Source organism: Euprymna scolopes, chromosome 34 (genome assembly GCF_053919585.1).
Source record: "Euprymna scolopes isolate OS-2025 chromosome 34, ASM5391958v1, whole genome shotgun sequence".
Lineage (NCBI taxonomy): Eukaryota > Metazoa > Mollusca > Cephalopoda > Sepiida > Sepiolidae > Euprymna > Euprymna scolopes.
Genome location: NC_136515.1, coordinates 58083610 through 58200105, shown reverse-complemented (window position 1 = coordinate 58200105; position 116496 = coordinate 58083610). Strand labels below are relative to the sequence as shown.

Here is a 116496-nt window from a genome sequence, read left to right as displayed (position 1 = left end):
TTTATTTACTTATTTATTTACTTTATTCATTTATTTATTTATTTACTTGTTTATTTATTTACTTATTTATTTACTTATTTATTTACTTATTTATTTATTTACTTATTTATTTACTTATTTACTTACTTATTTACTTTATTTACTTACTTATTTACTTATTTATTTACTTACTTATTTACTTATTTACTAATTTATTTACTTTATTTATTTTATTTTATTTACTTATTTACTTATTTATTTATTTACTTTATTTACTTATTTATTTACTTTACTTTATTTATTTATTTACTTATATATTTACTTTACTTTATTATTAACAATTAGGGTACTTATGTTACCATGCTGAAATAATAATGTTATTATTTAAAAAGCCATTCTTAACATGGGGAAGAGGAGGGTGTTTTGTAATTATTCTGTATCTTTACACAACACGTTAATTAAAAAGATGTTGTAAAACTTGCATTTAACTTGAAAATACTATTCTTTTTTTTTACAAATAGCACGGTAACATAAGTGCATAAGCACCACAATTATTTCTAAGTGACGACAATTATCTAGAGTTGAAGGTTCATTTTATACTACAAGCGATAATAATAATAAAACAAATGAAGCATGCATGGTCCCCCGTGAGTGCACAGTGAATGAAACATAAAAAAAATGACTAAGTTCAGCCACCCCTACTCCCCCCCCCCCATTTAGCCCCCAAAGTCCCCAGGGGATGTCAAATCCTGGTGAAAATCAACAAACAGTGCAGTTTTAGGCCTTAACATATGTAAATTTGAGTCCTGCACCATTCAAAAGAAGAAATGACTAAGTTCATCATTTGCCGCCGCCTCCGATTTAGCTCCAAAAATCGCCAACGCTTTAACATATTTAAATTTGAGTGCAGCACCATGCAAAACTGCTAAATAGACATACACAGAAAGTTTTGGACAAATATGGTAATATAGTCCCCAAAATGGAGTGTTTTTATTAGCCCTAAAAGAGCCCCTGGGGCACACCCAAGAGTTATCGCGAAGTATAGACAAATAAAATCATATAGAAATCTGTTAGTTACAACTTTTCAGAAAGTTTTATAAAAATCCAAGATATCAATTTTTTTTTTAATAACCTCAAATGTCATTTTTAGCCATTTTAACCTGAAAGGCACCCCTAGGGGGTGAGACAACTGGAGTTTTCCCGGAAAATCCATTCTGCTACTTTTTTACTCATATTATGTTTAATTTTTGTGCAAAAATTCAAAACATTCCAAGGCGTAGTTATTGAGAAAAGTACAGACAGACAGACGAACAGACAACGGTGAATTTATAGGTCCACCCTCCTTTTGTCGGGAGACTAATAACAAATTAACGCGAAATGGGAACAATCTACGGTACTTATGCAGAATAACGTTATTATTTAGAAATCCATTCTTAATATAAGGAGATTTTTTGGTGCTTATGCAGTTTATCAAATATATTAAAAAACAAAGAAAAAGAAAAAAAATATGATGTGACCGTTATGGAATGGAGTTGTCATAAAAGAAAAATCGGCGGACCTAAACGAGAATTACACCCACCCCCTATAATTTTTATAGTATGTTTTAGTATGTAGTATAGTTTTCGATATTAGGGGTGTTTATTCCGAAAGCTATTCTTAACATGGGGAGGTTGGGGGTGTTTATACTATGCTGAGTTAGGTCGTAACAAATGCCAACTGCATAATACCGATTAAAGATTAAAATTATAGGGGGGGGGGCGATGATTTTCGTTCAGATCTGCCAAAAAATCATTTTATTGTATCAAGTAAAAATTGCATAAGCACTGACATATATATATATATATATATATATATATATATATATATATATATATATATATATATATATGTATGTATATATGTATATATACTGTTTTAACAAAAACCAAGACTTCAAGAAATGGGTTGATAGCAACAAAACGTGTATTTCATTGTTAGCTACAATTGTTTCAAGACCATTTGGACAAATTTAAACAGAATGTTGTTTGAAAATTTTCAGAAAAACAGCCTTTCTTCAGACTTATTAAATACTAGCGGGGGCACCCGGCGTTGCCCGAGTGTTTGTTTCCGGGACGGGGGGGGGGAGTTTTAAAAAATGTTATGGTAGGTAAGTAGGAAGGATCAAACCCGGAGTCATGAGTAAAAGTAGGAAAATAAAGTGTGAAAAAAAAAAAAAACATCTGAAACGTTAACAGTTCGGCCACCAAGAAAAGTCCATTCCAGTTGTTTAGGAAAAAAAAAAAAAAAAAAAAAAACGAGTACGGTAGGTCGGCGCGAACGTGAAAATATAATGTGAATTGTCCAGCACGCTAACCACTACGCCACAGAGCACTGCAGCTTAGTTTAGTGATTTTAAATAACTTCACATGAAAGAACTACGAAGCCAAACCGGTGTTCTCTTCTCAACTGTTCCTTGTGAACGATCCCCAAACGGTGTTAAGTGGTGGCAGGGGGAGGAGGAATTTTTTAGAGAGAAAATATTTTACCACTTCCATTGATCTTAACCGATTTTGGCCGTGACTTCTCAGCAGAAAAAGTATAGAAATCTAAGATTATCGAGGAATTTGAGAAATAATAAGCCTATAACACACCTCAGATATTGTTCTGCCGTTTGTGCATATTATATTTGCATGAAATATCTTGATTTTTAATCCTATTAATGTCAAAATCAGACGGGAAAAAATGAGTTCATTTTATTTATATAGAGAAGAAAAACACTTTAACAATGAAACATTAAGGAAAAGAAACATTTCCTTTATGAGGAAAAGAAAACAAGCGGGAACACTTTACATCTGTCATATCTTTGCAAAGTGTTTTTTTAAGATTTATATATCTACTTATGTTCGTATTTTTATTTTAAAAAGAAAAACTAAATATCTTTTTAAAGATTTATATATCTACCTCTTTTCGTATCTTTAGTCAGAAAAAAAAACGAATTTCAAACTAAATATGAAACGATGTTACCACTAATTACCTATGCCCATTAAATATCTTTTGTTAATATCATTTATCGATTTCTTAAATTAGATTTCTATATTTCTTTATTTAATTAAACTTATCTTTTAAAAATATTTATTTTTTAATTTTTTTAATTTTTAATTTTATTATTTTTTAAATCGGACTAATCAACTAAGTTAAATCGTTATGAAACCATGTAAGTTTCGTATCAAGAATTTGCTCTGTTTATTTACAAAATTATCTGGATGCTTATTTATGCGATTTAGGACAGGTTTAAGTTTAAAACTTATTCAATAAGGAAATAAAGTTTAAACATTACTTTATATTTAGTTCATTTTCATTCTTCATTTAAAATTAAAGATCTCAATCTATTTATTATTTTTATCTTTTTTAATTTTATATTTGTTTAGTATATATATATATATATATATATATATATATATATATATATATATATATATATATATATATATATATTATTCGTCCTCTCCTGTTAAGATTTATGATTATCGGATAGTTTAGAAGTAGAAGGGAGATAATTCTGTAAGTCCGGAATTTTTAAAAATTAATTGAAGTTATAAGATACCAAAATTCTAATAATTATTCCTAACAATAAAGGGGAAATAACCAGGGTCGGTCGGTGTATCTATCTTGGTAAATTCCTGATATTTATTGATGATTTATTTATTAATTCAATGGATCCAATTAGAACTATGGTAATTTATTAAAATTATAAGTTTTAAAAGCATATCTTAACCATGATACTAATTTTATTACCATAAATTAACCTACGTTTGCCAACAAACCATAATTTGCTGAGGTTATGCATGGCTTCAATACAAAATAACGCTTCAGGAATTAAGTTCTAAAATACTTATCCAATAGTAATACATGTCCCATTAATAAGTATTCTAATAGTAAAACTAATCTTTAGCTCCATATACGTTTTACTTCAATGAAAGTGGGGGGTTAACCTTGGTTTTTTGGATTAAAACGGTTATAAATAGACTAATATCTAAAAGTTTTACTGGTCCAAAAACAGTATCAATTAATCCCCTTTTTTGGCTTAAATTTATTGGTATATGAACAATTACTGAATTATATTAATCCAGTATAATTTGGAATACTACAAATTTGTCTATATATATCTACGAGCAAACAGTTAATAAAACATGTTAAAAAACACTTTGAAATGAGTTAAAAACATATTTAATCTGAAAAGGAAACACTAGATAAGTGGATAGTCCTTAATCTGCGGAGTTTCAAAGAAATACTTTCCTTCCGATCAGAGGGTAGGAATTAGCAAAATGCGGGATCGGATTTTGCATGCAAAAGTATTTGATGAAACAACAAGTAAGTCAAAGATCTAATATATATATATATATATATATATATATATATATATATATATATATATATATATATTAAACTACTCTGTAATTCCACTTAACCATTTAATAGACAAAAGATACCGTAAAAATTTAATTTAACTTGAAAATCTTATATAAAAAACGCACAGAACCTTCTCTGCATAAGTACCCAATCTATTCCGGCACTGTTTTACAATCTGTCATTGTTCTGTTTGTTTTAGCGCCAACACTACCACACATATTTTCCTGGCCTTGTGCCAAATTTGTAAGTGAAAATATTTGTAGAAGAGAAAAATGCTGGAAAAATGGTAGGATCGTTCTGCCACTCCAGTAGATATCTCACGGTCAATGCAATTCTCTACCTGTATAAGAGCCAAGTATGTCCAAGGGTGGAGTACTATTGCCACATCTGGGCAGGAGCTGCTAGAAGCAGCTTATCCTACCTTGACAGAGTTCAAAATAGACTTCGTAGCCTAGTGGGGGATTACCTTTGCTCTTCTCTGCAACCTCTTTCCCACATAAGAGACGTTGCGAGCCTGTCTCTGCCTTATCATTATTTTCATAGCAAGTGCTCGTCTGAGCTTCAATCTATGGTGTCTACTAGCCTGACTTTCACGAAAAACACTCGTTTAGTTGAAACCACTATCAATAATTTTCCTCGCTCTTTGTCTGTACCTAAACCTAAATATAGATTCCAAACAAAGCTTCTTCCTTAGAACTGCACGCCTGTGGAACTCTGTTTCGTTGTCCTGCTTTCCAACTAACTACAATGTGGTCGTCTTTAGGTCCAACGTGAGCAAATTCTTGATGAGTAATCCAATTTGCCCTGTTTCCGCTGGTGGCGGTTATTGCGACATTTTCTCATTATCCTCAAGTGGCCTCCGGGCTTTGATAAGTGGTGACTTTCTAGTAAAAAAAAAAGAAAAGGAGAAAAAAATTCAAAGTGTAGCATCCGTTTTGTTTTTAGTCAGAATATAAAAAAAAAAAAAAAACTCTCTCAACTTTGTCAAATTTTTCAGTTTTTTCTTTTCTTTCTCATTTTTCCTTCTCGCTTTGAAAAGGAGTTAGTTTATTGCTAATCGCTTGAAGCACTTCTGCTGGGCAATGCCAACGGGGCTCACTGGCATCTTTTGCAGAGAGAGAGGGTTCCTCCTTTTCTGGAGAGTGGAGCGCTGACTTTTCAATCCTACTTCCCAACCCTAGTATCATTTCTAACAATAGAGAGAACCAGCATCTAATATTATGAAAAGATGATCCATATAATTACTTCCCACGCCCAACATTTCTTAATTTCCATGATCTGACGAGAATCGACGTTTTTACATTACTAGCTCGAAGTTATTAAACGGAATAGAATTTAATATATTGAGTTACCTCCCTTGAAAAGTTTCAAGGGAAATAACTCGTTAGTACTTTTTTTTAAATCACCTCCCTTACTTAGCAGCTTATTTCCCTTTTTTTTTTTTTTGTCTTCTAAGAAATATTTTGAATGTTTTGTTTTTTTTTCTCAAAATATTTCTTACTCGTTTTTACTCAAAAAATAAACATTTAAGTTAGAAATCAATTCGATTAATGATTGAATGTCCATGTTCTCATTTGTGGCAATCATGTGATAATTTGAGATGCTAATTGTAAGAAAAGAAAGATGCAACTATTTTGGGGGGGTAATTATGATAATTAAAAAAAAATAAAATTATTAATTATAGATAATTTGGGTTTGTATTACCGTACACATAGATTCGAAAAAGTTGCCAAAAAAAATAAATATATAGTAAATAAATGCTATCAAAAGCAAGATCAGTTACTTTTCTACCTAACTGGATAATGCTTTAGTGTTTTTATTTAATATAACATGTTTATTCAGCTCGAAAAACATGCAGTGTTTACCAATGTATTAGAAAATTTAAAATGATTCTCTGCTGTACACTGTAAGTTTGGGAAAATGATGAGAAGGAAAGTATTTCTTCGAAACTCCGCAAATCAAGGACTATCTACTTATTTTGTGCTTCCTTTTAAAAATTAAATATGTTTTTAACTCTTTTTCAAAATGTTTTTTTTTTTACATGTTTTATTAACTACTTGTTCTTATATATATATATATATATATATATATATATATATATATATATATATATATATATATATATATGAACAAATGATTAATAAAACATGTTAAAAAACATCTCGAAAAAGAGTTAAAAACATTTAATTTTAAAAAGGAAGCACAAGATAAGTGGATAGTCCTTAATCCACGGAGTTTCGAAGAAATACTCTCCTTCTCATCAGAGGGCAGGAATTAGCAAAATGCGGGATCGGATTTTGCATGTAAAAGTATTTAATGAAACCACAAGTAAGCTACAGATCTTACTTGGATAAAAAAAAAAATAGGGTGAGGTAAGGGGAATAGGAGGTAAAAGAAAAAATGATAAAAAGATTTCACATGAATGGATAGTCCGGTGAAGGGTAAAAAATCCAAGAATGGTAAAATCCAAACACGGTAGAATTAAAAACTTCCAATTCAACAGGTAAGTCCCAAAGGAATCGCTCAACTGGAAGATGGTCCAAAATGATCCAAAAGGCAGAATTCCTTGGAAAAAATCACAAATGGAATGAGTTCAAAATCATTAAAAGAAAAATTCAAATGTGCACAGAAAAAGCACTGGAGAGAATATTTAAAACACGTCTGCCAAGAATCAAGTAAATAATCAAGTAAAGAATCAAGTTTTATTTATATATATATATATATATATATATATATATATATATATATATATATATATATACTCGTTCACATACACCTTTCACGATAATTCTATTAATGTCTAATATATATATATATATATATATATATATATATATATATATATATATATATATATATATATATATATATATATATATATATATATACTAACAAAAGTACCCATCGTTGACTGTGTTCAAAAACAGCCTACAGAAAATGGACTCTGATTTATGAAAGTATGATAGGTTATGAAAAGGAAGGGTTGTAAATTTGGGTTTAATTTGGGGGTATCAAAACCAAAGCAAAATATGATGAAAGTAAAAATAAAATAGATAAACCCAATAATTTATTATACCATACCTGTTCATACTGAAACACTTATAATATTCTGTGGATCTATATTAAAAAACCTTGTTAAACTTTGTGACATATTTCCATTCTATGGAGGTCAGGTGCGAACGAACACCCCATAATTTTATTATACCATATTTCTTCAAACTGAAACATAATTATCAAAGTATACTTACACAGATAGATATGAAAAGTCTTTATTAAAGTTTGTGTCTATTTCCATTCTATGGAGGCCAGGCGCGAACGCAGACCACACAATTTTATCATACCATCCCTATTTAAGTTAAAACATACTTATCAAAGTATTATTCTGTACATCTATATCAAAAACACTTGTAAACGTTTTTTTTTGATTTTTACATTTTTTATTTCCCTACTTTGTAGACCAGGCGTGAACGCAGACCCCACAATTTTAATGAACCACAATTCTGCCAGATCAAACATACCCATTCCTGTGTCTCGATACATCTTCTATCATGGTATTTAATCAGTTTTTTAAAATAGTCAACCATATAAGAGCCTATTCGTGACCACACACACACACACACACACACATCCAGCTTTATATACAGTTGTGCCCGATATTATTCATACCCCTCGGATCTTTGAGATTTCTATGAGAATATTGCTCAAACCAGAAGGTAGACAATATTAAAGGGATCTCAAACAATAAATCAAGCATAAGCATTTAATTTAAACTCAACAAATAAATAAATTATGCAAGTTTGAAACATTATACAAAGAAAAACAATAATGGCACTAGTTCAAAATTATTCATACCTCTCTTACTAATAGTCAATAGCATGCCCTTTATTCTTAATAACTGCCTGTAACCGTTTTGGATGTTTATCAACAAGGTTTTTACAAGCATCAACACTGATTTTTGACCATTCTTCAATGCAGTAGTTCTCCAAATCCCTCAAATTTCTAGGTTTCCGCTTTTTAACCTCAGTTTTCAATATGCGCCAGAGGTTTTCGATAGGGTTCAGGTCGGAACTCTGGCTAGGCCATTCCAAAACATTAATTTGATTATCCTCAAACCATTTCTTGACTATTTTGGCAGTATGTTTTGGATCATTATCCTGTTGAAGGACCCAGTTTGGTCTTAAATGGAGCTTCTCCGCATCCTGTCTAATGTTTTTCTGGAGTATCTCCAAATATTGCTCCTTCTTCATGGTTCCATCTATCTTGACCAAACTACCTGGACCACTAGCCGAAAAGGAACCCCAAAATATTAGGCTACCACCACCATGTTTCACCGTGGGTATGGTGTTCTTTGGGTTGTAAGCTTCTCCTTTCTTCCTCCAAACGTAAGAAGCATCCATATGGCCAAACAATTCAATTTTTGTTTCGTCAGTCCACAAAATACTTGAGAAAACGGACTCTGGAGAATTCACATGGGTCCTAGCAAACTTTAGACGTGCTGCAAGGTGTTTTCCGGTGTGCAATGGAGTCCTTCTTGGTCTTCTTCCTTTCAGACCATTTTCATGCAGAGTCCTTTGCAATGTTTGCCTTGATATTTTTATGCCAGAAGACTCCAGATTTTCTAAAATGTCCTTAGTAGTGGTGGATGGATTTGCATTAACACTTCTTCCAATATTCCTGGTGGCTCTAGCAGACAGTTTCCTTTTCCTTCCTCTACCAATCAAGTTGTTTGTTGTGTGGTGGCTCTGGAATTTTTTGATGATGCTCTGTACTGTTGCTGTAGGGACCTCAAATTTCTTGGAAATTGACTTGTAACCTAAACCATCCTTATGTGAATTCACAATTTTAGTCCTAAGATCATTACTAAGCTCTTTTTTCTTCCTCCATTCTAATAATTTTTATTCTTTTATTGGTTTTCAGTTGATATCATTTTAATTTCTGAAAAATGCAAAAAACGAAATGAAATTAATCAAAGGTTGTATAAAAGCATTCAAAATAAGAATCAAACAGGAAACAAACAGTCAGAAACTCGATTAATACTGAAAAAATAAGGGGGTATGATTATTTTTGAACATTGCAGATTTTATAAATAGCTGTATATTTCTTTTATTACAAGTATCCCGAGATTTTAAAATGACGAAAATGATCAGAAGAGGTTTATTAAGAATATGTATCAATATGGGCGTAAACAATAAATTCTTACAAAGTTACACCTAATAAACTCAATTTTCAAGGGGGGGTATGAATAATATCGGGCACAAGTGTATATATATATATATATATATATATATATATATATATATATATTTAGACAAATATTATTGAATAGCACGGAATTATTCTGTTTTACAATTTTCCTTTTTATCTTCTCTAATCTCCGAAGAGTCCTTTTTGTGTTTTTCTCGAAATTGTATATGTTGGATCCATAATTGCGAGCGCTTTCGACAGAAGTGCTTCTATCATCCTCAGGCATATTGTAGAAATAAATGTAGAAATTGTTTTTTAATTTACTTATAGATACATTTTTTCCCAGTCGCGTGGTAACTTGTTACAAGTTAGGTGGGCGGACTTTTTCTTTTCTTTTTTTTTTTACATATATTAAACACATTTATTGTGGAAATAAATGTAGAAATTGTTTTTTAATTTACTTATATATACATTTTTTTTTCGGAATTTCGAAGAATTATGGTAGAAAATACAAGAGTATTGCAGAGTGAGAGAAATTAAAACAAAGAAGCCTCAAATAAATAATATTAATTATCAGTGCAGCCGGAATGTTTTGAAATGTTTGGGATAAATTTTTGAATATGTATATATGTGTTTGTATATATAAATGTGTTTAATATATGTAAAAAAAATTTTTTTTTTTTTTTAAAGTCCGCCCACCTAACTTACCACGTGACTAGGAAAAAATGGCTCCATCTACTGCCTTTTTTTAGTATAGCTCGTTAAGAGGAGCTCTCAAACTATGCACATTAGGGATGTATATCGCATAATATTTTATCAATCCCCAAAATGACTGTAGTTTTGGTACTGAGTCTGAGGCAGGCATCTTTTTGATTGCTTCGGTCTGTTGTGGATCTGGCCTTCGTTCATCTTTGTCAATTATTTGACCCAGGTATTTGATCCTTTCCATGAAGAAATCGCATTTCTCCATCAAAATTTAAAAAAATCAGCACACTTTAACGTCCAAATGTATATTTGCTTATGCATAGAGGAGAACTTTATGTTGAATTACGTCTGCCAAGTTCCAAAATTTCAATTTTGACCCCTTTAGCAGCTGTTTTTACCGGCTAAAGACAAAATCGACTTTGTTTTGCAGGTCCGAATCTTCTATATATCAATTTTCAAGTCTGTAGACAAAAAATTGATAAAGTAGTTTGATAGAGACCGTTCCACACACACATGCAGACAAGGCAACGCCGGGCAGCCTGCTAATATATATATATATATATATATATATATATATATATATATATATATATATATAATTTATTCAATTAAGATAAACAAAATCATGAAAATAAATTTACTGATCAGTCTAAAAAGATTTCATCAGAGGATCTGTGTTTTTGCCCCATGAAGTCTTTTTAGACTTAAACAGTAGATTTATTTTTACGACGGATAGTGATTTTGTTTACCTAAGTTGAATAAGATAATTTCTTTTTTTTATTGAACACAATCAACAACCTCGTAAAATTCAATGGTTCTCACTTTTGAATATTTTAAACCTTGAATATATATATTTATATATCTATAAAAGTGAAACCAAACACCTCTATTCTTTTAAATACTTCTCTGATGTGCTTCTTGTGCTCTTGCTAATTACGGCTCTTTATCAAGACATCGTCAAGGTATGCCATTGCAAATTCCAACCCTGCGAGCATCTTATCCATTATCTGTTGGAAAAGAGCAGGGGCGACCTTTAAGCCGAAAGGAAGCCTCTTTAGCTTTCAGATACCCTTATGCGTGTTAATGCACAGGTACTTTGAGCATTCATCATTGACCTTGATTTGCAAGTACGCCTCCGAGAAGTCTATCTTGGAAAAGTTTTTTCCTCCGTTTAGTTTTGAGAATAGATCTTCTGCCGATGGAAGGGGATAATTGTGGCCCTTTAAAGTACTTTATAACAGCTTCTTACATCTATAAGTATTTAATTGCAACTAAAATGTGCCAAGAAAAGTTATAATTAGGGCAACACAAAAACTGCATTTATTATCCAGATTGAGTAATTTGACAAAGTAATCTATATATATATATATCTATAAAAGTGAGAATGTGCGTGTGAGGACACTTCTCAACCTATATACTCAATGAATTTTCGATCTACAGACTTGAAATTTGGTAGATAGGATATTCAGACAATTGGAAAACTTTTTAATCAGTTTTCATCCGGAAAAAGGACTTCTCAGGGGGTCAAAACTAGAACATTGATACGTGGGGCTCATTGGATTTTTATCTATCTGTCAACTGTTTCATGACTGAGCATGTGCAGTCAAGAAACATGACAGCTTCTTTATGTAAAGAATAAGGTTTTTTGAAAACACTTTTTAAATGCTGTGTCAAGCTGGTGCAATAGATATCATACTTGACTAAATGTCTTTAGGTTTTGTTTTCAACCTCACCTCAGGTGTCTGCTTTTTTTTTATTTACAATAAGTACACTGTTTAGAAAAACACACAATGCTTGCATGCACATGCCTCAGTTTCTATATATACTGATTATATTTATGTGTATGTAATATTTGCTGTTATCTCGTTTGAATAAGACACAACACAAATACTAATTTGAAGGATTATTTTATTTTCTGTTAACACTGCGAACATGGTAAGATGACATGAGTATAGCAGTCGTCAAAACACATGTGTACTGGACATCGACTCAGTGAACTCTGCCTCATTCTCGTTGAAAAGGCACCAGCGTGCTCTACTTGGATGGTAGCAGCAGGCTGATAGGGGAGAAGTCAGTAAGCAGGGTGACTAGGTGTAAGGAAGGATTAAGGAGTGAGAATTGTCTTTTACACTGTAGGGAAGAGGAAGGTTTAATATAGTGCGTGAGCTTCGTAGTATTTTTATGTTTCGCTTCTTTGGCCATTTGCACCAGGATTTGCAGGTTCTGACTTGCTCCGCAAAGTAAATATGTGCTCTGCATATCTTTGTTTTTTGTTCAGGGAAAAATGGTTTAACACCTATCGGTATTCGAACGTTGCTCTTGTTTTTGTTGGTATGCTGAGTGGTAAACGCTGTTGAATTTATATTATTCAACAAGAGCATTAGTTCGTCTGCTAGTTTTCCTAGTTGAGATGCGTTTAGCTCTTTCTGTGAGGTAATGACCGGGGAAATTGTTACGGGTAAGGCTTGCAAAAGTTTCTGAAGAACAATCTCTTTGCTAATATCTATCCTTTTTGCAATAGACAGCATCTCTTGAAGATATGCGGAAGGACGGACAGTTATAATGTTAGTTGACATTAGTTTGTCGAGCAATTCCCGTTGGTCCTTTCGTGGGACTCAATCAAGGAGCATTTTAGTTCCTCATATTTCCTGCCTTCTAAAATATTTATCGGTATTTTAGCTACCACCTTTGCCTCAAACTCCACACTGGACCCTGCTAACGACCCCCTCCCTGACTTTCCTTTGTTGACAGACGCCACACTAAATGATTTGAAAATCACCCCTCCTCACGTGCATGCTATCATAAAAAATCTTGACACTTCAAAAGCATGTGGACCTGATCTCATCCTGGCTGTGCTATTAAAAAAGTGCTTCACCGAAGTAGCTCCAGTTCTCTCCAAACTTTGCAACAAATGCCTTAATGAATCTTGCTTTCCTGCCTGCTGGAAAACTGCTTCTGTATACCAGTTTTCAAGAATTATGGCGAAAGAACTGACCCAGTAAATTATCGCCCCATTAGCCTCCTCCCACTTTTCGCCAAAATATTTGAGACAATAATTAACCAAGCTTTAGTCCATCACCTTACAGATGCTAAACTTTTGACTGACCAACAATATAGATTTAGACAAGCCCGTTCAACAGCAGACATCCTAACTGTAATCTCTGAACATATATACCAGTCACTGGACAAAGCAGGGGAGAGTAGAGCAGTAGCTCAAGATATATCTAAGGCTTTTGACAGGGTATGACATGAAGGTCTTCTCAGGAAAATCAGATCATATGGTATCACTGGAAGAATACATGACATAATTAAATCCTTCTTAGATTAGAGAAAAATCCAGGTTGTCCTCGACGATCGTACATCTAAACAATACGATATAAATGCGGGGGTGCCTCAAGGATCTATCCTGGGACCTCTATTATTCCTAATATTCATAAATGGCCTCCCTGACAAAATTGCCTGTGAGATAGGTATATATGCTGATGACACCACACTCTATAACAGATATGACAGGAAAACAAATGAACACATATCTAAAGAAATGGCAGAAGCACTAGAGGATGACCTCCGATCTGTAGTGGAATGGGGACATAAATGGATGGCCACATTCAATGCTGCCAAGACTAAACTCGTTTCCTTCAATAATTGCAAGAAACCTTCTCTACCACCAATAGCAATGGCCAATGACTCTTTATCTGAAAGTACATCCTTTAAACTCCTCAGCCTAACGCTCTTAGGAAACATGAGTTGGAACAATTACATCGAGAGTATCGCCAGGACTGCTGCGAAGAAAGTAGGTTCCCTCTACCGTGCTAGAAAGCTACTAACACCCGAAAGTATCCTATACCTCTATAAGGCCACCATTCGCCCATGTATGGAGTATTGTTGTCATATTTGGGCTGGTGCATCTACCACTAGTCTCTCGCTCCTAGACAAGGTTCAAAAGAGAGTCACCAATCTGATAGGTCCTAAACTGTCATCTAAACTTCAGCCCCTGCCCCGTCAACGGAATGTTGCATCCCTCTGCCTGTTCTACAAGTACTTTAACAGTGAATGCTCGGATGAACTGCAAGCACTTGTGCCCCCTCGACGTAAATAGCCCCAACAAACCCGATAAATAGGTAAATCCCACCCCTTCACAGTAGAGATCCCTAGATGTAAGAGAGCCTTCTACTCCGGTAGTTTCTTCCCCAGGACAGCTAGACTTTGGAATTCTTTGCCAGGTCCCTGCTTCCCCAGCTGTACTGACATGCAGAAGTTCAAGTGTAACGTGAACTGACATTTTGAAGCCCAACTCCCTACACAGTACTCCTGATGCCTATGTTCTTGATAGTAGCCTCCTACTAGGTGTGTCAGAAATTTCGTGAAAAATATTGAATAATTCCACCCCGTCTTTCCAAGCTTACAACTCCTCGAAAACTGTAGTTCAAGCCCTAATTTTTTTTTTCAATTAAAGGAGCTAGGACCAAGGTTTCATTAAAAAAAAAAACAAAAAAAAACAAACAACGTGGGTTTTTCTTAAAAAAAAGGTTTTAAACTTCAGACTTTACAGGTAAATTTCTAAAAAACACTACTTTTTTTTTAAATTTGAATATATTATTTATTGATCTTTTATCTTCAATTTGTGATATATAACACTTTGGTGAGTAAATTAATTATTTACTTTTTAATAGACATTTCTAAATGGGAGGCGTGAATTAATTCGACCCCCTGTCTTTCCAAGCTTATAACTACTTGAAAAATGTAATTCAAGCCCTAATTTTTATTAAATTAAAGGAGCAAGGACCAAGGTTTCATTTAAAAAAAAAAAAAAAAAAAAAAACACCGTGGGTTTTTTTTTTAAAAAAAGGTTTTAAACTTCAAACTTTACAGGTAAATTTCTAAAAAACACTACTTTTTTTTTAAATTTGAATATATAATTTATTGATCTTTTATCTTCAATTTGTGATATATAAAACTTTGGTGAGTAAATTAATTATTTACTTTTTAATAGACACTTGAAAATGGGAGGGGGTGAATTTAAAAAAAAACGTTTGTCTAAAATATTATATTCAGTTTATTGGAAAGAGCATAAAATTTCACATTGACCCTGAAAATATCGTACAAATAGAATCAATAGAAATATTTTGATAGATTTTTCAAGTTTAAAAATTGAAAATACTGAACTCGTAAAATTCAATTAATTTCATTACTGTTTTTTAAAAAATAAATTAAAAAAATATTTCTATTACTTTTAAAACAACTTTAATAGTCTATTTTGGAAGTATAATCCATATTGAAAATAAGCAACCCACTTTTAAAAGAGAAATTACGAAATTTTTATATTTTATTCGCAGTTTCGTGTTAGGGGTGTCAAAAATTCCTACAAAAATTCTCATACACCTAGCCCCCTACAACAAAATGGCAATATGCCTTGTTTGGGGTGAAAATGTAATTAAAAAAATAAATAAATAAATAAAACTTTAATTTAGCTTGAAAATTAAAAAAATAAAAAAATAAAAATAGCGCGGTAACGTGCATATAAGCACCGTTTCTTCTTCCAATTTATTCAGAAAGTCGAAAGTCGTCTGCTTCCATTTCGAAAGTCCTATTTTTATTGGCTAATCAAAACCCTCAACCAAATGGTTTTAAAAATAAAAATAAAAAATACTTCCTTATCCCGCTTTATCACATAATTACTTTAAAAAGAAGAAAATTTACCAAAATAATTAGAGTTTTTGTTTGTTTATTTGTTTGTTTGTTTGTTTGTTTTGTTTTTGCCGACGGTCCCCGACAGCTGTTGGGTGTCGCCCGCGATCGCTACTCGGTTTTTTTCGGCGGTACGCGCCATATCATGGAAATCCGGGTCAAAAGATGAATGAGTATCATAAAAAAAAAAAAAAAAAAAAAAAAAAAAAAAAAAAAACAATAATGAATAGAATAATAATAAAAGAATAATATTTATTTGTATATTTTTAAAAAGAAGAAACAATGATAAAACCAATAAATAATCTATTATATGTATTTGCAATATATAAACGTAATTATTATATTTAGAGTCAATATTGAAACGAAACAAGCCGGAACTGTTACTAGCGGGGACACTAATCATTTGGTCACCGCTTTGTTCGACTTTTTAATCTTCACAAATGAAGAGTAAGCTTCAATATTAACTAATAAGTACTCCCTTGCAACTAAAATGTCAATACACCTTCTTCTAGGTAATAAAGAATGAATTAGAAAAAAAAAAATCAAAATAAAAGCCAAAATTTAAAAAGGCCAAATACAATTTTTGAAGGCCAAATCGCTAAAAAAAAAAAGGGCCAAATTAACCAAATTTGGCCTTAAATGGGCCAAATCCAGTAATCCTAACATGTCCGTGGTGAAACTGCTTTCTATTGGTCAATTAAACAAAGCAGTAAAAGTTGAACAAAAACCTTTTTTATTAATATTTTAAATGTTTTAAATCAATTTTTAGTGAATTTAATAGATATTATGTCACTGAAGTTTTAAAACGTATTTTTATCCCAATGTTTAGCTTAAAAACGCGTCAAAACATAATGAGAAACACGTATTTTAATCGACCAATCAGAAAAGTCGTTACAAATTACAATCGTCGAGCGCCAGAAAATAAATTGTGCGAAAACATGAGAAAAACGTGAAACGTTTCAACTTAGAAAAGATTCAAAACAAAAACAAAAAAAGACATCTTTTGAAACAAAAATAATTATTTTCTTATTTATTCACGAAAAAAAAAATGTTGATAAAAGACGCTAAAAAGGAATTTTACGATAAAGTTCAACATCAGGTAATGAAAAACAATTTTTTTATACGAAATGTTTCGCAGTAAGAAAAAACGTGAAAACAAAATTTTTGCATGAAAAAAATGTTGAAATGAATATTTTTAATTTTAATTTTGAATTATTGTGGCATTTATGCAGAATAAAGACCATGCTGAAATAACATTATTTAGAAAGCTATTCTTTACATGGGGAGGGATGCGACATGCGTTGTTAACTATTCCGTACTTTCACCTAACAAATTAATAATCAAAAGATAAAGATTGAGAAAATGAGTTAAAACTAAAAAACTGTACAAAATACTGTTAGAAACCCACCGAATATCTATCAGCATACAGTAACATGTATTGAGTGTTTTTTAACAGTATTTTGTATAGTTTTTTAGTTTTAACTCATTTTTCCAAACTTACGTATTCAACACAGAGTCCATCGCCATTTGCATTTTTCAAATACATCGGTAAACACTGCATGTTTTTCGAGCCGAATAAACACTTAACATTAAATAAAAACACTAAAAAATTATCCGGTTAGAGAGAAAAATAACTTAACTTACCTTTGATAACATTTATTTGTTATATATTTGATTGGGGTTAGGGGTGCTAGTGCACTTGATCCGCACTATTTTTTAAATCGTATTTCCAAGTTTAATTAAAGTTTTATGTAATGTTTTTTGGGTTTTTTTTTTTTTTTATTCAATTGTAAGGTTAAAGTTTAGAATAGTTACAAAAGACCCTCACCTCCCTATGTTAAGAATGGCTTTTTAAATAATAACGTTATTATTTCAGCACGGATCATTAAGTGCACTACTGCACTAGTACCAAAAAATTGTCTCCATTTAATTAAAAACTTCGAATTTCACTTTATTAATGCTTTATTCGTTTTAAAATTTGTGAATTTTGTTGTTTTTAACACAAAACGAAAACATTAAATGCGCCTCATTCGACGTCAGCTTTCGGGATTAATTTTAAAACTTTTAAATCGAAATTATTTTTATATTAATCATCTTTATAATTATGCATCAAATTTCTTTTTTACGCTAATTATTTATTAAAAACTTTTTCTTTTCTTTTTTTTTCATTTATAGTTCCTATTTACAATGCCTCCCCACGGGACAGAGTTACACCAGGGTCGTTTTTTAACGTGGAGAAAAGGAACAAAAATAAAAATTGTCTCAGTTGTGAAGGATTTCTCCTCCACCGAAAGAGAACAAGAAAATGAAGTGCAGCATCTGAAGAACAGATACTACACTTTGAGATATTAAATCTTTTATTCATGTTAAAAAATACAGTCAAAATCAACGATGAACAAAAAACTTAGGCACATGGCCAACTCAAAAGGGGGGATTTTGGGGGTCGTTGGTCATCCTTGTCACTCCAGAACTAAACAAAGTCAGAAGTTTCTCCCAGCTAGTATCTTCTTTCACCATAATACCGCATTCACCCTTTCATATTTGGGGACGTCCTACTTAACTCCCAATTTTTAAAACATTTTTTATTGACGTGTAAAAACAAAAAAGATAACAATAAAATGGTACAATAATTCATTTGTGTCGAGGGCGGGGGAAGAAAAAACAAAAGGTGATTAGTAGGACCCTCCCAACCCCGTCTAGTTGATAGACTGCCCGTTACTTTGATCTTGACCAAAAGGCCAAGGAGACCGGAAATATTATTAGATGATAATTTCTATTTTTTTAATTGAGTTTATCAATCAATATTTTATTTACAAAACAAAATATGGTACTTATTCAAATTGGTACTTATGGCAGCAATTAAAAGTAAAGAAAATACAGAAAAGTCTGTGATGTATGTTCGTACACGTTACTGAACGAAGACGTCATATTCCAAAAATTACGTAAATCGATCAAGTATTTTTTTTTTTATTCAAGAGAAATCAAAATTTTACGATCGAGCGAGTCGTAGTGTTTTCGTCGGCCATGATGAAATCTGATGAAATAAATGAGGGGAAGACAACTCAAATGGAAGTGTCGGGGTCAAAAATCAACCTTATGTTCAATACAGTTCAGTAGTAAAATTGCTAAAAATTGTATATTTTGATTTTCTTATTTAAAAAATATATACTTGATCCGACCATTTGTTGTTCACTCTCGTGATGAGTGAACCCCACCGAAATGTGCTCTGATGAACTCGTTGCACTTGTGCCCCCTCAATGTACACCCCTTCACTGAGTGTTGAGGTCCCTAAATGCCAGAAAGTTTTCTAGTTTCTTCCCTCGAACAGGTAGACTTTGAAATTCCCTTCCTGCTGCCTGCTTCCCTGACTGTACTGATATGCAGAAGTTTAAATGTAATGTAAACCAACATCTTGTTAATCTTTCCTAGGCATGGTCCTAAATAGTAGTCCAAGTGGCGATACGCTTTTTAGGGGTGAATGTGAGTAAAAAAAATAAGTCAACCAAAGGTCTCTTTTCGGTCTGGGTCACAACACTCTGCAAGCGGTTGCCAGAACCCATGATCAGACTGCAGACAGCTAAACAGTTAAATGCAGTGCTGGATGCTGTGAGAAATTTAATTTCACATAATTTAGAACTAACTGGTCGAGAGAAATTGACACCATGAATGAAAGGCAAACTTACCCGGTATATGATTGGTAGCAAAAATCATTGCATCGTTTTGCATCTCGGTTGAGTCTGGTAGGTGATGCTTCGCAAGAAGCATTAGTTAAATCTCTACTGAGTAGGGTTTTAATGTTCTTAGTAAAAGGGTGCATTTATTTATGAATAGCGACGGGTACCCGGCGTTGCCCGGGTGTTTGGAGGTGTGTGTGGAAACTTCGGGGAGGGGGGTAAAAAAATGTTTTGGTGGGTAAGTATGAGGATTGAACCCGAACCCTTGAGGCAAAGTTAAAAAAAAAAAAAGTGGAACGTTAACCATTGCCCCACCGCGAGATGCTAACGGAAACACGTTTGAATTTATTTAATTACTTGGCTTTGGCAAGTGCCCGTTTTAATGAGTTAATGAGGTCAAGTTTGACTGCGGGATAGTATTTCATTTACTGCGGGAACGCTTCCCAAGATGTTATAGGAAAAAGACTAACCCACATGCGGCGAGCAACAAATGTTGAATATTTATCTTCCCAAAGTCGAGCAAATTAAATAGACAGGCAAGCTTCATTGTTAACTCTGAGATATTATGATTTATATGTGATATAAAAAGTTTTTAAAAGTTGTTAGGCGACCGACCGCTTCTCTGAAAAAAGCCTTTTGTAGACACACAGAAAAAGCGAACACACATACAAACATACATACATTTTCGCTTTTATATTTATAGATTCCCATAGAGTAGGCGGTTGGTTCCACCAAATAGTAATTTCAATATCAACATTTTTAGCTGATTTAAGAGATGATATTACGTCAAGGAATGAAACCTAATTAGTTAGGTAGAATAATTTCACAGAGGGCAGGAGAGAGGGCCCTAATCATCCTTAAATTAATGAGTCCATGCATGTAAGGAGAGATGAAAAAACCCATCCAAAGATGGAGTATTGCTGTCACATCTGGGCAGGAGTTGCTAGGAAGAACTTATCCTGCCTTGACAGAGTTTAGAATAGATTTCCTAGCATTGTGGAGGATGCCCTTTTCTCTTCCTCTTTCTCACAGAAGAGACGTTGTGAGCATGTCTCTGTTTTGTCGTTATTTTCATGGTAAGTGTTTGTCTGAGCTCCAATCTATGGTCCTCCACCCTCGCCGAACATTCACGAGAAACACTATTAATAAATTCCCCCGCTCTTTATCTGTGCCTAAATCTAAACAAAGATTCCATGAACAAAGTTTCTTTCTAAGAACTCCACACTTGTGGAACTCTCTTCCGTTTACCTGCTTTCCAGCTGACTACAATATCGCTGTTTTCAAGTCCAACATAAACAAGTTCTTGATGACCCATTCCCCTTAAATAATCCAATTTAACAAATTTACACTTAAATGATTACTATGATATTGTCCTTTTGACCACTGTACACTCTTTAACCCTTATCCTTGAGTGGCCTCTGGGCCTTGATAATTGGTGGTTCCCTTGTAAAAAATATATAATATATATATATATATATATATATATATATATATATATATATATGTGAACAGACTTTTTCAGTTTAACTGCCTGCGCGTGCGCGGGTTAAATTCAAATCAATCAATGAGAAAAGCTGTAACAAAAACATGACATCAAATTCTTATCAACCAATGAATGTTTGCATTTCAAGTTATGCAATTTCTGACAATGCATCATCATCGTATCGTGTTTGTAAGCCAGTGTCTTCTGTCAATAATTCAATAATTTCGTGTACATCTTGACAAGGCTTTTTACTTTAGCGGTTCCATGTTTGGGATCCCACAGTACCACATCACTGACGACCTCATTTTTTTCTTCTGTAGCAATGTCCGGCATATCGTGTTCTTCTTTTTCTTATTACTGAAGAGATCCTGGACAACTGACCATACAGACAGCTAATGGTTGGGTGTTTTTCAGTTTAAGTTTAATACTGCCCGGAGCATTTTGGTGTAAGTTCCATCTAATTTACTTTCAAGTTTCTTACTAAGAATCCATGCTGGTGGACCATAAAAGCAGCACCGTCCCCACTATGGCTCTAAAAAGTTTTTCTTGAACTGAGCAGGCAGATTTTATATAACTTTCACTAATCTTTGGATAATTATCTGCACTTGAGCAGCAGAAAGAGGCCCAGAGCCATATTTCTGACATAAAACATCAACCAGAATTTTATAGCATCTATATAAATAAAACAGTGGATGTCTGTCTGTAAATATTTAGCTGATAAACGCTTAAACTGCTAATCACATAACACTGAAATTAACAGGAAATAATAATGATACACCAAGAATGGTTTATAAAGAGTAAAATCTTTGTTTGGATTGAATAACGCATACAGAAATATGTTAGCAAGTTGAAATGCAAAATGTTCATTTCAACTGGCCGACATGTTTCTATTACTTTTGCCGCATACGCAAATTCAATTATAGTCATCATAGTCATAGCTAGAAGTCGTTTAATTTTAAATCTTTCTTATCTATCTATCGAGTTAGCTCAAACGGTAAGGAATGCGGTTTGAGCGCTAAATGTTTTGGTTTCGATTCTAGCTGATGGAAGCCAAGTTATCTGGGGGTTTTTTTTTTTGTTGTTGTTATTTTTTACTTTTAAAATCAATATATATTAGGTACAATATAATATTCAATAGAGATTTGGCTCTGTAATAATAATTACAAAGTCTGCATGAATGAAAATCTAATATTTAAGCATATTTTATGAACAGCAAGGTCGGGAACTCTGGTTTGATGTTGTGGGAGGTTATGTTTGTGATGTTCTCGATGTGTGACCAAACAAAGTAGTCCAGCAGGTTCAGGTCGGTAGAGGGGGGGGGGCAATGGGAGAAGGGTACAAAGTCATAGCATTCCTTCTGAAACCAAGCCTGGGTCTCTTTGGAATTGTTGGCCGGCGCAAAGTCCTGCTGCCACATCCAGGGTCTGCCAGTGGCCACCTGATTGCATCAGGGGATCAACACACTCTTCAGCACATCCAGGTATACTTTGGTGTTGACCCAAGCCGACTTTGAAGATGTGAGGTGGCATGATGTGGTCCTCACTTGAAACCACACCAAAGACCATATAACCATGGCTGGAAACTTTGTTTTCATCACCCTGCGCATGTCCCTGTTATTAGTGGCAATCCAGCGATGTATTTTGAGGATGCTGGCAATGATCCTGTTGTCATAATTTGGATCGGTAGAGAACATGAGTTGTACAGCGACATATCTCCGATCTCGTTCGTTGAACATTGTGTCACTTTCAGATATGATAGAAGGCTCCTATCGCTCTTGGGATTTGTGCACAGCTGGCCAACTAGTAAATGGTTTTCAACAAAAAAAGAAAACCGATTTTCATCAAATGGAAATGGAATCATGTCATTTTTTCTAGTGTGACAATTTTATAGTTCCACCGTGTATTTGGAAGTGAAACTTGGCATCTCAAATATAGCCAAGAGAGGAAGTTAAATATATTTGATTCCAAGTGTCTTAGAAAGATTCTAGGAATCCAAAAGAAACTGGTTCTGGAAAGAATTGCTAAGTGCTTCAGTGGACCCGTGATGGAAAAAGATGAAGACCAAAGTGAACTAGAAACAATCAAGAGAGACTTTATCAGAACGAGAAGAAACCGGGGGTATTTGAACTTATAGATGACATTGGTTCATTCTTGTGGCTTGAGGGTAAGGGAGGCATTGTTTTTTATTACTGGATTTTGGGTTTTAAATTTTTTATGGTAGATAAGTAATCTTATTGTTGTTGGTGGAGAAAACATATTTTTCGATTATGAATTACTATTAAGTGCTTCAATGGATGGAAAAAGGAGGAAAGGAAGACTAAAAATAAACTGGAAGCAGACAACTGAGGGCAATTTGATTGCAATGTGAAGAATTTGGAGGGATGCTGTGGATCTGGCTTCAAACTGAAAACCATTGTATACTTTGACTGACTTATGGGTCACAGAAATTTCTAAGTCTGTTTGATCCTGCTTTGCAGAATAGCCTATCAGAAGTATTGACAATATCTATCATATCCAGTATTAAATTTGTCTTGGACAAAACATTCTGATGGTATATAAATGTTCACATATTCTAATTGTTGTTGTTTTTTTTCTTTACTTTTTTTTTTTTTTTTTTTTTTTTTGCGTTTTACTAGTTTTTGCCCAAAAAAAAAAAAATAGTGCTACCAGATAAGCCTGTTTGAAGACACTGATATTCCTGAGCAAAAAATGCATCAAACATTGATGTTATTGTGTTTTTGTCCTTTCCCTTTGCAAAACTTAATCATGTTCCACAAAAGGCAAAACAACATTTTTCTTCTACAAAACAATCAATGCCTCTACGGTTCCAAGTGAGTATTGACTGAAAATAGCGGTTTCAATCCTACCCAAAAAGCAGGCCAGAGGATTAGTTGGCCAAAACGTGGTGAGACAACAACAATTATGGAAGGCAGTAATTACTGAGGATACAGTTAAGAGACTGAGCATTCCTATACCGTCGCAGTTAACCACCTGAGGAAGGCCAGAGAAATAGTTGGCTGAAACGTTGTGAAACCTCAGCAACTATGAAGATGAGGATAAGTCTTCAAATCAATAAGTATACAAAATACTCAGCTCAAAGGATTCCAATAAAAGAAATAATATATAACCTTTTTCTTCTACAAAACAATCAGACCAAATGCAATAAATAAATATTTGAGAATATAAAGAAGCATAGCAACTTTTTTTCCAAAATTAAAGGGACTTGGCACTAAATAATCCAAAAAGGGTTGACATACCATTCAACAACCAATCGGCGTCTGCCAGTATTCACTACAAAGCCACCATTTGTCCAGACCTGGAATATTGTTACCACATATGGGTTGGTGCATTAACCACTACTATCTCTCTCTCTCTCTCTCTCTCAAGATCCAAAAAGGATCTCAAAGATCCTGGATTGTCAACCAAACTCCAACCCCTTTCCCATCAACGCAATGTTGCATTCCTGTTCTTTTACAAGTATTTTAATGGAATGTGCTCCAACGAACTCTTGGCACTTGTCCCTCCTTGATGTAAATGCAACCAAAAAACTCGACAAGCAGAAAAATCTCACACCTTCATTGTAGGGATCCCCTCCATGCCGCAAAGCATTCTAATCTAAAAGTTTCTTGCTTCAACCTGCTAGACTTCGGAATTCTCTCCCTGTATCTTGCTTTCTTGACCGTACTAACATACAGATGTTCAAATGTAAAGTGAATAGACCTCTCACTGCTCAGCTCCCTACTTAGGGTGTCCCTGTAAACATGATCCCTAATTCACAGTAGTCCCTTACATCTTGGTGATAATTTGCTTTGTTTGGGATAAATATGAATTTTTTTTTTTTTTTATTTGATTTGAATTTTATACACTTGACACATCATTTATACGAGGGGTGTTCAATAAGTAATGCCCCTGACCCACCTCCCATAGCAGTAGAGCAACAAAACTTGGCACAGTTATTATTCTTTCTCTACATAGGAATCACCCAGAGTTATGCTTTTCTCCCATCGTTTGATGCAGCTCTGGAGACCGTTTTTGTAGAACACCTCCGGCTGGTCCTCCAACCACGACGTGACTTCAGAAATCAAGGCTGCATCATCTGGGAAACGCTTTCCTTTCAAAAACAACTTCATGGCTGGGAAGAGGTGAAAATCAGAGAGTGCAAGGTCAGGAGAGTAGGGAGGATTTCATAACCACACGCCCCTGCTTCTGATCTGGTGACATGCGAGTTGTGGACTGGAGCGTTGTCCTGCAGGAGGAGGGTACCTTTGCTGATCGTGACCCGCCTCTTGATTTTGATAGCTTCCTTTAATTTTCTCAAAAGTGAAGCATAATAGGCTCCTGTAATTGTGGTACCCTTTGCCAGGAAATCTGTCATCACTACTCTGTCCTGGTCCCAGAAGACTGAGCATGACCTTGCCAGCGGAGGGCTGCACCCTTGCCTTCTTTGGAGGTGATGAGTCCAAGTGCTTCCACTGCATTGACTGGGCTTTGGTCTCTGGATCATAGTGATGGACCCAGGTTTCATCCTGTGTAATCAGTCTTTTGAAAAACTTTGACTCCTCTTCTTGGCACATCTCCAAATTCATTCTCGACCACTTAACACCTTCTCGCTTCTGGAATGGTGTGAGCAACCTTGGAATTCATCTGGCGGACACCTTATGCATATGAAAATGGTCATGAATTATAGTTTCCACAGACCCTGTACTAATCTTGACATCTTGGGCTATTTGGCGAATAGTAATGCGCCGATCTTCCAAAATGGCAGCCTCAACTTGACGGACAGATGCCTCCTCAATGGCAGAAGGTGGGGCAACCAGGTCTGGGAGCTGTTTCCACAGACTTCCAGCCATGTTTGAATTCACGATGCCAGCGTTTTACAAGGTCATATGATGGGGCATTATCACCATAAGTTTCTTTCATTTCATCAAAAGTCTCCTTTGGTGTGCGTCCTTTCAAATACAAAAACCGGATCACTGCTCGACATTCAACAGACTCCATTTCACACCTGACTCAGTTCAAACACCTGTAAAACAGAAACCACAATTAGTTCAGAGCTGTAATTTGCCACATAATCCGTATATAAATCATTACACATGCAAAATTTCAGCTAGATCAGACAACTGGAAGTGGGTCATGGGCATTACTTATTGCACGCCCCTCGTATGTCCGCCCCCTAGCAAGTATAACATCTTAAGTATTATGTTGAGTTGTATGCAAATTTTAGTTTCGTTTTCACTTTGGTTTTTCTATCATACCATGGTTTCCAATTTTTTTAAGACAGTGTTATTTTCTTTCTTTGAAATATAATTATTCTCGTGCGTGGTGATTAATTATTCTATAGGCTAACCTCAATTTTGGCTGATGCATACTTCGATCTAAAATGGTAAAATCTGACTCAAATTTATTTTGAATTACACGTCTTTACAAATACAAACACCTGTGAAATTCTCAGTATCATTGATTGGAAAGGGCAGATATAATTGTTATGACTATTATCAGTTTAGCAAACAAAATGATCTCACATAAATTCTAAATCGTTTAAGAAAAGAAAATGCTTATATAGTATGCCTTTTGGTCAAGATCAAAGTGTAGTATCTGTTCTTCAGATGCTGCACTTCTATTTCTTGTTCTCTTTCGGTGGAGGAGAAATCCTTCACGACTGAGACAATTTTTATTTTTGTACCCTTTCTCCACGTTAAAAAACGACCCTGGTGTCTAACTCTGTCCCGTGGGGAGGCATAGTAAATAGGTAGTATGGAGTACAGGTGAAAATTGCATTCCAAGTAAAAACCGTTAAGTGCTAGTAGGAAGGGATTCTGGGATTGAATGATGCTCAATGACTGTTTCACACTCCCATATTTTTATCATCAAAATCGGTGAAATCTTCCATTTTACAATCAAATTGATTTATTGCCCGCTCTAGTTGAGGACCCATCACAGTGCACCTGGAGGAAGCTTCACATGCCTCTCGCAGTGACTTGGTTCACTATGTCTTGTAGTCTACATTGTACTGTAGGAACCTACTGTTGATTTTATATAATAGCTTGAATTAAGGTTTTAAATGCAAAAGTCAAGTATCATGCTTCAATTGTGCTCTAAACAGAAACATTTTCAAATGCGGCCCTGTCGTATCAAAGTACCTACTGTTAATTTTATATGCCTGGCCTTTCTGCTTGTGCAGTGATAACGGCTTGAATTTAAGTTTTAAATGAAAAAGTCAAGGATCATTCTCCAATTATGCTTTAAACAGAAGAAGTCATTTGAGCACGCCCTTGTCATATCAAAGGATCTACTGTTGATTTTTATGTCTGGCTTTTTGGCTTGTGTGGTAATAAAACTTCTCAAATGCACTTGTAATGTTAGGCTGTGTAAGGTGTTAACTTTAGTCAAAATCGCCTTTTACTTCTATCATTAGATTTTTTTCGATTATTGATTAGCAATACGTATTGAAGACATTCTGATACAAAACCTAAGAACACTGCCAGATACATGAAATAAATTTGTGTGAAATTTTTTAAAAATCTGTCCAGCTGTTTAAGAATCCATAGGGAACGAACTCACACAAACACAAAGTTTCTTTTATATAATACTAGCAGGGGTGCCTGGCACTGCCCAGGTGTTTATTAGTGTAAAAGAAAAGGAAAAAAAAAAGTTTTGGTAGGGAGGTAGGCTCGAACCCAAAGCCTTGAGGCGAATAGCCTGATAACTTACCACGATGCTACAAGGGCAGGGAATTGAGAATGGTTGAAATTAAATGTTTAAAAGAGCAGGTGGTTAAACGAACATCAACGTGTGGTTTTCTAGGTCAAACATCATGCCATAGTGGTAGAGAAATGAAATCACAGCACGAATTTTGTAATGTGAAAGTCGCTGAAATAAAAGATACAGACAACCTCCTTTTGTAAATCGGACATATTATAATCTAGGGCGTATATAAAAAGTTCTGAGAAACGGTGACACCCCCTCCCTCCTCCTCCCCCCCAAAAAAAGCCTTCGGCGGACATACAAAAAAAATGCATACACACATTTTCGCTTTTATATTATAGACTAGCGGGGGTACCCGGCGATGCCCAGGTGTTTGGAGGTGTGTGAGGAAACTCCGGGTGGGGGGGGGGGGGGTAAAAATAAAAAAAAGTAAGTATGAGGATCTAACCCAAACCGTTGAGGCAAAGTTGTAAATTAAAGTGTGAAAAAAAAAACGCACGATGTTAACCATTGCCCCACCGCGATATGCTAACGGAAACACGTTTGAATTTATTTAATTACTTGGATTTGGCAGGTGCCCGTTTTAATGAGTTGATGAGGTCAAGTTAGACTGCGGGATAGCATTTACTGCTGAACGCTTTTTTTTTCCCCCCCAAGATGTTATAGGAAAAAGACTAACCCACATGCGGCGAGCGACAAATGTTGAATGTTTATCTTCCCGAAATCGAGCAAATTAAATAGACAGGCGAGCTTCGTTGTTAACTCTGAGATATTACGATTTATATGTGATATAAAAAGTTTTTTAAAGTTGTTAGGCGACCAACCGCTTCTCTGAAAAAAGGCCTTTTGTAGCCATAAAGAAAAAGCGAACACACATACATACATTTTCGCTTTTATATTTTAGATGTAAGTATATTAAAAAGTTTGTTGTTAATTTATTTGGAACTTTGATTTTCATGTGTATAAGCACAAAAAAAATCTTTTTTAAAATCAACCTCCTTTTCCTACAATTTTTATCGAAATACTTTTTATTATTTATTAATTTCAGAGAGTTTTAATTTTGGTCGCCTTTGATGTGGATGCATTATGTGCCTGCAACATCCTACAAGTAAGCACCTTTTTTTTTTCTTTTTTTTCTTTCTTTATTTCTTTTTTTTTCTTTTCTTTCTTTGTTTTTCTTTTTTCTTTTTTCTCTTTGTTTTTCTTTTTTTTTCTTTTTTCTTTTTATTGCATGTTCACCCAAAACAAGGCATATTGCCACTTTGTTGTAGGGGGCTACTATCAGGGACATAAGCTACTGGGGTACTATGTAGGGAGTTGGGCAGCAAGACGTTGGTCCATGTTACACTTGAACTTCTGCATGTCAGTACAGTTGAGGAAGCAGAGACCCGGAATGGAATTCCAAAGTCTAGCGGTTCTGGGGAAAAACTACTAGAATAGAAAGCTCTCTTACATCTAGGGATCTCTACTGTGTAGGGGTGGGATGTAGCTGCTTGTCGGGTTTGTCAAGGGTATTTACGTTGTGGAGGCACAAGTGCTTGCAGTTTATCAGAGCATTCATCATTAAAATACTTGTAGAACAAAGAGAGGGATGCAACATTTCGTCGGTGGGACAAAGGCTGAAGCTTAGATGACAGTTCAGGACCTTTGAAAACTCTCTTTTGAACCTTGTCTAGGAGCGAGAGACTAGTAGCAGATGCACCAGCCCAAATATGACAACAATACTCCATACATGGGCGAATGGTGGCTTTATAGAGGTACAGAATACTTTCGGGCGTTAGTAGTTTTCTAGCACGGTAGAGAGAGCCTACCTTCTTTGCAGCGGTCCTGGCAGTGCTCTCAATGTAATTGTTCCAACTCCTATTTCCTGTGAACGTTAGGCTGAGGAATTTAAAAAGTACTTTCAGATAATGAATCTTTGACTATTGGTAGTAGAGAAGGTTTCTTGTAATTATTGAAGGAAACAAGCTTAGTCTTGGCAGCATTGAATGTGACTATCCATTTTTGTCCCCATTCCACTACAGATTGGAGGTCATCCCCTAGTGTTTCTGCCATTTCCTTGGATATGTGTTCATTTATTTTCCTGTCGTGCCTGTTAGAGAGCGTGGTGTCATCAGCATATATACCCATCTCAGAGGCAATTTTGTCAGGGAGGTCATTTATGAATATTAGGAATAATAAAGGTCCAAGGATAGACCCCTGAGGCACTCCCGCATTTATATCGTATTGTTTAGATGTATGACTGTTGAGGACAACCTGGATTTTTCTCTTATCTAAGAAGGATTTAATTATGTTAAGTATTCATCCAGTGATACTGTATGATCTGATTTTCCTGAGGAGACCTTCATGCCATACCCTGTCAAAAGCCTTAGATATATCTAGAGCTACCGCTCTACCCTCCCCTGCTTTGTCCAGTGAATGGTATATACGTTTAGAGATTACAGTTAGGATATCTAGTGTGAAACGGGCTTGTGTAAATCCATATTGTTGGTCGGCCAAAAGTTTAGCATCTGTAAGGTGATGGACTAGAGCTTGGTTAATTATGGATTCAAATATTTTGGCGAAAAGTGGGAGGAGGCTAATGGGGCGATAATTTACTGGGTCAGTTCTTTCGCCAGAATTCTTGGGCATTTGTTGCAAAGTTTGGAGAGAACTGGAGCTACTTTGGTGGAACATTTTTTTAATAGCACAGCCGGGATGAGATCAGGTCCACATGCTTTTGAAGTGTCAAGATTTTTTATGATGGCATGCACCTGAGGAGGGATGATTTTCAAATCATTTAGTGTGGCATCTGTCCACAAAGGAAAGTCAGGAAGGGGGTGGTTAGCAGAGTCTAGTGTGGAGTTGGAGGCAAACCGACTGGTAAGCATGTTAGCCTTCTCGGTTGCTGAGCAAACAACCTCATGATTGTTGGTTAGTTGGGGAATTGTTGATTGCCCATTATTTACTACACTGTTGTAGATTTTCCAGAAATCACGGGTTCCTAATTTTTGTGCTTTGATGCGTTTTTTGGTGGTTTCAGTAAATTCTCTCTTAGATGTCGCTATTTCTTTCTTACAGTTACTTCTGGCTTCTATATACTTCTGTCTGTTTTAACTGGACTTATGTCGGTTAAATCTGCGGTACACATGCTGCCTTTGCGCAATGGCAGTTGCACAAGTAGAAGTAAACCATTGGAGAGAGTGGGGCTTGCTATAAAATTTCCGCGTGGGAACATGTGCTTCAATTGCCGTTTTGAACCATTCAGTGGTCTCATTTGTGCACTGTTCAGTAGGAAGAGAAAAGATATTTCCCCATGGAGCATCTCTGATTAGATCCCTGATGGCTTCCCAGTCAGCCTTTTTATAATATCTCGTTGTTTTGAGCAATGGCTCTTCAGTTTTCGCTCTAGAGTTTAGGGCAATTTCGACCATTATCACTGCATGATCAGCATTCTCAAGTGGGCTGTGGGCATTCATTATACAATCATCGAGAACTGTGGTCAGAAACAGATCTAGAAGTGATGCGTGTTGTTCTTGCTGGTTTGGGAAACGGGTTGGAAACGTAACTTTCTGTGATAGGGAGTGAGATATAGAGAAGCTATGTGTTGTGCTACCAGCTGCATCTGTAAGTAGAGAATCCAGGTCAGTTTCTGTGGTGGACATTGAAGTCACTAAATACATATACTTGTGCACTAGTGTCGAGAGAGAGTGCTGTATCTTTGCTGTCAGAGACTTTGTTTATTATGGTACAGTCCTGAGTCGAGGGAGAGAGCGGTAAAGAAAATAAAAGTAACTAATGTTGCATGTTAAGTCATAAAGGCTTGATCGTCTGATTCTAGTTTTGTTTCTCTAGTTAAGTGAAGGGTGTTTCAAATATGGACTCCAAGTCCGTGCATATGTCTGTCAGAGTCCTTACGGCAGAGTGGGAGATATCCAGGCATGTTCAAGTAGTTAGAAGGGATGAAGGAGTGTAGGTTAGTCTCATTAGTGCTAAGATGTCTGGGGTGTTTGTTAGGAGAAATGTTTCAACATCATCTAAATTAGTTCTAAGCCCACGGATGTTCGTAAATGCAAGCCTCAAGGGAGGAGACAAGTTGATTTTGTTTGAACCTAAGCCTGGTTTAAGTGTAATTTTTGATTGCATTGTCATCATTATTTTTTTTTTTTAAAGAGTTTAGGTAAGGGGGTGCTGAACAAGTGGTTATGCAGAATACCAGACATGCAACACAACTAGACCATCAGCTGAGCTTTCATCAACTAGGATTGTGGCCTCTGGAAAGCCCACCGGGGATGAGTGCAGGGTCCCTTTCCATGTGCGACATGGCACTACAAACATCCCGATACAACTGTTGATGGAGCAGCCGCTCTAAGCGCTACCAAAGAGTTAGGGTACTGTACTACCAGTCAGAAACAGCAGCCAGGAACTGCCAATCCAGTACCCTCAACCCATCAGACGATGGTCAACCCAATCTAATTGCACTGGCATGTGGCACAAGCACTCCTAAGTGCCCAGTTTAGAGGGGTGGGATGTGTCAGGAGTGGGGAAAACGGTGTTCATTGCCCTAGTCAAGAAACAAGATCTACCACTGTGTGTGTCTGTCGAATCCCTGTGATAGTACTTCTGTGCCTGGCTAATAGGTAAAGGAGTATGGAAGTCGAACGATAGACAGAGCCTATCTTTTTTTAATAAGACTGAATACTTCTACTAGCAAATATACATGTTTGCCAATAGACATAAACATTTAAAATTCTTTTTTTCTTTCTTTTTCTTCCCCAGTATTTGTTTCAATGCGATCAAGTTTTGTACACCGTGATTCCTGTCACAGGCAAACAAGACCTGGAGAATTCATTTCTAGAAAATTCTGAAGGGGTAAGTCTTCCTGTTTTATTAACATAAAAACAATTTGGTGCTAGTGCACTTAGTGAGCCGCACTATTTTTTAAATCGTATTTTTAAGTTTAATTAAAGTGTTATGATATCTGTTTTTATTGAATTGTAAGGTTGAAGTACAGAATAGATACAAAACACCCGCCTCTTCCCATGTTAAGAATGGCTTTCTAAATAATGTTTCAGCCCAGATCAATAAGTGCACTAGAACCAACAATTTTTTTTTTTTTTTTTTTTTAAATCCTTTGAGATGAGGCTTTATAATTAGTGCGTTCATTCCTATCCCATCATAGTTAATAACCTGAAGAAGGCCAGAGGATGAGTTGGCCAAAACGTGGTGAAACAGCAACTATGAAGATGAAGATAACAGTTTGTGAAAATAATGAATGCACGATTTTAACTAGTTCAGAACATACAATTGATAAAAAAAAAAAATTCTGTTAAATTGCTTACCTCAATTTTTTGGTTGCTATTTTAGATTTTATTTATCTTTCTTTTCTCTCTCACATTTCCTTTTTTGTTTCTCTCTGTCTTGCCTTCCTTTTCTCTCTTATGACAGTTCTCTCTGAAAACTGAAAATGTTAATTTTACTTCAAACAATTTAATCTATGGTTCCTCCCTAAATGTACCTAAATCTAAACGCAGATTCCATGAACAAAGCTTCTTTCCTAGTACTGCCTGCCTAGGGAACACTGTTAAAAATTAATTTAAAAAAAAAAAAAATATTTAAAAAATTTTTTTATTGTTGACTGTTTCCATTACACAATAACCAATGGGATAGCTTTTGTCTTATCTTTACATACAATACTGTAAAATTTGAATATTTGATATTCTTTTTCATAACATGCTTTTAGAGCCTCTTCAACATGAGCGTTGCCATGTTGAATATATTTATATTGTGAACAACATGTGGTTGAAATATAGATTGGAGGAAAAGATAAAGAAGAAATTGTAATAAAGAAATTATTGAATATTAAATAGCTGTAAAAAAAAAACGTAGCAAAATAGGCTCTGGATGATGGATGATCCCCTTAATGTGTAACCTTAAGGGCAAATGTCACAGCCCACTACACAATTCAGGTCATTACCTTTCCAACGAGCTTTCATTTGTTGAATTCTGATCAATAGTTGCCGATATTTGGAACTTATAAAATTGCCAAAAAAGGTGGTGTATCTATATATGGATATATCTATACTCATAGCCAAATTGAATATTGAAATGCTCATATCTTTGGTTCTATGGGACAAAACTACATAAAAATTAAAAATAAAAATTTGAAGATTATAATACTACTAGCATTTCAGCCCGGCGTTGCCCGGGTGTTTGGATGTGTATGTTGAGCAAAAAAAAAAAAAGTGGTAGTAGGAAGGCAGGCTCGAACCCGTACCGCAAAGGAGGAAAAGAACGGGGTAAAACCTAACGTTTATGCTGTTACGACTACCGCCAAACCGGAAGCGACATTTTTTTAAAATTAAGGCTAGACAATCTAAAGGAGAGGATAACTTTAAAAATTATTGGCGAAAAAAGTGACCCCCCCCCCCCCCCCCCCCCGTAGAAAAGTGCCTAGTTGAAGGGGAAGATATTAATGTTTTTAGCCAATTTTTCGATAGTTGTCGTATGAAAGGTCGAACTTTAAAACGATACTGATCTTAGTAAAATCCGCCACCTTTATTAAAAGTTTAAGGCAGACCTGCAAACAGACATATATACATACATTTATATATTGGTAACTAAAACTTTTCAACCCAAACTGATGAAAAAGCTTGCCCTATCTCTGAATATCCTTTATGTAAAATTTCCAATATTTAGACCTGAAATTGTCTGAGTAATTTGGAAGGGACCGCAAAGGTTGATTTTTAAAAAACTTTGACCCCTATTATGACACCTTAAAATTTATTGTTTTGGGCTCAAATCAAGTTATTAAGTTAGATCCATGTCCAAGGAACCTATATCTAAAATTTCAAGTGCATAGACCCAAAATTGTCGGAGGAGTTTGGTAGAGTTCTCAAAGGTCAAATCCTTGAACTTTGACCCCTTAATCGCCAAATTTCTGGCCAAAAACCGATCACATCGATTTTCCCAAATCTCAGTACCCTGTATATCAAATTTTGAGTCTGTAGACTAAAAATTGACAGAGTTATTGCATAGGGAAATGTACACACACACAGACACGTTCACTTTTATATATATATAGATTCTATGATTAAAATTTTATGACAGTTGGTAAAAAAGAACCTATATTTTCAAACCAATAAAATATGCCCAAATTTGCCTACGTTTGTATGTATAGTGTCCTGGTAGGCAGCTTCAGTTTTGCTGCTTCTATTTCCTGCCTGTGACCTTGTTAGGCCACTAATATATATTCCAAAGTAAAATCATTGAATTTTAACAAGGTTATTGATAGTGCTCAATAGAAAGAGCAGGATATTATTTTATTCAGTTTACATCAACCAAAATTATTATAAGTCACTACAATAAATCTACTGTTTCAGTCTAAAAAGAAATCGTCAGGTAACAAACAGCCTCCGGTCTTATTGGAGACCAGTCATTTACTTATTTAATTTATTTAATAATTTTCATTAAATGAGTAGCCTCAAGTAAGAACAGAGATTTATTGTCGCCTAATGATGTCTTTTTAAACTGAAATAGTAGATTTATTGTAGTGACTTATGGTAAGCTCCTTATCTAAATTGAATAAAATAATATATATGTATATGATGAGAATGAAGCAAATGATATTTCAACGCGATGGAGAAATGTTCCTTTTTCATCTCTTCATATACATATACAGCCATGTCGAGCCTTAATAATAGCTCGGAAATCGAAAATTAAGCAAGATACTAGTTGTGACACCAATAAATGTCACCTATCGTGCGTAAATGTTTTGTTCTCACAGTATTTTGTTTAATTTTTAATTTTTGAGTGATTATCCCAGGGCTCTCATGTAAGCTTATGACAGCCATGTTTTTTTTTTGTTTTTTTTTTTTTATTCTAACTGAACACACGGTTTATTTGGAACGAAAACAACACCTTAAAGTAAGTTAAGAAAAAAACAAAAACATATCCCGATAGGTACAAAAGTAACTTATCTTGCCTTTGGTAACGTTTATTTGTTGCATTTTTTTTCTGTTTATTATAGTTAAATATACCTGGTACTTTTTATTCCGATTTGATCGAAGCAATATCTGTCTACCTTTTAGTCTTCTCTCTTTTTGTTTCTTTAGATTAAACATATTCTGCTGCTGAACTGTGGTGCCACAATTGACATAATCGACCTCCTCCAGCCAGATGAAGATGTCTGCTTTTACATATGTGATAGGTTAGACCTGTTTTGTTTCTCTCTGTCTTGCCTTCCTTTTCTCTCTTATGACAGTTCCCTCTGAAAACTGAAAATGTTAATTTTACTTCAAACAATTTAATCTATGGTTCCTCCCTAAATGTACCTAAATCTAAACGCAGATTCCATGAACAAATCTTATTTCCTAGAACTGCCTGCCTGGCGAACACTTAAAAATTAATTAAGAAAAAAAAAGAAAGAAAATATTTAAAAAAAAATTTTTTTTTTTTTTTTCTGTTGGCTGTTTCCATTACGCAATAACCAGATGCTTTTACATATGTGATAGGTTAGACCTGTTTTTTCATTTGTTCAAAATCAAATAACATTGTTTTGTGTAAAGAATGAAGATGGTTGCCTGTGGAACTGTCTTCCGTTCTCCTGCTTTCCAGCTGACTACAATCTGATTGTCTTCAAGTCCAACGTAAACAAGTTCTTGATAAGCCGTTTCACTTAAGTTAACAAATTTACCGAATTTCTATTACTAACAATTACTATATTGTTCAATTGACTACTGTACATTCTTAGCCCTTATCCTCGAGTGGTCTCTGGGCCTTGATAAGTGGTGATGGCTATGTAAAAAAAAAAAAAAAAAAAAAAATTTGTTTTATCACTCCAGCAGATACCTCACTCCCGACGCATCTTCTACTTGTATACGAGTCAGATATGTCCTAAAATGGAGTAATGTTGGCACATCTGGGCAGGAGCTGCTTGCAGCACCTATCCTGCCTTGACAAAGTTCAAAACCAGCTTCAAATCCCAGTAGGTGATGCCGTTTTCTTTTCCCTGCAACCTCTTCCCCACAGAAGAGACATTGCAAGCTCTATCGTTATTGCCATGACAAGTGTTCGTCTGAACAACCTATGGTATCCCATTGCCAAACTTTCACAAAAACACTCATTTAGCTACAACCACTATTAACAATTCCCCCTACTCTCTATCAGTGCCTAAATCTAAACAAAAATTCCATGAACAAAGCTTTTTTAGAATTGTCCGCCTGTGGAACTCTGTTCCACTAGCCTGCTTTCCAGCTGACTACAACAGGGTTGTTTTCAAGTACTTATTGAACCGTACCCCTCCCCCCCCCCCAAAAAAAAAGAATCAAATTATACCCAATTTCCACCATTAACTATTACTACACTGTTGTCCCGGTGACTATCATACACTCATTAACCCTTATCCTCAAATAGCATTCAGGCCTTGATAAGTGCCGACTCCCTTGTAAAAAAAAAAAAAAAATAGATGGATTAAAAATAACATTTTATAAGGATAATGAAGAAGAAATCGTTAGTCACAAACAAAAAAAAATCATAATTATAAAATTATTTGGTACTGACCCGACAATGGAAGACCAGACAAGAACACAAAATTGGATTTATAAGACCATAAAATCCAAACTTGATCGCCCTTCGGGGTCCGTGGCGCAGTGGATAGAGGCATTGAGTCTCTATGGTTCCAGGTGAGTATTGTTTGAAGATAGCGGTTTCAATCTTACCCAAGCAGGCCAGAGGATTAGTTACCCAAACCATGGTGAGACAACGACGATGGAAGGCAGTAATTACTGGGGATATTCCTATTCTATTGCGGTTAATCACCTGAAGAAGGCCAGAGGATGAGTTTGCCAAAACATAATGCAACAACGACTATGAAGATGAGGATAACAGTCCGCAAAAAAAAATGAATGCACAAATAGTGATTTTTCAAATACAATGCTATTTAGGTGTAAAATCAGGAATCAGACTGACTTCTGCTTATTGTCACATAATCCTTAAAATAGATTATGTTTTAAAGAGAAAATTCTAAATTTTAATTTTAGGCCGGTGGGGAATGTATCCTGTTTTTTTTGTTGTTGTTTTAATTATTGCCAAAGCAAAAGAACGGAGAGAAAGAGAGGTCGAACCTGTAACGAAAGAGAGAGGGGGAGAAGATGGAGAAAGTGGAAGAAAACGCTTAACAGATATCAACACCCCCTCCACCCCTTAAGGATAAGTCACCGAGTTAACGAGGTCATCCGTCCGAAAATTGAAATTTAGAATTTTCTTTTTAAAACACAAAATCTATTTTTAAGGATCATGACATTATGCATTGAAATGATTAATTTTATTTTGATTTGATGATTCTTGCAGCCACAGACCTGTCGATATCCATAATGTCTACAATGGTGTACAAGTGAAACTTTTAATGAAAGACGAAGAAATGACAGAGATTCCAGATTATGATGATGTTTTTAAGGATGATGAAGATGATGAGGTAATTTTTTTTTTTTTTTTTTTTTTTTTTACACTTTTCTTTGCCTTTTTTCAATTTTACCTTTTGGGTTTTTTTTTTTTTTTTTTCCTTTCTTTTCTCTTTTTCAATTTTTTCTTTCATTATTTTCTCGTTGTTCTTGTCCAACATTCTACTAAAAAGCAAAAATAAAGAAAAATCTTCATGATGTAAGTAGCCGTAGCGAAACAAAAATCATATCCCAAAAATCACATAAATTGATCAGGTAGTTTTATTTTTATTAGTGACTAGCGGAGGTGCCCAGCATTGCCCGGGTGTTTTGAAGGTGTAAAAGAAAAAAAAGTTTTGGTAGGAAGGTAGGCTCGAACCTGAAGCCTTGCCGCAAAGCTTAAAAAGAGAGGGGGGAAAAAACCTGACATCTTACCCACTCAGCCATGGAAGGAGAGGAAGTGAAAAACATTTTAATTTAACGATTATAAAATTAAATGACAGGTGCGTGAATTTAATGAGGTCGAACATCAGGTGACTTAGCTTTGGCGCTGCAGGCGAGTTTCTGCGTATTTGTTTGTTTCCCCCGCTAAGATGTTGGGGAAGTGTCCTGATGAATAGCAATTGTGTGATATGACAGGGTTTTTTCTCCCCGCATTGATCAAAACTGATTACTTTCTGGACGTTTTGGCACAAAAGGCAGAGAACGTGATTTCGCTTTTATACTGAAAAGCGAGACAAAGACGCCGCAAGTGAAAAAATCTTGAAAATAGCGTGTAAAAGTCGCTGAAATTAAAGATATACACGAGCTCGTTTCGAAATCTTAGATATCATAACATAAGTAGTATATAAAAATATAAAAGGTTCAAAAAATGCACACACACAAACACTCACATTTTCGCTTTTATACTGAGACGCGAAACAAACGCCGCAAGTGAAAAAAATCTTGAAAATAGCGTGTAAAAGTCACCGAAATTAAAGATATACGCGAGCTCGTTTCGAAATCTTAGATATTATAACATAAGTAGTATATAAAAATATAGTAGCATCCCTCCCTCCCTCCCCCCTTCTGAAGCCTTTTCCGGGCATACACAAAAAATGCACACACACAAACACTCACATTTTCGCTTTTATATTTATAGATGGGATGATTCCAATGTTTTTTCCCCATTCCAATACAATTACCGATTCTTTATGAAATTCCTGATTCCGATACAATTAGCAATTCCGATTTTTTTTTATAAATCTTTAAACATTTAACTATAGATTTGTTATTTTTCCCCGATTACCGTTAAAAACACGTGTTAAATGTGCAGATATTTTCTTAAGCATAAAAATACACTTGTGGGGGGGATGATCTATAGATTTTACTGATAGTTTAAAATCAATAAATATTTATTATTTTATTTTTACTATCAGTGGTGTAAGATTTTATGTCTAAACAAAATCAAATAGAAAATTAAAAGAATCGTTTTTGGTATCGGAAAACAGGAACAAATTTTCCGATACAGATTTCAATGCTCCAAAAAGTTCTGATTTTTCCAATTCCCAATCAATCGTTCCAATACTAATTTTTATAACAAAAATTTTACATAAACAAAGTTGGTCGAAAATGGTTTAAACAATAAACAAAAGATTACAAACGTAAGAAATGATGTAATTAATTTCTTTTCTTCGATAGCCCATCTGGGGAGGTACGGCTCTGAGCATTTTTTCCTGCCTTCACAGTGTACAAAACCGACTTTGAAATATAGTGGTGAATGTCCTTTTTCCTACAGCCTCTTTCTCACAAGCGTCAGTGCTAGTCTTTCTCTACTCTAGTTATTGGTGCCTCGACAAAGGAGAAATTGGACTTAGTAATTCACTCGTTCGTCCATTCATTTTCACACTTTTCTCAACCATGCTTTTGATTTCTTTGAAATTTCGCACAAACATTAGTCATGGTGAACGTAAATTTTTGCCAGAACGGATTTTCCGGGATAATTCTGATTGCTCCCCCTAACGGCCATTATAGGTGTAAAATTGTCCGAAAATCGTTCGTTTCTTTGCACTTTTTTCAATAATCATTCTTTGAAGTTTTTTGAAATTTTGCACAAACATTAGTCATGGTGAAAATAAATTTTTCACTTGTGGAGGAGGACCCCGCATGCTTGGCTTGTTTTCATGATAGGTGCTCAACTAAGCTCCGATCTCTGCCATCCTCCCCCAAAATATATTTATAGCAAGAACTCGGTCTAGCAACAACCACTATCAATAATTTTCTTTTTGTGTACCTAGAGTTGAATGCAAGTTCTATGAGCAAAGTTTATTTCAAGAACTACCCATCTGTGGAATATGATACCACAGGGAGGGATATTTCCCAGCTAACTACATTTTTTTTTTTTTTTTCAAGTCCAATGTTGACAAATTATTGAGACATTGTCTTAAATAATCAAATTCTGCCAGTATCTCCAATCCTCAAGGTGTTTGTGTCACAATTCACTAGATAAACTCATTAATTCTTATCCTCAAGTAGCCTTTAATCCTTGATAAGCGATGATGCATGAGTTAAAACAAGAAAAAACTGTCAGTTTCCAGAAAATATGTTTACCATGAACTGCACAAAACCGGCTTCTACATAAGAGCGGCAATTAAAGCAAATTACATTTTTTTTTCTTTTCAACAACATGAACGAACACAAAAGAATAAGAAATGGCTATTCAAAATGTAATATTGATATTTTAGAATCAAAGCTATTTGCGTCTGAAGTTTAAAATCCGCCTGACTTAATTTCGTATATTGGATTTGCTTTTACTGTTTTTTTAAACAAGGTTTAATAATAATATTTCTCAATTTTTTAGATGAGGATCGATAATTTGGATTATTCAGGCTACTAATTATAGGCAAAAGGACAGGGGGGAGTAAGACAACTCAAAGAAGTGGTGCATAAACTGCGCAACAATCACCAACTAAACAGAGTATAGAATTTAATATATTATACCTATTTACTATGCCTCCTAACGGGATAGAGTTAGACACCAGGGTCATTTTTTAACGTGGAGAAAAGGTACAAAAATAAGAAATTGTCTCAGCCGTGAAGGACTGATCCTCCACCTAAAGAGAACAAGAAATGGAAGTGCAGCATCTGAAGAACAGATACTACACTTTGATCTTGTTTATATATTTTATTGAGAAAGAAAAAATTGAACATAAAAAACGTACAAAAAATTCAATTCAACAAAATTAGGCACAAGGCCCTACAAGAAATTGGGAGGGGGAGGGTACAGGGTCTTTTTGACTACGTAACAGATGAGACTTTGAAGTCTTACTCTTGACTGGCAACATTTACCAAAATACCTCAATCACTCTGTGGATCCTAATCTAACTAATAACCCCAGCGTTCAATGTAAAATTTAACTATGTACAATTTGTATATTCATTTCTGTATGTTGTGTGTGCATTTTTTTTTTTTTTTTTTTTTTTTTTTTGTGTGTGTGTATGTGTAAGAAAATAAAGTTCGATTTCATTAGAAAGAGTTCTTGAATTAATTGGCATAAAATGTTCGTGGAGTGGGAAAAAACTAATGAAAATGTTCATTTAAAAAATAAGGAAAAAAAACTACTAATGTGTTGTTAGTAAGACCCCCCTGTACTATTCTATGTGGCTAGATCCCCCACTGTTTTCCGGGGAACCGAAAACAAGCAGAGCATCCCTAATGGGGTTTGGGGAAGTGGCCTTAATGGAGGTGGGAGAAAATAAAGCAACGGATGGAGGGGGTAGGAAGGTGACCTCTGAGTAGGGGGATGACCGGGGGCATCAGAAAATAAAGATGAGGAGCAGGGGCGTTGGGCAGACTCAGAGGTTCTCTAATACCAAAAAATAAAATCAGGAACAGGATCTCATTTGTACCACCAGTCAAGAGTTACTTTACTGAACTTATAATGCTAATCTAGGCGGGATGGGTTCCGTAGGACCCAGCACCGCCCATGCCATGCCTAAGGAGGGAACACGTATTGAAACTTGGCTCCTCGACGGATGCACAAACTAGTGCTGTGCACCCACCTCTTGTCAAATTCCACTCTAGGCAACCTCTTCCAATCGCATCTGATCTTTACTTTAAGCAAATGTTTAAAGTAAACGATCAGATCCCGATCAGGAACAGATGTCCCTTCGTGGACCAACTTGAGGCGCGTGATCCAAATGGTCATGCGCGCTACTGCTAGGATCGCCAGGAAAACCAAACTTTCCTCCCTGGGGAACGGCGGCTCCATGTTGTACACAAAAGTTCCTACGTCGAGATCGAGCAGACACTCGGCATCGATGCGAGCTGTTACCCCCTCAACGTACCTTAATAGGGGCTGTATCCGGCTGCAACTAAAAAACGCGTGCTCGATTGTTTCGGGCTCGCGTTCGTCACAGCACGGACAGAAGCGGCTGGTATGTTCTTTATACCGGAAAAGTACGTCGAAGAGGGGCAGCGCATTTCGGACCAGTCACCAAGTCAGGGAGAATTCCGAGTTATTCAGAATCTCCCGTCCCGGCGCCCAACACCATTGAGAACGGACAACCTCCATCGACCATCCCATCCGCCTACAAAGTGGATCCTTCGCGGCCCCCTCCACTAAATCCCGATACAGTTTCTTCCTTGGCTGATCGAGGACATTGGTCCCCGGCAAAGCTCTAAGAGTGGTTCGGCATTCGGAGAAGAACTTGGACTCCCCCTTCGGTCTACGACGACCTTCTACCGAAGGGTTGGGTTTGAGATTGGGAAACGAGTTCTCAACCACAGGGACCCAAGGAGCGTCTCCTTCAAGCGAACGACCCAGGAAAGCCAATCTCTCAGCGTTTCTATGACACAAGAGACTGGGCTGACCCAGGCCACCCTCGCTCGGACTTTGAACACAGACCTCTCTGCAGACATAATGCTTACCCTTGTTCCACAAAAGTGAATCGAGGCGCCCTTGTAAGCGGGTTAGTCGTTCTGCAGGGAGAGGAAGTACAGACAAACGGTAAAGGATGAGCGGAAAGACGTATGTAGCACACGCCTCCGCCCGACCCTTCAAGGACAATTTCCTTCCAATCCAAGTCTTTACTGACGATTTGACCTTAGACTGTACTTCCGACCAATTCTTTTCCAGCTGAAGTCCCGGTCCAAACCAGACACCGAGAATGCGGACCGGTCCATCGGTCCAGCTGAAAATACCTGGAAGCGAGTTTACCCCGGTCCAGGCCCCCAACCGCAGGCCAACAGACTTGCTACGGTTGAAGATGGCCCCTGTTACTTCTTCGTATCGAGCGAGCGCCTCGACCACCGCTTGAACGTCCGTGAGGCAAGACACGAACACGGTGATGTCATCGGCGAACGCGGAAACCCTGGCTCGTGTGCCTCCAGGGAGAGCTATTCCGCGCAGGACTGGTGTAGCCGCCTCGTCCCTTAACTTGCGAAGGAGGGGTTCCAACGCCAGGACATACAACAGAGGCGACAGCGGACAACCCTGTCGCACCGACCGAGAGACAGCGAATGACTCCGACAGCTTACCGTTGATCTGCACCGCTACCGTCGGCCTGTCATACAGAACAAAGATCCACTTGCGGAAGTCCGGATTAAATGCGGCGGCCTCTAGCACAGATCCTAGGAACCAATGGTCAACCCTATCGAATGCCTTGGACTGATCCAAACTGATCAGCGCGGCTTCGGCGTCGTCTTCTGTCCCCTCTATGATCGAGCGTATCAAGTGCAAATTGTCTTTAATCGATCTCCCCTTCACAGCATAAGTCTGGTCCGGTTCGATCAAGTCAGTGATGACAACCTGCAAGCGATTCGCAAGAATCTTTGCCAAAATCTTTAACTCTGTGTTTAGCAGAGTCAAGGGCCTAAAATCATCAAAGTTTTCCCTCCCACCATGCCGTTGACCTTTCCTCAGCAATGTGATCACACCCTTGGTCACCTGTCCAGGGATGGAACCCTGGGCAAACCAATGGTTGAACATATCCTTCAGAATAGGGACCAACATGGGCGACAGCCTCAAGTAAAACTCGTAGGGTAAACCATCAAGCCCCGGGGATTTGTTATAGCCGACCTGCTTCAACGCAGTAATGACCTCATGTTCAGTAATAAGACCATCACAGCTAGCCGCCCGAGCCGCCGTGAGGCGGGGCGAGTCAGCCAAATAGCTGCCAAACTCATCAACCCTGAGTCCGGGTAGTTGGGTGAAGCGCACCGATAGATGCTCCCGAAACCCCTCGCAGATCTCCTGAGTCGATACTAAGGGGTGTCCTTCCAGGTAATGTACTTTACGAATGTACCCATCCGAACCGCGCCTTAAAGCAGCCTTACGCTCAACAGCGTCAACATTCACAGCCTCGTTAGAAACTTTCTTTAACCTAGCCCTAACTACTTGACCTTCATACCGCTCGCTAGCCAAGCGGTTGAGATCTTGTTTAGCTAGTGCTAACTCTAGGGGGTCCCCCCCTCCACCGCCCGGGTCAGCTTATCCTCTAAACGCTTCTTTGCCTTAGCCTTATCTATCGCGAGGCGTTGGCTATACTGGACAGAGAAGCGCCTAATTTTGGCCTTGAGACTAACCCACCACTTACTCCCTGTAACCGCCCCCACTAAAGCCCGCTGAATTAGCTCAGTGACCTTCAACCGGTAGTCCTCCAGCTCCAACAAGGTGCTGTTGAACTTCCAGTATCCGGCCAGTTTAGGCCTAGCACTTAAGCTCAAACGGGCCATAACAAGTTTATGGTCCGAGTGTCCTAGCAAGTGGAATGTGGGGCAAGATAGGAAGTCTACATCACCTCTTCTAACTAACATCCGATCCAAGTAAGTGCTTGGATAGGAAGGCACTACAGGATGCCACGTCCACATCTCCCGCCCCGGATGATCCAGACGAAATCTGTCGACGAGATCGCACGAGGCCATCAGGTCAGACAGACTGCTGTCACACCACGCCGACCCGCTAGTCCCCCGACCTTATCTATTTTGGGATCAAGGATTGCATTCCAATCCCCCATTAAAACTAACCGTTCCGGATCCACTAAGAAGCCCTCCAACCGTCGAAAAAAGGTTGCCCTCTCTACAGCAGCATTGGGAGCATAAACAGCAACAATCCGAAAAACACTACAATTAACAGCAACATCAACAACAAGCGCCCGCCCGTCCTCACCTGCGTGAACAACATTCACCGACGCTGACAGGGTGCGACTCACTAGCAAGGAGATTCCACGACTATAGGTATTGCCATATGCTGAGTAGACATCGTAATCGTTTACCAGCACCTGACAATCCCCATCACAAACAAAGTGGGTCTCCTGGATAGCGGCAATATCTACCTTGAGGGACACCAAGTCTCTCACAACGCGCGAGGCCTTGCTTCGACACCTGATGCCCCTCACATTCAATGTAGCCAAGTTCAAAGACATGATCACTTACCTCAAGCACTGTCACGGCGGGTCTGAAATCCTGGGCAGTGAGGACATGGCAGGCCTGGCCAAGGCTGCCGGTAAGTAAATCCGATGAAGGTGATCCATCCTTGGCCACGCCCCCCACGTCCAGGGGGAAGGTTAGTTTGAGTGCCCTGTATAGCGATGGGTGTACATACATGGGGATTCTACCCTCACATTTAAAGAAAATGTTGGTCAGTGAAGGATGGTCCCTATCCACCAGCTGCTGGCCTGGGATCGCATTCTTCGCTGCCTTAATCATTGCCCACATTCCTCCAGTCCTAGCGTCCTTGTTGACCCTAACGAAAGTGGTCAACAAGGGAGCGTCCTTGAATTTAGTGGGATCTGTTACTAGGTCTCCACCGACTTTTTCAAAGTTTTTTAGTTTATTGTACCGGACCTTCTGTTGTCCTTTAAGGTCCGGAGCCGGTTGGAGAGGGTCTGTTTCACAAATCCTGCTTCCTGGCAGGAAGGGGAGCTTTTTGGTCCGTTCAGTGCGGACTTTGGGAGTGGGGGAGGGGACCTCTTTTGGTTGATGGGGAGGCTGAGCGCTTGGGGAGGGGGTAGCCTGCTCGTTTTCTTCTTTTTGGCTCCTGTCACGGGATGAGGGGCGGGAAGAGTTTCTTGGGGCCTTTATAGGAGAGGGGGAAGGTTGTTCGGGTTGCTGGGGTGTTGGGATCACAGGGGGCTCATCCTGTGTTGTTGTTGCGAGGGAGTCCTCAGTCTCAGTGGGGGTAGAAGGGTTTGCGCGTGTCTTGCGGCTTTTCCTCCTCCTGGCCCTCCTGATCTCTGTTGCGCTCAGGGCCATAGAGACTGTTGTTGTCTCTTCCTCTGCCTCTGACGCGGCCTCCTCCTCAGATTCTGGTAGTTTCCTCTTGTTTGAGGAGGAGGGTGTCTGTGTGTCCATTTTCTCCGTCTCGCTCTTCGGTTGTTCTTGGTCTTGGGTGACTGTCTGCAAGGATGGCTGTTTGTTGATCTTGCCTTTCTTTACAACCGTCACCCAGCCTGTCGGTGCCTCTGGAGGATTTGCGGCCGGCGCGGGAGCAGCGGCTTGATTTGTTGTCACGCTTGTTCCCGCCGCTTTTGTGGGCTTCTTCCCTCCATTCCTCTTTGGACAGTCCTTCGCCATATGCCCTTGTTGTGTGCACAGCCAGCAATGAGGCCTCCTCCCTTCCACTATAAGGGAGAGTGTCCACTCTCCGAACTTGAGTGTGGCTGGGATGGCGTAGAATCCAGCCTTGTCCAGGACCATCTGTACTTTGTAGTCCCCGGTCATGATGTTTCTTAATCCGCGGACCGGGGTGACTTCCTCTACGTCTCCATACTGGTTTAGGATAGCCCCCAGTTGTTTGGCCTCCATATAGCAGGGGACTTTAGAGCAGAAACATTTGGTCTCCTCTTGTTCATATAGATGGGTTGGAGCTTTATGTTCCTGCTCTGATGGCAGGTTCTGGACAGCCTGACTGCGTCTTCGGAGGTGGGGAGCAGAACATCCCACTGTGCGTAACTCCTTCTACAGATGTAGTTGGCGGGAATGTTCTGCTCCAGCAACACGTTCATCATGGTGTCCTTGTTGACGCCCGTCAGACCCCTTGTCTTGGTGTCTGAAGTTATCAGCGAGAGCACTCTTTTCTCCAGAACTTCCACTTGACCCGGGAGGGGTTGGATGTTGTTCCCCTGGGTATACTCCTTGTAAGTGGAGTCGAAGAGTGCTCTGTAGTCTTCGGGCGTCAACTTCCCTTGCTGCTCTTTGGGGCCCCATGCCGGTCCTCCATCCTGGTGGGTGTCAGCTGGACTCGGGTTGGGGGGCGTAGCTGGTGTTGTGGGGCTCTCTCTTGTTATGGGCATTTTTGGTTTCGGAACTGGGCCGTTACCAGGCAAAGTAGGCCATTGTGTCTTTGGCGTTGTTTCGTCCTGGCTTGGTTTGCTCTCAGGGCCGCTTCCCTTTCTTATTTTCTTCCTTTGCTGGGTGGCTGTCCCCTTGGGGGATGGAGGTGTCTCCCCTTCTGGTGCCGTGTTCCCAGCTGGAGCCTTGGTGAGTACTGTCAAGGGTGTCTCTCCTTCCAGCTTGCTTTTGTTACCACTGGCCGGAGAGTCACCCCTTTTCCGTATTTGGTCCTCTTGGGGAGTGTTGGGGGGCCAATCACTGTGCTGGGTGGCTGTCCCCTTGGGGGATGGAGGTGTCTCCCCTTCTGGTGCCGTGTTCCCAGCTGGAGCCTTGGTGAATACTGTCAAGGGTGTCTCTCCTTCCAGCTTGCTTTTGTTACCACTGGCCGGAGAGTCACCCCTTTTCCGTATTTGGTCCTCTTGGGGAGTGTTGGGGGGCCAATCACTGTCTTCCCCGCCGAATAGTGAGCAGATGGAGGCTATTACATCTTCATCCAGCGCCTCGGTTTGGTCCGCGGTGCTGTTTTCCTCCTTTTCTGTTGGGGAGTCGCCCTTTGTGGGAGCGGGGGATGGGTTCCCCGGTCTTCCTCCCTTGGTTCTGCCGTCCTGGGGTGCAGCTGGTTGGCTGGGTTCTGCACTTTCCCCAGCTAGTGACTTAACGGCAGCTTTTTCCGCTGGGTTGCCCTCGTGGGGAGCGGTTGCAGGTGCTTTTCGGGGGGTCGCCGCGGGCTGCGGCCCTACCCTCCCGCTTTCTTCCAAGGTCGCCGCGCGCCGGGGCCCTACCTTGTTTCCTGGCGCCGTCTCGCCGGGAGATGCATCAGCTCCCTCACATAGGGAGTCGTTCGCAGTTGAGATGCTGCGCATTTGGGGTGACGTACCCCTCCTGCCTGGCATCGTGGCGGTTGCACTGGCCGCTGGCGCAGACCAAAGTGTAGTGGGGGAAAAGAAAACCCAGGGGAATGGAGGGGGAGGAGCGGACTTTGAAGAAATTAGAGTTTTTGACTTCCCCTCACGGGGATGTCGGGTTAGCAGCTCAGATCCCCCCTCGCGGGGGGAGAGCAGAGAAGAAAGACGCAGTGGGTGCTAGCGGGTCAGAGTGCCGCGTCGCAATTAAGAGAGAGAGGGGATAGGCATCCCTGCCCACAGAGGGGAGCAGAAACGAAGCACCCGCCCTACCCCACGTCACCCTACCCACTAACTTACCCCAACGGAAGCGAGAAAGAGAACCCTGTCTGCTCGATCCACTGGGAGAGCAGCGAAGATAGACAAAGTTTGGGCCTGGCAGGTCAGAGTGCTGCTCAGGCAATTAAGTGTGGAGAAATTAGACCATCCCCTGTCTCTAGAGGGAAGAGACCGGAATGAAGAAAAAACGCATGCAAAAAACAACAAAAGCAGGTCTCAACTACCAGCTAGTGGTGTTGGTCCTGAGATTCCAGTCTCCCTAAAAAAGGGGATCGGTTTCCGGGTCCAAGCTCCCACAAATGTGGAGTCGGTCCTTTAGGTCCTGACTCCCCAAAGGAGGGGGTCGGTCCTTGCTAACGAAAGTTAGTATGAAAACACCTTAACCTAGCCCGAAAGCCCGGTGGCGGAAAGTTTAGTAACTGAGAGAACAGATACTACACTTTGATCTTGACTACAGCAACTATTAATTTTAGCTAACAGATATGGGCAACATTACTATATATACTACTAGTGGGGGTTACCCGGTGTTGCCTGGGTATTTGTAGATGTAAAAGAAAGCTATGAACCCGAAGGCGGAAAAGAAAGTGAAAGAAAACGTGACATTTTACCACTACACTAGGGAGACATAGGAAGTGAAAAGCATTGAAATTTAGCAACGTCAATGAAAAAGTTGACTTGCAGAAACGAACCTTGGCTGGAGGCCAGTTTCAGCTTTCCGTTGTTTCATTTATTTGTTTGTTTCCCCACGATGTTGGGGAAAACCAACTCCCCACAAAAAGGGAGTGTCCAAATGAATAGCAATTGCCTGATATGATATATATATATATCCCCCCCCCCCCAGATTGATCAAAGCTGATTGCTTTCTGGACATCCCGGCACAAAAGGCCGAGAAGCCGCCTCCGCTTTCCATTCAGTTTCGCTTTTATACGAAAAAGTCAAACAAACACGTGAGAGGAAGAAATAGCATGAATTTTATAAAAGTCGATCAAAATATATCTAGAGATGACGTCTCTTCGAAAATCATAGATATTATAATCTAGGGAGTATATAAAAAGTTCTAAAGAATAGTACCACAACACCCCACCCCGAGAATCTCCGTGAAAAAAGCCTTTGCTTGACATACAAAAATGTGCGCGGCTGTTTTGTCTTTTATATATAGAGATCATATAAAAGTCACTTTGTGTGTGTGTTCTTTCCTCATAGGTTCTGAAACAGCTGAGCTTACCTTTTGCAAACTTCACACAAAGGTTATTTATGTGTCTGGCAGTGTTCTTAGATATGTTTTGTACAGAAATTCATTCGATAAACATCGAAAATAAAAATAAAAATCCGATCTTAAAAATAGTCTTTCTCTCTTATAGATAAAAAAAAAAAAAAGAATTTTTACAGGGGAATATTTTACATTACACCGGTCAAGAGATAGAATAAAATCTATACAAATCATTTCTTAAAAAAAACAAAAAAAAAACAGATTTATTGCCATCTGAAGATAGAGCTCGGTGGTAGAGCATTCAACTACAGATCAAATGATCCCCTGTTCAAGCCTGGGGGTATCTCACCTTTATATTTTCATTTTTTTCTTATTAATGAGTTCAGTTTATGATAAAAGAAGACTTACCATTTAAAATCTCTGCAAATCATTTATTTGTTTGCATATTTTAAAACTAAACATTAATCAGATGTGACTTTGCCAGGGCATTCAGTGTCAAGCCCAAATATCAGTTGACGTGATATTATAAGCAAACACAAAGATAATTTGCTGAACGACCTTATTATCTTTTTTTTGCAAATTAGTCCACTGAGCAAATTATTGCTCGTAATATATAATAATCAATAGAAGATTGATTCTGTAATAATATATGCACACTGCATAAAATATCATGTTTAAGCGTATTGTACGACCGGACAACACCGGGCGACCAGCTAACATATATAGCAATAAGTAGGGATTTATATCTATTCCTTGTTAAGAAAATGTTGATAAATGGAACTGGAGAGATTTAAAGCTTGCAAAAACATAAGTATAAAAACACTTGTTGCAGTGTTTATATGCCCCCCCCCCAATATATATAACACTATTTATGACCCTGGAAACATTTGTTAACCTCCCTAGTCGAAAACTCAGGCAGTCATGCATGTTTGACACATGGTTTTAGAATTCCAGATTTCTCAAAATTCTGCACATCAGAAATTATGAATCTCTCACTAAAGTGGTGCTGACAGGTTGATGCCAAAAGTTTAGCTGGGTGACCAGAAAAATCTTAGAATCAGTCACATGTCTAATGTCAGCAAGCAGACCACAAAGTATGATAAATAAATTTCTTTAGAACAAAAGAAAAGAGAACAGAAAAGGGAATAGAAGAAGGAGTAACCTCCAAACAATAGAGGTGAAAATGCTAATCTCAGAGATGGGAGTCAGAATTTTCATTTTAAAAAAACATTGTTTTTGAGCAGGTAGAAGAGACTTGCTCCCTAGCCTTGAAGTGGTCGGGGGGGGGGCAGATTTTTGGATCAGGCAGTTCCAAGGCGGGGATGGTTCCCTGAAGTGGTAAAGAGGAAGATATCACCTTTTCATCCTTTTTCCGAGAAACCGTCTGAGAGAATTTAAGTTGTAAAATCCTGCATCTTGAAACGGTTTATGCTGATTAAGTCTAAAAAATGTAGATAATTTAATTTTTTTTCATTGCACAACTGTATCTGAATTACTTTATGCAATAATTATTTTTGTTCATGAGAAAACTAGCCTGGGTGCCCGGCGTTGCTCGGATGTTTGGAGGTGTGTGTTGAGCAAAAAAAAAAAAAAAAAAAAAAAATGGTGGTCGGCAGGCAGGCTTGAACCTGTACCGCAAAGGAGGAAAAGAACATGAAAATAAAAACATGACCTCTTTGCTGTTGCGCCCATCACCAAACCAGAAGTGACGTAGGTTTAAATTAAGGCTAGACAATCGAAAAGAGAGGATGACTTTCGAAAATATTGGCAAAAAAAGTGACCCTCCTTGTAGAAAAGTGCCCAGTTGAAGGTGAAGGAATTAATGTTTTTTGGCCAATTTTTCGATATTTGTCATCTGAAGGGTCGAACTTCAAAACGATATGAATCATGTGAAAATCTGTCATCTCTGCAGAAAGTTTTTGCAAGACATACAACTACACATACATACATGCATTTAAACAGACATGTGAGATTTATATTATAGACTAGCGGGTGTACCCAACATTGCTCGGGTGTTTGAAGGTGTAAAAGAAAAGAAAGTTTTGGTAGGTAGGTAGGCCTGAACCCGAACCCTTGAGGTTAATAGACTGATGACTTACCTGTCATGCTACGATGGCAGAGATCTGAAAATGTGTGAAATAAAATCCTTAAAAAGTGATGTGACCTGTGCGTGCTTAATGAGGTCAAACATCACGCCACAGTAAATGAAACGTTCATAACCGCACAAGTGGCAGGTGCGTGCAGAATTTAATTCCGCACTTAATTTTACTGTGGGATAGTTCTTTTGGGTTTTTTTTTTTTTTTTTTTTTTTTTTTTACCTTTACCCAACTTTGTCTGGTTATGTTTCCCAGCGTGTTGGAGAAAACCAGCTCCTCCTTTATTAGGGGAGTTTGTCCAAATGAAAGCAATTGTCTGATATGACAGTGAAAACCAACATTGACCAAACGTAACGTCCATTGCTTCCTGGACATTCCCGGCCTGTGGCCGAGAACAGCGCCTTAGTTTCATGTCAGTTTCGCTTTTATACAAAAATGCTGAATCAACACGAGACGGGCCAAAATAGCAGGAATTGTGTAAAATTCAATGTATATAAATCTAGCCGCGACGCGTGTTCGCAATTCGTACATATTATGATCTACATGGTATATAAGAAGTTCTAAGTGATAGTACCACCACACCCACCACCCCACGAGAACCCCAGAAAAAAAGCCTTTGTTGGATATACAAAAACTCTCGCACGCGTTTTGCCTTTCATATATATATAGATAATTTCCGAAGATTTTATTCATTATTGATTACTTTGATTTTAAAAGATGACACAGTTGATTTCAGATATTCCCTGAACCTGACGCCAAGCTACAGTTAAGGTAAGCAATCTGCAAGCAATGGCAGTGCACCTGTGAGAGAAGAACTCAACCCTGACAACTAACAATGAACGGCCAGCATGTTAAAGGTATCGCCAACTAGAATTAGGGTTGTGCATGTTTTGTGCGCTCAGAGCACCAGTGGTAATTCCAGTGACTGGTCACGTTTTGAAGGGTCCATCACTAGACAAAGATAAAGGTGTAACCACTGAGACTTAAGGTGAGTACACATTGTGCGTTGACCGTGCTTGTACGTTATTTACCCATCCGACTTGTTTACACACACATATGTGTGTGTATATATATATATATATGTATGTAGTAATAGGTGATGATCTATGGTGATAAGTAGTAAGATTGTTCACTTAAAAGCAAGAATAGGTTTAAGTCTCCCAAAATTCAGATTAGAATTGTCTGCAAGGACCCAGGGCATAACAGAAAAGGTAATGTGTGTATACTTGCCTCCCCATGAAGGGATAGTCAGACACAAGGTTGGTTTTTAATGTAGGGGAAAATCCATTCTGAATACGAACACAAATAAAAATTGCCTCGGTCATGAAGGATTTCTCCTTCACCGGCCAAAAACAGAAAAGGCAGAGTGTAGCATCAGAACAGATACTACACTGTGATCTTTAAGTAATAGATAAAATTTAGTTGATGGTTCGATCCTAGGCGCAGGCAATACGAAGAATACATTTGCAATTTACTTAAGGTGGTTGATGGGACAAGAGAATGCTGGATTTAATAATGGGTTTTGTTCAAAATTTTGTGCAAATTTCTGAGTTCAACAGAAAGATTCCAGAGTTCAACAAGATACATTTGAAAAAGACGAAAGGTGACACCGGCCGAGACATCATGCAAATAATTCTTAAGATGAGAACAGTAATCCGAATGATCCGAGTTTTGCTAAGTGTCTTTATTTTTTATTTTTTTAGTCTGGTGTCGAAAGCGATGACAGCGAGCAAGCCTCAAAAAGGAAGCGCTTTGATGATGAGTATGTTCTGAAGAGACGTGAACGACGCCAGTGGGAAGAGAAAAGGTAAAATGACTCCAAGGATCTATGTAGTAACACACTTGTACCTATGTACATACATTATCACCTAACACTCTCACTTTAAGAAACGTCGAAGATGAAATGCAAAAAAAAGTAATGGATGATTTGCTGATTGACAAAAATTTGAGATTTTTAACCATTTCAAAATGAATTGTTCCAAAATTGAATGTTATGTTATAAATAGCAGAGCATTATATCACCAGGATAGCTTTATATATTAATTTTTTAGCACTTCTATAATAATAATGATAAAATATTGAATTTCAAGTAATATTATGTAATTGTTATGTTGCTAATAGCAGCGTATGCAAAAATAATGCAAATCGATAATGTAGAAAATTTATTATTTGTGAAAAACAGTTCCTATATGGTTAAAACTACTCCGATTAGCTGAAGCGGACATCTTGGGTCACATGACAGAGGCAAAGGGGAAGTAACTCAGTTGAAACACCATGTATACCAGACAGAAGAAACTGATAAGTCTGCATTTATCACTTGGAAAAAAAAAAAGGTGCAAGTCTATAAATGGTCCACAAGTAATCTTTTTTACTATAAAAATCTGAAAAAAATCTTTATAATGTACGTACTTGTCACTGCATGAAAATGTCATAGTCCAAAAATTACGTAAATCGATCAAGTAGTTTTGTTTTTTTTATTTAAGAAAATCAAATATTATGTATATCATTCAAAAACAAGATGGCGTTAAGTTTTTCTTCAGTGAAATGTCTCATAATATTTGATTTTCTTAAATAAAAAAAAAACTACTTGATCGATTTACGTAATTTTTGGAATATGACATTTTCATGCAGTGACAAGTACGTACATTATAAAGATTTTTTTCAGATTTTTATAGTAAAAAAGATTACTTGTGGACCATTTATAGACTTGCATCAAAAAATCAAAAAAATATCACTTTGCTTTAATCTCCTCAAGTCCGTGTTAAAACTTTTCAAAATTACTTTTCCAAAATTAGTGCTAGATTTCCGAGAAATCGGAAACTGACTTACCTCCCTTGTTAACTCCAATTTGAATTGGAAGATTTCTGTCTTTTTTTCATGATTAATTCATTTTCTATCTTATTGATTTCCATAATAGCTGGATATGTTACTATTTGCGACATGACAATTACGTAGGTACCATTTGTTTTATTTGAAATTCAATATTTTTTCGTTATTATAATATAGAAGCATGTACGGCACAATCGCGTTGACACACCGGTTCTTGCCAGATCACCGAAGTTAAGCAACGTTTGTGTCTGGCCAGTACCAGATGGGTGACTATTTGGGAAGGCTAGGCGCTGTATGTAGCTTCTGGGAAGGTTGGGCATGGGGCCAGCACCCTCACCCCGTAAAAAGAACTGTCGCTACAAAAGCATCTACAAAGTTGTAGATGGCCTATGCCCCTTAGGGGCTCAAGGCTATGGATGGATGGATAATATAGAAGCATCAATTTTTTTCCCAACAGCATTTTTTGTATATTAAATTTTTACCCATTAGGTTCCAATCTCATATAGGACACAAAATAATAATTCATTTTTAAAATCTATAAGATAATACATAATAGTAATCTCTTATTTGAATGATTCATGCATGCGCAGTCATAAAACAGTTGACAAACAGATAAAACTCTGATGACCCCCCCCTCCCACATACCAATTTTTTTCAATTTTGACCCCTTAGCAGCCCTTTTTTGCCGGATGAAAACTGATTAGAAAATTTCCTGCATGTCTAAATACCCTATATACCAAATTTAAAGTCTGTAAATCAAAAATTCAATGGGTATATAGGTTGAGAGTTGTCCTCACACATACACACTTTTATAGAAATAGATTTTTTTTTTTTCCAGCAGCATCATTTCTATATTAAATTTGACCCATTAGGTCCCACTGTACTATAAATAAAATATTAAATAATTTTATTTTAAGATCTATAAGAAAATATATAATAGTATTGTTTACTACATAAGTATTCTAAAGAAAGGATTAAATATTTTGCAAATATTTACTGCAACAGTGCAGACTTAGTCGAAAGCAACATGAATCCCGATTTGTTTAGCACAAAGAAAAAGAGAAGTGAAGAGTAAAGACGAAGAAAGAGTAAATCGAACCCAAACGAAAAAAAGGGGGTTTAGATAAGCTAGTACATCCATTTACTTTCGTTTGTCTTGAATATTAGTTTTCTAGAAGTGTAAGTCATGTTTAGTTTTAGAACTAGTTTGCAGTAGACAGAACAGTTTCCGATGGTTCGTTGTTCTACACAAGTCCTGGGAGGTGACTTGTTTGCAGTAGACAGAACAGTTTCCAATGGTTCGTTGTTCTAAACAAGTCCTGGGAGGTGACTTGTTTGCAGTAGACAGAACAGTTTCCAATGGTTGTTCTACACAAGTCCTGGGAGGTGACTTGTTTGCAGTAGACAGAACAGTTTCCGATGGTTCGTTGTTCTACACAAGTCCTGGGAGGTGACTGGTTCGCAGTAGACAGAACAGTTTCCGATGGTTTGTTGTTCTACACAAGTCCTGGGAGGTGACTGGTTCGCAGTAGACAGAACAGTTTCCGATGGTTTGTTGTTCTACACAAGTCCTGGGAGGTGACTTGTTTGCAGTAGACAGAACAGTTTCCGATGGTTCGTTGTTCTACACAAATCCTGGGAGGTGACTTGTTTGCAGTAGACAGAACAGTTTCCGATGGTTCGTTGTTCTACACAAGTCCTGGAGGTGACTGGTTTGCAGTAGACAGAACAGTTTCCGATGGTTCCTTATTCTACACAAGTCCTGGGAGGTGACTTGTTTGCAGTAGACAGAACAGTTTCCAATGGTTCGTTGTTCTACACAAGTCCTGGGAGGTTACTGGTTCGCAGTAGACAGAACAGTTTCCGATGGTTCGTTGTTCTACACAGGTCCCACTTTGTCAACTAAGCTCCAACCCCTGTCTTATCGCCGCAATGTTTCATTCCTGTGCTTGTTTTACAAATATTTTAATGGAATTTGCTCTAATGAACTCGTTGTACTTGTGCTCCCTCAATGTATATATCCCTGACAAACCTGCTTAGCAACAATCTAGAAGTGTAAGCCATGTTTAGTTTCAGAACAGTTTCCGATGGTTTGTTGTTCTAAACAAGTCTTGAGAGGTGACTGGTTTGCAGTAGACAGAACAGTTTCCGATGGTTCGTTGTTACTCACAAGTCCTGAGAGGTAACTGATTTGGAGTAGACAGTTCCACAGAGCAAAATATTCTTACCATGTCGAGACGGAAAAAGACATGCAAAATTGCTACAGAAATGGTTTGATATTTATGGAGCAATTCTGGTTTCTGATTGGTTGCTAGCAGAACGTGAATTAATTCGATTCGTCAGTTCCTAGCAGCATCGTTTATAAATAGAATCGTCCGACTGTGTGGGTTCATACCTCATTACACATCCAAAATATTGCAACAAACAAAATCACACCCCTTCACTGGTGAGGTCAATAAATGCCAGAAAGCTTTCTACTCAAATAACTTCTTCTCTAGAACAGCTAAACTTTGGAATTCTCTTCCTGCTACCTACTTCCCTGACTGTACTGATATGCAGAAGTTTAAATGTAATGTAAACCAACATCTTGTTAATCTTTCTTAGGCATGGTCTCAATTAGTAACCCTTTACGTCCAAGTGGCGGTATGGCTTCTTTGGGTAAAGATGAGTGAAATAAAAAAAAGAATGAATAACAAAATTTTTATTTGAAGAAATTGTAATTATATAATACTAGCGAGGGGTACCTGGCGTTGCCCGGGTGTTTGGAGGTGGGAGGAGTGGGAAAAAAAAAAAGTAAGTATGAGGATCGAACCCGAACCCTTGTAAATTAAAGTGTGAAAAAAAAACGTGTGACGTTAACCATTGCCCCACCGCGAGATGCTAACGGAAACACGTTTGAATTTATTTAATTACTTGGATTTAGCAGGTGCCCGTTTTAATGAGTTAGTATTCATTTACTGCTGAACGCTTTTTTTTCTCCCCCAAGATGTTATAGGAAAAAGACTAACCCACATGCGGCGAGCGAAAAATGTTGAATATTTATCTTCCCGAAATCGAGCAAATTAAATAGACAGGCGAGCTTCGTTGTTAACTGTGAGATATTACGATTTATATGTGATATAAAAAGTTTTAAAAAGTTGTGAACCAACCGACCGCTTCTCTGAAAGAAGCCTTTTGTAGACACACAGAAAAAGCGAACACACACACACACACACACACACACACATACATACATACATACATTTTCGCTTTTATATTTATAGATTGCTCTGACTATCTTATAAATAGGACAGCAAATAATTTCTTTTTAAAATCTATATGATAATATATAATAATACTGCTTACTGCATAATGACTCTAAAGAACGGATAAAATTTATCTGTATTCATCAATTTATATTTACGTAGGGTTAGCAGGGCTACCCAGCATTGCCCAGAGCATTTCTCTCTTTATCTTTCTCTCTTCCCTCACCTCCATACTTCTTCTCTGTCTAGTTCATTCCACTCTCTGGACATACACACAAACAACTTGTTTTTATAGATTCCTTGAGGATTGAGCTGGCATAAGAGAAATAACTCCTTGATAAAAAAAAAATTAGTTACTTTCCTTTAGTCAGTATATAATCTGGTTGGAAAATCGACCCAATACATCTGTGTCAGTTTTTTTTTTACACAGTGATCACCACTTATCAAGGCCCGGAAGCCATTCAGGGATAAGGGTTATTGCAAGTACATTACGTTAGTGTGGAGATTTGATGAAGTGTTTACTTAAGGGGGCGGTTCATTAGGAATTTGTTAACGTTGGACTTGAAGACAACCAAGTTGTAGTCCGGAGGGAACCAGGCAGACAGAACAGAGTTCCACAGGCGTGCAGTTCTAAGAAAGAAGCTTCGTTCATGGAAGCCGCGTTTTGATTTAGGCACAGATATAGAGTGGGGGAAGTTTAGGAGTGAAAAATGATTTTTTTTTTTTTCCTGCTTCCTTGACTGTACTTTTTAAATGTAATGTGAATAGACATCTCACTTCTCAACTCCCCACATAATCCCTGTTAGACATGATCTCAAATAGTAACCCCTTATTTTCCCAGTGGCAAGTTACCTTGATTGGGAGTGAAAAAAAGAGTTTTAAAAAAGTAAAAAATACTGTCTCCCCCCCCTCTGACCCCCTGTGGACTTGAGAGAGTGGTTACCCTTCTTGATAGTTGTTTTCTAGATACTCAGCTGTCTATTGATACACTTGTTATTGTTATGAAAAATGTAACAGAAAGGAATCTGGTTACGTGGATGTTTTGAAAAGATTGACAGGAAAAAGTGACAGAAGGAAAAAGATTGCAGCTGGAGATTTGATTGTCAACCGAGTGGACACCACGATAATTCTCTCTGTCGCTCCCCCACTCTCTCTCTCTCTCTCTCTCTCTCTCTCTCTCTCTCTCTCTCTCTCTCTCTCTCTCTATCTACCATAAGCAAGAACAACAGGAGAAATAAAAAAACGGACTGTTGCTTACACCAATGGTTGTTGTTTTGAATTCTTAAATAGGGTTTATAATATAACACTTTATGAGTGTTTGTTTTGATGTTTTTTGTTTTAGCTTTATCTGGGCATATGCATACAATTGTCTTTCATATTATAGATGTGATTTATATTCCCTGCATTTATTTATTGGTCATTTATTTTATTGTTTCTTTTAGGAATAAAGTCATGTTTGATTATACACAGTTCTCCTCATTTGGAACATCGGTATGTATGTTTTTTTTTTTTTGTTTTTTCTGCTAAATTGTCACAAAACTCATTGCTACTCCTAAAACTGACCGTAAACTAACTCTAAATATATTGACCTCTATTCTCCAGCCTATTGTCCCAGTTATTGTCACATCTTGATTAACAATTCTATTTCTGAATGCCTTTGTGTGCCTTGGACCAGCTCCCTTTTTGTCTTTCTACTAACCTTTGTATATTTTTCTTCTGCTGATCAACTTATTTCCTCTTTTATTTCCTCTTTTTGGTTTTGTTTCCTAACACTTTAATGGGGGTGGGGGGGTGATAGTATCACGAAAATAACCCAAAGTTTGGGATCATTGTTTATATTGTTTATATTTTTACTACCGATATAACCATGATCTCTTAGGAATTGTGTCAAACAGCATACACGGTAAATTTATTTTAATTTGTCCAGATTTTGTATATATTATTATTATTATTATAGAGTCATGATTTAAAAAAATAATTAAAAAAAAAAAAAAAAAAAAAAAGCATTTGGGTGCCATCAGCTAGAATTGAAACCAAAAGCAAAACTGCAGCATTCAAAGCTGGTGACGTTACCACGGTACCAACGTGACGTGCATATGAACTGATTAAAATAAACTAAGATGAATGTACTAAATGTATAACGATTTTTTTTTTCAATTTTGACCTCTTTTTGACCCTTTTGAAGAGATAGTTTGAAAATACAGAGACAGACAGACATAGTGAGTTTTATAAATTAGATTATGTATCATGTTTCTTTATTTTCTATTTTTTTTCTTTTTTTTAAGTTGACACTTGCTTCCTTTATATTTGTCCTTTAGATCTCGCATTCAAGAGTGAGTTTTCTGACAAAGGGGGAAGAATTGCTGTTTTCTGGATAAAAAATCTATCCATTTAACACTTCTTGTTGGCTAGGTTCAAATCTTGAAGTACTTTTAGTAACTGTGTCAACTGTTGCTGGAGGGAGGGACTGTTTACAAAAGGCAAAATTTTGTGTTAGTCACAGTTTCCTTTGTGTTTGTGTAGAATTGGAATGTAATTTTTTATATAAATTTAATGTACCATTTCATTTTTTTTTTTTTTTTTAAGTCAATTATAAATAATTTTTCTTTTCTTCAAGGCTGCTTTGTTACTGTTTGAAATAGCATGGCGGATGTCGAAGGACACAAATGATTTGGTTTGGTAGGTTTAAGTTGCTACTATATTGCATGTTTTGTTTTTTTTGTTTTGTTTTTTTTTGCTTTGTTTTTTGTTGCTTTTGTTTTGTTTTGCCCTCCCCCTCCCCCCAGCAGTAATTGGATTTTTCCCAATATTTAAGTTCATCATATCATAATAATCCAAAGATTTTATTGCTGACATTGGTTTTCCGGATATTTTGCCTGTCAGAATTCTTTCTAGAAAGACATTGTGAATTACAGGAAGGAACACGTGAAGTCAGTGTTTCTATCCATTGCGCCATGGGCCCGTGATGCAGTGGATAGAGGTGTTGAGTCTCTATAGTTCCAGGTGAGCATTGTCTGAAGATAGCAATTTTAACTCTACCCAAAACAGGCCAAAACTTGGTGAGACAACAACTATGGAAGGCAGTAATTACTGTGGATACAGTTACAAGACTCTGCATTTCTATCTCATCTTGGCTAATCACCTGAAGAAGGCCATAGGGATGAGTTGGTCGAAATGTGGTGAAACAACAACGATGAAAATGAAGATAACAGTCCGCAAATAAATAAACACTTTTATTTTAACAGAAGAAAATCAAAATTCATGGGTAATCAATGATCTCTCAATGCCATTTTGAAATTCATCACTAATTAACTCTCCCCCCCCCTTAAAATGCTCTTCAGAAATAAAGCTTAAAATCAGCCTTGTATATCATCGTAATGTCTATGAATTCCCATAAGATGATTTTCTTTATAAAAGTAAAACTATTCGATCAATTTACGTGAGTTTTATTGTACACTATTTTCTTTCCATCACATATATTTTTTTCCTTTTTTTTTTGTTTTTTCTTAAAGGAAGCATCAAAGGTTATGCCAAATTATTAGTTTTAATGTCTTTATTTTTTGTCATTGGCTTGATTTTTATTTCTTCATTATTCTTCATTTTATCTTCCTTTTCCCATTTTTCTCTCTCTCTTCCTCGCACCATCAGTTTTGCTTTCTCCCGTTTGCTTTGCTTGCTTCAAATGATTCACAGAGGTGGTAGAAGACATTTTTTTTTTTTTTTTTTTTTTCATCAAAGAATCGGTCGATAGTGAAAACAGGGTAGTTTATTATTTTATTATTTACTAGCGAGGGATACCCGGCGTTGCCCGGGTGTTTTTAGGTGTGTGTGGAAACTCCGGGGATGGGGGGGGTAAAAAAAAAAGTAAGTATGAGGATCGAACCCGAACCGTTGAGGTAAAGTTGTAAATTCAAGTGTGAAAAAAAAAACGTGCGCCGTTAACCATTGCCCCACCGCGAGATGCTAACGGAAACACGTTTGAATTTATTTAATTACTTGTATTTAGCAGGTGCCCGTTTTAATGAGTTAATGAGGTCAAGTTTGACTGCGGGATTTCATTTACTGCTGAACGCTTCCCCCCCCCCCCCCCAAAAAAATGTTATAGGAAAAAGACTAACCCACATGCGGCGAGCGACAAATGTTGAATATTTATTTTCCCAAAATCGAGCAAATTAAATAGACAAGTGAGCTTCGTTGTTAACTGTGAGATATTACGATTTATATGTGATATAAAAAGTTTTAAAAAGTTGTGAAGCGAGCGACCGCTTCTCTGAAAAAAGCCTTTTGTAGACACACAGAAAAAGTGAACATACATACATACATACACACATACATACATTTTCGCTTTTATATATAGATTTTATTTTAGATTGTTCCATACCTTCCTTTCCTACAAAAAAAAAAAAAAAAAAGCTATGAAAACATAACATTTAGCATAAAATGTCTATTTGATTCTACATTCTGATTTTATATATTCCTCATTCCAGGCTAGCCATTATTGGAGTCACTGACCAATTTGTCCATTACCGAATATCAAGAGAAAAGTACATTGAAGATGTCATGACCCTTCAATCACACGTCTCCAGGCATAATATCAAGTAAGCTTCTTTCTTCTGTATTAGTTTTTAACTTTTATGGGTAGAACTTCTGAAAAAAATTTCTGATTTTATTTTTACTTTCTTTTCCTTTTCCTTTTTCAAAGAAGTTGGACTTGAAAAAATTTTGTAGCTTTGCTATAGTGTGTCATCCGACTGAATCATGTATTTTTGAGCAAAGGCATTTCAGGGAAAAACATTATTACGTACTTATGTGTAATGTCGGAATTAGTATAAATTTCAAAATTTACGAGACATCGTCCAGTAGAAGATGTGCTAGAGCTAATTCTTTAAGGGGGGGGGGTATTATCAAGAATAGCAAGATGACCGACTTGAAAGCAGTTATCTCTCCCTGATTGCAAGTATCTAAAGGGTTAATTTAAAATGAAATTGCAACTTTAAAAAATTCTGTTTTTACTTATAATTATTTTTCTACCAGACCATTTTTCATAATTTTTGGTATTTATACTAATTTCTGCATGACACATAAAAAAAAAACCTTGCTTTAATTGAAAGAAATGACTTCCAAAGAAATCTGACCAGAAATAAGGTTGAATGTCAATTTCTAAAAGCCATCCAATGCACATATCAGTATCTAAAATGGACATTAAACTCAATATGATGATGATGATGATGAGTATAGAATCTTCACAATGCCTACATAACTAAAGGGGGTGGGATTTGCCCGAGCATAAAATATGCTTAAATATGATATTTTAATTTGTCCAGATTTTGTATATATTATAAAGTCGTGATTTCAAAAGTAAAAAAAAAAAAAAAAGTATTTGAATGCCATCAGCTAAAATAAAAACTGAAAGCAAAACTAGTATTTGAAGCTGATGACGTTACCACTGTACCAACGTGACACGCATATGAACTGATTAAAAATTAAAAATAAACTAAGATGAATGTACAAAGTGTATAACGATATTTTTCAATTTTGACCCCTTAAAAACTATTTTAACCGGCTAAAGACCCATAATAGAACAGTCCATAAAAAATCCAATCATTTGAGGCCCCTGTCGCGGCTCTGCGACTTTTATTTTCGGAAGAGATAGCGTTTGAAAATATGGAGACAGACAAACATATAGCCTTTTATATATTAGATTGTGAATTGTCCGACCGCCCTTGCTTGCTTGAATCTTGTAATAAAAAAAAATCTGAATTTGTTATTGTATCAAATGTTAATGTCATGATATCATTTCTCACATACTTTTCAAATTTAACAACTAAGGCTGGAATGCTATGTGTTTTGGTTTCAATTCTAGCTGATGGCACCCATGTCAGATTTTTTTTTTTTTTTTTTTACTGTTGAAATCACTACTATATGTTGGGTACAATATAATAATCAATAGAGAATTGGCTGTACGATTATAAATCCGAAATCTGCATACATTAAAATATCATATTTAAGTGTATTTACGACCAGGCAATGCCAGGTGGATTTCTAGTTTCTAAAGCATTGATTAGCAATCGGTTCCAAGCGACAATCATTATTGTCATTTGGAACTGATTGCTTTAATTGAATACGAATAACTTTAAAACATTTCAATCTTTGATTACATAAAGATTTGCTAAAAGTACTGTGATACATTGTAATAATTGTCATTTGGATCGTAGTTTTTCACTTGGTGAGGTCACTCTTTCTTAGAACTTTTTATATACTCTCTAGATTATAATATGTCAGATTTACGAAACGAGCTCATAAATATATTTTATTTGAGCGACTTTTACACACTAAAATTTCCCACTATTTTGCCTACACGCCTGTTCGTGGTTTTCGTATAAAAAAAGTGAAGCTAACAACAGCGACGCCAGTTTTCCGGCTTTGTGCCGGGGACATTAGCAATTAGCTTTGATCACTGTGTGGAAAAAACCCTCCTATCAGACAATTGCTATTCATTTGGACACTCCCCGTTATATGGGGGAGCTGGTTTTTCCCCCTCAACATCTTGAGGAAACAAAACCAAAAAAACTGCCTCCCTACCAAAATTTTTTTTTTCTTTCTTTTACACCTCGAAACACACGGGCAACGCCAGGCTAGTAAATAATAAAATGCTTATTCTTTGGCGATTGTGTTTCTTTTATCGACAATAAACGAGCAAAGTCAAATTATTTAAACAATCATAAAAAACAATAGAGCAATATACTCTTTTTTTAACAAAGCCTGTTTAAAATATATAAATATATATAAAAACTTTGTCTGTCTGAGAAATGGTCTCTACCAAACTTCTGTCAATTTTTGGCCTACAGACATAAAACTTGATATATAGGGGATGTGGATCTGTGGAACAAATTCAATTTGGTTTTTTAGCTGGTAAAAATAGCTGCTAAGGGGTAAAAATTGAAAAAATTGGAATTTGGCAGGCATAAGTCGACTTAAAGTGCCTTTCTATGCATGCACAAATATACATTTATAGGTTAAACAATGTTTTAAAATTTTTATATGCATGTGGACGTAGCTCAGAGAGTAACAAATAAGGTTGGAGAGCTATATGCTTTGGTTTTGATTCTAGCTGATACCACCCAAGTCATTTTTTTATTTTATTTATTTATTTTTTTTAACTTTTGAAATCGCTATTATATATTGGGTGCAAAATAATAATCGATTGAGAATTCATTTTATAATAAAAAATATAAAAGCTGCATAAATTAAAATATATTTAAGCATATGTTATGACTGAGTAACATTGGGTGGCCTGCTAGTATAATATGCTTCATATTTTTTTTATACTTTTAACATTGCAATACGTATATACATGTGTATCTTTTTAATGAAAAACATATACATAACATATACACATGTATAATATATATAAAGCAATACGTATATATTGCATTAATAAAAGGCTTATTCCACCGTTATTTGCTTCAGTCTGTGTCGATCCATTATACGTTTGCAATGTATTGTCTTCTATGAATTACTTTTTTATTGTCTTCTATGAATTACTTTTTTATGTAATAATTTACATTTTTATCTAGTCATTTCCCTTCTCTTCAAAGATCATCAGTTCCCTTCAAAGATCATCAGTTCCCTTCAAAGATCATCAGTTTTAAAACGAATAATTTCCCCTCAAAGATCATCAGTTTTAAAATGAATAATTTCTCTTCAAAAATCATCAGTTTTATAGTGGTACCCCATCCCTACCCTACATGGAGATTAGATGTGAGACGTTGCGAGGTATTGCTCACCCTGAAATCTGAAACGATCTTAGTACCAATACTGCATGATAAGGATTGAAGTAAAGATTTGAAAGATTTTTTGTATTTTTTTTGCTATGTTTTCTTATGTGTTTTTTTTTTGTTATCTTATGTGTTTTTTTTTTTGCTATGTTTTCTTATGTGTTTTTTTATGGTTTTTTTTGCTATGTTTTCTTATGTGTTTTTTGTTTTCTTATGTGTTTTTTTTGTTTTCTTATGTGTTTTTTTTGTTTTCTTATGTGTTTTTTTTGTTTTCTTATGTGTTTTTTGCTATGTTTTATGTGTTTTTTGTTATGTTTTTTGCTATGTTTTACTTATGTGTTTTTTTTTGTTTTTTTATGTGTTTTTTTGCTATGTTTCCTTATGTGTTTTTTAGTTATGTTTTTTTTGCTATGTTTTCTTATGTGTTTTTTGCTATGTTTTCTTATGTGTTTTTTTGTTTTCTTATGTGTTTTTTTGCTATGTTTTTTGTTATGTTTTTTTGCTATGTTTTCTTATGTATTTTTTATGTTTTCTTATGTGTTTTTTGTTCTCTTATGTGTGTTTTTTTGTTTTCTTATGTGTTTTTTTTGCTATGTTTTCTTGTGTTTTTTGTTATGTTTTTTTGCTATGTTTTCTTATGTGTTTTTTTGCTATGTTTTTTGTTTTTTTTGCTATGTTTTCTTATGTGTTTTTTATGTTTTCTTATGTGTTTTTTTGTTTTCTTATGTGTTTTTTTGTTATGTTTGCTTATGTTTTTTGTTATCTTTTCTGATGTGTTTTTTATGTTTTCTTATGTGTTTTTTATGTTTTCTTATGTGTTTTTTTGTTTTCTTATGTGTTTTTTGTTATGTTTTTTGTTATGTTTTTTGTTATGTTTTCTTATGTGTTTTTTATGTTTTGTTATGTTTTTTGTTATGTTTTTTATGTTATGTGTTTTTTATGTATTCTTATGTGTTTTTTTGTTATGTTTTATGTGTTTTTTTTGTTGTTTTCTTATGTGTTTTTTTGCTGTTTTCTTGTGTTTTTTTTTGCTGTTTTCTTATGTGTTTTTTTTTTGCTGTTTTCTTATGTTTTGTTTGTTATGTTTTCTTATGTTTTTTTGTTGTTTTCTTATGTTTTTTTGTTGTTTTCTTATGTTTTTTGTTGTTTTCTTATGTTTTTTTCTGTTTTCTTATGTGTTTTTTTTCTGTTTCCTTATGTGTTTTTTTTCTGTTTTCTTATGTGTTTTTTTTCTGTTTTCTTATGTGTTTTTTTTCTGTTTTCTTATGTGTTTTTTTTCTGTTTTCTTATGTGTTTTTTTTCTGTTTTCTTATGTGTTTTTTTGTTATGTTTTCTTATGTGTTTTTTTGTTATGTTTTCTGATGTGTTTTTTTGTTATGTTTTCTTATGTGTTTTTTTTGTTGTTTTCTTATGTCTTTTTTTTGTTGTTTTCTTATGCGTTTTTTTTTTTGCTGTTTTCTTATGCGTTTTTTTTTTTTTGCTGTTTTCTTATGTGTTTTTTTTGCTGTTTTCTTATGTGTTTTTTTTTGCTGTTTTCTTATGTGTTTTTTTTGCTGTTTTCTTATGTTTTTTTTTTTTGCTGTTTTCTTATGTGTTTTTTTTTTTTGCTGTTTTCTTATGTGTTTTTTTTTTTTGCTGTTTTCTTATGTGTTTTTTTTTTTTTTGCTGTTTTCTTATGTGTTTTTTTTTTTTTTGCTGTTTTCTTATGTGTTTTTTTTTTTTTTTTGCTATGTTTTATGTGTTTTTTCAGGGAAGGTCCAGAGAACAACCAGCCGATAAACAGTTTGAAAATCACTTTTGAGGACGAATTGCAATTGACCCTCTATCGGCATTGGTCCTTGTTTGAAAGCCTTTGTAAATCTGTGACAACTGCTTGCAAATTCAAAATTTGGACTATGAAGGGCCGTAAACGCCTACAAGAGTTCCTGGCAGAAATGGGGTAAGCGCTTTATTTTTATTTTATTTATTTTTTTTTTTTTCTTTCTTTCTATTTACTGGACAAGGGGATCATAAGATACGGTTAAATAATTAAAAAAAAAGAAAAATGGGGGGGAGCAGTTTATCGTGTCATTAAAAGAAAAAAAAATGGCATGTGGTGGATGTGTGTAAGAAAGTTGAGAATTTTAAAAGATAGAAGAGAGAAAATGAAGAAAAAATGCATGCTGGGCATGAATGTGCAAAACTTAAGTTCTTAAGCGAATACTATTGATCGGACCAAGACATCACAAATGTTATATTGCAAATTTAGCTTTTTAAAATGAAACGACAAATCAACCTTTTGCGTATGCATGAATAACAAACAGTATCAAAAACCTGACTCCGCCTTCAAACAAAACAACATTTCTAGATGAAATAATTGACAATATTTTTCTAATTTTTCGATATTATGTATCCACAAGATCGCTCTTTCTAACGGTACCCGGTTCATGCCTCTTTGATGCGAATGACAAAAGTTTTTAGCAGACATACAAACGTACATACACACAGACAACTGAGATTTTCATAATAGATGCAATTGACTGTATGTTCATTAGGGTAAGTTGATTTTTCACCTGCTGGTACTGATAAAATGATATATATATATATGAAAAATATATATACAATGCAGTTTTTGGATTTATTATTATATCATATTGGACTTAATATATAGTAATGATTTAAAAAGTTTTCAAAAAATGATTTTTGCGCCGCCACCGAGAATCGAAACCAAAATGGTTAGCTTACGATTTACTTTTTCTTTGGACTTTAATGCCTGAACTGTGAAGACCTGTTTGCTGCAAGGCTAAAAATTAAAACGTGAACGAATAGCTATTATGTTACGCATGCATGTTCGAAATGCTGTCATTCGTCACCTGGCAAATTCCATTTTTTTTTTTATTTTCACACTTTTGCACAGATTTTCCCTGGCTAAAGCCCAAATATAAAGTTTTACATGGGTTCGAATACCCTATATATTAAGTATCATGTCTGCAAATCAAAAACTAACAGGAGTTTGGTAGGCAAAATTTTTTAAACGAATATATGCATACTTAAGTATATATATATAAGTTTCGTGGTTTAATTTTAAATTCTAAAAAAACAACATAGAGGCATATATTCGATTATAAGAATTTATTGCTTGACAAAGGAATATATAAACTACGAAACTTATATATTGCTCTATTCTTAAATATTGAGCTTTTCCTTTTTGGCTAGGATCTCCTTGAAAGTATTACTTCAAGTAATATCTATCAGGATTTTTATCTGAATTCTATCAGTATCTAATCTCGCTTATATATATATATATATATATATATATATATACATATATATACACACACACACACACACACACACACACAAGGTGACCAAAAAAAACGGGCCCCAGCTCTAATTAGGCCCCATTTCTTAGTGTTTTGTCCAAATGAAAAGAAACTTTGGTCATAACTAGTTTATTATATTCAAAACATCACATCAAAACACAATGCATATGTTCTAGATGGCCTCCATTTAGTTTTTGTTTTTTTTGGGGGGGGGGCGGTCACCCTGTATGTATATAGAAAGTGTTTTGTGTTTACTATAACCTTAATTTTTTAAAGTTCGAGATTTAAACATTTATTTATATTTGCATGGATGTAAAACTCCAAATTTAAAAAAAATATTTCTATTTTTAGGTTGCCGCTTGTTCAGTGTCAACAGAAATACTCTGCGATGGAACCAAGTTTACGGAATAATGTCAAAGAACTTATACAGAAACATATAGAAAAATATGGGTAAGTGATAAATTTCAAGGGGTTTCCTTTGTTTTTCTTTTAACCAGTATAGTGAAGTTTTTTTTTTTCTTTTTTTTTTTTTTTTTAATATTTTTTTACTAGAGTTATGGACGCTATGGGCCCAAATTCTAGTATATTTAAAGCAAAATAAATTATTTTGGCTTAAGATAATTTCTAACGTTATTCATTTATTTTATATTATTGCTTGCGTTGGAATTCACGCTTTGAAACATGACAAATCGATGACGTTATGCAATTACACAATTGAACAATATTTTTTGATAACAAGAAAAATTTTCTTATTCACAAATTACTTAATAGTTAACAAATCAGATGGGCAACCGGATGAATGGACCAGAGAGGATTGCAAATTGTATTGTTATGGTGACTGAAAAAATTTCATTTAAATAATGAAAGAAATGATTTATTTTGCTATTCTTTTTTATTTATTTATTTTTTTTTTGTTTATTTTTCTTTTGTTTATTTTTCTTTTTTGTTGTTTTTTTGGGGGGGGTTATTTTTCTTTTTTTGTTTATTTTTCTTTTTTGTTTATTTTTCCCTTTTATTTTTCTTTTTTGTTTATTTTTCTCTTTTGTTTATTTTTCTTTTTTGTTTATTTTTATGCTCTCACTTCCTAAATAAAAACTTTTTCTTTCTCTTTTTTATTTAAAAATCTCAGATTTGTACCTGAAGATGTTGTAATTCCTTCGTTCAATGCACAGTACGGCTACAAAAACAAACTGTGTGCGTCTGACGCTGTGTTGGCTTGTTGTGCACTTCTGGAATCTATGGTGAGATTGCTTCTTGCCTCTCTTTTCTTCTTTTTCTCTCTTCTTATGGTCAGATTTCTCTCTACCTCTCTTTTCTTCTTTTTCTCTCTTCTTATGGTCAGATTGCTCTCTACCTCTCTTTTCTTCTTTTTCTCTCTTCTGATGGTCAGATTGCTCTCTACCTCTCTTTTCTTCTTTTTCTCTCTTCTTTTTTCCATCTTGTCTTGTATTGCCTTCTTTTGCTCTTTTATGACAGTTCTCTCTGAAAACTGAAAATGTTAATTTTGCTATGCAGGCTAAAACCTCGACCTATTTGTAATTAGACAGAAATTAATAAATATTCCACAAATTTCAGTTCCTTTAGAATATTTAAAAAAATTTAGAGGCCATGGTAAATACTTATTTAATTACTTAGTATTTTTAGTTTGTTTTCATGCCTGAAATTTTAAATATATCAGATCTGCATTAAATTTGATTTATATTAAGATCTCAGTTAAAAAAGATTCCCTGATTTTAAATTTCTTAAGACCTTTTAATTCTGGAATTTTCTAGAATTAAGATCATAGAATATATTTTCATCAAATTACCATAATGATTCTAGACATAAGGTTCAGTATCCTTATATCTTGATTTTAATATTTGTAAGCGGACATAAAGGTGGTGGAAAAATGTTCTGTTCGGGGGAATTTTATTCCGGGACGGGTACTCTTCTCCAAGATGGAACGATAAAGGTGTCGCCCTAAAGAAAACAACACTACCGCTTTGTTTTAAAACTTTTATTGAAAAAATCAATTCGGGTCACTTGATTATGTAATAGAGCTGATATCTAATTAATGTAGCCGCCTTCAGCTTCAATCCTTGATATGGGTCTGGAACTGAGAGCTCGGCGAATACTGGCAATCAGGCTGGTTTTGGAGTTGTTAGAAGTCATACGTATGACCAAACAAAGTGGTCCAGCAGGTTCAGGTTGGGGTAGAAGGGAGATCTCAGTGGGAAAAGGATATAAAGTCGTAGCACTTTTTCTAAAGCCAAGCCTGGGTTTCTATGGACGTGTGGGCCAGTACAGAGTCCTGCTGCCATACCCAGGGTCTGCCAGCAGCCACCTGATTGTACCAGGGGATTACCACACTTCAACACATCCAAGTATACTTTGATGTTGACCTTCAAGCTGACTTCGGAGATGTGAGGTGGCATGATGTGGCCCTCACTTGAAAGCACACCAAAGACCATAACTGTGGTCGGAAACTTTGTTTTCATCACCCTGGGCACGACCCTGTTATTCCTGGCATTCCAGCGATGCATTTTAAGGGTGCTGGCAATGGTCCTGTTGTCATAACTTGGATTGGTAGAGAGCATGAGTTGTACAGCGGCACATTACTGCTCGCAATCATTGAGCATCGTGTCACTTTAAGACATGATGAAAGGCTATTGGAATTTGTACTGGCCAACTAGTAGATGGTCTGCAATAAAAAAAAGAAAACCTGTTCTCATCAAACAGAAATGGAATCATGTCATCTTTTCTAGGGCGACAATTTTATCATTCCGCCCTGTAGTTTCTTATAAAAAGGAAGTATTTCTGATTTATCGATTTTAATTTTTTTTTTTTTTTTTTTTTTTTTTTTTTTTTTTTAAGCAAGAAAAAAGCGAGAATTCCACCGATAGTTTTTTCAATGCGATGGATATACTGAACAGGTTTGTATGAATATATCTTCTTGAACTCTGACTGTACTTGAATAATCTCAGAATTGGAAATGATGGTGACTGATGTTACCTTCGTATGACAAATCCAGCGAAGCAGGGCTCACTCTTGCCATGCAGAGGGAATGGAGTTTGTCATGAATTTGTTCTCTTTGAATTCTAAATCCCATTTCTGGATGTAGACCTATGTGAGAAGCATCCCCACTGGTTTGGTTATATTAAGTTCAATGGTGGGTAGATAAATATAGCCTGCGTTAATCGAAGTAGAAAACTTGGCAACTTCATCAGGGGGATACCATTGATTGGACTGAATAGCAAACAAACGTCTAAGCAGCTGCCAAAAGTCAGATCCATGCAAACCATGGAAATTTATCTACAGCTAGATAAAAAGAACTTCCTTTTTCAACGAGTGAAATGCTGCCATCGTTTCCACAGTGTTTGTTAAGATAGTCAACAGATCGATGTTTTAAGCATAAACAACAGTATTTACTTGTCATGTTGAAAATAGTAGTTATGAAAATTCATTGAGTAGAAAAACTGCTATTGTGTTTTAGTAAAAAAAAAAAAATCTATAACTATTGGCTAAAACAAAACGGCAGCCATTAAACTGGCAAAAAAGATAAGTATCCCCCTGTATTCGCAATCTTCAAGGTGTTTACATTTAGGCAGATGCAACCCCCCCCCACACACCTCATTTTCCTTGAAAATTACTTTTAACCATAACTAATTTTCTACTCGAAGATTTTTCGTAATTTTTGGATATATTACTATTTTCGACATGACAAGTAAGTACTGTTGTTTTTGCTTAAAACGACATATTTAAAAAAAAAAAATCGATTTATCGACTCTATCTTAACAAGCACTGTTTCTACTGTGGAAGAATGCTTTTCCAAAACAAGCAAAGTTGGCGTGAACCCAGGAACACTTGTTCAGGACATTCGACTAATGTGTCACCAGCCATGCAGACAAGTCTTTTCATCAGCCAATCAAATAATTTTTAATATATTAAAAATTTATTTAAAGGAAAAAAACTTTTGCTTCAGATTTACAATTAAATGTTTTCATATTGAAGATAACCTTCAATATAAAAACATGTAGAAAAGCTATGATGGAAACCTGTTCGGGATGTGTAGCCATGCTATTCTATGAATAAACTTTTCGTCACATACACACACACACAGAAGGTGAGAAACTGTCTTGATGCCTATCTTGGTCAAGTAGTCTATGATCTTCTCTGAGCACCCTCAGGACTAACTTTGCACAAATCTTCCGCATCTTCAGTTCCTCGCAAATAATTGTGTGTACAGTTCCCACACTGACATCAAACTGTATACCTATTGTCTCTATAGACACACGATAGTCCTTATCCATGAAATTCTTTATTTGGTCAATCCATTTTGGTGTTCTGACCTCCTTACTACTCCCACACCTCTCATCATCCCTCGCAGACTCCTTGCCTTCCTTGAATCTCTTATGCCACTCAAAAACTGATGCTCAATTCAAGCAAGATGGTCTAAAGGCAGTCTGAAGCATTCCATATGATTCTGTGGTATTTTTTTCCAAGTTTAAAACAAAGTTTTATTGCATATCATTCTTCTAAAATGTCTTCATGTCCAGATTGCATTTTTGAAATTTACCAGATGTGACCATCAGGCTTTAGTAGGGTGTATTCTAATTCATACTGTAGCTGTTCGTTTGAACCTGAAATCATAAAAATTGGTCAGTCATTTCATAACATATATAGCAATAACATACTGAATTTTCAACAATCTACAACAATTTTAAATGCCTGTACAAAAAAAGTCTGGAAACTTATTGGAGGCACCTTGTGTGTGTGTGTTTGACGAAAGTTTATTTATACAAACATAGCATGGCTACATATCCCAAACATGTTTTCATATTGACGGTTTTAAGTTTTATCGCATTTAAATTTTCCGCAAATAAGCATTTCCCGGGTATTAAGCAAAAATATGCACGTACAACAATGGGCACCACTTATAACATGAAGATTATATTGCTTAATACCTGGAAAAATACTTATTTGCAGAAAATTTAAATGCAATATTCGTTTTCAGCACACCAGAAAACCTATAGAAAATAAGTTTTTAAGGTAGGTTTTGTGTTGGACTATCAGGCCACAATTACCAAAAAAAAATAAATAAATAAACACCCCTGGAAAAAAATAAGATGGCCACCCCCAAATAGGTGGCTATGAAGTGGGTATTCATTTTCCGTTAAATTAATATACCCTTCTTTTTAAAACTATAATTTCTTTATATCTTGGAAACTACCCGTTTCCTGGAATTTTAAACATTATTTTCATTTTCAGCACCCTCGAAAACCTAGAATAGTGGTAAATTTTAAAGGATTTTTTTTAGCATGGAAAGATACTGCACCTTTACCAATGTTTTAATCGGTCATTTGTTTTCCTAGTTTTGCATATGAATTACAAAACATCCAATATTTGCCGAAAACTTCTGGCCTTGATGGAGGGGAGACTAAAACTTGCTGCTGTGATTTCAAATGATCTGTAATAACAGCAAGGGGAGACTTGATTCCAAATATTTTTCATATGTTATATCTCCCCTCTTTGGTTTCATAAAGTAAATTTCACAATGTATAAGGATTATTTGATACTGAAGATATTCATAATCGTACTCTATTTCTAAAAGAGGGGAGATATAACATATGAGAAATATTTGCAATCAAGTTTTCCCTTGCCGTTAGTTCAGATCATTTGAAACCATAGCAAGTTTTAACCTCCCCCTCCATCAAGGCCAGAGTTTTGGGGGATATATATATACGGAAACAATTTATTTTGGGGGATATATATATAACGGAAACAATTTATTGCACGGGCGTCCCCCCCTTTTTAAAATTCATCATTCAATAAGGTGAAAAGCTATAGCAAACATCTATATGAGTATTTTAACCATAGTTCCTGATTTTAAAATGCGAAAAATTAAAAGATACATCTGCCTTACTTTTAATGCTAGGTTTATTTATGGTGTCTTTTAAATTTAATAAAAACCCTTCAAAATTTGCTGACAAGGAGACCTTGCTTATTAAAAAACTATATGTAATAATTATTGTCCGTAACTTGATGTCTACCACAATAAAAAAAACTGTTTTCCGAAACGGTCGTACAGATAATTGATTTTGTTGTTGTTCCTTCTTATGAAACGGATTTTTAATTTAATTATAATTTGATTTTTAAATTTTAAATTATCAATCACATTACTTAATATATATATGTATAACCTTGGACTCTCGCCAATTTTGACGAATGAGGTTCTAACAACTTATTATTTTCAATTCGTTCACGCTTTAGTCTCGGATGATATTTAAGTCCTGCATGAGACTTACAAATGAGTCCACATATAGTACAAGTTTGTGGATTCAGTGATGCGGTCGATGGTGTGGCTGCGGACTATATTGCTCCTTCCCTTTTTTCATTCAGATGATTCAAACTGTAAGAATGAAAACAGCGAAGACCCTCAAAGCAAAGTGATTTTTACTCTGCAATCCAAAACCTGGTTCTCAAGACCGCTGTGTGCAATACCAGCTGAAGACAAATTGCTTTTTAACTTGTTTTTGTACCGCAGTAATGGTTGCCTCAAATTCCTTTTCCCTCCGTTCAGTTGATTGTACATTAGGATTTTTGGTATTCTGTCATCAGACATTCTCAGGAGATATATAGTTTTTTATTTTTCTTCATGTAAATACAGTCATATCTTGCTGTGATGTTCAAACCGTTTCAATCATAATTGATCTCATCAGGCAAGAAAATTTAAAAATTAAAAAGGTTCAAGACCATTTTCAATTTTAGAGGAGAGAAAATATACTTTTCCATGACTGACATGAGGCAAGGTTACCCTCTTTTCTCTTTGAGTATTTACATAAAGAAAAAGAAAAACTATAATTTGCTCTTTGATTGAGCACTATCAATGACACTTGTTGAAATTAAATTATTCTTAATTTTTGGATATCTTTCAACCTGGAATGTATGTATATATATATATATATATATATATATATATCTTGGCAACCCTTCAGTAGTGAGGATGGTAGTTAAGTATGCGGAGATGGCCGACAATGCCGATCCTGGCGTTGAACCGCCTTTCACTGTGCGGACAGGTTGTATAATTTCCGTTCTGATCTCCCTCTCTCCTTCTCTTTCTCTTTTCTTCGAGGTCCGCATGTCAGTTGGCCTTGAAGGTGGCTGTACCTTTGGCGATGGTCTGCCTCCAGGTTTGCCTGTCTTTGGCCTCGGTCGCCAATGTGCATGTATTGATGCCACACTTCTTCAGGTTTACTTTCAGAAGATTCTTATATCGTTTTTTTTCTGGCCTCCTCGAGTGCTCTTTCCTTATTTTAGCTGTCCATAGAATAGTTGTTTCAGCAGCCGGGAATCCGACATCCTGACCTGGTGCTACCAGATCAGGCTGTCTAAAGATATTGACTTTTTGAGAAGAAATGTACTTAGGTACATTGATGCTTTTTGTTTTTTTGTTTTTCTTCCTTTTGCAAAACTTAATTATATTCTGCAAAAACAACAACCCACCTTTTCCCCCTTTTCTTTCTTCCCCTTTCTCTTTCTATCTCCCCCACTTCCTGACTGGTTTCCTAACTTAAAATGTACCAAACATTAATACTGTAACCCTTTTTCCTCTCCCATTGCAAAACTCATGTTCTGCAGGACAGAGAACAAAAACAATAAAATCCAATATAAAACAACCAAACCAAACTCTACAAATAAATATTTGAACATATAAAGAACTTGAAGCATAAAAACTGTTTCCAAAATAACTGGATTCGGCATTAAATAACCTGGAAAAGGTTTGATATGCCGTAAAACAAAACAACCAAACCAAACAACCAAACCGACATCCTGATAACATGGCTGACCATCTGACCATAATGATGATGGCTTCGATGATGGCTTCGACACTGAGCTTGGTGCGACATGTATATCTAATATAATAAAATAGGACTATCCCCCCCCCCCGGCCACATTTGACACTTTCACATACATGTGTGTGGGTAGTATATGTGCATGAATAAGGGCAATAAACAAAGAAGAAAAAACAAAAAGGAGAAAGAAGCAACCTTAGTAGAAGTCAGTGTCCCCAATGATGCTGGGTTAAACAGAGATGAGAGAGAAAAGATAACGAAATACCAGCATCTCATGTACGACATGAAAAGAAACAAATCTTAGGAAAATAATTCAGTCCAATAATTAAAGAAGCAATCGGACTCATGAAAAATAAGTTTAAAAAAACTACCTGGCGAATATACCCGGAGAACCAAGTGCAAGAGAGGTACAAACAGTTGAAAGTGTAGGGACAGTTACAATATGGAGATCCTCGGTTGGAAAGTATGAGATAGTGGGTGAATGTCTGGCATCCAGTAGGATACTCCATCCTCAGCTAGAATAAAATAATAAGGAAATTAAAGACGTAAATAAATAGATGAAGTTATGAAAGGAAGAAAGCACAAAGGCAAGGTGAGTGGGTTGTTAAAGTAAGGCATAGTATAAGGGTGGTAGAAAGTAGAGTTGGCAGTAGGTCGAATGTTGGATATGTTTGCAGATGATTGGTTGTTTTGGTGATGGATAGGTATTTAGAAAAAGGGAACTTCATATTTATTGTAAAGTAACTTTTTTTATTCTTAATTGGTTTGTTTTTTTTTAATCAGGAAAAACACAAAAGAAATGGAAGATGCGATCAATATTGCAAAGAAACAGACAAGCGCATTGGCAAATCAAGTCCAAACCTTTTTAGATATGCAACAGGTTATGTCGGCAGGACCTTTTCTTTATGCTTTTGTGCAAGAGGTAAGTGCACTTTTTTCTTTTTTTTTTTTTTTTTTTTATTGCGCACACACATTATTTCATGTATTTACATAAAAATTTTTTTAATTTTAGAATGAAAAATTAGCTATCCTAAATTTTAAAGAACCCCAAAATTTACTAAACTGCAGATGTGAAATAGCAAACATATGTATACATAAAATAAATGTTACCTTAGTAGAACAACACATAAGAAAATAAACTGAATAAACATGTAATAATAACAATGATAATAATAATTACTAGCTAAATAAATGTATATATAGTCACAATAAGTATAATAATTGATAAACGAACAAATAAATAAACTAGCATAAACAAAAATATACACAGACATATCTAAACACATCTAGATCGAAACAAGGTCACCTTCTAAAACACAAAGAAAAGATGGCCCATTTCGTTCGAAAAACAAAGAAACAGGTGAATTATTGTTATGGGGGGGTATAAGGTCTATACATATGTAAGACGCTGTATATAAAGTGCATTGGGTATATGATGAATTGTATATATAGTGAAGTTTCTTCGTGTCATCTAATTAGTCCACCGGGAAAATGATTCCTCGTAATATATAATAATCAATAGAGGATTAATTCTGTTAAGTGGGGGAGAGAGGCGGATGGGGGGGGGGGCATAAGGTCGATATGTATGTAAAACATTGTATATAAAGTGCGTTGGGTATATAGTGAAGTTTCTTCGTGTCGTCTAATATTCATAAATCCTTGTGGATGTGTGTATGGCATGGGTTACACGACGTTTACAATACGGATAACACAAAGGGGGTGGAACACAGTTCTGGGTGGTTATGTGTCTTGCCAATAAAAAAATCCTACCTTTGTTCATATGGATAAGGGAGAAACAGACCAAATATCAAGGTCTCATGTATGATATGAAAAGAAATTGGAATCTTGGGGAGATATCAATCATACCAGTTATTATAGGTGCCACAGGGCTTATGAAGAAGAACCTGAAGTACCACCTAACTAATATTCCTGGTGGACCAAGTGCAAAAGAGATCCAGACAACTGCACTTAAGGGAACAACGAGGATACTAAAAAGAGCTCTCGGTTGGTTTCAATAAAAAGCAGGGCAATGTTGGCAGCTGGTTTGGCTGCTTCATACCTAGCGTTACAATCTTCAAAGGAAGAAAATTTAAAAAAATAAAAATCTTGATTAGTGAATCTACCAAAAGCTGAAATTAACATTTCTTCCAAAGAAACGACCAAGAGTCTGCGGTTATATTTTAGACAGCTTTTATTTCACTATGTTTCTTGTTGGAAGATTACACGCTGATCTTACACTCTGCGTCGACCCCGTACTTGGCAAGACTCTTCAGTAATATGTTCAGACAACTTTTATTCCAAATGTTTTCCTTGTTAGAAGATTGCATGCATGTCTTAGTTTCTGTTTCATCCCCATACAGGGCCATTACAGACCTATCTCCAACATTCTCTTTGTTCGTTTAGCCCTCTCTCTAGCTCTGTCTCTCTCTTAACTCCTAACTCTGCTCATATATATTCAAATTAATCCTTGCTATGATGTAATTCAATTCACATATTTTAACATGTGACTTTTTGAATCATGTTTTACCATCTGTTAGAAACATATTTTGTTTCATCTTGAGTGCGTGGTACAACGGGAAAAAAGGTGGCTGGTTACTTTTAATGTATCTAAAACCAAGCTTCTATCTTTACATCATCAACGCTCTGATCTCCATCTGGCATCAATTGAAATGAATGACTCTCATCTTGGGGAGGCTCCATGTTTTGACAAGCTTCTGGGCTTGACCTTTACTCCTAATCTGAAATGGAATACGTACATCAAATCTATTGATCCAATAGATATCTACCTGCTGATGCAATTCTCTAGCTATATAAGAGCCAGGTACATCCAAGGGTGGAGTATTGCTGTCCCATCTGGGCAGGAGCTGCTAGAAAGACCTTATCCTACCTTGACAGAGTTCAGAATAAATTTTGTAGCCTAGTGGGAGGATGCCCTTTTCTCTTTCCTGCAACTTCTTGCTCACAGAAGAGATGTTGCAAGCCTGTCTTTGCTTTATCGCTATTTTCATGGCATATTCTCGTCTTAGCTCCAATCTATGATCCCCCTCACCACACTTTCACGAGAAACACTCGTCTAGCTGAAAAAACTATCAATAATTTCTCCCATTCTTTATCTGTGCCTAAACTTAAACGTAGATTTCATGAACAAAGTTTTTTTTCTTAGAACTGCACGCCTGTGAAATTTTCTTCCGTTTGCCTGCTTTCCAGCTGACTACAATATGGTCATCTTCAAGTCCAATGTAAACAAGTTCTTGATGAGTTAATTCCCCTTAAGTAATCCAATTTACCAAATTTACACTTCTAACGATTTCTATGATATAGTCACTTTGAGTACTGTGCACGCTTTAACCCTCATCCTCGAGTGGCCTCTTGGCCTTGATAAGTGGTCATTCCTTTGTTTAAAAAAAAAAAAAAAATCACTGCATTTTTTTCCTTGTTATTGTTTCTAAGTTGACCAAAATATTTTACTAACCATTCCTTTGTTTCAATAACATTCTTTCTGCATACTTTTTTTTTTCTACATAACAATTTTAAAACAATAATAATGTTCATTCTGTAACATTTTTACTGTTTTTAATAATAATAGTCGATGTCATAAATCAACTATCAGCAAGGCCACGCGATGTTGCTTCGGCATAATCCAACATTATGGGTCAAATGAAACTGAGTGTGGGGGGGAAAACAATCTGATTGGCTAAACTCAACATCTCATGAATGTATAAAATATGAAGTAACATCAATTCTATGCAACAGTCAGATGTATCCATATGAAGATAAAGCTCAAAAAATTTTGTGTGGCTTTACTACCGTAGTCATTTTCATAACTTACGAGGTGTCTTCAGTAAGTTTCCAGACTTCATATTAGCACTTTTATTAATAGTACACACATGAAACTCTAGTCCATTTTGAAGTAATCACCTCCGACTGCAATGCACTTGTTGTACCGTTCCAACAACTTCTGGAATGGCCCATGGAAGTCTTCTCGTGTGATCGTGTCAATGACCCTTGTGTCACAGCCTCTTTCATCTCCTCAGTTGTCTCATGAAAACAGCCTCTAAGGTTTTCCTTGAACTTAGGGAATAACCAAAAGTTACACGGAACAAGGTCTGATCTATAGAGAGGGTGGGGAACTGTCTTGATGCCATCTTGGTCAAATAGTCTATGATCTCTGAACACCCTTGGAACAAACTTCGCACAAATCTTCTGCATCTTCAGTCCCTCGCTAATAATTGTGTGTACAGTTCCCACTCTCAAATCAAACTGTACACTTATTGTCTCCATAAACACACAATGGTCCTTATCGGTGAAATTCTTTAATTGGCTGATAAACTCTGGTGTTCTGATCTCCTTACTCCTCCCCCACCTCTTATTATCCCTCACAGACTCCCTGCCTTCCTAAAATCTCTAATGCCATTCAAAATCTGATGCTCAATTATTGCAAGATGGTCCAAAAGCAGTCTGAAGCATTCCATACGTTTATGTGGCATTTTTTTCAAGTTTAAACCAGAATTTTATTGCATATTGTTCTTCTAAAGTGTCCTCATGTCCAGATTGCATTTTTTAAATTCACCAGCTGTGATAATCAGGCTTTAGTAGAGTGTATTCCAATTTGCGCTGTAGCTGTTTATTTGAACCTGAAATCATAAAAATTAGTCATCTCATAAGATATATAGTTACAATATACTGAATTTTCAAGAGTCTACAATAATTTTAAATGCCTGTTAAAAAAAAAAAAAAAAATGTCTGGAAGCTTATTGACGGCATCTCATGTCTGTGCATATATTCTTCTTCTTGGCAGTACTTCGCAAACAATTCTATGAAGGGGGTTGTCTACGTCAACTGCAGTATATATATATGTGTATCACAAAATCAAGACAACAAAGATTGGTTCCATAGCAACAAGTAGTGTATTTTCATTGTTCGTTACAATTGTTTCGCGACCATTCGGACAATTTCAAACCTTATATCATTTGAAAATATTCACAAGAATGGACTTTCTTCTGACGTTGAGAAAAACACTTTATTAATGAACAATATGGAATCCATTTCCCTTTTTAAGAAAAACGATGCGATAAAAATTTACCTACATTCCTTCCTTCAGTGAGAGAGAGACTAGATAACCCGTTCCCCCCACCTTCTCCAGTTAAATATTGTTGTTAGTGATATCACATGCTACTACTTTAGTGCAATACAAAGCTCTTTCTAATTAAAGAAATAGAGCACTCTGGGAGTGACAGTTAATGCTTACATAAAAACATTAGCTATCATTACTAACAGTGTTTGTTCCCAGTTGTTTTTTTTTTTTTTTTTGTTTTTTGTTTTACATAGACGTCACCACTTATCAAGGCCGATAGGCCACTCAAGGATAAGGGTTAAAGAGTGTAGAGTAGTCAAAAGGACAATATAGTAATCGATAGTAATGGAAGTTCGGTAAATTTGTTAACCTAAGTGGAACGGCTCATCAGAAACTTGTTCACGTTGGACTTGAAGACAACCATATTATAGACAGCTGGAAAGCAGGAAAACGGAAGACAATTCCACAGGCGTGCAGTTCTAAGGAAGAAACTTTGATCATGGAAAACTCAATGGTTGTAATAAAGCAAAATAGTCTGTTTATGGATGACATATGTCATCCATATATATATATATATAGAGAGAGAGAGTGAGAGACTAATAATTGTGAAATTATCAATCAAGTTTTCATAGGACGAAACGTAACAAAATCATTTCGGGAGCGATGTACCTATCAACTATCATCAATGGACCTGAGGTAATTTCATCAGCATCAGACAAAGCCAAACTCTTTGCCAAGAACTTTGAAGCTAATTTTACCCTTTGCGACCAAGGCCACCAACCCCCAATATTTCCTCCTGTATCAGAAAACATGCTATGTGATATACATATATCTGTACATGATGGTGCCAAGCTAATCAAAAACCTTGATTCCAGTAAAGCACCGGCCCTGACGGTATTCCAATTATTGTACTAAAAGAACTTCAACCAGAACTTACGCTCATACTTACAGAAATGTTTAAACGTTGTCTTAAGAAAAATTGCTTTCCCATCACTCTGGAAAATCTCATCAGTATGTCCTGTATTTAAGAATTCAGGTGATCGCTCATCCCTCTCTCACTACAGGCCAATAAGTCTCCTGTGCGTCATGAGTAAGTTGCTAGAATCTGTGTTAAATACAGAAGTAATCAACCATCTTAGCAAAAATAACCTTCTTAGTGACACAATATGGTTTCCGTTCTGCTAGATCTACAGCAGATGTGCTTACAGTTATATCTCATAGGATTAGCGAATTTCTCGACGGAGGCAACCTTTCTAGGACAATTGCTCTTGACATATAAAAGGCCTTTGATAGGGTATGGCATAAAGGTTTACTTCACAAGATCTCTAGCTATTGTATAGCTGGAAATGTCTTCTCAGTTATTAAATCATTTCTTTCTGACAGGTTCATAAGAGTAGTAGTTGAGGGGCAAAAATCAGAAGCTCACAGTATTAATGCTGGAGTCCCTCAGAGGTCCATCCTGGGCCCAACTCTTCCTGATCTACATTAATGATCTTACAAATTACATCCTTACATTATTCGTAGACATTTATGCTGATGACACTACCATCTATGGTAGCACATCTAAGTCAGTAAGCGACCAAGTTCTCTCCGTTTCTCTCTCCTCTGATCTTGAGCACGTGGTACAATGGGGAAAGGAGTGGCTGGTTACTTTTAATGCATTTAAACCCAAGCTTCTCTCTTTACATCATCAACGTTCTGATCCCCATCTGGCATCAGTTGAAATTAATGGCTCTCGTCTTGAGGAGGCCCTAAGTTTTGACAAGCTTCTGAGCTTGACCTTTACTCCTGATCTTAAATGGAACACGTACATCAAATCTGTTGCCAAGGCCGCTGGAAAAATGGTAAGATCCTTCTATCGATCCAGTAGATATCTCACTGCTGATGCAATTCTCTATCTATATAAGAGCCAGGTACGTCCAAGGATGGAATACTGTTGCCACATCTGGGCAGGAGCTGCTAGAAAGGACTTATCCTGCCTTGATAGAGTTCAAAATAGACTTCGTAGTCTCGTAGGAGATATCCTTTTCTCTTCCCTGTAACCTCTATCTCACAGAAGAGATGTTGCGAGTTTGTCTCTGCTGTATCGTTATTTTCATGGAAAGTGTTCGACTGAGCTTCAGTCTATGGTCCCCCCTCACCAAACTTTCACAAGAAACACTCGTCTAACTGAAAACACTATCAATAATTCCCCCCACTCATTATCTGTGCCTAAACCTAAACGTAGATTCCATGAACAAAGCTTCTTTCTTAGAACTGCACACCTGTGCAATTGTCTTCCGTTTTCCTGCTTTCCAGCTGACTACAATATGGTTGTCTTCAAGTCTAACGTAAACAAGTTCTTCATGAGCCGTCCCACTTGTTAACAAAGTTACCGAATTTCCATTACTAACGATTACTATATTGTCCAATTTCTACTGTACACTCTTTAACCCTTATCCTCGAGTGGCCTCTTGGCCTTGATAAGTGGTGATGCCTATGTAAAAAAAAAAAAAAAACGATATGCTTTTATTCATTTGATATTTACAAATAAAACCATCGAGAAATAAGTAAAATATTTCTGGATATCGTCTCCTCAGCATAAATGGAGGGGGAGGGAGGACACCAAATTTTAACCGCCTTATTGAAGTAAAATATAGTTTGTGAACCTAGAATAAAAAAAAAAATAAAAAAATTTTAAGTGGAATTTAATTCTTTTGTTTAATATTGATTAATTTAGATTAATACTGGATATATGTCTGTGATACAATTAAACTATAGTGTACTGATTTTTAATTGGTTGAATCGTAAACGGAGGAAAAATAGTAGGAAAAATAGTAATTACATTTTTGATTTTTGTAGGTGGATAGGATTTTTATAAGGGAGAAATAAACTATAATGATGAAAAGCTGGTTTTTCTGCATATATATTGTACCTATTGACTATGCCTCCCCACAAGACAGAGTTAGACACTAGGGTCGTTTTTTAACGAGAAAAGGTACAAAAATAAAAATTGTCTCAGTCGTGAAGGATGTAATAAAGTTGTATTCCTTTCGTTTTGCTTGTTTGTTCATAATTTGATTAATACATTCAAAAGGTGAAATGTTTCACACATTAATTTTCATACTGAAAACGAGCGTTTACATACTTTCATTCCAATGTGATTTCTATATATACTGTTTATTTAAACGAAATCTAGAGTCAACTAATAACGTCATTGCATATTACATTAAAGAAAATTGCTTTTTAATAATCAACTCCATGTTGTTGTTGTTGTTGTAGTAGAATTGTTTTAACTGTTCTATTTAAAAACAAAAATATCAAGTTTCATTGGTCACCCGATAATTGCAGTTTAATTCACTTCTGTTTCTTTGTTCACACTTTTCTCAATAACCACACTTTTCAAATTTGTTTTTTTAAATTTTTTGAAATTTTGCATACACATTAGTGATGGCGAAAGTAATTGTTTGGCAGAATAGATTTTCCAGGATAACTCTGGTTGCCATTATAGCGATAAAATTGCATAAAATCGTTTGTCTGTTTGTTTGTTTGCACTTTTCACAATAACCATTCCTTGAATTTTTTTCAAATTTTGCACAAACATTAGTCATGGTGAAAGTAAATTTTTCACTCGTGGAGAGGGACCCTGCATTCTCAACTTGCTTTTATAAAGAAAATTATTTTTAAGTGATTAATAGGAATTTATAGACATTATTACATTATAATGCCTATAAATTTCCATTAATCGCTTCATGATTGCAACATAAATCTTGCAAGTTTGAATTGTTAGGTTATCTACCTTTTTCTTTTTTTTTTTATTTGATTGTTGGCTTTCTGTTACTTATAAAAAAATTTTTTGAATTGTTGTTGCCTTCTGTTACTTATAAAATTTGATCTTCTCTTTTCAAGAAGTAAAACTATTTGATCAATTTATGTGGTTTTTGGAATATGATATTTTTGTTTCATCACAGGTATGTACATACATGGTACAGATTTTTCTTTTATTTTTTTATTTTTTTTTTTTTTTATTCTTCGCTAGGGAACCCTAGAAGCCAAATCTTTGAGCCAGCCCCAGTGTTTACAACGTTTAGCCAGATTTACACTGGAAGCCTATGGAGCTGTGGTAAGTCATGTGAATCTATAGCAATAAACGTAAATTTTTTTTAGGGTCCCACCACCACCACCACCACCACCACTGATGGTGACTAAGTTGTTAATGACATCGACTGATAGCCTGGGGGTACCAAATTCAAATCCAATATGTTCCACAGAAACACTTAGGGATGTTGGCAACCTTCATGTGGTCTCTCCCATAAGTACCCATTCCTTTGTTTCTAGAAAGAATGCTGAGCTCATTCCACCATGCTAGAAAATTACTTACATCAAAGAGCAAAGCCACAATTTGTCCATGCATGGAGTATTGTTGCCACATCTGGGCTAGTGCATCTACCACGAGTCTGTCACTCTTCGACAGAATTAAAAAAAAAAAAAAAAAAAAAAAGTCGCAATTCTAATAGCTTACACACTATCTACCAAAGTCCAACCTCTGTCCCATCACCATAATGTTTCATCACTGTACCTCTTTTACAAGTACTTTAATGGAATGTGCTCTGATCAACTCGTAGCACTTGAGTTACCCTCAACATACTCCCGACTAATCCAACAAGGAGCACTTCACTGTTGAGGTCCCTAGATGCCAGAAAGCCTTCTACTATAATAGTTTCTTCCCTCAAACTCCTACACTTTGGAACTCCATCCCTGTTTCCTGCTTCCCTGACTGTATTCACCTGCAGAAGTTTAAACGTAATGTGAACAAACATTTTGCTGCTAAACTCCTCACATTCTCTTGTTAGATACAGTACCAAATAGTAGCACCTTTTTCATTCAAAGTCCTTGTTTGAAGTGAAAAAAAAAAATTTTTTTTTTTAACTAGAAAGATGCCAGGATGTAACATTGTACCCACAATCTACACACGTGTTGACATGTAGGGATGCATACAGTTGCCATTCAAGGGGAAACAAATGGCGACAATAATCATCTGTATTATTTTAATTGGAACTCATTATTGAGATGAGTATTATTTATTAATTTATTTATTGCAGACTATTATCCTCATCTTTTCTTAGTTGTTTCATGACGTTTCGGCCAACTATTTCTCTGGCCTTCGTCAGGTGGTAACCGCGATGGATAAGAACTCCGAATCTCCTACCAAACTCCAACCTCTGTCCCATCACTGTTGTATCACTGTACCTGTTCCAGGTGAGAATTGTCTGAAGATAGCGGTTTCAGTCCTACCCAAAGCCGCCAAACTTTCACAAAAAAAAACACTCATCTAGCTAAAACCACTATCAACAATTTTCCATACTCTTTATCTATGCCTAAACCTAAATGTAGATTCCATGAACAAAGCTTCTTCCTTAGAACTGCATGCCTGTGGAATTCTCTTCCGTTTGCCTGCTTTCCAGCTGACTACAATCTGATTGTCTTCAAGTCCAACATAAACAAGTTCTTGACGAACCGTCCGCCTAAGTAATCCAATTTACAAAATTCCCGCTAATTATATTTACTACGCTATAATCACAATGACTAATGTATACCCATTAACCCTTATCCTCGAGTGGCCTATGGGCCTCGATAAGTGGTGATTCCTGTGTTTTTTTTTTAAACATGGTGGGACGACAACAACTATGGAAGGCAGTAATTGCTGAGAATGCAGTTAGGAGATTCAGAGTTCCTATCCTGTCGCAGTTACCACCTGACAAAGGCCAGAGGAATGGTTGGCCGAAACGCTTCAGCCATTTTTAATGTTTCATTGGATAAATTAACTTTATTAGGTAATTTGTTAAAAAAAATGATAGGGGGTAAAGAGATAGGTCTGTCAAGCTGCATCCTCTGTCCCATCACTGCAATGTTGAATCCTTGTGCTTGTTTTATTTTTTTTGTTCTAGTTTGGGATGGGGCATCTTACTGGATGTATTCACCCACTATCTCATAAATTCCAACCAAGAGACCTTTTTAAGATTCCAATCGTCACTCTAAGTGCAATTGTTTGAATCTTTCTTGCACTTGGTTCATGGGTGTGTTTTTTTTTGGGGGGGGGGGGGGGTTACACAGTGATCACCACTTATCAAGGCCCGGAAGCCACTCAGGGATAAGGGTTATTGCAAGTACATTACGTTAGTGTGGAGATTTGATGAAGTGTTTACTTAAGGGGGGTGCGGTTCATTAGGAATTTGTTAACGTTGGACTTGAACACATCCAAGTTGTAGTCCGGTGGGAAGAAGGCAGACGGAACAGTTCCACAGGCGTGCAGTTCTAAGAAAGAAGCTTTGTTCATGGAATCCGCGTGTTAAAAGCAAAATTTTCTATGTAAAGTTTAATTAAATAAAATTGGAAAATTCCATTAGAAATTTACCTTGGTGGTGTCATTGAAGCACAGGGAAGAGCAGGTGCTAGTGTGATTGCAAGAGTTAGGATGAAGTGCAGGTAACATCTGCCATTACCAACAGCAGAGCATTATCACTGAACCAAGGAAAAAGTCAATCGGACATGTATATGCAATGTGATGGATGTGCTTATTTGTACACTTATTTATATTATTTAAAGAAAATAGAAAGATATACCATTTAATATTAAGATTATTTTACATCCATTCAACGCCTGGCATCCCTGACTCAATATACCCTCTTAATAAAAATATATATATATATATATAAAATAAAATGATTTTTAGTAGGTGAACTGCTTCAGCCATTTCCGGTAATGATTCCATACACACCCCTGTGCATAACCACTGTGAACCATGGAAAGAGTCTGTCAAACGTGTACGCAACGTGATGTGCTTATTTGTACACTTGTTTATATTATTTAAAGAAAATAAAAAGATATACCATTAAATATTTAGTCAATCGTATAAGTCATTTTATTGTATAGCCTTTCCCTATCATTTTTTCCAGAAATAGGATGGTTTCATGGAAAAGAATTCATCAGGGTGTTGTTTTTATGTCATTCAAGGAATTGAAGTTTTTAACAATAATATTGTTCTATATAGAATTTGGTACTCAGTACTTAACTATATTGTGGCAAAATCATAAAACAATTCTGGCAAACGCTAAAATGCAAATGGTTTGAATTAGTTACCTTCTTTCTTGCTTTGGTTTGTTTCAATGTGTTGTCTTTATCACTTCCTAAAGCTAGCAAGTTTTTACATAGTAGTCTTAACTCAAAGTATTTTCGACCAATGGAAATCTTTCAAACCCCCTAAAAAAAAGTAACACATACCTGTGAAAATAATATGCCAGTACAAACTTAGAAATTCCTATAGAAACAGATCAACGAAATCAGTGTTCTCCAGACTTCACCAACCACACCTGAAAGACACTAGAAAGACACTAGATGTAATCAATGCGAGTTGTGTGTGTGTAATATATATATATGATTATGAAAAAGGATGAAAATCCGACATGTATGGTATTAATAACAGAGGTGGAGAGACCTAAAAACTCGATGTTTCCCCTGTTTAGTTCAGACTTTTTCAAGAATTAAAAAATGTTTGTTGATGAGAAGGTTAGTTAATTTCTCCCTACCCTACACCCCACCCCACCCCCCACCGCTTACTATATATTTTTTCCTAATTAACTAATCTTTTTATCACCAAACATTTTTTTTACTTAAGTTTTTAGGTCGCTACACATGTTTTTAATACCATATATATATTGAAAAAATAGATTTTTTAGAGAAGAGAAAGTGCTAACCTGTCTGGATAGATGAAGCTCTACTCAATTAAGAGGAGCAATTTATAAGAAACGATATGGAGATAATAATTAAAGTTGCATTAGAACTTTACCTCTCTTTCATTTATTAATCACACTCATCCTTATTGACATGATAATGCAGTAAAGTTCTAATGTAATTTTAATTATGATTTCCCTATCTTTTCTTTTATATATATATATATATATATATATATATATCTTTCTTTTTTTTTTTTTTTTTTTTTTTTTTTTTTTTTACACAGTGATCACCACTTATCAAGGCCCGGAAGCCACTCAGGGATAAGGGTTATTGCAAGTACATTACGTTAGTGAGGAGATTTGCTGAAGTGTTTACTTAAGGGGGCGGTTCATTAGGAATTTGTTAACGTTGGACTTGAAGACATCCAAGTTGTAATCCGGATGGGAAGCAGGCAGACAGAACAGAGTTCCACAGGCGTGCAGTTCTAAGAAAGAAGCTTTGTTCATGGAATCCGCGTTTTGATTTAGGCACAGATATAGTGGGGGAAATTTTTCACAGTGGATTCAGCTAGACGGGTGTTTTTCGTGAAAGATTGGCGAGGGGGGACCAGAGATTGGAGTTCAGATGAGCATCTGCCATGGAAATAACGATAAAACAAGGACAGGCTTGCAACGTCTCTTCTGTGGGAGAGAGGTTGCAGGGTAGAGAAAAGGGCATCCCCCACTAAGCCACGAAGTCTATTTTGTACTCTGTCAAGGCAGGATAGGCTGTTTTTAGCAGCTCCTGCCCAGATATGGCAACAGTATTCCATCCTTGGATGTACTTGGCTTTTATATAGATATTCTTATTTTTTATTTGGCTTTTATATATATATTCTTATTTTTTATTTGGCTTTTATATATATATATATATATATATTATATATAAATTTCTAGCAGACATTAAATACAGTGGAGATACTTTGCTTTATGATTCTTTTTTTCCCCCTGTATAATCTTTTTATATCAAAATTAAAAATATTAATGAAAGTTCCATAGTTATCACAAGTGCTTTCGATTCGACTGCGAGTCATCTTCAGGTGGAATTCATAGAGTTGATAAGGTGAAAGTGAGTAGTAACGAAAATGGAAAGTAAAAAAATAAATTTTATCATGTGATGGGAGGTTAAAAGTCAGTTAAAAATTTGAGTTTTAAAATCGAATTCATGGCCATGTATTAGCAAAGAGCATCATTTATGCGCAATGCCATACATTTTAATATTGAATACGATGTTATTAATATGACACTATGGTGTCATGAATGCATGCAGCAAGGTGCATATTGCGGTGAGAGGGGTTGTTTGACCGGACGGGATGGGGTGGAGGAGTGCAGCGGAATGTAAAACCGCCGATATGTCATTATGGGCGTGTCAAAGGCAAAGCAAATGGGATATTATCTCAAAAATGGAGACAGGTTTGGAATTATCTACGATATGTCAAAAGAGATGGTCGTATTAGAAGTGACATTAGATGATAAATATCCACACACACACAGTGCTGAGCAAAGACAAACCCCTGGGAACTGCCAATAGATATGAGTGTAAGCAACCACCCCCTCCCAGGAAAGGGAGAGAAAGAGGTGTTGAGTGGATAAGACGAAGGGTAAGCTCTGAGAGGAAGAAAGAAAGGGTGTTTTTAAGGAAGGGTGGGGAAAAGGGGTTGGATTTAGAAAACGGAATTCTAAAAAGAGAGTAGAGTCGTAGCCAGCAAACTGAACAGCTGGGCTGGTCAAGCACTCCCGATTTGGGAGCCCTCGGGGCCTGATGTTATGATGTTAACTAACCTGTGTTAATGGGAAATCTGTGACTTTATTGGTCTGGTTTTATATCGTTTCACTGCTATAGTCAGTCACCTCAATTTAGACAGTAGCTGTTATGAAGTAATGAAATTAATAATTTGTTATTGTTATAAACCGGAGTTCTGTTTGTTTGTGGTGAGGACTCTTCATTTTGCAGCAAGCCGCAAGGACCAGCAGAGTGATTGATGTATCCGGAGACTACACGGGATAGAAGACGATTCGGTCGAGAGGCAAAGCGCCCCACCATGAAAACACAGTGGATGAAGACGATCAACAGGCCACCTTGTGACGGGACAATGTATGATCGAAAGAACACCTGTCATATTGGGTGGAGTTCAACGAGGTTAGCGACACCCGGTGTGGTTGGTGCAGTATCAGTCCCGTTATATTAATAGTAAGGTGCTAATGTAAAATGTTTTTAAACAAGTATAACCGATAAGAGTGATGTGTAATGTGAGTTTTAAAGACGGACTTCTGATGACTTCGGATAAAGGTTAAATCTGGGCAGTATAGGAAATGTGTACAGAACAGAAGACTTTGATGGTATGGCCATATAGAAAGAATGAAAGATTGTCCATGGATTAGTAGATATAGAACGATGGTGATAGCACGTTCAGTTCACAGAGGAAGACCAGGGATAACACAGAAGAAAGTGCTAAGAATGGACTTAATAAGGATAAATAAAAACTTGCCTAGAGACACATTAGTTTGAAAGTCAAATTTTATAAACCACCCCGCATATGCTAATATGTAAAATGAACGTTAAAATGAATGATGCTGATTATTTCAGTTGCAGACACCAAATCGTCATTATAATTAAGATTACTAACCAGTGTTTCTTCATTGTCAGCGACGAAGCAAGAAAACACAGTATCTCCCGTTGGTGCTTGGAGTACCATTGGATGCTGAACAAGAAACGTCTTTGGTTATCGGAATTCCACCACTTAATCTGGATGATGAACGGAAAAAGTAAGTAAAATAATTTTATTTTATTTTTTTCCTTTTTTTTTCTTTTTCTTTTTTCCTTTTTCTTTTTTTTTCCTTTTTCTTTCTTTTTTTCCTTTTTCTTTTTTCCTTTTTCTTTTTTTTCCTTTTTCTTTTTTTCCTTTTTCCTTTTTCTTTTTTTCTTTTTTTTTTTTTTTTTTTTTTCAACCTCATATAATCTATATATCTATAAAAGTGAGAATATGTGTGAGGACAATTTTCAGTTGATATACTCAACGAATTTTTGATCTGAAGACTTGAAATTTAGTATATAAAGTATTCAGACATGTGGAAAACTTTTTCATCGGGTTTCATCTGGAAAAAACGTCTGCTAAGGGGTTAAAATTGTAAAATTGGTATGTGGATGTCATTGGATTTCTGTTTGTTTGTCAACTATTTCATGAATGCACATGCATGAATCATTCACATGTCAGCTTCCTTATGTTAAGAATAAGTAGGTTTGAAAACCCTTTTTAAAGATCGTGTCAAGCTGTCCTAATGGTTATCATAGTTGACTCACTATCTTTACGTTTTGGTTTCTCCCTCAGCTATAGCTTTTTTTTTTTTTTGTACTTACAAGAAGTGAACTGTTTAAAAAAAACATAGTACTCGCATGCACATGTCTCAGTTTCTGTATGAATTAAAATATAGTATTTATGCATATTTTACGACTGGGCAGTGCCGAGTGGCCTGCTAGTAAAAAATATTTTTATATTTCAAATAAAATTTTCTATTCAAAATATAAATTTTTAACAACACAGAGTTCCTTTAAATAGCTTAATGATGCAAGACTATAGCTATAAATACTCATGATTTTTAATCATTTCTGCTTTACAGGGAACAAAAACTCATTATGTTCGTCAAAAGATTCTTTTAATGATCATAGAAGCAATCAATTATTTCGGTTTGTACTAATATATAAGGATCATCATATATATATATATATATATATATATATATATATATATATTTTAATTTACCTAAGTATGAGGGTAACATAGCATGGACATATGTATGTAAATGCATGTAAAAATGAGTAACATACGATCATGTAAGAGATATGGAGCACATTCGAGATCACGTGAGAGGCATAGATAATACTCAAGAGCACACTTGAGAAGACTATCACATAGGTGATGTTACAGCTGTAACAATAAGGAAATGTCGTCATTACAAAGAAAAAGTGAGTTGAAGATTTTTTTTCTATTCTTTGTCTACTTTGCGACGGAATCTATGTGTTGGTTCCTAGACTAGGTTATATGAGCACTCATCAGTGGTTGTATGTTTATTTTTTAGTAAGATTATTTCAGATTTATGCACCAACTAAATTATTATTTAAGGTTGGTCAACTCTTTAACTATAAATGTACTTGTGTTTCTAAAACTATTGGATTCCTTGTAAATTTTACTCTGAAAGTTGTTTGCTCTTTTTATAGGGCTTTGTTTACAATTGCATCCCAGGACAGAGATGAGGAGTGTAGTATAGATTTATTTTTTAAAATCACTTAAAAAATTTGTTTTCGTTTTCTTCCAGTTTTTTTGGCAAGGCTTTTGAGCAAGCAGCAGTTACGACAAATTCAAGAACTTTGCATGATTATTTCGATAGTTACAGTAAGTATCTTTTTTTCTTCTTGTTTTTTTTTTTTGTTTTTGTTTTTTTGTTTTTTGTTTGTTTGTTTTTTTCTCGTTTTTCTTGTTTTTCTTTTTTCTTTTCTTTTTTCTGGTTTTTCTTTTTTGACTTTTTCTCTTTTTCTTTTCCATTTTTTAATTTTACTTTCTTTTTTCTTTTCTTTATACTTTTTCTTGTTTCCTTTTTATTTCTTTTTCTCTTTTTTCCTTTTTCTCTTTTCTTCCTTTTTCTCTTTTCTTTTCCTCAATTCTTTTTTTTTCTTTTATCTTGGTTTTTATATGCATATAATGAAATTATATTTATTCATTAAGGACCATTTGATTTTGAAGGGATGATAAATGACACACAAAGAAGCAAAGATTGCGCAATTTCTATTCCTCATGAACTCGTAGCACATGCCCCCTCGACATACTTCCAACTAATCCAACAAGCAACAAAATCTTTCCCCTTCACTATTGAGATCCCAGAAAGCCTTCTACTCTAATAGTTTAATCCCTTTAGACTGCTAGACTTTGGAATTCCCTCCATGTTTCCCAATTCCCTAACTACCTGCAAAACAGGGTTCGGACAGACTTGAAAAATCCTTGAATTTTTACTTTTAGGCCTTATTTCTATTATCACTTTGAAAAATCCTTGAATTTTTACTTTTAGGCCTTATTTCTATTATCACTTTGAAAAATCCTTGAATTTTTACTTTTAGGCCTTATTTCTATTATCACTTTGAAAAATCCTTGAATTTTTACTTTTAGGCCTTATTTCTATTATCACTTTGAAAAATCCTTGAATTTTTACTTTTACGCCTTATTTCTATTATCACTTTGAAAAATCCTTGAATTTTTACTTTTACGCCTTATTTCTATTATCACTTTGAAAAATCCTTGAATTTTTACTTTTAGGCCTTATTTCTATTATCACTTTGAAAAATCCTTGAATTTTGTCTTTTACGCCTTATTTCTATTATCACTTTGAAAAATCCTTGAATTTTGTCTTTTACGCCTTATTTCTATTATCACTTTGAAAAATCCTTGAATTTTTACTTTTAGGCCTTATTTCTGTTATCACTTTGAAAAATCCTTGAATTTTTACTTTTAGGCCTTATTTCTATTATCACTTTGAAAAATCCTTGAATTTTTACTTTTAGGCCTTATTTCTATTATCACTTTGAAAAATCCTTGAATTTTTACTTTTAGGCCTTATTTCTATTATCACTTTGAAAAATCCTTGAATTTTTACTTTTAGGCCTTATTTCTATTATCACTTTGAAAAATCCTTGAATTTTTACTTTTAGGCCTTATTTCTATTATCACTTTGAAAAATCCTTGAATTTTTACTTTTACGCCTTATTTCTATTATCACTTTGAAAAATCCTTGAATTTTTACTTTTACGCCTTATTTCTATTATCACTTTGAAAAATCCTTGAATTTTTACTTTTAGGCCTTATTTCTATTATCACTTTGAAAAATCCTTGAATTTTGTCTTTTACGCCTTATTTCTATTATCACTTTGAAAAATCCTTGAATTTTGTCTTTTACGCCTTATTTCTATTATCACTTTGAAAAATCCTTGAATTTTTACTTTTAGGCCTTATTTCTGTTATCACTTTGAAAAATCCTTGAATTTTTACTTTTAGGCCTTATTTCTATTATCACTTTGAAAAATCCTTGAATTTTTACTTTTAGGCCTTATTTCTATTATCACTTTGAAAAATCCTTGAATTTTTACTTTTAGGCCTTATTTCTATTATCACTTTGAAAAATCCTTGAATTTTTACTTTTAGGCCTTATTTCTATTATCACTTTGAAAAATCCTTGAATTTTTACTTTTAGGCCTTATTTCTGTTATCACTTTGAAAAATCCTTGAATTTTTACTTTTACGCCTTATTTCTATTATCACTTTGAAAAATCCTTGAATTTTTACTTTTAGGCCTTATTTCTATTATCACTTTGAAAAATCCTTGAATTTTTACTTTTAGGCCTTATTTCTATTATCACTTTGAAAAATCCTTGAATTTTTACTTTTAGGCCTTATTTCTGTTATCACTTTGAAAAATCCTTGAATTTTTACTTTTAGGCCTTATTTCTATTATCACTTTGAAAAATCCTTGAATTTTTACTTTTAGGCCTTATTTCTACTATCACTTTGAAAAATCCTTGAATTTTTACTTTTACGCCTTATTTCTATTATCACTTTGAAAAATCCTTGAATTTTTACTTTTAGGCCTTATTTCTGTTATCACTTTGAAAAATCCTTGAATTTTTACTTTTAGGCCTTATTTCTGTTATCACTTTGAAAAATCCTTGAATTTTTACTTTAAGGCCTTATTTCTATTATCACTTTGAAAAATCCTTGAATTTTTACTTTTAGGCCTTATTTCTATTATCACTTTGAAAAATCCTTGAATTTTTACTTTTAGGCCTTATTTCTGTTATCACTTTGAAAAATCCTTGAATTTTTACTTTTACGCCTTATTTCTATTATCACTTTGAAAAATCCTTGAATTTTTACTTTTAGGCCTTATTTCTATTATCACTTTGAAAAATCCTTGAATTTTTACTTTTACGCCTTATTTCTATTATCACTATGAAAAATCCTTGAATTTTTACTTTTACGCCTTATTTCTATTATCACTTTGAAAAATCCTTGAATTTTTACTTTTACGCCTTATTTCTATTATCACTTTGAAAAATCCTTGAATTTTTACTTTTAGGCCTTATTTCTATTATCACTTTGAAAAATCCTTGAAAATATGGAAAACGTCTTGAAAATGTCTTTAAAATGTCTTGAAAATTGCATTCTTTATGTCCAGTATTTGTCGGAATATTAAAACTAAAATCGAAATAAATACTATTAAATGATTTTTTAAGTAATAATAAAAATACCGTTAAATATTTTTTTAAATATTATTATTGAAAATAATATGAAATACATTGTTCTGAAATTGAATAGTATTGTGGATTCAAGAGTTACGTCCCTTCATCACAGAACTAGCTCCTGTAATTTTTTGATAAAGATCCAAACCTCAGTCTATTTTTGTTCTTAATTTTTTTTCGGGGGATGGGGGCACAAGGAGTTGTGGCAGCTGCCATAAAGAAAATTACCTGTTTCCCTCTCTAAAACAGATACCTTCCTTGCGCGTTCAGGACTCTCCAATAGCAACCACTACCGCTGCCACCATCACCCCACCCCACCCCCATCACCCCAAAAAATTGACAAGACAGCAGCCATCTTTGTTGGAAATTAAGTCTTAAAGAGAGTTAATATTTCAGATGAAATAAAAAGCAATTAAAACTACTTAAATTGACTGATAACATTTATTTGTTGTATATTTGATTTTTTTATCACTTTTTCAAATCAGTGTGGATTGTAAAACAAACCTCAAATTTTGTTTTGAAAACTTGAATTTTGTCTGGTGAAGGCCTTAAAAAATTTTGAAAAGTCCTTGAAAATCGACATTGAAAATCTGTACGAACCCTGTAAAAGTTTAAATGTAATGTGAACAGAAATTTCGCTGCTCAACTCCCCACAGTCGATCCCAAATAGTAGCTCTTTAAATTTCTAGTGGCAATATGCTTGTTTGGTGTGAAAAAAGAGTAAAAATAACTCTTCTCCTGAGTCAGCAATGGGAAAACAATGGATACCCCCTCTGAGAGTGGCTGTGTACATAATTGTGAAGCAAGGGTTGCACAATCCTTAACAACACCTCTCCTGAATTGCCACTGCTTGATTTTAGTGTAAGTAGAAATTTTAGGACGACTGGAAACAATGTTGAGATAAGCGGAGAGCACATACAGCACCTGGTATTTCCAAATGGTCACCCATTTTAGTATTGACGAGGTTCAATGTTGCATGATCTAATGGAGATCATCATGTCCATATGATCATGCTGTATATGCTTGTCAACGTGATTATACCATGTTTTTTTTTTTACAAAGGAGTCACCACTTATCAAGGCCTGGAGGTCACTCAAGGATAACGGTTAATGAGTATACAGTAGTCAATGAGAAAATGTAATCATTAGTAGTGGAAATTTGGTAAATTTGATTACTTTTAAGGGAATGGCTCATCAAGAACTTGTTCACATTGGACTTGAAAATGACCATATTGTAGTCAGTTGGAAAGCAGGAAAACGGAACAGAGTTCCACAGGCATGCAATTCTAAGAAAGAAACTTTGTTCATGAAATCTACATTTAGGTACAGATAGGGGGGGGTATTGATAGTGATTTCTATGATCAATTGCATATTGATTCCTGCAAGGTATCATTTTCTAGAATAATGAAGTGCTCGTTTCTGTCTCCAGTTCATTTACCAATCATGGTGTTTGGCTTTTTACATCAACAAGCCAGAAATTCAAAGGATACCTTGTCATCCATTACCTAATATTTACATATTTAATCGATTACCTGTCAGCCTCCCATCTATATAAATTTCAGTCGTCAGTTTGTGATGTACTACAATTCTCATCTTTGTGGTTGTTGTTCATAACATTTTGGTTGATCTAACCTCCGACCTTCTTCAGATTTATATTTTCGAACTTGGTAATTGTTGTGGCCCTAGGAAAGGGTCATAAAGAAAAGACTCAAACAACGGGTTTAGGTAGAAAAGAATATATTGTACAAGAAAGTGAATGCAAAGAAAGGTTGTCTGTATTTACCGATTTCATGGCAAGTGCTTGACTGAATTCCAATCTATGGTTCCCTCTTGCCAAACTCACAAAAAAAAATACTTGATTAGCTACAATAACTATATGCAATTTCGCTTACTCTCTAACTGCCTAAATCTACATTCAGATTCCATGAACAAAGCTTCTTTCCCAGAACTGCCCCTCTGTGGAACACTGTTCTGCTGGCCTGCTTCCTGGTTGAATACAACTTGGTAGCCTTCAAATTCAATGTGAGTGAGTTGTTGAGCCATACCTATAAATAATAAAATTTACCCAATTTACATTACCACCTTACATGCATTAATTCTTATCCTTGAGTGGCCTTCGGACCTTGATAAGTGATAAGAAAAAAAAAAAAAAAAGAGTTAGACAGTTTGTAGTTTTATGTTAATAATCATAATTCCCCCATGAGAATATTAAACGTTGGTATAATAATTAGAAAATCCCATTAGGACAATAACATGGTCAAAGGTAAATAACTCTTTCCTGTAAAAGCAGAGTTGCCTCCCCTGCTTTAACTCTGAGATAACAATTGTGTCTTTACGCAAGAACAACAAAATATCACATGTGAGCTGCCATCTTAAGACAGAGCAGTGAGGATATGTACAAGTCACATGTGAACTTCAGGCTGAAATCAATTTATAGGCTTAAGAACCTTTTCCATCTTACAAATAAAATACTTGATCCATACAGTTAAGTCATAACAGCCTCATAATATTAATACAATTAATGTATATGTTGAACTTAGAAAGCTATATCAGTTGAAAAATTTTTTATATGTTTAAAGGGTAGATAGTTGGAGGTTACATTGACTGAAACGTTAAAATTATAACCAAGATAAAGATAAGTCAGAATAATCAATTAATTTTGCAGACTGTTATCCTCATCTTCATAGTTGTTGTTTCGGCCAACTCATCCTCTGGCCTTCTTCAGGTGATTAATCGTGACGGGATAGGAATGCTAAGTCTTGTAACTGTATCCCCAGTAATTACTGCCTTCCAGAGTTGTTAGTTTTGGCCAACTAATCCTCTGGCCTGCTTTTCGGGTAGGATTGAAACCACACGTTTTCAGGCAATACTCACCTGGAACCGTAGAGACTCAACGCCTCTATCCACTATGCCATGGGCCCTGAAGGGCAATCAAAGTTGGATTTTATGGGTTTATAAATCTAATTTTGTGTTCTTATTTGGTCTTCTATTGTAGAGTCCATACCAAATGGTATTTTATATATATATATATATATATATATATATATATATATATATATATATATATATTGTGTACAGAAAGTTGTTAGATGTTTGTCTTATTTTTCAGATTTTCCTTTTAATTGAGCACTCTGCTGGATTTCTTTTTAAAAAAAAAAATATATATATATATATATATATATATATATAATATGGAAATACAAATTATTAAGCCTCATCTCAAAGGATTTAAAATAAATAATAAAAATACTATATCTCTTGTTTTAATCAATAATTTCATTTTAATTTTATACTAGCAAAAAAAAATTTTCTAGGTTGGGAAGATACTATAGTAAACGAACATATAATACACCAACATCGAAAAGAGGAGGCAATGCCTGGGAGGATGACATTTCTCTGAAGTTTCCTCTGAATGAAAAGAGCTATGTTAACGTCAATTGGATTTAGATGATTTTGCAGGGAATGAATTGGGGGGGGGGGGGCAGATATTTCAGGAAAACTAATTAGTTGCAGTATTAACTAATGATTCTACTATTTTTCCTCCGATTCTGATTCAATTACCAATTCTGATTCTAAAATCATCTAGAAAAGTAGAATTTCAGGGGGGGGGGGTATATAATATTCTTTTCCATTTGACAAAATTAATTTTTTTTTTTTCCTTATGTATTCTATCTTATATTCTGATAAACTCATTGTGAGATTTTCATCTAGATTTTTTACTTGTGTCATTTTTTGCCTGTTGCATTTTAGTCTTTTTTTTTTTTTTTTTAATGCCAGGGTTCACTCAGACTTGAAAAGTCCTTGAATTTTGACTTTTGCCTTAAAAAGTCCTTATTTCTATTATTACCTTGAAAAACATCCTTAAAATTATGGAAAATGTCTTGAAAATCGTATTCTTTATGTCCGGTAAAAATTTGTGTCTAAATATTAAAAATAAAATGTTTTCAGAAAGTCGTCTGTGAAGCAAAAACTGAACTTGCTAAGCTAAAAAAAAAAAATGCTTCAAACTAAACAAGAACTAAAAAAGATTTAAAATTCCTGAAGTGTAGTCGTGAACTTAAGTTGTAAATAGTTGACCAATTTTGCTGCACGTCAGAGAAAGTCATGTAAATAACTGTGACCTTTAAAACTACTTCAAGAGATAAATGAAAATGACTTTTCCTGTTGTCAATTAGTTTTCTGGTTTATATCATTGTTTATATATCAAATTTTGATTTGAAAACTTGAATTTTGTCTGGAGAAGGCCTTAAAAAGTTCTTGAAAATGGGTCTTGAAAATCTGCACAAACCTTGAATGCGAAATTTGTTATAATGATCTAAAAAATTTTATTTGTACGTGTAGTTAAAAATCAATCTATATAATCGGATAACGTGTGTCTTATTTATTTTGTGTGTCCCACCAGTATGTATTATTTTATCATTAGTACCAGCAATGGACAATTAAGTTTTTTGAAAAGAATAAAAAAAAAAAAAGAATTGTTTTGGGAATCTGAAATTAGGTTCAGATTTTCCTTGATTCCGATATCTGGAAAATTTCCATTTTCGATTCAGATTATTCGTCCCAACAATTTTATTCTTGTATGCTGAAATGAATGTGGTTAAATATCTGGGTGTTAAAATTACCCACGCTTACATCCGAGTGACTTCTGTTTAATATCTATGGACTTCCATTTCTCGTAATAAATAATTTTACCAAGAATTCTTCACAAGTTTTCGTTTTGGTTTCGATTATAACTGAAGGAAATCAAGTTATATATACATATATTTTTTTTTTTTTTCATTAGTTTTGGTTTTGGTTTCGATTCAAGCTGATGCACCCAAGTCATATGGATATATTTTTTTTATTTTTGAAATCATAACTTTATAATATATAAAAATCGATGGAACATTAACTCTTTAATAATATATACGAAATCTGCAAGAATTAAAATATCATATTTAAGCATACTTTATGACCGGGCTACACCAGGCGTCCTGATCAAAGTGTAGTATCTGTTCTTCAAATGCTGCACTTCCATTTCTTGTTCTCTTTCGGTGGAGGAGCAGTCCTTCACGACTAAGACAATTTTTTATTTTTGTACTTTTTGTCGATGTTAAAAAACGACCCTGGTGTATAACTCTGTCCCGTGGGGAGGCATAGTAAATAGGTACAATAATATCAGAGCATCTCCATTTACACTGAACATCTACAGAATCCCAACATCAATATATTACGTATGAATGAGTTCCCTGTAGAATTTCCACAGGTCCCGCCAGTATGTATTATTTTATCATTAGTACCAGCAATGGACAATTAAGTTGTTTTTTTTTTGTTTTTTTTAAAGAAAAAAAAAGAATTGTTTTGGGAATCTGAAATTAGGTTCAGATTTTCCTTGATTCCGATACCTGGAAAATTTCCATTTTCGATTCAGATTATTCGTCCCAACAATTTTATTCTTGTATGCTGAAATGAATGTGGTTAAATATCTGGGTGTTAAAATTACTCAAATGCATAAAGTTAAGAGTAGGATAGGCAAGGGATAACTACCCCTTTCTCTGTATTGAAATTTCTCTACATTTTTTTTTTTTTTTTACAAAAAAAATTATTCTTTTTCTGAGACAAGTATGTGAATAGGTTTTTTTTGGGGGGTGGGGGTTACTAATTTGGGTGTGCTGAATTCAAATTTATAAATAGTTTTATCCTATTCCCTCTAGTTTTCTGGTTTTTAAATAGTCTCTTTTTATTATATACAGAGTATATTTGCTACATATATGCATACATGTTTCAGCTGAAACTTTATTCAAAATTAAACTTGCTTATGCGACAGAAAATCTATTATAATAAATTTGTATTTCTGTCTGTTTGTTCACAATTTAATAAATATGTACAAAAGGTACAGTGTTTCACAAATTAATTTTCATACTGAAAATAGTTAACGTACTTTCGTAGTACATGTAAGTCAAGGTTCCGACCTTGACAATCAGTCCGACAGAAACTGAGTCATTTTGATCGCCTTTTTGCTGTCAGACTTATGTAAAATGTTCTGTGTAGTCCTAGGAGGTCCACTCGCCCAGGCCTTGTCACCCAGCTTTCAGGAGGAGCAAGTTTATCGCTTGTTGTCTGAGGCGTCATCACTAGGAAATGCCAACAGGACTACTCAGACAAATTTTTGCAGGGCCAGAGTGCTTCTCTTCTTGGGACGCTGGCCCATTTTCCCACCTTCCGACCTTGTTTCACATCCTCTTGCGGTGGGAGAGTGGCAAATAGTGGATTTATAAACACTTTTTCCAACATAATTTCTATATATACACTGTATTCAAACGAAATCTACATTCAATGAGTAACCTCATTTGCATATTACATTAATAGAAATGTTTTAATAATTAGCTTTATGTATTTAATCATTTGCTGTAATAGAATCGTTTTAATTGTTCTATTTAATAGTATTGGGATGATTAATCGGAATCAGGAATTGGAAATATCGGAATATTTGAAGGTATCGGAATTGGAAAAAATTTGTACCAATTTTCCAATGCCAAAACAATTCTTTTAGTTGTCTCTTTCATTTTATTTTGTTTAAAGCAAAATCTTCCATTGCTGGTAATAATGATAAAATAATATTTATCGATTTTTATACCACCAGTGAAACTAAAAGGGATAGATCTTTCCCAACAAGTGTATTTTTACATTTAGGAAAATGTTTTCACATTTAATGTGTGTGTTTCTAAGATAATCGGAGAAAAAAATACAGCTATATAGTTAAATATTTAGAGATATGTAAAGAATCGAAATTGGTAATTGTATTAGAATCGTCCCATCACTACTATTTAGAAATATTATTTACAGTTGATATAGTCAACTAAAGTACTTCCTAATTTCTGTCGTGTCTGCTACTGGAAGCAGTGACAAGATAAATCAGTTCCTTCACTTTTCTTATATTAATTTATTTTTATTTCGGACTATTATTCTCATCTTTATTAGTTGTTGTTTTTCATCTTTTTATTGGTTTTGTTTATTCACAACGTTTCGGCCAACTATTCCTCTGGCCTTCGTCAGGTGGTAACCGCAACGGATAGGAACTTCGAATCTCCTAACTGCATTCTCAGCCATCACTGCCATCCGTAGTTGTTGTCGTCTCACCACATTTTTGCCTAAGTAAACCTCTGGTACGCTTTGGATGGGATTGAAACCGCTATCTTCAGACAATGCTCATCTGGAACTAATAACTACTAATAAAGATGAGAATAATAGTCCGAAATAAAAATAAATTAATATATATAATACTCATCTCAAAAATAAATTCCAATCAAGGAATAATATATATTCACTTTTATTGTTCGGTATTTTTATTGTGATGCGATTTATTGAAATAAAATATAAGAAAAGGACATTATCGAAAAATAGACGATAAAAAATAAACAAAATTACAAAAAGATAAAAATAATACAATTAGTCTTTATTTGCACTTTTGATAACAAAATTTAAAAAATAAGTTTTTATTTTATTTTATTTGAAATCTTATAAGAAATATATTTATGAAATTATAAAAATAAAAGTTGGGGGAAGGGGGTAAAAATAAAAGTATTTTATTTGAATTTATATAATAAATATGTTTATGAAAGTATAAAATTATTGAAATCAAAATAGCAATTTCAAACATAAAAAGTATTCCCAAAATAGTTTTTAAATATTTAAAAAAGTGTTTTTAATAATTCTTTAAAAAAAAAAAAAAAAAAAAAAACTGATTTCAATAATTCTTAATTAAAATAAGACCAAAAAAACTTTTCAATGATTATTAAATAAGAAAAGAATGATTGGAAAAACATTAAAAAAAAGAAAAGTATATGCGCAAGAGAAGTTATATGCGTGAGAGAAAAAAGCGAAGGAACTGATTTGCCTTGTTACCACTTCCGGTAGCACTATTCTGGAAGTTAGGATGTATGTTAGCTTACTATAACCTTATTATTTTAATCTAAAACACATTTTTATTTTATTTTCAGTTTTGCAAATGAATACCGAAGATCGAGGAAAATTCTTTGATGCCTTAATAAATCTACTGCAGTAACCAGTTTTTTGTTTGAGTTTTTTTAATGGTGTATATAATTTGTAAATGGAATTGAAAAAAAAAATTTTTTTTCTTTTTAAAGGTTTCTCTTTTGCTTTTTAATTAAACTATCTTTTTAATGCGGGGAATTTTATTTATTCTGTTTTTTTTTTTTAATAGTTTTTTATTGTTTCTTTTTTTCTGTTTTGAATTTTTTTTTATTTTGCTTGTATTTTAGCATTTTATGAAAATATTTTTAATTTATTGTAAGGATTTAATTTCATCAAACAACACGAATAAAATATTATTCTGTACCAACTATTTTCATGCAAAACTTCATTTGTTATTTACCTGTTTCAAACGGTTTTTCTCATTTTATTAGTTACTAGCGAGGGGTACCCGGCGTTGCCCGGGTGTTTTTCGGGGTATGTGAAAAAACCCCGAAAATGCGAAAAAAAACGAAGCCTTCACGACACGCAGTTGGAAAATAGTAGTGTTTAAAAGAAAACAGGTGCGCGTTTTTGATTGACGTGACGGTGATAGGTATTCAGCAGTAAGCATTTTGTGCGGGACAGTTTTGAATGAGGTGAATAAATCGGTTTGTTTGTTTTTAAAAACCCGCTCCCTGTTTATTAGGAGGAGCAAAATGAAAGCTACAATCTGATATGACGAAGTCGACATTGGACAAACGTTACTTATCTCTCTTGAGACAACTGGCTTTCGGCCTGTGATTAGAGTCGAGTTTCACTTTTTTTATACCGAAAACCGAATGTAACGCGTACCGATGCGGGAAATGTGGAATAATTAACGTTTGAAAGTGAATAAAATTAAATAGACAGGCGAGCTCCGTGGGTAACTCTGAGATATTACAATTTATAGATGATATAAAAAGTTTTAAGAAGTTGTGAACCGAGCAAGCGCTTCTCTGAAAGAAGCCTTTTGTGGACATCGAGGAAAAGCGTGCATACATACACACATACATTTTCGCTTTTATATATATAGATAATCGCAATTTAAATAATTTACTCATCAGTAAGATTGTAAAACTTTGGCTTTTTTTGTAAATCTATTATATAAAATGTAAATGTCTGTGTGTCCAGTTAAAACTTGAAAAATATGCAACAAACACCCACAAATAGAATTTGGCTTCTTTTTTTTTTAATTTTAATTAAAAAAGCAATTTTATTTATTTATTTTTTTTTTAATTAAAAAACAATTTTGAATGTTTTTTTTTCTACAAATCACAGAGGGGGGGGAATTCAGACTTTTCAACCTCACGCCACTTAGGAAATGATTCCCCACTTCCTAGGCTTTTTTGTTACTTGTAGCCACTAACATCCATTTTTAGACTTATTGGATTTATTTAACTCAAAATTGAGGAGCTACAAAGATGGGAGTAGTACCATTAAAACGAGTGACCTTTTGTGTTCCAGAATTTATTTTTCTACATAGTCACCACCATTCTCAATTCACTTTTGCCAAGAATTCAATGATGCATCTCTGCTTCTGATGCACGTCCATGACGGGTTGCCTTCTTAGAGTCTCCCACTGTCAATATCTGCAATCAGGAGATGAAACTTTCAGGTCATGGATGCATAAGGTCAGTCATCATAACAATGCAATTTGCAATCCCCTCTGATTCAATCGGGCGGAATAAGAAAAAATAGGAGACATTACTTTTGGAACACCTCTCATAGATGTTTTGCGGGGACTATACTTAATACTCCTGCGAATAAGCTGAATGCATCTTCAACTTGTATAAAAGTCAAATATGTCCTAAGATGCAGCACTGTTGTCACATCTAGGATTGGTTGGTTTTGTTTTACGGCATATCAACCCTTTTCAGGTTATTTAATGCCGAATCCAAAGATTTTGAAGAAAAAATTTTTAATAGAATATATTTGTTTTCAAGTCAGTTTCTATTCAACCCATAGTTGGGACCCTAACAGGTACTACCACACCGGGTCAAAGTGGACCTGGGAGCAATGGCAATTAAAGGGTGGTTCCACACTCTCCAAAGCCCGCAAGCTAGGGCCTCACCACTGGATATAGTTTAAGGTCATATCTAGGACCCCACATCTAGGGAGGAGCTGCTCAGAACATCCTTCCCTGCTTTGACAAAGTATAAAACCGACTTTGAAATCTAGAGGGGAATATTTATTTATTTATCTATAGACTGTTATTTTCATCTTTATAGTTGTTGTTGTTTTACTACATTTTGTCCAACTCATCCTCTGGCCTTCTTCAGGTGGTTATTAACCGCGACAGGATAGGAATGCTGAATCTCTTAACTGTATCCTCAGTATCTTCAGACAGTGCTCATCTGTTACTGTAGAGATTCATTGCTTCTATCCACGGGCCCCGAAGGATGATCAAGGTTGGATTTTTTGATGTTATAAATCCAAGTTTTCGTTCTTATCTGGTCTTCCATCGTCGGATTCGTATCGTAATGAAACAACAACTATGAAAATAAGGATAACAGTTTGCAAATCTATATATCTATAAAAGTGAACGTGTCTGTCTGTGTACATTTCCCTATACAATAACTCTACAAGACTCGAAATTTGATATACAGGGTACTGAGATTTGGGAAAATCTTTGATCAGTTTTCAGACAGAAATTTGGCTGTTAAGGGGTCTAAGTTCAACGATTTGACCTTTGAGAACTCTACTAAACTCTTCCGACAATTTGGGGTCTAAACACTTGAAATTTTAGATATAGGTTCCTTGGACATGGATCTAACTTAACTTGATTTGAGCCCAAAACAATAAATGTTAAGGGGTTATATTAGGGGTCAAAGTTAAAAAAAATTACTTTTTTTTTTTTTTTTTTTTTTTTTTTTTTTTTCCAAATACCCGGGCAACGCCGGGCTGAAGGCTAGTAAATCAATAAATACACAAATTACTCATCTCAAAGGATTCCAAGAAAAAAAACTATATATAATGCTAGTGGGGAATGTCCTCTTCCCTACAGCCTCTTTCTCATAGAAAAAACATTACTAGTCTTTCTCTACTCAACCGTTATTTTTATGGTAGAGGCTCGACTGAGCTCCAATCTCTGATTCGCACCTCACCCCGATACAAGTTTCATAGCAGAAACTCATCTAGCTACAACCATTGTAAATAATTTCCTTTCTGTGTACCTAGAGTTAAGTGGACCTTTGAGCAGTTTATTTTTAAGAATCACTTGTCTGTGGAATACAGTCCCACAGGGCTGCTTTCCAGCTGACTACGATGTGGGTGTCTTAAAGTACAATGTTAACAAATACTTGTTGAGCCAAGTTTTTAAACAATCAAATTCTGCATGTTTCAACCATCGTCTTAATCTTTATCATCGTCCACCTGACACTTATATACTTGCAATTGTAGCGGCTATGGTTGGATTTATCTGGCTTCTTTCTGAACACAAACTGTGTCTCCAACTACCACAGTTCAGTTTTGTAGATCCTGAGTTAGGTCACAGGAAACCGTTAACCATTCCCAATTCCAACACTGAAGACCAACTACTTATGAGCCTGGTAATACTGCCAAGTTGTCCTTAACACTTTATGACCTGCTTGGACTAATTTGTTCAGTCATAAATAAATGAATATAACGGCATAAACAAAATGAGAATCGATTCAAACACGCCTTGTACATATTAGTTTGGTATCTGGGTAGATGCCAGATACCTCCAAATTGCAACTGTTTATCGCTGACATTCAGTATGCCACCATCTAAAATTAACAATAAATATTTTTTTAATCATCTACATCAGAGGTCTCCAAAGTTTTCGGACCAGGGGGTCATATTATTGACTTTTTAGAGCTACACTGTATGAAATATTTAAAAAAATGACCTGAAAGTGTTTTCTACCGCTTTGCTTCCCTTTCAGGGAAATTGGTTCTCCAAAACCTCATTCTTTTAATCATTTTCTGAACACAAAACAAAACCAAAAAACCACCACACTATTTTCACACATTTTCATTTAAAAAAATTTTCCTGGATAATTTTACGTTTTCCATAAGAGCTCTGCAGGCTGGACTAAAAAACATTGGTGGGTCGATCTTGGCCTGCATGTCATAGTTTGGAGATCCCCTGATCTACATCATAATTCAGGTCATAAAGGGTTAATTGTTGTCGGTAATGTTTTCAGTTGTCCACTGGCACGTTTGTCTGGCAGAGGTGGGGGATGAGTTGACCTTGCGAATGAACCCTTCATTCTGGTCGACGAGCTGCATGTACAAACCTCTGGAGACGTCATTGAAGAAGGACGGATGATAAGGGGCGTAAGTTTAGTCTTCGGTAGGATGGTAGAAATTAGAACATTATCTCTGCGACAGCAACACAGAATGCTGCAAAGATGATCATTGTCGAAAACTTCAAGCCACATCTCGCAGCAGGAAATGACTGACCACTCCTAATTCCAACACCAGCGACTAAATACTCGTGGGGCTAATAGTAAAGCCAGATCATCCTCCTAAATTGTTGTTGCCCAGCTCTTAGCTGCCCACTGACACATTCGTGCCAGCCGGACAGAGAGGAGTGGGAGAGGGCCTTGCAAATGAACTTTCCCTCAGGTCAACAAGCTGTATATTCAAACCACCAGAGGCATCATTGAAGAAGGACGGATGATAAAGGGTGTAGGTTTAGTCTTCTGCGGAGAGTAAAAACCAGAACATGATCTCCACGGTGACAACGCAGAATGCTGCAAAGACAATCTTTGTCAAAGACTTTTAGTCTGTGCACTCTCATAGACCACATCTCTCAGCAATAAAGAAAGAAGGTCCTCCCCATCAACAGATAGATGTGCCCCTTCGTAACCAAATATATTTCTCCTTTGGATCACAGAGACTGGTTGAGATGGAAGAAGCCAGACCATGCTGCTCTTATTTACTGTCCAATCTCAACCACTGATAGTAAAGCCAAAATAGACAAAGAAATCTGCATTATCTAGGTGAATTCTGTCAAACCTGACATGCCTTGATCTTTATCCTCAAATAGCTTTTGACCTAACTAACAGTGACTCATTTTTTTTTTTTTTTTTTTTTAATTGTACTTCTATGAGATCTCGACCAGGACGGATTTGGCATAATCTATCAGTGGTATGTATGTTTGTATGTCCAGCTAAAAGTCAAAAACTACAAAACAAAGACCCACAAAGTTTGTATATTCTTTATCAGCATTGCACTGGATGAATAATTTCTATAATTTAAAAAAAAAATAAACTATTCATGCTCTAGATGTCACTTGGGTCAAGTTTCGAGGGGGGGGCAGGTGATTAAGTTTTTTTTTTAAATTAGTTTTTAACCTTAAAAAATTACAAAGAATGAAACTCTTTAATAAAATAAGGATGAAAATTTTAAAGCTGAGGCGACTTTTTTTTCTTCTTTTTTTTTAACTGTAACAAAACTTCTAATATTAACAACACTAACATCTAGTTTTTAACATTACAAAAAATGAAAATGCAAGGATAGTTGTATGGGAAAACTGCAATTTATTATTTGTTAAAACCTAAATGTTGGGATTATTAATACTATAAGCTTTGTTCGGTGAAAAAAAAAAAAAAGCTGCAGCGGCTTTTTTTTTTTTCATATTTTCATCCTTGTTTTATTAAAAAGTTTTGTTTGAAAAAAAAATGTTAATTTCCTATTATCGCATTTTCACGATGTTAAAGACTAATGTTGAAAAACCTTTACCATAACATTTACTTTTTAATTAAAAAAAAAAAGTAATCGTAAAGAATGTAGTAAAAAAGTTGCTGCAGTTTCTTTTATAAATGTTTTCATCTAATGAAATATTGTTGGTTTTAGCGTCGTAACTTATGATATGAAAACAGAAACGATTCTCTTGACAGTCGCGTAAAAACTACATTTTGTATTATTAATGTGATCAACTTTGTTACATTAAAAAAAAAAAATTTGGTGCAACTTTGTTTTTTTTTTTAATGTTTTGATTTAATAAAAGAAAAATATTGTTAGTTTGAGCGTCTTAAATTATGAGATGAAAAAACAAACGAACCTTTTAGTAAAAAAGAGTTGTCTCCCTCAGAACAATGACAAATAGTAAAACAGCGCCATTGTGCCTGTGTGAGGTGAAAAGCTAATCGTTGTCCTCTGTCTATACGATTTTTAACTAGCAACCATCGCAAAACAACATTTACTCTTTTGATGCACCCACTGAAACTATTCTAAAATTAAAAAAAAAATCTACTTAATATACGAGGGGCGTGCAATAAGTAATGCCCCTGACCCACTTCCCATACCAGTAGAGCAACGAAACTTGGCACAGTTATTAGTCTTTCTCTACATAGGAACCACACAGAGTTATGCATTTCTCCCATAAATAAGTAATAAAGTAAATAAATAAAGTAAATAAATAAATAAATAAAGTAAATAAATAAATAAAGTAAATAATTAAATAAAGTAAATAATTAAATAAAGTAAATAAGTAAATAAATAAAGTAAATAAATAAATAAAGTAAATAAAATAAATAAATAAATGTTGGTTTTAGCGTCGTAAATTATGATATGAAAACAGAAACGATTTTCTTAACAGTCGCATAAAAACTACATTTTGTATTATTAATGTGATCAACTTTGTTATATTAAAAAAATTCGTCGCAGATTTTATTTTTAATGTTTTGATTTTTTATTAACTCAAAACATTTTAACAAAGTAAGCTGCAACGAAAAAAAAAAACTACATTAGAACCAGAAGGTCCTGGAAGATTGAGAGAGTGCCTCTCAAAGTAAAGGACCGAGAGAGAACATTTTTAAAAGACCTCTTTCCTTTTAGGTTTTATATGTCAAGTAAGACAGTTTTTTTTTTTCTGTATCATTATTTTAAAATGGACAAAGTATATTTTCCCGTTTTTAATTTGTTACTATCATTTGGACGATAAATTTAACTTTGTCGTTCTATTCAATAGAATTAATTCTAGTTTTGAGTTGGAAGCCATGTTTGGTTTCAGAACAGTTTCCGATGGTTAGTTGTTCTATACAAGTCCTGGAGGTGACTGGTTCTCAGTAGACAGTTCTTTTGTTCAGGTTCCTGACTCTATAATTTTTGTAGCCACAGAGCAAAAGATTCTTCCTATGTTGACACAAAGAAAACGTATGCAAGGTTTTTTTAAAAAAAAAAAAAAAAGGTTTCATTTTTATGGAGCAGTTCTGGTTTCTGATTGGTTGGTAGCAGAATATGAATTAATTTGATTCGTCAATTCCTAGCAGCATTGTTTATAAATAGAATCTTCCAACTGTGAGGGACCATACCCCATTATGGATCAAAAATATTGCAACATCTAGAATACTCTCTCTCATCTAGAAACCCCCTTCTTTTTTGTATGTTCTATTTTTTTTATTTTTCTAATTGGTACTTGCGGTTAATTGTTAACCCCTGCGTTGGGAAATAAAAGCAATTCAGAATTTCTTTCTTTCAATAAAACTTGACTAAATTTATATATTTTTCGGGTCTGGTTTTCATTTGCCCCTTTTTTATATTTTGCCTCCATTTTATTTATTGTCACTTTGCTTTATATTTTCCCCCCATTTTTTTAAATATTTGTTGCACCAAAAAAACGTATTTTGGTAATGACAACTACAAAATGTGTTAGCACCTGTTGAAGAGTCAACAAAGTTATATATATTATATACAGGGTGACCCAAAAAAAACAGAGGACATTCAATTGTTTTTCTGAGCATTTTACAGTCAACGAAGAAAAAAAAGGCCAAAGACCCTAGTGTTTTCATGTGATGTTTTGAATATAATATAATGACGAAAGTTTCATTTCATTCGGACAAAACGCTTAGAATTAGAGTGGGGGCCCGTTTTTTTTGTTTTGTTTTTTTTGGTCACCCTGTACTAGTGGCTGTGCCGCGTCAGCACACACAATGCCAAGTCAAACACAAAATCGAATACACTCAACATCATCTTATGATCAACATTTACCTTGTAGACTCGGAGTATGGGAAATTCCCATATGCACAAAACAAAATCACTGAAAAAAAACAAAAATACCCTAACTAAGAGTAAGGATAATGAGTAAACGTTGGATAAAATGATGGTTAAAATTATTATGAACTTACAAGGATTCGAACCTGGAATCTTCGGATCCGTAGACAGATGCTTTATCTATTGCGCCACAAGTCCTGTCTGTATGGCGAAAGATGTTACCGCGACTGTATACAGACAGTGCTAAATTCCGTTGACATGGACAGATAACTTTTTCGACAAGTTTACGAAACGCCTCAAAAACCCTTATTTCGGGCTTTTTGTGTGACTTGGCATTGTTTGTTACAAACCATATATACATAAGGACAATCTAGGAAATCGCACCTTTCAGGGAAAAAAAGAACTTTTCAATTTGGTGCATCCGTCCGAAAGTTTTATTGGTATATAGGCACACACACATAAATAAAAATTTAGAAATTTATTAATAGTATAGGTAATACGAAGAAACACCACCTAGCAGTGAAATGCACCAAAAATATAATGGCGCCGACTGTATAATGCAGAAGTGCCATTTGATTTTTTGAATATGATATTTTCGTTTCGTCACTGGTATGTAGATTATACAGATTTTTCTTTGTTTTTCAATATAGGGTGAATTCTTGGCAAGAATCAACGATTCTAACGAGAGCACTTCAACCACTTTCAGGTGATAATTTTTAGCCTAGTTATGGTAAAGTCAGGAATTTTGCTAAATATGCTAAAATTAGATTATTCAGCACCAGATAACAGAATTTATTATCATTATGTTTATTTTATTTATATCTTTATATTTTTAAATGGTGATTCCAACGAATACTCAACCATTTCTTAGACGATAATTTTTAGCTAGATATGTTTTTCTCCATTATTATGGAAAAACTTTGCAGGGGAGATAACTTTGTTACAATTCAAGGGAGGTAACTCTGAATAATTCTAGTGATACCAATTCTATTTAATTTTGTAAGTCATTTACAGATATTCAAACTCTTGGTCTGAGAGTAACGGTAACTATAGAATACTTGCAAATAAATATATCTGTAGCAAGAAGTTTTCATTGATCTCTAAAATATTATTTTGGACTCTCAATTTATTACTTTGGTTGAATGGACAATATGGGCCCTAGTTAAGAATCAATTATGAAAATATACACATTATAATAACTATATTGAACTGTTGTCATAAATAATGTCATCGGTAGGGCTAGACAACACCATATTCTTTTCATTGTTTTGACTCTCAGGTGTGTATCCAATATTCTCTATGCCTTTACATAGAGTAATGTGGTTCTCGATTAACTGTGTTGGATATATACTCGAGAGTCAAAATAATGATAAGAATATGCTGTTGTCACATCCCTAGTCATCAGTTATCTCTTTTGTTTTAGAATGCTTTTAGTGCAAAAGTTGGCAACCTACGGCCCATGGGCCAGATCCGTCTTTAATCTGGCCCATGGAGCTCTTATGGAAAACGTAAAAATATTCAGCAAGAATTTAAAAAGTAGAAATATGTGAAAATATTGTGGTGATTTTTTGTGTGTGTGTGTGTGTGTGTGTGTGTGTGTGTGTGTGTGTGTGTGTGTGTGTGTTTTTAGAAAATGCTTAAAAAGTGAGGTTTTGAAGAATCAGTTTTACTAAAATCGGCAAAATAGTATAAAACACGTCCAGGTCATTTTTTTTTTTTTTTTTTTTTTTTAATATTTTGGTCCACATAGCTCCAAAAAGTCGGCAATATGGCCCCCTGCTTTAGTGTAATAGGGTTGGTCAAAAGGTTTGTTTGTGTTTTGTTTGTTTTTTGTCTTTTTTTTTTTCTGGCATACTAAAGGTTATATGACGCAGTTCCTGATCTTCGTATGGTCATTTAGGACGATGATAACGTCTTTTGATATTGTCAGTATTTAATGTAAATTGGGTATTAAAGTTATGTTTGAGCATTGGAAGAAAAAGAAAAGATATAAACGATTGTGTGTGTCTAATACAATGGAAATTGATGAAACTTTGAGAGAATAAAAGGGGTCGCCAGTAAGCAAGTGCTAACTAAAACATAAGCAGAAAATGAAAAGGGGAGAAAAACGAAATTTTATAACAAAACATTTTTATATTACAATTTTAGAAGAATAAAAAGTATTTTCAAGTGTAGATTCATGCAAACTCGTGTTTAGTGAAGAAAAATCAGTAAATAGTCATAAGTCAAAATGTTCATAGTGTGAATAGTATGTATATGTAATATACATGTGTAAGTATTTGGTAGCATGGCATTGTGTGTATGTGCGTTGGTTTACCTTTTTCTTGTTAATGCATGAATAGCTGTGTTTCTGTTGGCCTGACTCTCACTAGTCTGTAAAAATGTGTGCATTAGATGAAGAAGGCTTGTATGTGAATCATTGAAGTGCTCCTTTGCAATTTGCTTTCCCCAACCAACGGCATAGAGGAGGGGTGAAGGCAGAGCAGACGTTCTGGGGTCCTTCCATGCAGCTGGCTCATGAAGTCTGTCTGGCTTTTGGCTGTTTATTTCCTCGTTTTAATAAGTTTTCATCAACTTATTATTTTCCTTTAAACTTGTTACTTTGGGGTGTGAAACGATTTTCATTGGTTGAAAATACTTAAAACGTTCTTGTGAAAACTTACTTCCTTTTAGAAGTGGAGAGGAAAGCGAATCTAAAGAAAGTGGAGAAAGAAAAGGTCTAGCAATTAAAGCCACAATCGTTTTATATTCCTGTTCTTAAAATCCTGCGTTCAGTGTAGCGAGTTTGTTGTGTAATGAGGAGGTCACATCGGCTGAAACGTTGTGAAAATAACAACCAAGATGAGAATAATAGTCCAAATAATCAAAATAATATGAATTATCGATCCTTATCTCAAAATTCCAAAACAGAAAAATAAATCCATGAAAGAACTTCTTGAATTGTCTCCCCCTGTTTTGTATGGAAGTTTCCAAAAATGAAAACAAAAGATTTGTTCTCAAAGCACCGGAAGAAAATCGGAAGTTACATTGAACGAAACTTAGGGAATCTTTCTGTGGAACTTGGGAATTTGCTTGAAATTCGAATGAAACTCTTTATTAAATCTATAGGAGTAGCCTTGGTCTTGTCCTGTTAGCCATAACCGAGTAAAAGTGTTAAGTAATTTATAATTGTATTCTAACTATCGCCTGCACTGAGGATTGAATCTATGTATTAAAAAAAGGGATCTGTTCAAATTCTGTGCAAATTCCAGAGGTCAACAGAAATATTCATGAGTTTAACAAGAGAGAAGGTCGGAAATCACATCAGCTGAAACGCTGTGAAAATAACAACCAAGATGAGAATAGTAGTTCGAATTATCAAAATAATATGAATTATCGATCCTTATCTCAAAATTCCAAAACAGAAAAATAAATCAACAAAAAATAT

The 116496-nt window shown here is 35.3% G+C and overlaps 1 protein-coding gene across 2 annotated transcripts; it reads left to right on the top strand.

The window, feature by feature from the left end:
- Positions 1-16644: 16644 nt before the first annotated feature.
- Positions 16645-105163, top strand: LOC145259276 (cell division control protein 45 homolog). 2 transcript variants are annotated; one of them, XM_080117116.1, is made up of 18 exons: positions 16645-17044; positions 28855-28914; positions 32565-32657; positions 35900-35994; positions 38136-38259; positions 53728-53831; positions 59541-59589; positions 60716-60777; positions 62586-62696; positions 67627-67815; positions 69530-69628; positions 70308-70419; positions 72032-72090; positions 77794-77932; positions 86103-86186; positions 92483-92601; positions 94150-94226; positions 105096-105163. In XM_080117116.1, the coding sequence occupies exons 1-18, from the start codon at positions 16994-16996 to the stop codon at positions 105158-105160; spliced, it is 1692 nt and encodes a 563-aa protein (XP_079973242.1). In that variant the 5' UTR covers positions 16645-16993; the 3' UTR covers positions 105161-105163. The 2 variants fall into 2 exon arrangements, 1 of the variants encoding a protein (XP_079973242.1); XR_013864148.1 differs by lacking the exon at positions 72032-72090 and having other exon boundaries at positions 16654-17044.
- Positions 105164-116496: the final 11333 nt, after the last annotated feature.

Bases quoted from the DNA above. Each gene is read 5' to 3' on its own strand.
- LOC145259276 (XM_080117116.1), top strand. From the start codon at position 16,994: ATGTTGATAAAAGACGCTAAAAAGGAATTTTACGATAAAGTTCAACAT. The intron at 60,778-62,585 runs GTAGGTTTAAGT...TCCTCATTCCAG, and splicing joins GACACAAATGATTTGGTTTG to GCTAGCCATTATTGGAGTCA. The intron at 69,629-70,307 runs GTAAGTGATAAA...TAAAAATCTCAG, and splicing joins AAACATATAGAAAAATATGG to ATTTGTACCTGAAGATGTTG.